The sequence below is a fragment of the Podarcis liolepis genome, assembly GCF_965112155.1.
Source record: "Podarcis liolepis genome assembly, chromosome: 4".
Taxonomy (NCBI): Eukaryota; Metazoa; Chordata; class Lepidosauria; order Squamata; family Lacertidae; genus Podarcis; species Podarcis liolepis.
The window spans coordinates 20,963,218-21,107,396 of NC_139558.1; the positions used below are offsets into that span (position 1 = coordinate 20,963,218).

Sequence of the window (144,179 nt, forward strand, 5' to 3'; positions counted from 1 at the left end):
ATTATTATTATTATTATTATTATTATTATTATTTTCAAATCCCTACTTGGCCTAGGTCCTGAGCAGAAGACCCTACACTAGCATACACTAGCATCTTTAGGCATGACTGGGCAATGTCTAAAGCAGGGGTCAGCAAACTTTTTCAACAGGGGGCTGGTCCACTGTCCCTCAGACCTTGTGGGGGGGCCAGACTATATTTTTTTTGGGGGGGGATGAACGAATTCCTATGCCCCATAAATAACCCAGAGATGCATTTTAAATAAAAGCACACATTCTACTCATGTAAAAACACACTGATAAAATGGATGGCGGCTAACAGATTGAGGTTGAAACCTGACAAGACAGAAGTACTGTTTTTGGGGGACAGAGGGCGGGCGGGTGTGGGGGATTCCCTGGTCCTGAATGGGGTAACTGTGCCCCTGAAGGACCAGGTGCACAGCCTGGGAGTCATTTTGGACTAACAGCTGTCCATGGAGGCACAGGTTAATTCTGTGTCCAGGGTGGCTGTCTACCAGCTCCACCTGGTACGCTGGCTAAGACCCTACCTGCCTGCGGACTGTCTTGCCAGAGTGGTGCATGCTCTCGTTATCTCCCGTTTGGACTGCTGCAATGCGCTCTATGTGGGGCTGCCTTTGAAGGTGACCCGGAAACTGCAATTAATCCAGAATGCAGCAGCTAGACTGGTGACTGAGACTGGCCGCCGGGACCACATAATACCAGTCCTGAGATATCTGCATTGGCTCCCAATATGCTTCCGAGCACAATTCAAAGTGTTGGTGCTGACCTTTAAAGCCCTAAACGGCCTCGGTCCTGTATACCTGAAGGAGCATCTCCACCCCACCGTTCAGCCCGGACACTGAGATCCAGCACTGAGTGCCTTCTGGCGGTTCCCTCATTGCGAGAAGTGAGGTTACAGGGAACCAGACAGAGGGCCTTCTCGGTAGTGGCGCCCACCCTTCAGATGTGAAGGAAATAAGCAGCTATCCTATCTTTAAAAGACAGCTGAAGGCTGTTCAGGGAAGTTTTTAATATTTAATGCTGTACTGTTTTTAACATTTGATTGGGAGCCGCCCAGAGTGGCTGGGGAGACTCAGCCAGATGGGCGGGGTATAAATAATAAATTTTTATTTATTTATTTATTTGTTTATTTATTTATTTATTATTATTATTATTACTATTATTATTATTATTATTCCCAGACCGTCCGCGGGCTGGATTTAGAAGGCGATTGGGCTGGATCCGGCCCCGGGCCTTAGTTTGCCTACCCATGGTCTAAAACCTGGAAGACTCCTTGACAGTCAGTGTACGTAATACTGAGCCATATGGACCAATGTTCTGACTCATAAAAAGTGATCTCCCTGAAGTAATGCAAATACAGTAAATCTGTTGTTTGCCATTGCTAGGTTGAGCCCTGCTGACTCATGAGTCAAGTGATCCTGGGAATCAGTGTTGCTTCCCCAGACACTAGAAAACTTCAGAAATGGCTCCAGCTTTCCGGCCAAACTAACCAAGAACCCCACTAGCTAAATGGCTCAATACAGTTCCTGGCCTGGTATGTATTGTAAATACAGTGGTACCTCAGGTTAAGTACTTAATTCGCTCCGGAGGTCTGTTCTTAACCTGAAATTGTTCTTAACCTGAGGTACCACTTTAGCTAATGGGGCCTCCCGCTGCCACCGCACCACTGCTGCACAATTTCTGTTCTCATCCTGAAGCAAAGTTCTTAACCCGAGGTACTATTTCTGGGTTAACAGAGACTGTAACCTGAAGCGTATGTAACCTGAAGTGTATGTAACCCGAGGTACCACTGTACTTAGTAGCTATAATGCACCTTCGTACTTTCTTAGCACTCCTTACGTCCAAAATACAAATACAACTATCCTTCCCAGCCACAACGTGACTAATTTGACTTTGCTCACCTAGCGTTGCATCTTATTTTCTTATTACTCTGAACTCTGCTAATAGCTGCTGTTGTTTTTAATCAACTCACTGAGCAAATAAAATGGCAATCCACCTAATGCAATAGCGCATTAGCCACACGAAAATTATTTGATCTCCTTCAAGGAACAATTTGCTGAGTTTCCTTCTTTCCCTCTTGTGCTGTGTCTGAGCCTCTTCACTCCCGCTACAGATCAGGATCACTCAGCTAAAGTTAAATGAGAGCAGGAGGCGCAGCCGTAAAGGAGAAACAGAATGGGCTTAAATTTTAAAAGATATAATTTTGGGGGGTCTTTTCCCCTATAATTAATTCTATTTGTTATGGGACTGGGAACTTTTTGTGAAACTCGGCAAAGTGGGCTGTCCTTTGTGTTTGTCCGTAAGAGGGGTTGGAGTGACTAGAGATGATGGGGTGAACCACTAAGACTCAAGTGGACTGTGAAAGGGGCTTTGGATTTTCCCAGGCACAGCTGAATCTATTCTTTTACACAGCAGTGTGACGTTTCCCAGTCTCCAAAAGTTTAACTTCTCAAGGGAAATTGTATCACGTGGTCAACCATTTATAGGTTGAAAATGGAAAGCAGTTGATTTTGACTACATTAGTCAAAGGGATGCTCGGCGAGTTTATAGCACATAGGAAGAGGGCAATCGGTGGGTCGAGGTGGGGGGGAGATCACCCTACAGAAGTCTCCTGAAACTTCTGGGTTGCGTTGCTTTGTGACACAGCTAGTGCAACAACAATTCCCCACCCCTGCCAAAAAAAAGCCTATATACAGTGGGTTTGCTTCGATACTTCAATATACCTCAGGTTACAAACACCTCAGGTTACAAACACTTCGGGTTACAGACTCCACTAACCAGGAAGTAACAACAACAACTTTATTATTTATATTCCGCCCATCTGACTGTGTTGTCCCAGCCACTCTGGGAAGATTCATTCATACACACACACACACACACACAGAGAGAGAGAGAGAGAGAAACATATATATATATACACATTATAAAAAATTCCAGAGACAATAAAAACAATTTAAAAGGTCATAGAATGTTTATCGGATCTCTGGTGGAGCACGTAAGTGACTAACCCAGAAGTAGTACCTCAGGTTAAGAACTTTACCTCAGGATGAGAACAGAAATTGGGCACCGGCGGCAGCGGGAGGCCCCATTAGCTAAAGTAGTACCTCGGGTTAAGAATGGTTTCAGGTTAAGAACGGACCTCCCGAATGAATTAAGTTCGTAACCAGAGGTACCACTGTACTCTCACTCCTTCTGCAACCAAGCCCGTCATAATTAACAGCATTTCAGGAGTCAAAAAGAAGAAGTCAATTGTAAAATGCTCTGTTTGGAGCAAAAAACACACAAAAAAGGTCTTATCTGTTCGACTGTCACTACCTTCTGCTCCCTCACAGCTGGTGGCTGCCAGCTTCCCCCCACCCCCAAGAATACCCCTTGGAATGATGTCATGTCATCACATAGTGTGCCGTCATTCCAAGATGGATTCTGCCCCAGATGTTCCAAGGGGCATTCTGAAGCTGCCAGGAACTGTGATTCTACACAAGGAGCAAGGTGTTAGAAATTTAGATCACATCCAGACTGTCAGTATTTTGTGGGAGGGATCCAAACACATACTGGAAATGTGGGTTTGTGCAAATAAAATGGATTGAAGTGCTCGATCATCAGAGCACAATAAATCCACTTTTTAAATAAATAAATAAAAATAGTATTCTGTGGATCATCATAGCACAATAAATCCACTTTTTAAATAAATAATAATAATAGTATTCTGTGGTTAGGAAGGTAATGGGCAAATGCGCTAAAAAGTGCAGGATGAATGAATGGTTAATGGATGCATATAAGGTCTGTTTAAGCAAGTCAGAATAGGAATGATCATTGCCATTGCAAACAAATCAGAACTCTCAATAACATTTAGCATCCACAATTTAGCAAAACAGGATGAATGCTCTCTAAACAGGTCACATAGAGGAACTCTGTGGCATATTGGCGTGTGCATAATATTAGTTAATCCCAGCAAATGCTGCTTCGGCCAATGGTATAATTTGCAGAAGCAATTGTGTGCAGGCTGGTGGCACCTACTGAATTTTAAGCACTGCTATGTTGAAATCTGTTCTCCAGTTTCTCAGAAGATATCCTCTACTGTGAAAGAAATTTACATTTTTCGGTCTCATTCTCAGATTGCGTTAGACTTTGGGCAGATGAAGAGAAGGGCTTACTTTTTCGTGGTGAGGTGGCCATGGCTGGTGTAGAGCCTGGGATGAACAAGTTCAGTTTAATAAAGTTCACTGAATTAGTTCAAAAATATATGAACTGCACCTTGGAAGTAATTTCCATAATTGCCGTGTGAACCTAATGTGAATAAATTTTGCTTTGGAGTAAAACTTTGAACATTAAAAGAAACAAAACTTTCTAGTTGCATTGGGCCTTTAAGCTTAAAGATCATAATTGTTGGGGGAAATAAATTAAACAATTTACATTCCACTCTGGGTGTGTTTACTTTTCTTAAGTATATTTTGTATTTCAGGACAACAGCTTGTAACAATCTGAATGCTAAAAAAATGGCCAAGGATAATTTAGATGAACTTGAACTCTGAACTTGATGTGAACTGAGCTAGTTCATTTTATAAAGGGACAGATATGAACTGAAATTAATTCCCTTTTGGAGATACTGAGCTTAAAATGGTTCCTTTTACTTTCCAAGCTTTGGACTGGTGGTGTTTCTTTGTTTGTTGTGTGTGGGGTTTTTTTTCTTTTCATTAAAAGTTTCTCCAGCATTTTGTTTCAATTCAACTGTGTAAGGATGGCAATGTGTTCGGTCAACTATAATTCATGTAATTTATTTATTTTTGGAAGTTCATCTCAAACACATTGACATGTATCCAGAGAAGGGTGAGCAGGATTATCCGAATAGAAAATCTCATTTCCACCTCTTCCTTCCTACTCCCGAAGGTTGTGGGGACCTTCTGGAATTGCATATGTTGTGGTGCATGGACTTGTAGTCAAATAGCTGACAAATCCATGGAAACTGAAGACTACTGCTGGTTAAGCAGAAGCCTGTTCACACTTCCCTGGATCCATCGGTTGAAGAGAAGTTGGAAAACTGTACACTTTTAGGTACAATGGACAATGGACATACTTCAGTATTTCCACTGAGATTACTATGTCTAAGAGTTCAACAAGTGGTGTTGGAGCTTGGCAACTGGAACTCTTGATGCCTTTTTAAAAAAGTGATTGGGGAGTGTCTGGCACAGACTGCGACTACAGTATGGTAGGGAGGAGGTTTAACCCTTTCCCCACTATACCTTTTCATGCTGAAAAACTCCCCACCTGCAGCTGCTACTTGACCCATGCTGTCCATGATTTTCCCAACAAGGACAAACAACAACAGACTTTATGGCAACATTCAACAGGAAAATAGCTCTGGATGAACTTGATCCACAACAGGGTCCAATCAGGTAATTTTGCAATACAATAATAAATGAAAATTTTGTGCTGTGTCTTTAGATCGAAGGAGTGTTGGGCAGGCTGGATTGTGTTGACAAATTGACTTTAAAACTATACTCATCATTACTGAATAGCCTTTCAAAAAATAGTGTGAGTTATATCTTTCACGTTTAGTGGTTAATTAATTTGACAAATAGTTTTGATTAATCGACAGGTGCTTTCAGTCTGAGTTTCAGACCTCTGATTTACTACATTGGAGCCATTCATTCTTTCATCCAGATTTCCAAATCTTATGTGCAGACACTCGCTGGCCAATATTTTCTTTGAAAACAAGCATTGTAGCTTTAAGTGCACTGGTATCACCAAATCTCATTATCTTCAGAAGTCTACAAGAAAAAGTATTTTTAGGATCTAATCCAGAAACGTGTTTGTGTGTGTGTGTGTACACACACTAGATCACGCCAAAAAGACTCGTCTAGTCTAGTGTACTGTTCTCACGGTGGCCAAGCTACAGGAAACCCACAAGAAGGAATCAAGCATAACAGCACTGTAATGGATTCTACGATGAGCTCCAAATTAATTTATTTGCAGTGTAAAATTTATTTCCTACTTCTCCAAGAAAACAACCTGGTGTGCTGTTCATTCAAGAGCTTGCTTCGTGAATTTAGCAGCACATCAACAACAAGGGAGAAGTATCCTGTTACAGGAATGACAAAACAGGGAGTGACAAACTACATTCATGTGAGTCTATCAGCTAATCTAATGTATATATTCCATATTCAGCTCATTTCTTCCACAAAAAAGGCAGCCTCTGTATCCTTAAATCTGGATTATCTCATAATTTATTTTGAGCATATAGGTCAAATTGTAACTGATGAGACAATATACACCATGTTTCTCTTATTGCTAAAACTGAAGGTGGCCTAGGCTCTCTCTTTTAATTATACATTGGGGGGTCTACTAGCAACCCAAATGCAGGTGTTAAAATAAGCCATTTCTAAGATTATCCAAGTTGGGGTATTCATAGAAGGATAAACTTGCCAATCATTTACACATGCTAATAGATATGCTTTATGATGTAAACTAATGTCTGGAAAATTGAAACCACCTTATGATATTGGCAGCTGCATTCTTTTAAGTGGGATTGGACTGGAGAAAGGGTGGAGAGTTATCCAAAATAAACTTCCTAAGTGTCTCATTGAGTATGGAGTATGTATATTATCTGTCACCTTTTCATGGGATCACCACCACATGCCATGCCATAATTCATGCATATCACCTTGAGCTTCTGGGAATAAAGGTAGGATGTGCATAAAATAAAATAAAATAAAATAAAAATGGGTGTTCCATCTGGTAGCCTCAGGCTGGCATCTGCCATTTCCCTTACCCAGAATGCACCTTTGAATGATGCTTTATCGTTGTATGGTATCATTCCAAAGAGGGAGTTTGGAAGGACATGGGAGCTGTTGCAGTGCTGTTAGGAAGTTAGGAAGTATGTGGTGTTGTGGTCTAAACCACTGAGTCTCTTGGGCTTGCTGATCAGAAGGTCGGTGTTTTGAATCTACATGATGGGGTGATCTCCCGTCGCTCTGTCCCAGCTCCTGCCAACCTAGCAGTTCGGAAGCACACCAGTGCAAGTAGATAAATCAGTACCGCTGTGGTGGGAAGGTAAACTCTGGTTTCCGTCACAGTGTTCTGTTGCGCCAGAAGTGGTTTAGTCACGCTGGACACATGACCCAAAAAGCTGTCTGTGGACAAACACCAGCTCCCTCAGCCTGAAAAGCAAGATGAGCGCCAAACCCCATAGTCACCTTTGACTGGACTTAACTGCCATGGGGTCCTTTACCTTTACCTTTTACCTTACCTGTTAGAAAGTTATTTGGGAAGGGGAAAGAAGCAAGTACAATTAACAGCACTAAAATGCCACCACCCAACAGTTATCAAAATACTCTTCCAAATTCATCATGGGACAGTGAAATTGGGGTGGGCTGGAGATTTTGAGCCACGCTTGCTAGATTCTCCTTCAAGCATGCTTGTTTCATTCTCTTTTCACTCATGCCCCACACATGATTTCCACTTTAATTATTTGTCTGTTTTACTGGTGTTTTAGGATTCCAAGTGCTATAGCAGAGCTGGAACAAACAGGTTTCTATGGACCATTTCATACGTAGTGCAGGTGCTACAAATAGATGCTTTCCTCAGTAATATTTCTTATTTTAAAAGGTGGTGGTAGTGATAACACACCCCATCCATGACTTGTACTTATGCAGAATTCAACACACATCCTTGCAGTCATTAAGCAGAGGAATGATAGCCTCGGTATGAAATACTCTCAGTGAATCCAAGGTGTTTTGGACAGCTCCAAATGAATCATTTTGTTCCTTCCAAAGCCCATATATTCATACATTTCCCTTTTCCAGATGACAATGTTTACAGTGCAGCTACAGAAAAACGTTCCTGCAGATGAGGTGCCTCAGGGAGTGGGGCTAATGTGACCATTTTGAAAGCGCATTGCGTTTCCTTTCCCAGAAACTACAAAACCCCATAAAGAATGTTCTCTGTGGCTTCCCCTCAATTTACTGAACAGTTCAGAGTCTGAATTAGGGGACTTAACTCCTGCATTTCTGAACTAAAGGAGATTTCAATCTGATTAGCTTGACTTTCTTCCAAATCTCTTTGTTCTTCTCCATCTTTCATTGAAATGGCAAAGAAAGAGACACAAGAGGGTGGGGAGGAAGGGAGAAGGGGGAAAAACAACAGCCAGCCATGAATGGGTAATCTATTGCTTCGAAATTGTCCATTTTCTCAAGTACTTAACCCATGAAGTGACACAGAATAAGACAGAAAGGGAAAGACTTTTTTTTTAAGGAAAAAAAAGGGGGGAAGAAGGGAAACCTACAATGTGCTTAATGAAGGCCAGAGGTTGCGCTAAGCTTGCTGGTGGTCCTTTAGTTATGAATGACAGAAAAGTGGGCTAAATGCTTAGGTTAAGTCTACAAAACAGTCATGTGTTTATTTTTCAAAGCCACATTATGTATAATGCGTCTCTAGCCAAAAGAAGGCCTGGGGAGGGAAGGGGCAGCCTGTTAAACACAGAACTCCTTCTCCCATTGTGGAAGGCCAGAGAAAGGTCAGCCACCTGTATCACACTCTTCCAGCTCCTCTCGCTCAGTCCCTTGCAGGTGCCAACTTTCTTGGTGTGGTTTATACAAGGAAGCAGAAAGATAGTGCAGATATAGAAAAAGACCGTTTCATAAACTTCAACATTTCTCCAATGAAAATAGAGACGTCCTAAGGACAAGCGTTTTGAATTATGGTGCTGGAGGAGACTCTTGAGCGTCCCACGGACTGCAAGAAGATCAAACCTATCCATTCTGAAGGAAATCAGCCCTGAGTGCTCACTGGAAGGACAGATCCTGAAGCTGAGGCTCCAATACTTTGGCCACCTCATGAGAAGAGAAGATTCCCTGGAAAAGACCCGGGAAAGATTGAGGGCACAAGGAGAAGGGGACGACAGAGGACTAGATGGCTGGACAGTGTTCTTGAAGCTACCAGCATGAGTTTGACCAAACTGCAGGAGGCAGTGGAAGACAGGAGTGCCTGGCGTGCTCTGGTCCATGGGGTCACAAAGAGTCGGACACGACTAAATGACTAAACAACAACAAAGGACAAGTAGGACATTCTGGGATTAAATCAGAAACGGGGATGCCTTCTCTAAATCAGGGGCATCCCTGGAAAATAGGGGCACTTGGAGGGTCTGCAGTTTTCTTATGGGATGGAAAAAGTAAAGGGATGCTGTGGGTATATGTGTTTTTTAAGACTGAGGAGTGGACATAAAATTTTAAAGAACTATAAATGTCATGGAGGGAGTAGAAGGTACCTTGACCATCCCTGCCTTATACAATTACAACCAGAAGGAAGTTCAGTTATCTGAACTCTGCAAAAAGCCACTCCAGATGCATGATTTCTGTTCCCATCCTGAAGCAAAGTTCTTAACCCGAGGTAATATTTCTGGCTTAGCGGAGTCTGTAACTTGAAGCGTATGTAACCCGAGGTACCACTGTACTTTTAATATACCCAATGCAGCAGAAACAGCAGATGATTTCAAGAAAAGTTTCCTCGCCTTTATAAGGAGTAATTCACAGGTCCTTTAAACTAGCAAAAATTACTTCATCTCTCACCAGTACTAAATAGAGCAACAGAACATAAAGGAAAAACTAAAACAGGCAATTTCCTCACAGACAGCAAAAATAATATAAACGTGTCTTCTAAGGTGGGGATCGGAAAACTTTTTGGCTCCATGGGCCCAATCCTTTTCAAATTTGATTGGATTGAGAAGGCAATACTCATACTGTTATGCTATTTATTTAGATGCTTTGCCTATGCTGGCCTGTGACTGTAATAAAGTAAATTTATTCATTCATTCATTCATTCATGTGGGAAACACCACCCACTTGTCAAGATACCTTTGGTTCCGACTTCCGGGTTAGCGCCATCGGCAATGGCGGAGTTCCTCTGACCGAGAGGAACCCGCTCCGTTAAAATCGGGTCTTGCCGCCGCGGCGAAGGCGGAGACCCTTTAAAAATCCCAGGCGGAGGAAGCCTGGGAATGTGGGATTCAGCTGACACCAGGAACACCTCCCCTACTCGCAGGGAAACCCTTTTTCGGGGATCCGAAGCGATGTGGGGTGAGTGGCGCGGTGTTTTGAATCAACTGCTACTTTTACGGAGTGAAGCCGCACAGCCGTTGCCGGAGACCGCTGACTTTTTCCTGTGGACAATTGGACTCTAAACAAGTACCCGTGAGTAGAACAGAAAATTGTATTAAGAAACATTTTAATTTGGCACTGAAGCGGGAAGGTTCTAAACAGGAAGTCCGCCTCCCGTTTTTGTAAATAGATTGAAGCAAAAACTTTGCAAGCTAAAGTCTGGAAAGTCGTATATAAAGGTCTAAATTTCCTTCAGTTATTACCACCAAAACCCCTCTTGGAAGCAGGAGGAAAGGGGGGGGGGATTTTTGATTGTTCAAGCCTGCAGGAGAGAGAGTAAAGAAGGATAAATTTCCACAGTCTCAAACCTGGGAACGGGGTGTCAGAGACAGAAATTTATGGGGAAGTTCATTGACTGTGAATGGAATGTCTTTTGACAGATAGTTTAAAAAGAGAAACAAATTGATTCCAATGTTGCCTGTTCTAAGGTTGACTCCTGTTCTAAGGTTGAAGCAAACACTTTCCTTAGTGATATTTGATATTTATTTCCTAATAAACCAAGATTGCAAACAAAGCACAAAAAGATGACCCACAAGCCTCTAGATCATGGATAAGGTCCTAAGGCCTGGGGGCCGGATCGGGCCCAATTGCCTTCTAAATCCAGCCCGCGGACGGTCCGGGAATCAGCATGTTTTTACATGAGTAGAATGTGTCCTTTTATTTAAAATGCATCTCTGGGTTATTTGTGGGGCCTGCCTGGTGTTTTAACATGAGTATAATGTATGCTTTTATTTAAAATGCATCCTTGGGTTATTTGTGGGCATAGGAATCCGTTCTCCCCCCCAAAAAATAGTCTGCCCCCCCCACAAGGTCTGAGTGACAGTGGACCGGCCCCCTGCTGAAAAAGTTTGCTGACCCCTGCTCTCGATGTTGCTGAATCACAGCTGACCTTTGGCTTTGGTGGCCCAGGCAGCTGGGAGTTGGAATGCAATAACAGGATAGCAACTCTGTGATCCAGGTGCCAGATTTTTTTTCATTAATGTTATTTCAAGAATTGGTGGCCCTCTTTGTGGTATATTTGTGTATCATGAGTTCGGAAGGTCATTGCAAAAAGTGACCTGCCCTGCTATTCCTAAATCTATGAGACCACAGTCTTTTCAAAGTTAAATGATTGGTCTAGATCGGTGCCTTTTTTAAGAACAGTACACAGTGCTATTTGCAAATTCTAAAGTTGATCATAAAGTATATAATAAGCTGTTTGTGGAGTTTGCAGCTGCTGTAGTATTCTTTCCAGGTGTTACCCTTGTTTGTGCCTCTCTGCTTCTTCCTCCAAAAGCAGAAAAGCAATTCTACAAGCTAGCTACAGATGAAATCAATATCACTTGGATTTTCTAAAGCCAATTGGGAGCGTAACCAATTAATAATGGTTATCTCATTGCATTCTCAAAAACAGGCCGCTTTTAACTTGTCCTGTTTAGAGATGAGAACACTAACATTACCTGCGTCAATGATACACTATTTTTCCTGAAACTTTGTAGATTACAGATTTGTAGCACTGAGGTCACAGTGCTACTGATGAAGGAGAAATTCAAATCCCTTCCCATTTAAAGATGAAACTATGTAATTTGCAAAGCACAGCCAGCTTTCAAAAATTACACTTCTCCAGATTTTGCCATGCAGTTCTCAGTCGAGTGATGTATACAAAAATGCATGTTGTGGGGTAAAGTGTTTGCATAGATTTGCAGTACAGTAACAAGAACAAGAACGTAGAAGTAACCAGGATATTAGATGAAACTGCATACAAAAATCTGTATATTGGGAAAATAGGTACGAAAATGCTGGTGAATTTTCATGAGGTCTTCTTTTAGCAAAAGGCACAAACAGATGTGTAAATGTGAAGAAGAAAACTTCAGAGTGGGGGGGGGGAATGAGAAATCGAAAATATCAGATTTCCCCATTCTTATGTCACCGCTAGGACTAACTTTTTCATGGAGGGCAATCTCCCATCACAGTCCAAATGACACAAAAGTGCTCTGCTGGCCTCAAATAAAATAAATGGTTGGTACATTTACAACAAAAAGGAAGTGACTTCCTTCGTCAACTTCCCCAAACATATTTATTGCATTATAACCCTTGCTTATACATTATTCTATTTAGTAAAACCTATCAACTGTTGACTCTTTCCGTAGCGCAGATGATTCCCTTGAGCTGCTGTGTAATGGAAGATAATCACCATGCAATCTTGATAATGTCTAATATGGAACAATTCTTCTTTGCAGGCAGATTAACTTTAAGATATCCTTGCATAGTTATCAGCAGACGGCAAATGCTGACAGTGGTTCTTAAGTGAGTACTACTAAGACTAACGAGATCAGGCAACATAATTTGTATCGATTTTACTCTAAAGGCCCCATCCTTAGTACTTCTCTATTAGCTGCGTTTCAAAAGCTGGGTAATTGAAAGTAGATTAGAATATAAATCAAAGATTAAACGCAGGATGCTACTGCAATGAATGCTAAGTGTCTGTCCAGTCAGAAGAAAGCATCAATACTCTGGCTAAGATGGCACGGATATGATTTGTAGGGTCCATATGTACCAGAAATGGCCAAGCAGGAAGCTGATGGACAAAAACCAAAATCCCCATCAGGTCCCTTTGAGCAGCTCTCCCAAACATCAAAGGCCATTCTGCTGCTCAAAGGAGATGATTCTGTTCTAACTATCCAGGACAACTCTGCTCCTGTTTGCTGGCCTGCATAAATTGGCAGAGGATGGGCAGTCCTAGCCATTTCTTATTATAAACCAGGGGTGAAGAATCTGTGGTCCTCTAAATACTCTTGGACTCCAATTAGCCTGCATGCCCAATGATCTGGAATGAAGGGAGTCGTTGTCCTATATCATGTGTAGGGCCACAGGTTCCAACCCATTATAAACTGGAGTGAATATTAAATCTTTACCATAAAAGTAAAGGTAAAGGACCCCTTTGGTTTTCCCAGTAGTGATGTATGGAAGTGAGAGCTGGACCATAAAGAAGACTGATCGCCGAAGAATTGATGCTTTTGAATTATGGTGCTGGAGGAGACTCTTGAGAGTCCCATGGACTGCAAGAAGATCAAACCTCTTCATTCTTAGGGAAATCAGCCCTGAGTGCTCACTGTAAGGACAGATCGTGAAGCTGAGGGTCCAATACTTTGGCCACCTCATGAGAAGAGAAAACTCCCTGGAAAAGACTCTGATGTTGCGAAAGATGGAGGGCACAAGGAGAAGGGGACGACAGAGGACGAGATGGTTGGATAGTGTTCTTGAAGCTACCAGCATGAGTTTGACCAAACTACGGGAGGCAGTGGAAGACAGGAGTGCCTGGTGTGCTCTGTTCCATGGGGTCACGAAGAATCGAACACGACTAAAAGACTAAACAACAACAAAAGGATCCCTGGACGGTTAAGTCCAGTCAAAAGCGACTATGGGGTTGTGGCACTCATCTCGCTTTCAGGCTGAGGGAGCCAGCATTTGTCCACAGACAGCTTTCCGTGTCATGTAGCCAGCATGACTAAACAGAACAACAGAACACTGTGATGGAAAACAGAGCACACGGAAACGCTGTTTACCTTCCTGCCACAGCGGTACCTGTTTATTTGCACTGATGTGCTTTTGAACTGCTAGGTTGGCAGGAGCTGGGACAGAGCAACGGGAGCTCACTCCATCATGCAGATTCAAACCACCAACCTTGGCAAGCCCAAGAGGCTCAGTGGTTTAGACCACAGAGCTACCCACGTCCACCCTACCACCAAGAGCCTTATCCTCCATGAAGTTGGCTAATCCTCTGTTAAAGCTATCCCAGGTGCCCTATCCGTGTCACTGATTTATGCCTCCAGCCTGCTTTCCCAATTCTCTTAATTCTTATTCAGAAATTACAGTATTAATTGTGTGGAGGCGTCAACTGAACAGTCTTAGAATTATCCCTTGAGATTTCCCACTCAACTTGGGAAGGCTGGGAATGGAACCACTGAAAGATGGAATGGGGGTGAAGGTGAATTGAAGAAGAGAAGAAGCAGAATAGAAGAGCAAAGGAGCTTCAGAAACAGTGGTGAGACTCAACCTTAGTCGTTGCATGAGGTGGAAAAGGGAAGCTCTAGGGGAGAAAGGCAAGGGGGGTTAGCAAGCAGAGAGAACAGGGGCCTAGCCATGTTGTTGTTTAGTCGTTTAGTCGTGTCCGACTCTTCGTGACCCCATGGACCAGAGCACACCAGGCACTCCTGTCTTCCACTGCCTCCCGCAGTTTGGTCAGACTCATGCTGGTAGCTTCGAGAACACTGTCCAACCATCTCATCCTCTGTCGTCCCCTTCTCCTTGTGCCCAGGGTCTTTTCCAGGGAGTCTTCTCTTCTCATGAGGTGGCCAAAGTATTGGAGCCTCAGCTTCATGATATTTCCTTCCAGTGAGCACTCAGGGCTAATTTCCTTAAGAATGGATGTGTTTGATCTTCTTGCAGTCCATGGTACTCTCAAGGCCTAGCCATAGCTGTTAACTTTTCCCTTTTCTTGCAAGGAATCATATTCGGAATAAGGGAATTTCCCATTAAAAAATGGGAAACGTTGACAGCTATGGGCCTAGCCTCTAGTAAGGATAACAGTAATATTCTTGAAATTATTATTCTTGAAATGCATCTCTCTAAATTGGGTGATGGCTGCACTGCTTTCCAGCACGGGGCTCAACATAAAACAAGAATTCTCTCTCTTTTTTTAAGTGCCCCCTCCTTCCAAACTATTTTGAAAAGGCTAATTTGAGAACAGGAAAGGATTCGTTTTAGTCCCCAACGAATCCCTTTTGGCATTTGAATCCAGCAGCTCAAGCACTTCCTCTAATTAAGTCCCCAAAAATACTTATTTGGGGCTTAAATAAATCCCTTTAGAGTTGTCACTGAATGCTAAGTTCTTTGGACACGGGAATGGGGGTGGTGAGGCTCAGTGATTTCTCTTAAATGGCTCATTACTCATTAGCCTGCAAAAACAGATTTATTTTGAAAACTTGTAATGCGATATTGGGTGGCTGTGTGGGTGCCTTTGGAGAATATTGCACAGAATCCAGCAGGAAATCCCCTTGTATAATCCAGAATGAAATCCAGTAAGAATCCAACTTCTTTCCTGACATCGTAACAAGTAAGCTATCGTTAAGTGATGTTCTGGCAGGCAGAAGATGGTGGAGTTAATTTATTTTAAGAGAACCCTTTCCTAACCCTACTTCTGAGATTCTGCTGTCCCCAAAGTGTCTAATTACTGGTTGAAAAGTCTATTCACAGCCCAGGTGTTACAAGTACCAGCTTCTACATAAAGAAGTAGTTCTGCAGGGTAAAAGCTTGCCAGTGGAAATTCTCTTGAATGCTACATGACCTTGGTTCACAATCTCCCCAAATTTGACTTTTCCCTCTATGTGGCCCATAAGAAATCCCAGTTGCGTGTCTTTGTTAGCTCTTCTTATTACTTATTTTTTTACTTCATTGGTTGCAGGGAAACTGCCGACCTATAATAAAGATAGTCTCAGCTGGAGAGAGATGAAGCAATGTATCTTGGACGCGGGTCAATCACTTTCAGGTTTTTAATTCACGGAGGCATGTTCAGACAAAGATGATGAAGTTTATTCTAAACAGGAAAAGCATTTGTTAAGCAATATACTTCATACCTGACTCACAGTCACAGTGGTCACTGGTCTTTCAAATATTTCTTTTTCTCTTTTTTCACATCTCTTCACTGATAGGATAACATTGAGAGAGAGGAGACTGCTGCTGATATAAACACACATTCAGAAGCAGAGGAACAATGGGGTTTTCTGGGGCTTAGAAATAATAATAATAATAATAATAATAATAATAATAATAATAATAATAATAATAATTTATTTATACCCCGCCCTCCCCAGCCAAGGCCGGGCTCAGGGCAGCTAACAAGCAATAAAAAAACAAGTTGAATGATTACAACTTAAAACAACATTAAAATACAACATTAAAATATTGAGACATTAAAATGCCTCATTAAAATGCCTCATCACATTTTATTTTATTATTATTATTTTATTATTGTTGTTTACAAAATAATGCTGTTTTGTCATATTAGCTAGGGCTGCCTTAAGTCCGAATCAGTGCCGGATATATGTGTAAGCTAAACAAGCTATAGCTTAGGGCCCCACTCTCACGGGGGCCCCAGAAAAATTAAAAGAAAAAAAAACCTGGATGTACATGTCCAAAATATAAGATAAAAAACAAATGACATAAAATACATATTTTGTTATGCAAAAATGGCTTTAGATACCTATTAGTTCCATAAATTACCATATAGCATATATTCAACACAAAAAACAGCGACAATTTGTTGTTGACAAAGGACAGGTGGAAATATAAAGGGCCCCATTACCTTCAGTAGCTTAGGGCCTCATCAAACCCAAATGCGGCCCTGATCCGCATTTTCCCAGACACATCCAGGAATTGGGCAGCAGAATGTTGTCCAGGTGGATTTTCCCACTGGACTTCCACTTTTGGAAATATGGCAACCCTGTGTTAGCTGACTGAACTGACTGAAGTGAAGACTTGCATTTCATACTTCTTCCTGGCCTGGACAACGACCAGCTTTGTGTTTACATGACCTCCCTGTTGACTTGCTCCTGGCCTGGACAACCACCAGCTTTGACTGTGTTTGCATGACCTCTTGCTCAGGCTTAGGAATGGGGAACAATAGGGGAAATTGCTTCAGGCCTCACAAACAATGGGGACCCCACCAATACTGAAAACAGTGCAATCCAGCCTAGAAAAATGTGACTGACACCAGCGGCTCTGAGGGTCATCCTATAGACCTACACCAATTTTACTTAGAGGTAAGCCCCTTTGAACTCAGTGGGACTGATTTTGGGTTAGAGATATATAAGATTGCACTATCAAAAAAAAGCACCATGGGCTTCCCTATATTGCCCAACTATTTCCAGACCTACCTATGATGTCCTTGAGGTCCCATTCTCAGAAACTCACATCTTCTGCTTCCTTCCTAAGAACCGTTTCACCGTAAGGCTGTTAAGATATGGCTTAATTGAATATATGAGCTACAGGGCTTCATTATCGTCCATGACAGGACTTCTAGAATGGGCAAATATTCTCACCAATGCCTAGAAGTTTGCTAAATATAACTGCAACCATTAAAAAAATAAAAAAGAGACTCAAGAAAGGGAGTCATTAGTGGCTAGATGTTGTAAATTGGTCACTGTTTACCCTAGGGAGTTTAATATGCTTCAGTTATTATGTTATTATAAATTTAATTACTGTTTATTCTGTTTTCTTTTTTTATGTTGTTCTCCTCCTAAGGAACTGTTTATGTAGAAATATGGGGAAAAAATTTCAATAACAATGACTTCTGCCACTGCTAACTTTTTCCTCAAAATGTGCCCCTCTCCTAATAACTTAGTCTTAGTTATATACATGTTTCGTAGTGTCATGATCTGAAAAGCCAGATTTTAATCTGTCATGTTGCATCGTGACTCTTTTGGCCCTGACGCCATCTCTAACTCCAAACTGGTTCCATTGAAAGGAGGAGGAGGAGGAGGAAGAAGAAGAAGAAGACATTGCCTTCTGTTTTGTCCAACATTTGTCACATGCAACACTGTTTCCCTTCTACTGCAGGCCAGCTTCCAAAAAAATATTATTTGTTTCACTGTCTGCTGAAGTGGAAATTAGATAATTAGATATGTAATTAATGACATTGTAGTTACGTTATTCCACACCGTTCATTTCAATGCAAAGGACATATAATTGCTGGGGCGGGGGGGGGGCACCATCAATTACATGTTGTTTCTGGACTGAAAAGAACAACAACAGCAAATACCAATTGTATTCTCTGGATTAATTTCCATTCCGGACATAGGATGAATATGCAAACATTGGCAATTTCCATCAGAATTCTCCAGTATCCTCTGTGTGTGTATGTTTCTGCGTGTGAGGACATTTAAACATCACCTTTCTTATTTCATACAGAACAATTCACACAGGAAAAAGCCCAAATTCATCTAGTCCCAAAGAAGACGAAGGGTGAATACTAAATATTAGTGCTTCTATGTTTACTGCGTCTCTCCAGTTGCTGACTTTACGTTTCTTTTCGTTCCTCTTCTTTTCTTTCTCCTTGCATTCCCAGGCTTCCACTTCCTGTGTGTGGAGCAGCTCTTCCAAATGCATTATCTCCCAAACTCCCTTGATAATAGCGAATCACTTTTGCAGTTCCTGGGGAAAGCTGCTGACATGATATGCTATTATCTCTTTTATTCTTTCCTCCTCCTCCATCCTCCCTGAGGGAGGAAAACATCTGTGCATCCATCACCAAATGAATGAGTAGTTCTGTTTCACTGCCCTTGCAGACCTCTGCTTTCCGCCCTGACGGTTCCTGTACAAGGGGGTGCGTTGGGATTCCCAGCACATGCTGTATAATTGTGAGTGACTACTTTACAGGCCATCACTGACTACTAAAGTCAATCTTATGTATCTGTTTGTCTCTCCACAGCAGAGTCCAAGACTCCACGCAGGTCATCAATACTGTTCCCCACTATTGGTAAACAGGGTATTGATTACCATACATTAAGCTAAGATTAATTTCGCTGGCTTGCAAATTTTTGCCATAAGGTAATTCTTTCCGTTGCTTGAGTTACAACAACTTTCAGCTAGCATATCCATTACCTCCCGCATCTGAGAAACAGTTTGCAATGGATCTAAATGTTAGACGATTAGTCTAGGGCTCTACATATATAATGTGATTGCTACATAATGGTTTTTGAAAAGTGTTACTTGGTTTTAAGTATCAGAGCGAGCTCTTCTCCTACCCCTCAACTTCCAGTTGTTATTTCTTATGTAATCTACCTCTTTTTTATTATTTAAATATTTTCAAAGGATGTTACAGATGTTATTCTGAGTGAATTTTTTATTTTGCATCAAATTCATATGTAAAATATAAATGGCCTTAAATCCATAGAATACAAAGGTGTAGAAATATGTGTCAGTCCAAAAAGCTTAAAAATAGATAAACTCAATGCTTGTAAAACCCTATTTGCATCCCAATAAGCAAATAAAGAGGGAGACACAAAAGCTTTATTTTAAATGCATTTCTGGGTTATCTGTGTGGCATAGGAATTCATTCATTTTTCCCCTTCAAAATATAGCCTGGTCCCCACAAAGTCTGAGGGACAGTGGACCGGCCCCCTGCTGAAAAAGTTTGCTGACCCCTGCTCATAAGCATAGAACATATCTGCTGCTGTAGCTGCAAATCCTGCGAACGGTGGCTCATGGCAGGGGTTGTGGATCCTCAGAGCTCAATGAGATGGGTCTGCACAGAAAGACAGCCAAGAGAGTCTTGGGCCTCTTCAGCAGCCTCAGCTTTTGTAGTTGGAGTCAATCGGGGCCCTGCCCTCCCAGGCTAGGTAGAAAAGGGCCTTCCACAACTCATAGCCAACTTAGATGACCAGAAGCACTTTCCAGGCAAAGCCATCATTGGATACAACCATTGTATCCCATGCAAGGGCGCTGGCTCCTAGTGGCTGAAGCTCTGTGGGATCCCCTGATCTTTATTTTTTTCAAGGGGCGAGGGCCCCCCAATGTCAGTATAGTATAGCTGTGATGGGACCCTGTGCTTCTGAATTTGAAATGCCAGGAACTGAACCTGGTACCTTTTTCATGTAAGATAGATGGTCTACCCCTGACCTATGAGCCTTCCCTGAAAATAAATATGTTTAGGAGTATGGCATAATTTAAAAACACAGACTGACTCTCTTTACACACAAACAGGGTTGCCAGATGTTGCGGTGTATAGGACTCCTGTACATATTCAATCATTGTGTAGAAGATGGAAATCTCAGTTGGATCAGATATGCTCATCCCTCTATAACGAACTGTACCTGCTATACAGTGGTGCCTCGCAAGACGAAAAGAATCCGTTCTGTGATTCTCTTCGTCTAGCGGTTTTTTCGTCTTGCGAAGCAAGCCCATTGACGGATTAGCGGATTAGCGCTATTAGCGCTATAAGCGGCTTTTAGCGGCTTAGCGGCTTAGCGGCTTAGCGGATTAGAAAAAAGGGGGGAAGGGGAAAAAACCAGCAGGAACTCGCAAGACATTGTCGTCTTGCGAAGCAAGCCCATAGGAAATTCGTTTTGCGAAGCACCTCCAAAATGGAAAACTCTTTCGTCTAGCGAGTTTTCCGTCTTGCGAGGCATTCGTCTTGCGGGGCACCACTGTATTGCTCTTCAATATAATTATAGATAGATAGATAGATAGATAGATTGATTGATTGATAGATTATTGATTGATGATAGATATATATAATTATGAAAATGTCACTGCTCTGTCCTGCTTTAGATCTGGTTTCCCTTTATCCAAATATGGATAGATCAGGCATTGATTTTTGGATAAAGATATAGCTCATTGCTGAAGATGTAAACATTTGTTGCAAATAGCATTATTTCATAGAAGGACAGGCAATGCAATGAGTAGCACTTTTGTTCCCAGTTATGGCGATAATAGTCCTTGAATCACGGGAATAAAAGGGCATGTCTCTGAAATTTAATTGCATGTTTTAAAGTGAAATACATTGCTAGAACACTTCCCTGAAAATTATATATATAATCATTCATAGAAGAAGAAGTAGACAAGTGAATGGATTTTAAGTGGTTCCATTTGTATTGATTTTAATGTTAAGTGTTTTAAGAGCAGGAAGATGGGGAAAATATTAAATATCTGACGCTTTTTTCTGAACTGCCAGACATTAATCTGGCCCATTGTGTGACTCATTCTGAAAGTAAGAAGGGAAGGTGAACCAGTAAGAATGGCAGAAACTATCATTTAGGTCAGGGACAGCAAATCGCTGACCCTTTAGATGTTGTCAAACATCAGCCCTGACCGTTGGCCATGTTGGGTAGCGGCAGCTGAGAGTGGGAGTCTGACAACCACTGGAAGACCACTGGTTTCCCATCGCTGGTTTAGACAATTGGTCTTCAACTGGTGGCTCACAATGTACAGCAGGACTGCAAGTTTCCCTAAGGAAGGTTGCTCCACAGCTATCTTGCAGAATGAGAAAAGGAGAACGAAAACACATGGAACAAAATAGATCAGACCCCCCAAGTGTCTCTACTTTCCAGGGACAGTCCAGGATTTAGAGAAGCCGTCCCAGTTTCTGATTTGATCCTGGAATGTGCTGCTTTTCTTAGGACATCCTTATTTCCATCAGAGAAATGCTGGAGGGTATGGTAGACATCCCTGTTTTCAACAGAGGAATGTTGGAGGGTATGGTAGAATGTCCCTATTTTCACCAGAGAACAGTTGGGATGTCCCTATTTTCATTGGAGAAATGTTGGAGGGTATGAATATATTGGTCGTATATGAGTCATGAACCTAGTTATAAACAATTTCCATTAGGTTTAACTGATTTTTTCTGGATGGATGGGTATAGCAGCATAATATATAAAAAAAACAGCAAGAGAACCTCTATTTCAGATTTAGGTTAACAGTAGACCCTGGGTTTGAAAATGTCAAAGGCTTCATAAGTCTCTAAATTTAGAAATCAGATACTATTAGGGACTTACTATAATCTCAGTGGCTGAGGCTCATTAGATTGCACCACCATCTTTTAGCATATTGCAGCAGTGTGTTACTGGACATACAAATCCTTTTGACAGCAAGGAATCTATTTTTTTCCAGTAGATTTTATTAAATCTAGACCAGTATTCCATTACTCAAAGTGGACAGCCAGATGTGTCTTGGAAGCTACCATGGAAGGTCCCTCCCCTATGGCTTATCCCCAGAATTATCTGTGGAACACAGACATTCCACTTAGCAATCATAGCAAATAGAAATTAATAAGATGTCTCCCATAAATCTGTCTAATCTGCTTAATGAGCTGTATTTTCATAACAGCAATCTACATGGATTCCAAGTAACTTTCCTAAGAGGATCAAGCTGCATTTGTTATTGACAAAGGACACATCTGTCAACTCCATGTTGACAGCAATTGCTGTTTAAGGACACAGTTGCCTTTGGGATCCGATTCACAAAACATATAAACCTAGAGTTCGAAGATTCGCACATTTGGTTCTGCAAAGCCCAGGGGATTTAGGACCTGTGCTTCTTTCATCAGCATCCCACCTCAGTCATGCTGAAACAATTTTGCAATCAGTTTTTTTAAATAGGAGAACATCTGCTGTCCCTAGGTGCACAGAAGATCATGGTAACATCTAAAGTAATCCTTTGGCTCTCTGCTTTAGGAAAGCACCATTAATATTACTGCTACTAATATTGAAACACCAGTAAGTATAAAATATATTTGTTATTATATGTGGAAGACCCATAAACAGATGAAAGGTAACAGTGAGATCTAGTGTGGGTTAGCAGTACTTCCACTTACCGCATTTTTCGCTCTATAAGACGCACCAGACCATAAGACGTACCTAGTTTTTGGAGGAGGAAAACAAGAAAAAAAAAATCTGAATCTCAGAAGCCAGAACAGCAAGAGGGATTGCTGCACAGTGAAAGCAGCGACCCCTCTTCCTATTCTGGCTTCTGGGATAGTTGTGCAGCCTGCATTCGCTCCATTAGACGCACACACATTTCCCCTTACTTTTTAGGAGGGGGAAAGTGAGTCTTATAGAGCAAAAAATACGGTATTTGAAAAAGACACGGTTTCTCCACTTTTTGTAGACAGTACATTTTCAATTTTTATTTGGAGAGCTATTATATTCATATAAAATCCTGCAGAACTCTTAAACCCACTGGCAGTCCCAGTGGCAGTACTTCGCTTGGCCTTGGTCTCCATTCTAGGGCTGTTGAGGACTTAAAGAGTACCTTTTGTTCTGAACAGTGTTTGCACATATGTTACAAAGCAGAGTCAAACGCTACTCAGATTACAGCAGAAGTTTGTGGCAAAGTCTGACCTGCTAGCTCCTTCATTCCGATGAGTTTCTATCAATGCAAACCAATGGCTTTACGAAGATGCAGCGTTTTACATCTACCTCAAAAGACAACAACAACAACAACAACAACAACAACAACAACAACAACAACAACAACAACAACAACAACAGTAATTTATACCTACCTCACCAGCCAGAGCCAGGCTCAGGGTAAAACTAGTGTTTTACTAACACTAGTAAAATTACAATAAAAACATAATTGGGGACGGGGACCAATTTAAAAGATGGGTTAAAATACAATTTAAAATGCAGCTCATTTTAATAGTAGCCCATAAGATCAAAACCATAAGGGGAGGGAAACATAAGGGTCAGACTGAGTCCAAACCAAAGGCTAGGCGGAACAGTTCTGTCTTGCAGGTCCTGTGGAAAGATGTCAGGTCCCACAGAGCCCTAGTCTCTTGTGACAGAGTGTTCCACCAAGTCGGGGCCAGTACTGAAAAGGCCCTGGCCCTAGTTGAGACCAACCTAACCACCTTACAACTTGGGACCTCCAAAGTGTTGTCATTTGTGGACCTTAAGGTCCTCCACGGGGCATACCAGGAGAGGCAATCCCATAGAGGCACTCTCTCAAATGCCATTAGACACCCACTGCCCTGCACCTTCAGCCCAAATATTATACCCTTTTCCTGCATCCCCGTGAATTGTAAACCATCACTGACCAACCATGTGGCAGACTTGAGGGAGAAAGCAGGAAGCTTCAGAGCAGAGTGTCCTAGTATCTTACTTCACAGAGAACAGTTTTCTATTTGAAGAATCTTCTCTTAAAAAGGGCTTGTCAGGGAACTGACATCGGAGCTAGAGGTGGAGGGAAGGCTCTCAAATGATGCTGGAGAAGGGCCCAGCAGGGAGAGAGGCAGCTCAGCAGATGGGGAAGCAAATCAGCGCAACACCAGGGATATAGAGGGGCTGATGGGGGAATCGGCGAGAGGGCTCCAGGACTCTTCACCGGACACCAGCGGGGAGAGCACGGGTCCTCCGCTACCCACGCCCACCCTGCGCAGAAGACGTCCACGCAGAGAGAGTAGGAGGAGACTGGGTGTCAAACAACTTTTATGTTGGAAAAGATTTAAGAAACGCCCACTGACGGATTCTGCTAGCGACTGAGGCAGCCATGAATTGAAGGGCTGTCCAGACAGAAAGGTTTAACAAGCAACATAACCAGGAGAGACGGCAACTTACGCATGAGCAACCCCATACCCATTACAGGGCTGTTTTAAAGCTTAAAGAAACCAGGGGACTTGAAACTGCCCAGCAGCAGTTAGCATCTGGCAGCAAAGTGAAGAGGAACACAGGACTCAGCTACACTCAGTCAGTTATATTGTTGTAACTCCATTGCACAGGTGCAACACCAGATGGCACTGTAGAGCACAAAATTTGTCTATGCAATTTTACACAGGTTTTTTTTTCTTTTGTTATAACAATCTAATTTATGACTTATTTATAGTGGATTTTTCCCCTGTGTGTAGATCCAGCCACAGTCACAGTCTTCCACAGCAAGGTTAGCCGAGGAAACCTTGGCTGGTTCTACATTGACCTGTTTAGCGTTATTAGAACAATATTAGAGATATCATTCTAAAACGTAACAGGGCATACTTGTAAATAATTTTATTATTATTATTATTTAGCTTTGTTTCTATTGTCATAACACTGTTTCCCTCCTGCCGGTTGCTGATTTCTCTGCCGTGCCCTCTAGTGTCACATTTTAATAACACATTATGAATGTTAAAAGTAGTCACATGTTCATATAGTTATCAAAACCATTCCTTCACCCTTCCTTAACGTTAAAAACCATGAGTGCAGATCCACCCCTTAAAACTGAGGCATTGTGATCCAGCAAAAAGGAACATATCTGATGCAGATGTAGGCTTTGAATGGGTTCCTACTGACCTTCATGGATGTATTTCAGGAGAGTAAGTGTCTGTGTTACCTTTTTACAAGCCAAGCTGGATCATGGTTTGTAAAAAGGTGCCCCCAAAACAATGAATTAATCAGGAAGGCTTCTGGTGTTATGATGAACTAAATCATCACTATCCAGACTAATACCAGCAACATTAAAGAGCATGCCGTGAGAAGTTAGCTGAGATGATCATTAACTTCCAAGTTATTTTTACATTTCACTTCTTAAGACTATGGTGGTTTGAAAACAATTTGGATTAAAGGATTCTGCTCCAGGCCATTAGAAACTGACTCACTGCAGACAGATGCCCAATGGGACTTTGTGAATCTACCTTGGTAATATCTGCAGGAACAATTTCCAAGTACTGGCTAAAGTGCATTCCTGTGTATTTCCACTTAAACCATCTGCCAATCTTAATGCTTATTCCTGAGGGAGGAAACCTTCCAGAGCTGTTTTTCATTTAATTTACAAGGACATCCTGTTTAGGTACTTATCAAAAGAACAGAAGAAATGATGCCAAATACCACAGCCTCAAAAACTTTTTTTAAAAGAAAACTTAATGGGTTAGGCTGAAGTAGTAACCTACATTTCAAGGGAGTTGCAACATCCCAGCTTTTTCCTCATTAAATCCAAATTTTTTTTTTTTTTTTTTACTTCACTTGGTAATAATTGTGCATTGTTGAGATAATTCTGTCACTAAGGAGTGTTTGTGTCTCTACAAACATGGGAATTAAGCATTTGAAGTATTTAGGTGAAGGCTCACGTAACACTCTCTGGTGCTAGATCTAAACCACATTGGTTGGGAAAAGGCATCCTGTGGCTTTTGGGTCAAAATGGCATATAAGATCACTGCAGACAGACAGACAGACAGACAGACAGATGGACAGACAGACAGATAGATGAGGTGCAATGGAGCAGATTTTGAGTATGGCCCAGGAAGACACTCATCCATGAAGCTCTTTGAGTGGCTTTGACCAAACTTTCCACCAATTTCTGTTTCTCTCTTTCATTTTTCAAATGCTAAATGAAGCCATTGGTTCGAGTCCTGCCCTTCAGAGCAGGAGAAAACAAGATTGAGATATTTGAGGTTGGCTATTATATCTCCCTGTTGTCTTTGTCCATGGAGAAATCTAGAGAGTTCCAGAAAGACATCTACTTCTGCTTCATTGGCTATGCAAAAGCCTTTGACTGTGTCGACCACAGCAAACTATGGCAAGTTCTTAAAGAAATGGGAGTGCCTGGTCACCTCATCTGTCTCCTGAGAAATCTCTATGTGGGACAAGAAGCTACAGTTAGAACTGGATATGGAACAACTGATTGGTTCAAAATTGGGAAAGGAGTACGGCAAGGCTGTATATTATCTCCCTGCTTATTTAACTTATATGCAGAATTCATCATGCGGAAGGCTGAACTGGATGAATCCCTAGCCAAAATTAAGATCGCCAGAAGAAATATCAACAATCTCAGATATGCAGATGACACAACCTTGATGGCAGAAAGTGAGGAGGAATTAAAGAACCTTTTAATGAGGGTGAAAGAGGAGAGCGCAAAATATGGTCTGAAGCTCAACATCAAAAAAACGAAGGTCATGGCCACTGGTCCCATCACCTCCTGGCAAATAGAAGGGGAAGAAATGGAGGCAGTGAGAGATTTTACTTTCTTGGGCTCCATGATCACTGCAGATGGTGACAGCAGACACAAAATTAAATGACGTCTGCTCCTTGGGAGAAAGGTGATGGCAAACCTAGACAGCATCTTAAAAAGCAGAGACATCACCTTACCAACAAAGGTATAGTTAAAGCCATGGTTTTCCCAGTAGTGATGTATGGAAGTGAGAGCTGGACCATAAAGAAGGCTGATCGCCGAAGAATTGATGCTTTTGAATTATGGTCCTGGAGGAGACTCTTGAGAGTCCCATGGACTGCAAGAAGATCAAACCTATCCATTCTTAAGGAAATCAGCCCTGAGTGCTCACTGGAAGGACAGATCATGAAGCTGAGGCTCCAATATTTTGGCCACCTCATGAGAAGACTCCCTGGAAAAGACCCTGATGTCTGGAAAGATTGAGGGCACAAGGAGAAGGGGATGACAGAGGACGAGATGGTTGGACAGTGTTGTTGAAGCTACAAACATGAGTCTGACCAAACTGTGGGAGGCAGTGGAAGACAGGAATACCTGGTGTGCTCTGGTCCATGGGGTCACGAAGAGTCGGACACGACTAAATGACTAAACAACAACAACAACAACATTATATCTCCACTCAGTCTCCTCTTTTTCAGGCTAAATATACCCAGCTCCTTCAACCTTTCCTCATAAGGCTTGGTTTCCAGATCATCATGATTGCCCTCCTCTGCACACGTTCCAGCTCGCCAGCATCCTTCTTTAATTGTGGTGCCAAGGATTGGACACTGTATTCCAGGTGTGGTCTGACCAAGGCAGAAGAGAATGGTACTATTACTTCCCTTGATCTGGACACTACACTTGTGTTGATGTAGCCTAGAATAGCATTTGTCGTTTATAAAGACGTTGAACAACAATGGGCCCAGGACAGAACCCGGAAGCAGTTACTGTCTGTACGGAGCAATAGCATCTCTCCTAAATTTCAGGTCAAAGTCTCTCTTATCCCTACGTGGAGTTGCCAGAGAAGGAGTTTTGCATGCAGAGTCTGTGCTCTTCCCCTGACCTACAGTCCCAACAGTCCTGTTCATATGGGTGGTCAACTTACCCCCTTTTTTCTGTTTCTGCTAGAACTATTATACCCTTAAGAATGACACTGTAATTGTGGATGCATTCCTCTGCATTCTGAAGCTTGCGCCTGTCAATTGGCCCTTTATGGCACTCAGTAGAAGCCGGATGTTTTCTGTGGATGGCAGCTGTTGTTCAATATCCAGCGAACAGCTGATAGACTGGCCGTGTTACATGGTGGCGGGGGGGGAGTGCAAGTCAGAGCCTGGGAAAGGTCCTATTGCTGAATGCTCTTGACTCTGACTAGTAATTAGCTGACTACATGCAAGATTATGAAAAAGACCAGAGCTGGAGAAACCGCTTTTCAGAAGTCATTCGGAATTAGAAACGGCCATTCCATCACACGCACACAAAACACTGCAAAAGAATTTATGAATGGCTTTCCTTTCCTAAAAGGGAGGGGATGGATCATGCCAGACAAAGTCTGAAAATGTCATAACTAACGGCGCTAATCATACTCTTTCAATTTCTGTGGAAGGGAATCGGAGAACTATACTATCAAGTGGTACTTTTCCACGTTGTCCTGCCGAGATTCAGCCATTGCCAAGTCAAAACTTTGTTTTCTTGTGGCGGAGAATTAAGCTACAAGCTAAAACGAGATAATTTGATTGAAAGGGCTGCATCTTTTCTGTTCCTATCCTCCCTTCTTCAGAACAGCACTCTTCATGTTCATGTTTACAGCAAAATCGACAAACTTCACACCTACTTCTCCCCCGCCCCCCACAAATAATGTATTTAATAATCTACTTATTGCCCTTTCGGTGGTGAAAAAATACTTTGGGCTTGGCCAGTTTGAGTCTGGAAGTGTTGTAAACTGAGGGGTCTACTTCCTCAGCAAAATTAAAGGGAATGACCCGTGTCTCAACAGGAGGGGGAACAAAAACAACCAATAATGGTGACATTAGATGCTATAGCAAATGTTTGCCTACTGCAAGTATGTAGTTGTCTTCCCTAGAGCAGCTGGAAACGATGCATGCAGCATAAGAGTATTGGGAATATTTTTCAGACAGAGGGCATTATTCATTTTTTTGGCAACTTTACGAGGGTCAGATGACAGAAGGAAAAGTGGGTGAAGCGAGGAGCCCGTAGTTCACCTTTGTGCTCTCGCGCATTCCTTTCTATCTTCCGTTCAGATGAGCCAGAAACATTATCAGAGGTCAAGAATACATTCCAGCCAGTCAAAATAAAATAAAATAAAACCTCAATGAAAGTATAAAGCAGGACTAGCAGGGGTGTGGCTTGAGGGGAGTGCCATGCGCCAAATAGAGAAACCTGGAGGACTGCCAAGGAATTATAGGAAGGCAAACCTGACAGTACAATGTCAGTTTGTGCTTTGAGTCCCCCTAGATGTTTGCAGGGGAAATACGACAGCGATAGAAGGGGCAACAGATTTTCATCTGCCATAATATTTAGCTCTAGCTGTTTCCAGCACTTCGTAACCGGAGACAAAATAAAATGGCAAGTGATACTGAGTTCTCTTCTGTTTTTCTATTTTGACTGAAATGGCAATTTTTTATTTTATTTTATCCTCATAACTTTTTAAACAAATGTTCTATTTCTTGCCTTGAGGATTATCTGGTGGGAAAAGGTACAGGCTCGCATACGATAAATGAAGGTGTGTGTGTTCCCTTTTGTGCCTTTCCTTGTACTTTTATGTGCACTTAGCAGCTGCAGATAAACATTTTACCTAACATCTGCATGGGGAAGATGGAAACAGGCACAACTGCTCAACACCTACTTTTCCTCTATCTTCACCCAGATGAAAAGCAGTGCCCAAACTGGTGATAACAGAGAAAAAGAAAGAGGGGAAGGAGGAGACCCCACCAAACGCCCCTGTTTTCAAGTCCTGGATTTACAGAAGCCATCTTGGTTTCTGATTTGATTCCGGAATGTCCCGCTTTTCCTTAGGACATCTCTATTTTCATCGGAGAAATGTTGGAGGGTATGGAGTTGTGCAACTCCCAAGCCAAGATACAACTTTTAGAAGACATCTACAGTATACAGGCAGCCCTGTATAGGGAAGGTTTTTTTGTTTAAGTGCTTAATCTTTTACAGTCGTACCTTGGGTTACATACACTTCAGGTTACACACGCTTCAGGTTACACACTCCGCTAACCCAGAAACAGTGCTTCAGGTTAGGAACTTTGCTTCAGGATAAGAACAGAAATCGGGCTCCAGCAGCATGGCAGCAGCAGGAGGCCCCATTAGCTAAAGTGGTGCTTCAGGTTAAGAACAGTTTCAGGATAAGAACGGACCTCCGGAACGAATTAAGTACTTAACCTGAGGTACCACTGTACTATGCTTTTATATATATTGGAAGCCACCCAGAGTGGCTGGGGCAACACAGTCAGATGGGCAGGGCATAAATAATAAAATTATTCTTTTTCTTAGTCTTATAGAATAGGAATGCCCTAGTTTCATTGGATAAATGTTGGAGGGTATGACAGAAGCCTTTAAAATTGTGTTCTATGACAGAGGACGAATGGTGGAGACTACTTCCCTAGCCTGGCCCTTCCAGAGAAGAAGAAGACAGTTTAGAATTACAACAAGGGTCTGAGGGAGGTCACAGCTCAGAGGAAGATGAGGGGGAAAGCTGGGAAATAATGGGAGAGGAGGAGCAGGCAGAGCTGTAGCAGGTGACTGACACGTTATCACTGGGAAGCATTCTGACCCACCATCTCCCAGAACCCAGCTTGCCTTAAAAGTAGGTGAGCAAAGAACTCAAAGACAGAAGGCATGTAGCAGCAACCATAGAGGTGGTGGTGCTGTTGATGAATGAAGCGGGGGTGGTGGTAGAAATTTACTCAGGACGCCATTATTCGAAGAGGCTGCATTTCCAAGCCTCTCTCTGTGAATATTGAATAAAAAGCAGATGGTAAGGACCTTTCCGTGTCTTATCCGTTCCTGCAATCTGCCATGGGGAATGATTCCTCTGCCACCTAACAGGTTGCCAGGTCATGTGACAAAGCTGAAAGGGCTTAGGATCGAACCTAAGCCCCACCCCACCCTGGTCCTCATCTCACAATGCACATTTTTTAAGACTTACACTGGCCTTGGCTTAGCCAGCATCTATGTAGCCAGCTAAGCTGGCATATATGCAGCTGAACAGGAGTTGGGGACCTAACACCTGCTAAACTGGGAATCAACCAACTGAGCCAGAAATCCTCTGCTTCCTAAACTGCTTATCCCAGCAGATCTTGCCGTCGGTTTGCCCCCTTATGGCGGAATTTATATTGCTGCTTAGAGCGAATGTACTTCCTACCCATTCTTAACAACTGTAAAATTATTTATATTGCTTTCTACTATCTACAGGAAATCGCCATCAGTTTTATTACAGTCAACAGACCAGAAATGCAACAGACAATAAAGCCAATCAGAGGCCATTTTGGTAAAGCGTGTTCTCCAATAAATGAGAGCACGTGTTGCGGTGTGGGCCGCCGGGCCAGGCCTCTTGTTGCCAGGCAGGTTAAGAGTTGTTGCCTGGCATTATGATTGGGTAACCGGGTTGCTGGGGCAAATTGTATGTTGCAAATTGGGTGGGTGGGACCATAGTCTTTAAATATTGGTGCACTCTGGTTTCTCTTTCTCTTTGCAGAGTGCATCAGATCACCCGCCCGCCCGCCCTCTTTTCCGGTTGACCTTGCTTTGCCTGTCATGGGGTCGTCTGCTTTGGAGCAGGGGCCTAGTAGGAATTTTGCCATTTGGTGATTGGCTGTGCCATTTGGTTTTTGCCTACTACTCAGCAATTCGTCACAACTTGTAAGGTTGCGGTTAGGCATTGGTTATAATATGCTGGTGGTGGAGGGGTCAGGATAGGCTGTGCCTGCCCCTCCTATTGCGCTGAAGGGAATTCCGTTAAAGGAATCCTGGGGCTTGCCATGATTTCGTCCAATCCCTGTCATGGGAATCCCTGTCATGGGACCAGGGCCGGCAAGCTTTCGGGGAGCTGCTGGGGTGAACGGCGTGGTCCGATGCTTAGCTCAAATGACCCCCAAGTTTGACTTTCCCTTCTACTGGCTACCGATCGGACCTCGGGATGTCAGTTCTGTCCCAGGCGGGGGGACAGATAGTCATAACCAATGTCTAAACAACCACTCACTGATTTTGTATTTTAATAAAGTTGTGGCCAAAATAGTGCCCAAAATCCAAAACTAAAATTACGTGTTATGTGTGAAGTTATTTGAGGGGTGGCCTGGGGACCTTCACACGCAATACCAAAACCTCAATTAAGCACAGTGGAGCGATTAGCTGAGCAAAAGCAACATCTGGAAATATTAGAAAGCCATGAGAAAAATGAACTAGCAGGGTGGCTGAATCCACTATCAAAATCTACAGCATACACATTCATTTTCTTTGGTTGGGCATTTTAAATGTGTAAAATGAAGAAGGAACAAAATTAAGGCAGTTCTAGGAATAGGTAATCTTCCTAAGACTTATATGGTTTGATAAAACGTGTTCTCTCTAGCAGAGAGCGCGTGTTGCGGTGGGGGATACAAGCCACCCCATTGTTGCTGGGCGGATTTGTGGAGGGACCCAGGCAGTGTATTGGTTAATCGGGTCGCTGGGTAGAACTGCTTGTTGCCAATTTTGAAGGAGGGGTCAGAGGTTTTAAATACTGGTTGCCCAACTTTGAGCGTTCTCTTGGCTGCTTGCACCGGATCACCTGCCCACCCTCTCTGTATTGGGGGGGTTGTTCACTTGACCTTGCTATGCCTGTCATGGGGTCGTCTGCCATTGGGGCAGGGCCCTGGTAGGGATTTGTCCATTTGGCTGACTGGCTGGTGCCATTTAGTTTTGCCTACTGCGTAGCAAATCATCACAACTTGTAAGGCTGGCGGTTAGGCATTGGTTCAAATTGGTTGGTGGAGGGGTAAGTGCCTACCCCTCCAATGGTGGTGCAGAAAGGGAATTCCATTAAAGGAATTCAGGGGCTTGCCATCCCTTTCGTCCTAGTCCCTGGCATCGGACTTGGGCCGTGCAAGCCACCAGGAGCATGAGGGTGAGAAGTGAGGGACTGAGGCCTAGCTTCATTTTCTCCCCAAAAGTTGTTTCCCGCACTGGCTTTCGCTGGAATCCAGAAGTCAGTTCTGTCCCCTGGACAAGGACAGATAGTCGGAACCAATGCCTAAGCAAACACTCACTTGAATGTATTTAAATAAAGTTGTGGTCAAAATAGTGCCAAAAACCCAAACCAAAATTGATGTGTGATGTGTGAGTTATTGGGGGGGGGTGGCTTGGGGACATCGACACGCAAGAGCTCTTTAGAAGAAACAATGTTGATATATATATTGTGTTCAAAAATATTATTGGTGTGAAAAGAGCAGCTCTCAACATTCTGCTGAATAAAGGATAATGTAACAGTTGATAGTGATCTTTTTTTAAGCCAGAAAGATGATTTCAGATACGTCTTGAACTGGGGTTGCATTCTTATGGACTGAAATATGCCTCTGTGTGGAGCTGGGGAATTCTAATTTTTTTCAGTCAACTATTTCTCTTGGATTCTTTGGAAACTGTTGGTGTACAATGCTTATGGGACGGTTATATAATGTGGACTGTTGAACTTGGTCATCCAATTATTTCAGAGTATTCACTCCATTAAAATTCAGTTTTGCTTACAAATAATGACAGTTGATAATGGAGTAAATTTGTTTCTGGAGTAGATGGCTTTTCAAACTAGTTGCAGACATCTTATGACAGACTTTTGGGGGTGCGGGGAGCCTGACAGCGTTTTTCACAATAATGAACCTGATTCTTGCTCTCTCGGCTATAGCTATTCATTTAGGATTCCAACTCAACAAATTATTATTACTACAACAACTGTATGACCATGTTCAGAACATATATTCTAGGGTTGCCATTTCCCCCAAGTGAAAATCCAGTTGCTGAGCTTTTGGTGGGAACATCTCACCCCATAATTTAGGTTTTGGGTCTTTGGGGGGAATTTTGAAGCTTTTTAAAATTATTTAATTGCCCTATTTGCTATATACCTAGGTTTTCAGCAAAAATCCGCCTGGACACCAGTTTGCAGCCTGATTCCCTGAAGTGTCCACGAAAACCCAGACATATGGCTTCCCCAAAAAATCTTGGTATCTGTAGTTTAAGGGTGCTAAGTGTTGCTAAAAGGTAAAGGGTAAAGGGACCCATGACCATTAGGTCCAGTGATGACTGACTCTGGGGTTAGGGGGACTTCGGGGTTGGTGCCTCCGGCAATGGCGGATTTCCTCTGATCGGGAGGAATCTGCTCCGTGGAAATTTGGGTCTGGCCGCCACGGCGAAGGCGGAGACCCGTATAAATCACAGGCGGGAGAAGCCTGTGAACGTGGGATTTGGCGGGCACCTTTTGCGCCTCCCCTACTCATGGGGAAACCCGGTTTCAGGGACCCGGAGTGACGTGGGGTGAGCGGCGTGGTGCTTCGAATCGTCTGCTTCTTCCACGGAGCGAAGCCGCATAGCTGTTGCCGGAGAGCATTGACTTTTTCCTGTGGACAATTTGACTCCAAAGTAATTACCCGTGAGTAGAGCTGAGACGGGAGAATCGGATTTTAAACGTTTAATTTGGCATCGAAACGGAGAGGTTCAAAACAGGAAGTCCGCCTTCCATATTTGTAAACAGACTGAGGCAAGGAGGCTGTAGTCTTGGAAAGCCTTTTGTAAAAGCCTAAATTTCCATCGGTAAAGAGCATAAAGCCCCCCTTGGAGGCAGGAGAAGGGGGGGGGGGAGTTGTGGACTGAGTATGCCTGCAGGAGAGAGTGAAGGGAGTTAAAATACCGGCGCTCTGACCCTGGAAACGGGCTGCCAGTAGGACTGACGGTTTGGAATGTTCATTGACAGCACTTAGAACGTTCCTTGCCAGCTAGCAAAGTAAGAGGAATACATTGTTTCTATTGTCTCCAGCTGCTTCTAAAAAGGAGTAAAAAGTAACTGAAATCTGTAATTAACTTTGGATTGTATTAGTTGCGTTTAAAGGGGACATGGTTGACTATTATAAATAGAAACTGTTTCCCCCTAGTGGAAGTGTCTGAAATTGGTTACTTTATAAGAGCTGGGCTAGGGGGACTTCCAGCTGCAAGATAAAAACTGTGAGACTCTGAGATTGACCTTGAATCTCTCAAGTGTTATGGTATATAGAAAGGGGGAAAAACAGATGAAATGTCGACAGAAGAGGCCTTAGTGGTCGCATTAGTGAAAATAAACGATTCGCTGGAACAGCTTCACAAGAAAACAGACAATCTGGGACAAAAGGTGAACACCAACACAGAAACCATTCAGAGATTGATACAGGAATTTACCTTGACACGGCAAACTGTGGATGAAGTCAGGGAGAAAACCCTTGCTGCTGAATGTAAAACAATACAACTGGAGTGTGAAAGAGCCCCATCCATTCAAAGGCAACTCGATGTGACATCTGTTATGATAGAACTTAAAGAAAAACAGATGAATTTGAGGACCAGAGCCCTACCTGAATTGGGAAAGGAAAGCTTGACAGAGTTTCAGGAGGAGACAGGACTAACATCGGTTGAGAAAGAGAGGCTTTTGGGGGTCAGTATGACCGCCAAAAATGTGGATTTATTTAAGGGTAACTGTGAAGGACGTTGGATTGAAGAGAAGGGGGATTAGGAAATATGGACAAATCTGAAGTTGCTATTGTTGGGCCGAGCTGTTGTGGTGGGGGTGAGGGTTGCTGTGTTGCCGGGGATGTTGCTTTTGTTCCAAATAGTGCAAGTTTTGGAAGGGATGGATTGTTTCAGGAGGTGGCAGAGGGATGTTTTTGGATTAGTTTGGCAGGGCAGGAAGCCTCGAGTAAAACTTATTGACGGATGCTAAAGAAGGAGGTGGGCCTGCCCTGCCAGACCCCTAAACTTTGTTGTGAACCATCTGCTTTTTGCTGGCTGAGAGAATGGTTGTTTCTTGGAAGCACTGAAGTGTTGGATAATGGCAGATGAAGTTGATGGACTAGATGGAATTGGCGGAAAAGACTGGCAAGATCCGAGACCAGGGAGAAGAGTCGGTGGAAGAAGACTGGGGAAAGTTTAAAGATTATTTATAGAAATATTGTAAAATTAATGAATGTTAGAAGAATGTTGGAATGAAGTTATCTGGCTTCAGTAGAAATGTTATAAGGAATTAAGTATAAATAGATTAATAAAAATAAGGTTAAAATGTGTTAAGATAATTATAGGATAGAAAACAGGGGAAGATGGAAAGGAATTGGAATTAAGTATAAATAGATTAATAAAGCTTTAAAAGGAAAAAATATGGTTAGAATGTGTTAAGACAATTATAGGATAGAAAACAGAGGAAGATGGAAAGGAATTGCTGAAACAATTAACAGAAGTGGAATACAAAAAGGGAGGTGTGAGGAGGTCGAGGAAATAAGGGAAAGAAAGATAAGATGTTGAAATTGGATTGTGTTTTAAATGGTTTTTGTTTTGTTTTGTTTGTTTCTTTTATTTTGCATTGTATTGTATTGTATGTTTTTTCTTTTTTGGTTTTTTGTAGTGTTGTATTTAATTTGTTGGAAATTTAATAAATATTATTTTTTTTAAAAAAGACTCTGGGGTTGCGGTGCTCATCTCGCTTTATTGGCTGAGGGAGCCAGTGTACAGCTTCCGGGTCACGTGGCCAGCATGACTAAGCCACTTCTGGCGAACCAGAGCAGTGCACGGAAACGCCGTTTACCTTCCCGCTGGAGCGGTACCTATTTATCTACTTGCACTTTGATGTGCTTTCCAACTGCTAGGTTGGCAGGAGCAGGGACCGAGCAATGGGAGCTCACCCCGTCACTGGGATTTGAACCGCCAACCTTCTGATCGGCAAGTCCAAGGCTCTGTGATTTAGCCCACAGCGCCACCCACGTCCCTGCTAAGTGTTGCTAGTAGACCCCTATTCCTGTCCCAGAGCTGCAGCTCCCAGATTGGTTGAACAGTTCATCCTTCTTTACAGGGAACTCTGGGAATGGTAGTTCTGTGACAGCTAAGAAACCTACAGGGGTACTAAATCACTAGCAAAATGGCAATGATTCCATTATAAAAATTGCCAGGTATTCTGCCATTTTGAGCAAGCCTCATCACTTGCCTATGCAGGTCACAGCCTGCCACCTGCTGGAACTGCCCAAGGTGGTTACATACCCCATATATTGGTCATCCGACATCCTGTGTGTGGGATACAGAGCATCTAGTACCAGCCTCAAAGCGTCTCTCATTACTACTCCCAAGGTCTTTATTAATACAAAGTTAAAGAGAGTGATATACATCATATGCACTATTTTGAAATGTGGCTTGAGTTAGCTTCATTCTAGTCCCAAACACTGCAGATTATTTTTCTTTTAAAAGCTCTATTTGTAGGAAAGGCATTTTTTCAATAATCTCATATATCCATTTTAAATGTTTCCAGATTTCCTGTTTCCATTAATTCTTCCCAGAGGAAAGCGAGGGAGGGCGAGATAAATCTGGTCCAAGCGTTTGGAGAGAGCGCTTCACATTGTGCGTGCAAACACACTTTCAGGTTATCTCGACCCCTCGATCAATGCAGAATGACCCAACACTGACAAATGGGACAGGAAGAATATAAACATTATCTTGATGAATGGGAGAACTTGGCTCTTGTGTAAAAGCGAAACTGAATAATGCCACGTGAAGTATTATAAGAAGGAAGGGTAAGAGACAAACAGTTGTCTGTAAGGTGTGGAGGCAGCCTCAGTTCTTTTTATATTTTCTTAGTTGTTACCTTTTAAAAAGTTTTACATTTCAAAAACAAAGGTGCAAGTGTTAAATCATATCTAGGGCAACAAACAAATAAGATCTAATCGTTATCAGTAACAGATTAGAAATATCAAGATCCGAGAAATATACAAAGTGTTGCAAAGTAGAAAAAGATAGAGATATTGGTTATGAGTTTGAAATGTAATAGGGAAGATAAGAAATGCATACTAAGAGATTAGACTGGAAAATTTTCAGACAGGATTGATGGAAGTCAAAAATTTGAATGAGATGTAAAAGTATGTTTAATTATTGTTGAAAATGATATGCTAAAAAAACTAATAAAATTATATATATATATATAAGAAATACCAAGATCCAAGATTTTCAATGATTTCAACAATGATACCCTCCACAAACATAGTAAGCCATTCTCATTTATCAACTTTTGGCTTGGAATCCTATGTCTCAGAATACAAATTCAACAGAAAATCAATGGATGGATCTTTTCTTTCATCCATACATTCGGCCACCCAATTTTCTGGATCAATATATTCAACTCATTATCATAATACTGGATGAGAATATTGTAAGGACCTTATTGGACCCATGATATTAAGACAACAATTTCTATTGCCGAAAACAACAACAACAACAACTTCTTCTTCTTCTTCTTCTTCTTCTTCTTCTTCTTCTTCTTCTTCTTCTTCTTCTTCTTCTTCTTCTTCTTCTTCTTCTTTAGACTGGACACCAGTTTGGTAGAAAAAGAGGTCTACTTTTTCAATGGAGATGGTGCCAACATCAAAATACAGTGTGTGTGTGTGTGTGTGTGTGTGTGTGTGTGTGAGAGAGAGAGAGAGAGAGAGAGAGAGAGAGAGAGAGAGAGAGAGACTACGTTGATGATTTGAAAGGCAAAACAGCAATATTCTTTCTATTGGAGCCACGCAGGGTAAGTTGTATTTACACAGCCTCTATTAGTTTCCTTTTACCACGAACAAGGCGAAAGTCCAAATGTTCCAGCCTCCCGGCTCTTATTGTACATCTGCTGCTGTATTATTCTTTAGCACACTAAGAACTCATTGACCAGAGGGCAAGTTAACATATTGGTTCCCCCGCAAGACATCAGCTGCAGCAGATGTTTTAAAAAATGCCTATTATGTTATTTTGAGATTTCTCCCCCCAAAATATCTTGGAAGCCATCAAATGCAGAGTCTACATATGTAGCCGTAAGGTAAACGCTTTTGGAGAAAGGGAAATGGCACCAAATAAGGAACAGGCTTTCCTGTTTTGATATATTATTTACGATATTTGAGGAGGTATTTTCCAAATGGCAAAATGCCACAGAATAAAGGACTGGCTTAAAGCGTATAGGGTAAGAGTTAGTCAAAATAAAGCATGTTTGAGTCCCACAGATTTCAGTAGCATGGAATGAAGCATGTGCTTTAGTCTACCATGGAAGTGAATGGAAGTTAACAGGGTTCTACCTTGGCTGAATTTCTGAGAGAAAGAGAAGATATACAAGGGAATCCTACAGAAATTTAAAGTGGACCAATTTGGCTAGCATACACCAGTCTCTCATTCTTGAACCTTAAGAAACAGTGAGTAACCAAATGGCAGATTTACTCTTTAGTCCCACTCTCTCACATTTTATTAAATACAGGACAGTCTTCAAGAAGGGAAAGTGTTTGCCCTGACAGGAGTAATATGTGACCCAGAAGAACAGCAAATGAACTGGCAGAACACCAGGAGTCGGAATGAAATCTTTATTGACCGCAGCAGGTAGGGTAGGAGTTGGCATGGCTCCAGCATCAGTACATCATTCCATTCACCTGGTGCTGGTGGAATGGAATCTACTGGGGTGGACAGAGGCAAAAAAGCTTTCCCACGAGCCCTTGCAAAGGGATGAGGTCAAGGCCATTTTGCCTTGAGAGCCCACCCACTCTCGGGTTAGAGACTTTACTGAGAAATTATGGGGCGCTGGCTAATAGGGCCAGAAATAATTTTTTCCTCTCTCAACCTGATTGGCTCTTTCCCCACCTTTCACTCAGTGACATTATGGCCTTACTTTGTTAGGCAGAAGAAGGTAGTTTGTATGAGGGCAGAAATGGCATTGGGCAGATCAACATAGTATAGGGCAGGGGTGTCCAACTAGTCGACCGCAATTGACAGGTCAATCCCCAGGTGATAGCGGTTGATGATGGTTGATTGCGTGCTGACTTTCCTCCGCAGGGGGAAAAGAGTATCCGGCCCGGCCCCCTCACTCTGTCCGTCACTCATGCACAATTGCTGATTCGGAAGACGGAGTTATTGCTGCTGGGTTTACTACCTGGTAAGTGATTTATGGCACATTCCCCCCCCCCAAAAGCATCAGAAGTATGCCCCCCCCAAAAAAGCTCAAGAGGTTTTGCTTGCCCCCCTAAAAAAGCTGCTCAAGAAGTTTGGCTTTGCCCCCCCCCCCCGATATATCACTGCTAGTTTTTTAGGGTTTTTTTCCCCGGGAGTAGATCGCAGTCTCTTGGGAATTGAATGTCCCTGGTATAGAGGAGCCCCCCATAAGGTGCCTAAAGGGAGGATTGACTGAAGCTCAATGCTGGGGTATCTGCCTGGTAGGAATCTGCACCCTGGTCATGCAGTGAGACTTTGCTTGCTAAGTTTGCACCACAGCAAGGTTCAACACTGGCCAACTCCCATGGAACAGGTTTGGGGCAGATCCATTCCATCAACGTGGGGCTTGTGGAATGATGAACTGATCTTGGGACCCCATGCCATGCCAACCCTTGCCCTGCCTGCTGCTGTCAATAAAGATTTGGCCTGGATTTTATCCCATTGGCGTTGTACTGTCTGGTTATTTTGCTGTTCTCATGGGTCACATAATGTGCCTCCCTGGGCAATACATGCATCAGAAAACTGGTTGGACAAACATGCTCATTCTGAGTATAAATTGAGAGATCATGTTACATGGGGCTATAGCTAATAAAGAGGCACTAGTGCAGAATTTTTGGTTTGAGCATCTATTTGGAGGAGGGCGGGGATGTTGCAAGAACAAAGCTTGAAGGCCAAGAAAACAATATAGCCAGAAACCCAAGCATTCTTGGCCAAAGCAAGTGGCCTTTGGCCGTCTTTGTTTATAGCTCATTCTTCATAGACTAAACTCTGGTAAATTGCAAACTTGTAGATGGCCTCTTCCTCTCTCCATATACACAAACTACACGCACACACAGTTTACACTGCATTCTCTGTAAACACAATGAGGGAGGTAAGGAAATGGAAGCCTGTGTTCGCATGTTAGTGGAACTGACCCACAGATATTTAAAAGTATTTTGATAAGTTAAGAGCAAGGTTTTTAAAGACTTCATGAATTAGAACAGAAAATTTTAGTTCACTCCAGTAAATCTGAAAACCTACAAAGATTTCATTTTCAACTAGACACAGAAGCTCATTTAGAAGCCTGTTTCAGTGGAAAACATTTTCTGTTTGCATATGTAATTGATAAGTGCCCCTCCAGTACGAAGCGGAGCGGTTTGAGTTTTAGCTTAGTTTTCAATGTTTACAAGGCATTGACAGCATTTCCGTTGAACTGAAAATCCTTTAAAAAGCCTATTTTCCAGGGTTTTTGACTGCACACTCTTTGCATCCTGGCATAAGCGTAGTACACGTGTCGAATCCCTCCCATTTCCCTGATCCAGTTATGTCCATATGTGCTCAGATCCCTAACTGCACCAGGAACTGCAGACTCAAATGGATACCATGTGTGCATTTGGCAAGGCCCAAAAGAGGAAATCCCCATGGAGGGATTGGTCTGTATAACACATGCTCAGTCTGGTGGCCTATCACGCATATAGGGGAGTTGGGACTGAGCCCTTCACCCCATCCTATTCCTGAACGGATCATCTCTCTTTGGTGGCTGCTGACTTGTTTTACACACACACACACACACACACACACACACACACACACACACACCAATGATAGATCTTGGGGTCTCACATTTAACCAGCGCCCTGCACAACCTAAGGTTGCCATACCTCGAAGAGCAAACAAGAGGACAGCCTGAGCCGCTGCCAGGCCGAGCTGGGGAATGAGGTGTGTGGGTGAAGGCATGCAGGGCTGCTGCTGTCGTGCCCATATGCCTCTTTCCCCAGCTTGGGCTGGCAGAGGCCATGGCATGAACAGCAGCCCGTGCCCACACCCGAGCCACTTGCGTCTCAGCCCAAGCCCAAGGCACTGTCAGGCTTCGGAGGAATTCTATCCCTCCCTTGGTAGCAGCAAGAAGCAGAGAAAAACAAAGAAGAGTTCTTACTAATAAGTTTATTCAATCATCATCATGAGAGACAAAGGAATGGAGTTTATCTGCCGTTAATGGCGTTGTTCCAACTGATCTCCTCCTGCCTCTCTTCCTAGCTACAGCAGTTCCCCTTATAGTGGCCTCCAGAGGGTAATTGTCTCTGAGTCCTTTGCTCTTGCACTCTTGATGAACGCCGGGTTCTGGGAGAAGGGGGTTCAGAAATACTCTCCAGTGATAACGTGTCTCCCCCTTCTCTTCTCCCAACACCTCCCAACTCTTTTTTTCAGCTGTCTCTGAGCTGTGACCTCCCTCAAACCATGCTGTAATTCAGGCTTCCTCAACCTCAGCCCTCCAGATGTTTTTGGCCTACAACTCCCATGATCCCTAGCTAGCAGGACCAGTGGTCAGGAATGATGGGAATTGTAGTCTCAAAACATCTGGAGGGCTGAAGTTGAGAAAGCCTGCTGTAATTCAATACTGCCTTCCTCTTCTATGGAAGCTTCAGGAGAAGGGGGGATGATCTCCACCATTCCTCCTCAATCTCGTCCCCTTCAGTCCAGTCCCTGACAGCCACCCAAGCCATACACCCCAAACCCCAAACATTTCCTTTAATATGTAAAAATCCACTCAAATGGGCATGTTGGCCCCCCAAAAGAGGGCATGTTGTTGACCCTAAGGTAAAGGGACCCCTGACCATTAGGTCCAGTCGTGACCGACTCTGGGGTTGCGGCGCTCATCTTGCTTTATTGGCCGAGGGAGCCGGTGTACAGCTTCCGGGTCATGTGGCCAGCATGACTAAGCCACTTCTGGTGAACCAGAGCAGTGCACGGAAACACCGTTTACCTTCCTGCTGTAGCGGTACCTATTTATCTACTTGCACTTTTGTGCTTTCGAACTGCTAGGTTGGCAGGAGCAGGGACTGAGCAACGGGAGCTCACCCCGTCGCGGGGATTTGAACCGCCAACCTTCTGATCGGCAAGGCCTAGGCTCTGTGGTTTAACCCACAGCACCATCCGCGTCTGCAACACCAAAATTTGGCACCCCTTTGCTACTCCATTCTAAATCATAGTTGTGGCCTTCCCAGCAGCACCCCAGAGACTCCACACCCAGTGCAACTGAACCAGTCCCACTATGCACAATTCGCCTCCGCACAAACACACCACCCAAATGTAGGATTACCCTGAGAAGGACATGTGAGAAGAAGGTGAATTGCTGGGAGGGGCATCGTGCAGGGAGGCTGGCATAATGAAACGCCCTGGCAGAGTCAATCTTGTTAGTGCAACTGCACTATATTGACCTTCCCACCATCTCACCCCTGTCTCCCAGTGAACAACAGCTACTCACCTGCCTGGAAGCTAACAATCTGGCAATCTGGCAAGCTACTTCTGACCTAATCCTCAAGCAGCAGTGTAACCTTGTCCAGAACAGGTCAAATACCACTTCCAAGCAGTTCACCGACAGCACCTGTCTTGATCTCGATTATTTTGTTAGCCTCAACCCCACCCAAGTTAGCCGACTCCAGGCACCCATTTGGGGCCTCCGCCACTACTAATGGTTCAGATGAAAAAGAGAGAGAGAGCTGGGTGTTCTCTGCATATCAGTGTCACCCACCTCCAAACCACAAGTTAAGCCAGTATTAATACATTAACAGTGAATGGAAGGTGATGCTAGGCTTTCCCATCTTCGTCGTTGGCTGTTGCTAGTCCAACAGTTCCAGTGATCTCCGCAGGCCTATACAGTCTTGTTTTTAAACAGCTGAAACCCAACTGATTTGCACGTTGGATGGAATAGGAGATGTAGGCGATGCTGACTCCAGTTCCCACACTCTCCCATAACCAGCTGACCTGTGGAATTTCAAGTATGTTGATTGTTGTATTGCAAAGGAGAAACATGTGTGGACATGTGTGTTATTCCAGCTAGGAATACATGCGCCAATTCCTGTATTTGCATCCCGGTGGTTTTGGGGTGTTGCCTTATGTTTAAAGATGGGAACAGAGGGCGTTTCTTTGGCACCACAAATGCGAATGTGACCTGAGACGGTTTTCTTGACACCCGTCCTGATTTATTTCATCCCTGCTTACAAGATAGATTCGTAATTGACAGAGACAGGCATTTCAGTTGAAGTCAGGACTCAAAAGCATCCGTCTCTGGGCTTGGCAGGCTAGTCTCTGATGAACAAATACGACATAATTTATTGATGGACAACATGATAGCATCAGATCTGTCTATGGGTAGAACTGTGCTCAGATTACTCACTGTTTTGCACAAATGTCTGATTGTATTGAAAACTACCTGGAGTAAATCCATTGGGAGAAAGTTGGAGGACTATGCAGTTCTTCATCTTTCTTTCCATGTGTTTGCAAGTGACACGGATATATATATATATATATTCCCTCAGGCACTTATGTTTACTTCACTATAGAAACACAACTGTTAATATAGTCAAGCACCTGGTCAAAGCTGAACTGCAGAGCCCTCAGCAAAACAATAGAAGGTATTGTTGGTGCACTGTACAGAAATTGCATGCAACAGTTGTAGCCATTTGCATACCTTATAAACTGGCCATAAAGCTGAGCCTGTCACATAGGCAATCTCTTATTTATTCCTATTTTCTTCCAACTGAAAACATGGAGGCAGGACTCAATTGATAGCCATTGGGTTCCAAGTTGTGTAGACTCAGTCTAAACTGATTCTGAAATTCCTCTACTGAGGTGAATTGGTAGATTTCTATTAATGGAGTTTTACAAGTAAATCAAACTTTAATTTCATACCCTCCAACATTTCTCCACTGAAAATAGGGATCTCCCATTCCATAATGGTAATTTACTTTTTATACCCCACACACCTTACTGGGCTGCCCCAGACACTCTGGGCGGCTTCCAACATATATAAAGACATAAGAAAGCATTAAACATTAAAAAGAAACCTTCCCTATACAGGATTGCTTTCAGGTGGCTCGGGAATCGGATAACTCCATACCCTCCAACAGTTCTCCAATGAAAATAGCCACATCCTAAGGAAAAGTGGGACATTCTGGTATCAAATCTGAAACTGGGTTGGGTTCTCTAAATCAAGGACATTCCTGGAAAATAGGGACGTTTAGAGGATATGTAATTTTTTCTTGGGCATAATTATGATTACCAATGGAAGTGTGTTTTCCATGTTAATTTTGTCTCACGTTAATGTGAGGCCTCTTCTAATACCTGGCAAGTTACCTGTTCTGGGTGGGGTTGAATTCCTCGAAAGGAGCAAGTTTGGGGTTACATCTCTTTCACTGGAAGCCCAAGTGTCTCATTATCCAAATATATGATAAGCAGACTAGTTTTCCACACTTGCATTTAAGGACAGAAGCAGCATATTCAGAGCTATGCAATTTCAAAGTGTTTGTGAATTTTGACTTTGACATATGCCCTTTGGATATACGCAGCCAACCACTTTACCAGATGAATGGCAGCACGATGTTGAATTGCTTTGGAGGTGACCTACCTTTTCTTCACATATTTACCACAAATTCATCCAGCTATAGACGTTCTCTGATGGCTTTAGCATGAGGGTTGGCTTGGAGTTCAAGGCAGAAGTTGTGGTTGACCACATCCTAGCAGACAAAATATAATTGCTATATTAGGATCTTATACATATTTCAGTAGATTCCCTATAAATAATCCCCAAAGCTCAACTCCTTTACATGAAATATATTCAGATTTTGCCCTTGGAAAAAAAGAGGAAAAGATGGGGCTGGAATCCCTGATTCAGCATTTACTGACCACATTGCCATATTGTAACTTTTATTTGACTCGAGCACGTCCAGTGATCAAACAAAACACTTTGAGGCTTAAGCAGGGATTGTTATGCAATGCCCTGAGGGTTTACTATTTATTTATTTTTAAAATATCCATGTCACCCTTCCGTAAGATCTGGAGCAACCAGGACACTCTATATTCCAACCTCTCTCTGCCCTGATTTTCCATCTCCCCACCCCACCCCACAATCCAATTCTCAGCCAGCATCTTGTAGAACAACTCAGAATGTTCAGTTCTTATTGGTCTGTTTCGGTGTCCCCCTCCCCCTGCTAAGGGTTCTCTTTGTCTCTTTTGGTAATTCACTTTGTCTCTTTTGGGTTCACTCAGCCCTACAGATGCGGATGGTGGCACTGATCCACACTCACGGAATCAGCACCAGGGAATTAGCATTTACCAGCCTTCCCCAACCTTTTGCCCAGTGGCATAGCGTGGGTTACCAGTGCCCAGGGCTGCACAGAGGGGTGGGAGGGAAGGAATGCATGGTTAATGGTCAAGGATGATAGGAACTGTATTCTAAAAGCATCTGACAGCACAAGGTTTGGGAAGACTAGCGTACATAGGCTATACTGAGCAGATGCTACTTCGTATGTCCTTAATTAATGTAAAATTTACTTTTTAAAAAAACATTCCAAACCCAACAGGGAATTTGTGGCACATCTGGGCGGCAGCAGGAAATCCTGTGGCCATAGAGTCAATTCTTCAGGGATCCCTTGCCTCAGCAGAACAGGCCAAATGACAGATTTTATGTACTTTATCATGCACCAGAAAGACATTTGCTTCTGTTTTGAACATTATTTGGGGGTGGGGGTGGGGAACCATGACCATCACTGTTTCTGGAATATAGTATTCTTGATATGGCATGCACATTTAAAAATGCATGTTTGCTGGCTGACATCTTGGAGTAAACCCCTGAATCTCAGATGATCGGACAAGCTATGTAACAGCATACATACATTCAGGTCTATTAAAGGGCAGGAATATTTTCTTTGGATAAGATGGCTCAGTCCATGAGGTCTATACAGACTAGCTAAGAGTCATATTTGGTGACAACACTGATATTTAAGCATCTTGACCATTTGGGAAGACCCTTCGAGGGTTGAAACATCTTTGGTCTATAGCAATATCGTTGGCCACATTTTGCTGGCCATATAAGATGATGTTCTGATGTAATTTTATATTGCCATGATTATAACACTGAGATTTTAGATTGTATTTGATATATATCTTCTAAATTTGTGTGCGCACATGTTAAATGTGGATTTAAACTTCTTTGTTTTTTATACATTGGGAAAGTAATTTGCAGGTTTAGACACTCAGGCCCAATTTTGTACTTTTGTTCCCTTACAAACGGCAGCCATGAATATGACAATCGCATTTGTGAAAACATGTGTAACAGACAAGTACACTCACCCAGGTGGCTGTTCACTTACTGTTCCCTGATGGGAATAAACTTGGTGTGGCAACTTGAACTGTCTACCATGTAATTTGTGAAACAGCCTTGAGCAAAGTAGAATGCATTTTCTTCCTAGTGCATAAACTTAGGATCACAGCCTTAGTGATCTGAGCAACTTAAGATTATGACATGCTGCCTACTTTGTGGGGCATAAAGAATCGCAGGAGAAATTTCTCCTGAACGATCTACTGATAAGGTGATGAAAGTATGAATATCCCTGCTGGAAAACAAGCATGCAATGACATTCCGAGATTGCATAAACTGTGTTTCAAAAGCGAGGTATTGGCATTTTTACAAAACCGTATGTACTCTGAAAGAAGGGTTAGCTCAAACAATGCCAACTATGTACCACAGTAGAAAACAAATATTTGCCTAAGGTGCTGAGCAAGCAGCAATAAGCAAGCTCAGGTAAGATCCATTCATAGGCATTTTTCTCTCTCTCTTGTAAAGAGCTTTCCCTGAGCTGCAGCATTAACACTGGAGTTCAGTGTCATGGCTATGCTTTTTTCTTTTTAACTAGCAAGATGTCATTGTCGGTACGTGTGTTTTGAGAAAAGCCTTCAATTCATAAAGAGCCCTGAGGGTGCAGTGCATTCTGCACAGAGACAAATTTACACACACATGCACACACCATGCCCTCAAAAGTACAGTATCCCCAAGGACATCACTTTACCTATTTCAGATATGAAAGAATGGGAACCATTTATTTATATGGGAAAAACACCATTGGGTTTATGGCAAGCAAGATCTGCTTCTAGCTTCCTGCAGCGAGCTCAGTCACCAGCAAGAATGAACAAACTTCTCTCTGTCCCTCAAAAGAAAATACGAGAGTTTCTGTTGTATGTGTTCATTCTAGAAGGGGACTTGAAATGTTCAATACATTTTTTATTTTTTTGCTCTGACCTTATTCTTTATGGTTAGCTCCAGCAAATCTTGCAAGGTTGAGCAGCTTGTGTACAGCTCTAGGGAAACAGATATGCATAAATATTTTCAAACCTGATTAGGAATATAGCCTCACCATTTTCCCCGTGGGAACTGACTTGTAATCATTGCAATGCCATGAGTGCAGGAATGCTGCACATCCAAAGCTAAAGGGTAAGGGAAAGAACCGAAATCATTCCAGTGAGGACTGGGTATACTCAGTGGTGACTAAATACTGACTGTTTATAGAAACAAAACCTAGAAATGAGGGAATGGAATGGAGTATCCTGGAGTGGAACCGCTAGGGCTGACTGGCACTCTGAACAGCCATCCACACATTTTGTTGTGTGTTGAGGTCCCCAAGCCACCCCAAATAAAACACAATTCACACAGAATTTTTGTTTAAGGTTTTTGGCATAATTTTGGCCACAACTTTATTAAAATACAAAAAATGTGAGTGGTTGCTGAGGCATTGGTTGCGACTATCTGACCCCACACGGGGACAGACTGACATTCACACACCCACAAAAGTCAGAAAGGGAAAACATTTTGGGGAGAAAGATGGAGCTGGGTACCATGTCCTCACCTCTCCCCAAATGCTCCCAGGGGCTCTTGCGTGGCCCTAGCCCCTTGACAGGATTCGGACAAAAGCATGGCAAGCATGGCAATACTCTTGCAGAAGCAGTATGGGAGGGGCAGGCACAGCCAATCCATGCCCCTCCGCCAACCAATTCATAAAACCAATGCCTAACCGCAACCTTACAAGTTGTGACGATTTGCTACGCAGTAGGCAAAAACCAAATGGCACCAGCCAATCAGCCAAACGAACAAAATTCCTACCAGGCCCCTGCCCCAAAAGCAGACGACCCCATGACAGGCATAGCAAGGTCAAGGGAACAACCCTAAATATAGGGAGGGTGGATGGGTGATCCGATGCGCGCAGCAAAAAGAGGAAGCTCAATGCTGCGTGCAGGGAATATAAAGCTTATGGCTGTCAATCACAAAATGGCAACATCAAATTCTCCCCAACGAGAAGAGGAGCCCAATCGCAAGGGTGGCCAACTTATCTTTCCTGCCCAGCAACAGTGGGATGTCTTCTTAGACCCCACCACAACACGTGCTCTCCATGAAGGAGAACACGCGTTGTAGTTCTCACTTCTTTGCTTACATGTGAGAAAGCAAAAGAGTACAGTGGTGCCCCGCAAGACGAATGCCTCGCAAGACGGAAAACTCGCTAGACAAAAGAGTTTTCCATTTTGGAGGTGCTTCGCAAAACGAATTTCCTATGGGCTTGCTTCGCAAGACGACAATGTCTTGCGAGTTCCTGCTGGCTTCCCCCCCCTTTTCTAAGCCGCTAAGCCGCTTATCAGCTGATCCGATCAGCAGATAAGCCGCTAAAAGCCGCTAAAAGCCGCTAAAAGCCGCTAATAGCGCTAATCCTCTAATCCGTCAATGGGCTTGCTTCGCAAGATGAAAAAACCGCTAGACGAAGAGAATCACAGAACGGATTCTTTTCGTCTTGCGAGGCACCACTGTACTCAGCTGAGGAGTGGGATAAACCTGTTACCTGCCTCCAGTGACCCCATCCAAATAAGAACCAAGCTTGGAGAAGGAGAGGCAGGCTGACAAATCTAAAAAGAGAAAATGCAGAAGGGGAGGGGAATAGAAGGGGGGGGAGAACAGTTTGACAGTGCCAGAAACAAAGTGGTGAACTAAAAACAGGGATTTATATACAGTTTGGGACCAGGCTGATCTTCCAGCCCTGGTGGTCTTGCTTGGATGGAGGGACTGAAAATGACCCAGCAGTCTTTCGTCCCCTGGCTGATGGATGGGGCCATAGTGTACTTCCCTTCTGCTCTGCAACTGGAGCCAAGTGTTCTTTCTGGCAGGCAAGGAGGAAACAAACTCATTGCTTCCTGATGGATGGGGACAGACTTGTCTTCCTCTGGCCATAATGTTCTTCCTGGGAGGCAGGGGCTGTGGCCTCCCTCGGTCCCTTGGGTCTCTGGCCAATGGCAGAGGCCAGAGTGTACTTCCCTCAAGGTCTGATGTCTGAGGGCAACAGGCAGATTATGAACACATGGAGAACATCTCCGGTACTATTAAATATGTCAGCATTCAAATACTTCATAATGCTTAAATGGAGTTTTGTAATAAACCACACACACACTCAAAATTCCAGATGGCTGCATTGGTTCAGCAGAAGAATTATCACCAAGCAAAAGTAGAGTACCTTCATCAGGACCAAGCAAACTGCCACAATAAATCCTTGTGCATTGAGGGCTGACCCATACATTGAGGATTGCTAAGGGCATTGTCAGGGACTGACTAGGTGAGGTGGAGTGGTAGAAACCGCCTGACCGAGAGCCCTCTCAGGGAAAGTGCAAAGAAAGAGAATTTGGATCTGGGATCCTGGTGGTGGGCAACCGGACGCACCCCAGAGGGAAGAGCTGGGATGGACTGGGAGCTTGGAGGATGAGGAAAAGGGGGAAACAGGCATGTGCCCCTGCACAGAGCAAAGAGAGGAGTCAGACTTAGCAGCTTTACAGAGCCCGAAGGAACAGTGTTTCTGCCGGCAGCCTGGCAGCTCCTCCCATTCGCGACATATAACAGAGCAGAGAGCCAAGCAGAGACAGAGAGGGTCCCTTGGAGCTCGCCCTAGAAAGAGGGAAGGGCCTGACACAGAGGGAATGGAGTGAAGTCGGAGGTGCAAGACAGTCTGAGAAGCTGCTTGCTATGGTGGAGTATATAGCTCGACTCTCCATGTGTTTTCTGTTCTGATTCATTAATAAAGGGACTAGGTAAAGGTAAAGGTAAGGTAAAGGACCCTTGGGTGGTTAAGTCCAGTCAAAGGCGACTATGGGGTTGCGGCGCTCATCTCGCTTTCAGGCCGAGGGAGCCGGCGTTTGTCCACAAACAGCTTTCAGGGCATGTGGCCAGCATGACTAAACTGTTTCTGGTGCAACAGAACATCATGATGGAAACCAGAGTGCACAGAAGCACCATTTACCTTCCCACCATAGTGGCACCTATTCATCTACTTGCACTGGCGTGCTTTTGATCTGGTAGGTTGGCAGGTGCTGGGACCGAGCAACGGGAACTCATTCCATTGCAGGGATTCGAACTGCCAACCTTCCAATTGGCAAGCCCAAGAGGCTCAGTGGTTTAGACCACAGTGCCACCTGCGTCCCTTAAAAGGACTAATTGCAAGTTAGCAGGGGTTGCCTTCTCTCTTTGCTCTGCAAAGTGTGCTGCGTGTCAGCTCCCTTGACAGGCATTGGGGATGCTAGGGATGTCAATCCCATGTGCAAAAGGTTGGCACAAAGCAAGCTGGTGTAAAGTTACACCACATTGGAACACATTCAGCAGCAGGGCTTCTGCTGTTGCTCTGCCTAAGCACGGCAGAGGGGAAAGAAACCTTTAAAATAGTGTTTTATGTTGGGTTGCCCGATCACATGACTGAGCAGAACGGGCTTGGGATCCAGCCTAAATCTCCTTTCACTGCTCACACACCGCTCCTCCCTTCCAAATGTCCTTTTTGGGGAACTTACACACAGTGGCGTAGTGTGGGTTATCAGAGCCCGGGACCACATGGAGGGTGATTGGGAGGGTGGGAAATAGGCAGAGTATGCATGTGCATTTAACTTTTTAACGGCTTCCGCATCATCCAGTTGCTTGCAGCCACCTAGATAAGAAAAGAAGAGTTGTTCCATTGTCTGGAGAGGTCACTTCCTGGTTCGCACGGAGAAGCCATTTTCAACAGAGCCCAGCGACAGAAGCATGCGGCTTCATTCAGGTAGCTCCAGGTGTTGAAATTTTGTGCCCCCTAGCAATTTTGGGCCCGGTGCAACCTCTCCTGAAGCTCCCCCCCCCATTACACCACTGCTTACACCAGGGGTCAGCAAACTTTTTCAGCAGGGGGCCAGTCCATTGTCCCTCAGACCTTGTGGGGGCCAGGCTATATTTTGAAGAAGAAAAAAATGAACAAATTCCTATGCCCCACAAATAACCCAGAGATGCATTTTAAATAAAAGGACACATTATACTCATGTAAAAACACGCTGATTCCAGGACTGCCTGCAGCACAGATTTAGAAGATGATTGGGCCTGATCCTGCCCCTGGGCCTTAGTTTGTCTACCCATGGCTTATACCATAAATGGCTCCATCAGTTTCAACTCACCAGCTGAGCTATGGCTGAGCTGGGATGAGCAAGTTATGCTGGCATATCTTCAGCTGAGCTGGGGATGGGGGCTTAACACCAGCTGAGCTGGAAATCAGCCCGCTGAGATCCACAACATCATAAACTGCTCATCCCACCAGGTCTTCCCACAGAGCTGTCCCTTCCGATTTTTGCAGGAAGTGGCTTTGTTTTATTCGGCATTCTAAATGAGGACGTGGATTGGACTTTGATTTAACAGCTTTTCAAAGACTTTTGAACATGAGACTATGTAAGGAAAGAGAAAATCACATCTGAGCATGTAGGGATTACCTTCAACCAAGGACATCAATGCGTTAGTCATGTTCAATTTCTGACTCAAAAGTTGAAATGTCAAAAGAAGGACTGGTTAGTAATTCTGAAAGTATATGGTCACCTTTGTATGGGTATAATAAACTGTCTCAGTCAGTGGCGAAGGAAGGGGGTGTGGGGGTGTGGGTTGCCACAGGTGTCATCACTGAGGAGGGTGAAAAAAATATGAGGTTTCTTTTCTTTTCTTTTTTTGAAAAAAAAATGGGCTCACGAAACTTTTTAGTTCAGTCAAGAAACGTAACAAAATGTGGCTGGTACTGGGTGCCACACTGCAGAGGCCGGAACTTACCACAGGGCCTGCAGTGTGCCCAAGCCACGCGTCTCTCCTGGGAGTGACATGGTGGCTTGGGGGCCTGTAGGCTCTGCCTTGCCTGAAACGGCAGCATGGGACTTGCGCCTGCCCTCCGCCTCTCCCTCAGCTGCCCTACAGCCAATGGGGAGGCGGCAGAGAGGATCCACACAGTGCTCCCTGGCCCCATGGGTGGCTTGCCCTGCCCCCATTGGGCTGCTCGCCCCACCCCCGGCTGCAGGATGCGAGCACCACACCCGGCACCCGAGCGGCTAGCTACACCACTGAGAAGAGCCCTGCTGAATCCTATCTGGAACAGAATCCTGTTCTCACAGTGGCCAGCTAGATGTCTATAGGAAACCCTCAAGCATATACCTTCCAATACGTGTTTACCCACCAGCAGGATCTGGCACCTTTGCTAGTGCTATGCACAAACATTTGAAATGCACAATATGATTGCATCCTGCCCTATCCCCACCCCAGTTGTGCGGCAACTGAAATGTCTGTGGGTGCTTCAAGCTGGGGACTTAATATTGTAAACTGGCCATTCAGAAATTGCAAATGGGACATTGGCAGCAGGGTTGTTGTTTTTGTTTGTTTTTTACTTGTCTGGTTTTCTGTGAAAACTGTGAAACTGAATATAAAAGGAATAAAACACAGCCTAGCATTTTGGTGCTGATGTCATGGGGGTGTATGCGAGAGCAGTGCCAATCCCACTGGTGATGTGGATGTGGTAAAAATAGGGAAACATACCTTTTAACTCTTCAAAACTGCAACAGAAGCACATCTCAACTTGCTCCCTCTTGCAGCCCTCAGATACTGGAAGATGGCTTTCCTCTCTCCTCTTCTCCAGGCTAAACATGCCCAGCTGCCTCAACTGTTCCTCATCAGGCTTGGTTTCCAGACCCTTCATCATCCTGGTCGCCCTCCTCTGCTCACCTTCCAGCTGCTCAATATCCTTCTTCAACTAGCCTGCACTGACTGGCAGCAGCTATCCAGGGTTTCGGATGGGGGGGGGACATTCCCAGGACAGAAGGCCTGCATGCAAAGCAGATGGTTCAATCCTGCACTATGGAGACCCCTAGCCTGCCTTGAAGGATGTGGGGGTGGTCTCCCTTTGGAAATGGGGCTGCAGGAAGAAGGATGTGAAATGCCGATATGAATCTGTGGATAGAAGATACAGCCCAGCTGCAGGCGGAACAGAAGGCGCCTCCAAGTTTTGACAGATAAGCATCACCTCTCAGGAGGGGCCTGGTCCAGGTGAAGGGGTTGCCATGGTGACAAAGACATGCCCTCCTTTGTGACATCTCTTGCTCTTCCCTTAAAAGCCTCTGACTTGCAGGCGGCCATTGTGGGTTAGTGAGGAGAGTCAGGAGAGAGAGGTAGTGGTGGTGGTGGTGGTGGTTGTAGAAGAGGAGAGGTTTGCTTGCTATTTTTCTTTTTATTTTATTTAATACTTTTATTTGATTCATTTAATTTTATTTATTTTTTATTTTATTTCTTATTTTACCTTTTTTATTTTAACACTTTTATTTTTTACTTTTTATTTTTATTTTTATTTTTATTTTATTTTTATTATTTGTTTGTTTTTATTTTTTAGTTTTTATTTCTTTTATTTCTTATTTTTATTTTTTGCATATTTGTGCGCATTTGTGCATATTTGTGCACATTTGCACACATTTGTGCATATTTGTGTGCATTTGCACATATTTGCACGCATTTGTGCATATTTGCGCGCATTTGTGCGTATTTGCGCATATTTGTGTGTATTTGTGCGCTTTTGTGTGTGTTTGCACGCATTTGTGCATATTTGCGCATATTTGTGCGCATTTGCGAGCAGTTGTGCACATTTTTGAATATATTTCTTTTGTTTATAGAAGAATAGTTAGGGGTAAGTGTAAGGTTAGAGTGGGGGTTAGGTTTAGCGTTAGGGCTGGGTTTGGGGGTGGGATCAGAGTTTGGGGTCAGGCTTGGGTGGGAATTTTAGATAGGTAGTTAGCTTAGATAGGAGGGGCGGATTTTTCATCAAGAAGATGTGCAAGCTGTAAGTACCATTCCTTTGCTTTCTCTTGGTCTCCTGGGGGCGGGGTGTGAGTCCTGTGTCCCCTCCACAGCTTTGGCTCTCTGGTGTACCAGGGAGCTTCATGGCTGAGTGGAGATTTGAACCCTGCTCTCCCAGCTCCTCCCAGTCCAGCCCTCCAACCACTACACCTCTGCCTGGCTCCATTTTGCATCTCTCCAGCTGCCCTACAACATTGGCCTTCTCCCCCTTCCTGGGGGTCTCTCTGGCTCCAAGAAAGACTCCACCCTCTTCCTCATGTTCTGCTCCTTTTCTGGGACACCTTGATGCTTGGAGGACCCTCCTAGGGGTCTCCTCCCTCACCAAGGAAGGGCAGGGCTGTCCTAAGAAGATGAGGCAGAGCAGCCCTTTAACAGCTGGCAATGCTTGTCTTTCCTTTGGGTTGGAGTTCTTGAACCCATAGCACTTGGGGCCTCCTTTCTCTCTCTGCCAGCCATTTGTGCTCTGGGCTGCCTGTTTCCAGCTCTGCTGATGCCCTTTCAGGTCACAGAACTGCAGAGAGATGGCAGAAATTGGGCCAGACGCCCCTCCTCACTCACTCACACACACATGAATTGGGGCTGCCAGCTTCTGAGTCGCTCTCTCTGCTCATCTCTTCTAGGTTCAGGCGCTTAAGGCGGCTGATCAGCTGCAAGAAGGTGGCACCCCTAGAAGTCCTGGAGCAGCCTGCGGTGTCGGGTGAGCAAGTGGCCCTCCTTTTGGGGATGGAGGAGGGCAGGAATGGGCTAGGGGGGCATCTAGTAAAAAGATGCACAGAGCCAGACGGCTGGATCCAACCCGCCTATCTGCGACAGAATCTGGAACCCCCTCCCCCCCCAGCAACCACCCCGTTTTGTGGAGTCTGATGGGAGAATCGGGGGGCTGGGCTGTGGGGTAAGGCAGGGGGGCAGTTGTCAGCGGGAGGGGCATGTTCCCTGGGGAGGCATGTTCTGGGGGCAGGAGGTCAGGATTGGCCCCCAAGGCCTGGAGTGTCCCTCTCCTGTAATAGGACTTGAATCCAGACGAAAACTCTTGGAAAAGCCTTGCAAGGGCTCAGGGAGGAACTCACCTGTCCCCATGTCCTTCACTTTGCAGATGTGCTGGGAATCCACATCCCTTCCGTTGCGGTGAGTATTGGATAAAACGAGAGCAGGGAGGGGATCCCTCAGACCTGCCCCCCCTTGCACTCCACTCTGCACTCTCAGATGTGGAGGAGCCCTCCCCCCACAAGGAACCGACAGCCTGACTTTTGCCTTTCAGCTGCTGGACAAAGATCAGCTCCAGCTTCTGGGCATCATCCAGGACTGCCAGGCAGCTCGGCTCAGGGGGCTCCGAACCCTGAAGTACTCCAAGGAGGAGACAGCCAAAGCCATTCTGGTGAGTGATGGGTGATGTGAGGGACCCCATGGGGAGGGAGGGGCAGAGAGGGACTGGCGTTTGGGGTTGGAGCCGTCCTCTGGAGACTCCCGGAAAGAGCTGACTTTCCTCCTCTGCTCTCTTCTAGAACATCCTTGGCCACTTGGAGTACTTCAGGGATCGCCCCCTGAGCCTGGCCCTGGCCTTCGAGGCCCTCCAGCAGTTGAGGTGAGTGGGGTCTTTGAGGTGAGTGGGGTCTTTGGACTGGGCGGTGCTGCAGGGGGCAGAACTCCAGGGGGAGCTTTGGGTGGGCAAGTCAGGCAGGAGGGAGAAGGGGACAAGGGAGACTTGGAGGAGGCAGTGTCTAACCTCTTCCCTTTCTCTCTCCAGTTTTATGAGACCCCACTTCAGCCCCTCTATGGTGAGCGCAATCCTCCATAGAACAGCAGAGGCAGTTCTGGGGAGCGCAGAGGAGGACAAAGAGGTATGTCCTCTGCTTTAACTTCTCTTTGCACAGCTCTTTCTTCTTTTTACACTCTTACAAAATTTAACTCAGCAGCACTCAACCTCTCTTCTCTCTTTTCCCACAGGAACTGAAGAGGCCATTCCAAAGCCTGCTGGGGGGTCTCCTCCTAGAAGCCCCCAATACTGGCACCCTTCTCCAGTTGCTTACTGTAAGTATCCTGACAGCATCAGGAGTGGTTTTAGGGTTGCCCCCCTGTCCCTTACCCAACTGACTGTCCCATTTCTTTCATCCCGCAGGACCTCCGATATTACGCCCTTTTGGGAAGTGAAGACGAAAGGAAATTAGGGGCCAGCAGTATATCCCTGCTGCTGGCCCTTTCACGAAGATTCCCGAACCTAAGAGTAAGTATTTTGCCTTCCTGTTTTCAGTTCTTTGGTTGCTTCCATCCTTCCTGGGTGGGGCTGCTTCACTTACACCCATCCAGGGTGGAGTTCATAGTGTCAACTGCCTCATATTTGTCTTTCCTCTGCAGAACACAGTAATTCGTCCGGAGCTGGCGTGCTTCAGAAATAATCTGAAAGAAGGTAAGCCCCACACCTTGGGGACAGTGAACTCCCTGTCCCTTGTTTGCCCAAGACACACCTCCCAGGTCTTCTTGCTGGGAGTCCTGCAGGACCTGCTCCCTGCCTGGCAGGCCTTTCCCACCTGGCCTGGGAGGGAAGCACCCAGACTGACTCCAGCTACAAGAAGCGGAGAGGACTGAACTGATTTTCTCTCTTTTTCATTCTTTTCCATCCAGATGACATCATCATTGAGGAGCTGTGATTTTCCTCCTTGAATAAATTGCTGATCTATTTGGACATCTCAACTGGCCAAAGACTGGCAGAAGAAGAGGCACTCACTGAGAATCAGGAGGGGGACAGATGATTTAAGTAGCCATGAAATATGGACTGAGATTGGGCAGAACAAGAAGGAAGGAAGGAAGGAAGGAAGGAAGGAAGGAAGGAAGGAAGGAAGGAAAGAAAGAAAGAAAGAAAGAAAGAAAGAAAGAAAGAAAGAAAGAAAGTTTTTAATGGATTTTGAATGAACGTGCAATAAATTGTTACTATTTTGAATTTCATTGTATTATTGTCTTCTTTTCTGTTGTTGAAATAGCATGAGCCTTTTTTGCTGCTGCATCACTCCTCGGGTTGACTCATGTTAAGCTTGTGGTCCACTAAGACCCCTTGATCCTTTTCCCATGTACTACTAGCAAACCAGGTATCCCTCATCTTATATTGGTGCAGCTGGGTCTTCCTGCCAAAGTGCAGAACCTTAGATTAGTCCCTATTGAATTTCTTTTTGGTTTTAGTCATTTATGATTAAGTTATTAGGGGGGAAATGGAATTAGGAGTCATTTTCCTCAAAGGAATTAAGGCAATTTATACAGATCAAACTGCAAACCTGATTGTAAATAATGCCATTACAGGAAAAATGTAAGGTATAGAAGGGGACAAGGCAAGAATGCCCCCTATCACTGCTTCAATCTATATCAGCCCTAGAGGTGTTGGTGCAGAGGATAAGAAATAATTCTGACATAAAGGGGATATCGGTGGGCCAAGGGAATTATAAGAGAAAAGCCTTTGCGGGTGATGTGGTGTTTTCTGTAGAAGAACCATTGAGAAGTGTACCTAAGTTATTACCATTTTCAGAGTTGGTTACATTATTGGCAACTACATGAAATATACAAAGAAGATAACAAGAAGGGATTTAGCTATACGACATGCAGATTCCAAAAGGAAATTGTAGAAGGGAAGTTGAAGCTGCTGAAAGGTGCATATAGTATTCTGTTAGAATGGGAAACAAAATCAGTAATGATTAAATGGGCACAGGATACAGGTCACAATATAATGTTTGAAGACTGGGAAAGATTATGGAAAACTGATTTAAAATTTACAGATTGCTCTCTGTTGAAAGAAAATCACCGTATTTTTCGCTCTATAACACGCACCCGACCATAGCACGCACGTAGTTTTTAGAGGAGGAAAATCCGTAGGCATGCCACCCGTAGGCATTCCCTCCATAACACGCACAGACATTTCCCCTTACTTTCTAGGAGGAAAAAAGTGAGTGTTATGGTGCAAAAAATACGGTATATGAAAATGATGTATAGATGGTATGCAACACCAGTACAGATAGGAAGAATGTATAAAACCAGTTCAAACATGTATTGGAAATGTAAGGAAAAAGAAGGGACTTTTTACCATATGTGGTGGGATTGCAGTAAAATTAGAAAACTTTGGGAAATGATATATAATGAGTTGAAGAAAATGTTCCAATTAACATTTGTCAAAAAACCTGAAGCATTTTTGTTAGGGATTTTAGGGAAAGACCTGCCAAGGAAATTTAAGAATATCTTTATGTACGTGAGAACGGCGGCAAGAGTCTTAATAGCACAAGGATGGAAGAATGAAGAAACCCCGACTGAAGAACTGTAGCAAGAGAAACTGATGGACTATACGGAATTGGTGAAATTAACATACAGACGACGTGATAAGGACAATTGTGACTTTAAAGAAGAATGGGAACCTTTTACAAAGTATTTAAATAAACAACAAAATGAACTGGACTCCTTGGCAGGTTTTGAATAAACATTCACAAATTTATTATTAATAACATATAGACAGATAGGTTAAGGATTTTTACAATTTTATAATATGCAGAAAATTCTAAGTATGGAAAAACCAGAGAGAGGAGCTGAGGGAAGTCTGGGGGGTGGCGGGAAGGGGGGTTTCCTATTTTTGGGGAAGGGGAAAATAGAGGGGGGAAATGAGGATGATATGTTTTATTGATAAAATGTTATGTTACAATTCCTAATAAAAAATCTTTTTTAAAAAAGTGTAGATCTTAAAACAACCAAAACTAAGGTTTTGGTGAAAAATATGGATGCACAGGCAAAAAAAGATTGGCAGATGGCCAGTGGGCTGACAACTGAGAAAAAGGTGAAGTATCTGGAAATATGGTTAACAGTGAAAAACTCCAATATATTTCAAGACAATTATGTAAAGACATGAAAAGATGTAAGAAAAAACCTTGAGTTATGGGGAAGAATGAAACTCTCTCTAATGGGAAGAATTTTAGTTATAAAAATGAATATATTTTGCCCCAAATTCTATTTTTTTTCCAAACCACTCCAATAGTAGGCAGAACAAGAGGCTTCAAAGAATGGCAAAAATATGTTTCTAGGTTTAAACAACAACAACAACAACTTTTTATTTATACCCCGCCCTCCCCGGCCAAAACCAGGCTCAGAGCAGCTTTGTCTGGCAAGGGAAGAAACTGAGAATTAAATATAAAATTTTAATAGATATAAAATAAAGAGGTGGATTTTCGTTGCCAGACATATGGTTGTATGATGTGGCGGCTTGTCTCCCCTTCTCTCCCAAACTGTCCTGCAGTGAATCAGGCCGGAGTCCAGCTTGCCACCCAGTTTACCAGGTGCTGCCGCCCGCCTTTTCCCAAGGCAAGGAGAGACTCCCCAGGGAAGGCGTCTGTATTTGTCCAGGTTGGGGGGGAGATGAACCAGAGACTGGAGGGAACTGAAACCCCAAATTCTCTTTCTCAGAGGCCTGAGGCAAGGGGGTGCTGCTGTGAAAAGAGGCAAGGAGAAAGGCTGGCTTTGCACTCAGAGCCTAACTGAAGAGCTGAGGGGCAGTGGCATAGCAAGGTCAGGTGGTACTCGGCGTGGAAAATTTATTGTCACCCATCCCACATATTAAAATTATTAAAAGATGGAAAAATAAGATACTTACAGCTGCAAGTGTTATTTTCTAGTTTATTTGCTTAACACTGTGAGCATAAGCACTTAAAACCCTTTTTTCACGGTGGGAATTTCTTATGAATGAAATTGTTTACTTCGTTTCGCTATTTTGCAGCCTACTGTTGATGTGGAGTGGTGCTGTGTGAGTACAACTGCAAGAAACAAGCTCCTGTGCTGATAAGTGATACCCCACTTACCTAGCATACAAGAAGAGCCAGTGGCGGAGGAAGGGGAGTGCAGGTGGTGCGGGACACCCCAGGTGTCATCACGGAGGGGAGTGACAAAAATATGAGTTTTGGTTTGTTTGTTTGTGTTTGTTTAAAAAAATGGGTTCACTAAACTTTTTAGTTCAGTTAACAAATGTAACAAAATGTGGCTGGCACTGGGCTCCACACTGCAGGGGCTGGCACTTACCATGGGGCCTGAAGGTGTCCGAGCCATGCGTCTCTCCTGGGAGTGACATGGTGGCTTGGGGGCCTGTAGGCTCCGTGCTGCCTGAAATGGCAGCATGGGACTTGCATCTGCCCTCCGCCTCTCCTTCAGCTGCCCTACAGCTGAGAGGGAGGTGGCAGAGAGGCGCCACGCAGTTCACCCTGCCCCCATGGGCAAGCTACACTGCTGGTCTCAGTCACTGGAAACAGGCCTTTTTAGTTTACTATGTTTGCATGAGATGTAAAATATTGCACACGCACACACACACACACAAATATTTCTAATAAAGCTTTTGCCCCACTGTTCGTTTTACGAAGTGAGAGCTACTGCAAATCTAGCTAACATTGCATGCAATCCTTTTGTGTGAGCTTGATCATCAAAGAAAAAGTTCGTGCTTTATATGGATTTCAGGCTACAATGTCTTCCCATCGCCAGGACAGGGCTCTGCAAACAGCTGGGGGGTTATTGACACTGTAAAATCCTGCTCATTCTAAATCAAGCGGGTTGAAAACCTCCAGAGAAAGGTCTCTTTGCAAGAATTTGCTAGCACATCCCACACATGCCGCTAAAGAATTTACAACACAATAGCTACAGTTGAGTTCTTAAAAGCTATTAAAACCTCAAAAAGTTCTAAACCAGCTTGCTGGTGAAAACGCTATTTTGTCAGTGCCTGGCAAGGGAGAAGCATACAGCGAGTAATTTTTGGAATATGCTCTGACAAAAGAAAAAAGAAAAATCTGATCTCCCAGATGAAGTGAACCTGTCCTTTGTGATCATCTTAGCTATAGATTCAGAGGCAGTTTGCTACTGAATACTAGCTGTTTTGGGATTGGGGTGAGATGAGTCATGAAACAGGGCTATTGCTGGTGGGCTTTGTTTGGTCTGTTTCAGAGCAGCTTTTCTTACTTTTTTAGGGTTCCTAGAGAAATCTCCTCTTGGCATTTTGGGAAATTAATTTTTTCTAACATTCTATATTATAGTGCCATCACTGGCAGCAAAATGAAGTTATTCAAAATCAAAACAAAGGTAAACAAATATTAGGTGACTTTATAGAGTGAAGTGTGGCCGCGGGTGGCGCTGTGGGTTAAACCACAGAGCCTAGAACTTGCTGATCAGAAGGTCAGCGGTTCGAATCCCCGTGCTGGGGTGAGCTCCCATTGCTTGGTCCCTGCTCCTGCCAACATAGCAGTTCGAAAGCACATCAAAGTGCAAGTAGATAAATAGGTACCGCTCCAGTGGGAAGGTAAACGGCATTTCCGTGCGCTGCTCTGGTTCGCCAGAAGCGGCTTAGTCAGCTCCCTCGGCCAATAAAGCTCCACAACCCCAGAGTCGGTCACGACTGGACCTAATGGTCAGGGGTCCCTTTACCTTTACCTTACAGACTGAGTAATCCCCTTTCCCTTTTCGCTTGACTAGTGTTTATTGGTTTGTGTGTTGTGGATGATATATTTGTGGGAGGTTTTCTGTTGCCTGCTTGTTTTGCTCTTATGTTCACTGCAACCAAATGTATATGTGTAGATGCTCCAAGTGTTGATTGCCTGCTTGCTTCTCATTGATACAGTAAGTCTTAAAAACAGCTAGAGCTATGGGAATTATGCAGCAAAGAGTTTGGGGAATGGCTTCTGCTTTGCATATAGACAGTCTCCAGTTCAAACCTAGGCATCTCCAGATTCCCCATCCCTGTTTGGAGGTGAATGAGAGGGCCGGTGGAGTTCAGAAAAGTTGCTGGTTTCCTAAGCCAGCCACAGAGGAAAGAAAGTCAATTTCTCTGCAACCAGCACAGAAACACTGGATTCTCTGCCCCCTCTTTTAAAAAACACAACCTGCCAAGGAGTCAAAAGCTTGCATTTCCTGTGAGCTGCGGAGGATGGGATTGCGTTCACCTGCACTCAACACGGAAGCCTTGTTGCAAGCTAGTAAAGATTTCTGCAGGCTAGTAAGTTCTGTTGGCATATATACAAGTCTGGCCAACTGCCTTCCCCTGCAGTAAACTATAGAGAGGAAACAAGATAATTTGCTTCCATATGCACTTGGCCTCTATACCAGCTTCCAATTAGGTAGATCACTGTTGCTTGCCAGGAGGGCAGAACAAAGGGCGGGGCAGTTGAGAGACCAACACAGTGCAAAGACACCAGCGAAAATGGCAGGTTGCCTTCATCAGTGCATTGGCACCACCAACGGTGTGTGGTCAGTGGACATGGGGAACTAGGCTAGCCCCCTAAATGTTCCTGGTAAATTAGAGCATTAAAGTATTAAAGCTGGGCACCTCCTTCCCAAAGCCCGGGAAGCTTCTGCCCGGCTTAGGGAGGGAGACACGATGCTCTGACGGGTCCAAGAGCTCTCTTGCCAACTTCCTAAAGCCCACCTGGTTTTGGGAAGGAGGCAGAAGGGCTGCAGCATCCTGTCAGAGCCCTGGCACCTCCTTCCCAAAATCCGGGAAGTTTCTGTCCAACCTAGGGAAGGAGGCACCATGCTCACGAGCATGACATCATGAAGTTGCACGTGCATTGTGCCCCACCCAATCTCCCTCACAAGCTGGAACCTCTGGCCCAAACTCTTCCCCTAAAACAAATTTCCTTTTTTTATAATATTTTTTATTAATTTTAACATATAACTTACAAAATGTACCACAAAACTTATCACTTATACAATCTTTTTGGACTTCCATCAGCACCTCTGATGATCCACCGTTTTAACCACTTCTTAACTTTATATTGGCTTTACATCTCTTAACATTTATGGGCTAATAGCCGTAAATAAATAAATAAAAACATCTCTTAACAAATCATCCTCCCCCTTATCCATTTTTACAATACTTCTAATAATACTCCTCACAAAACTTCTTGCAACCCTACAAACATCGTCTGTTCTTCACAATTACTTTTCAAATAGTCCATAAATTTACTCTAGTCTTCCGTAAATTTCTGGTCTCGCCGGTTTCGAATCCCTCCTGTTAGTTTATCTAATTCTGCATAGTCCATTAACTTCATCCTCCATTCTTCAATCGACGATAACTCTTCTTGCTTCCATTTTTGGGACAATAATATTCTTGCTGCTGTTATTGCGTATAAAAAGAACTTACATTCCTTTCTATTTATATCACTCCCCACAATGCCCAATAGAAATGCTTCTGGTTTCTTTAGAAATGTATATTTCAACATTTTTTTCAACTCATTATATATCATCTCCCAGAAGCATTTCACCTTTTTACATTCCCACCACATCCCCTAAAACAAATTTCACCGCACACCATTGAACACCACACTGACTTCTCTGCACAACAACGCCACCCGACCCAGTGAGTTGCTTCTGCTTCTCAACAGGGTGGAGCAATTGTTATAAAATAATTCAGAGGGAATCCAGTTGCAATGCTTATATAATGCAGCTTAGGGTGTGGGGAAAACCCCAGAAAGTCTTGCAGCTACAATTTTTACTCTCTCCCAGGCTTCACCGCCTGCGATTTTTGAGGGTCCCCGCTTCGCCGTAGCGGCAGGACCCGAACCCGCGAAGCAGACTCCCTCCGGAGTTCGGAGGGGAGTCCGCCATTAACGCTGGCGCTGACCGGAAGTCCCAAACACACTGGTGTTTGAAAGGAGGCCATACAATGGCTCTAATTGTACAAATCATGTCCTACTAGAATTAGGTCAACTTGTAATGAGGATAAGCACTGAACAGTTGCAAGCTCCACAAAGAAACAGAAGGATATTGACAGAAACCAGAGCTCACAGGGGCACACACTATCAGGAGAGGGGTTTTTTTTGGGGGGGGGGTACCTAAACTCACTTACAGTAACTATACATATTCTTTAAATGTTGACCAGCAGCAAAAAAAGGACATTCGCCCCATGCAAAAAAATCTGCACAGTATTGCATGAAACAAATTGAGCTTCCAACCATGAAAAGAAAGAAGGAAAGACATTGGAAGAGGCTTTGAGATGGAGAGAAACAGATATATATATACCTGGGCCTTTAGGACAATATTTCAATGGTGAGGAAAATGTTTGGCGTTTATTGGAGTGGGGGGATATTGTATCCTGGAATAGCATGGCTGGTTTTACACCATTTAAAAAAAAATGGAGCTGTTTAAAGGCTTCTCTGATATCTTTCCTAACATTTCTACACAGATAAGGAGTCTGTCTCCCATTAAACACAGTGATCATGTGTCAGTGGCCCCATCCTCAACCACATGTAAAGGAAGACTGGCTCACTCAAGTCAGGGGGCTCCCATAAACAGCCCTTCGGGACTATCTAAACTCTTTCCCCCTGGGCCTTGTCATCTTGAAGGCCAGCTCTGAAACTTCTCAGCCCAAGACAAGTCATTCTAGGTGACTGTGAAGCTCTGGGCTGGCCCAGCCCCAATCGACTAGCCTAAATCATGCCTGTATGTGTGCAGGCATAATCAATTGTCGCATAATTTGCCCAATGATTCAGCAAAAAGTTGTCAAAAGGTCAACATTTGAAGTGAAAATTTGGTGTGCACAGCCCTAGTTACAAGGTTTTTCGCCAAGAGGGTGCTCTGTCAATCATATGCTGAATTGAAAGGATGGATTTCCTCACACAAATATCAAATTCAAGGTCACGATGCTTGGAGGGTTCTTCTATGGGTTTTGGTTGACTCAGTGGTAGTCATGCTACCACAAGTGTGTGAGGGAAAGATAGGGCCATCTGATTGCACTTTAGAGACATGTCTCGTGAGTTTATTCTGGTGGTTAGGCCTTTATTTTGATCTTTGCCGTCTAGTCTGTTCAGCACATGAAATGTTCTTAAGAACGCTTATTCTGACTTCATCATAAATCTTTTGGTCCTTTCTTTTAAGTGGTGAGCAAGGGTTACACAGACGATGAAAGATGCATGAACTTTGAAAGACTTGCTTTTGATGGAAGTTTATACATATTTGGAGTAGTCGCTTGATGTTATGATTGGGCCCATATGAACCCACACTGTCATAAAAGGGGGGGGGGCTAAATAAGAAATAAAAACACTTTTAGCACTATTCAGTTCTCGCTTGGTGACACAAATAGACACTAATGGGGATGTCAGTGGGCTGTTCGGGTATCAACTACTGAAGTTTTAATATTTTATCAGGAATTTATAAAGGGCGGAACATTCCTCAAGTGATGGGTCTAAAATGGCTTCCTAAGCAACACTGAATGTATTAGGCAGAAGCAAACCACTAATTGTAAACTCAAGGAGTTACAACAAAACAAAAACCCCAGATGAGCCCATACATATTGTCTACGTGTTTGCAGACAGGTATTTACAGTTAGGAACTGACTGGAATTTTTGAAAGGTTAGCACTGTTTTTTATCTTTTTCTGACTTTGTCCTTTCAAATTGTGAAGGAGCTTTTTCCAAGTGATTTTTCAGAAATAAATAGCAATCAATAATGCTGCAGTCAAGACCTGCCATCATTGCCTGTTCTCTCTACAGAGTGGGATCATCTGAGAGAAATTACTTCCGATACTCTCAACATTTGCTGCCAAGAAAAGTAGTAGAAAGATGAGATGATAACTTTCACAATATAGTTTATCATTATGTATTTATGTGTAAATATTTTCCTTAACTTTGTTTTTGATGTTTATGTTAGTTGACGAAAACTGAAAAGAGCCCATATGCAGAAGGACTTAAGGAGGGAAATACATGGTAAGTGAATCAAAAGCAGTATTTTATTTTATTTTTGTCTCTCAGTTTTGGAGACATAAAACCTTAACATATTGCTTCTGATGTCAAATATAGATGGCTGTTTTTAAAGGGATCATAAGCATATTTAGGGGAAGTTTTTTGCCAACCAAGAGAAGAGAAATGACATTGACACATGCTGCAGTGAGAAGGAAGTGAATTTCAGATGCTGGACCTCTCAGCATCTTAAAAGGAGTCTGGTTTAAATGTGATATGTGAAGCTGTTCTCCAAATACTGATCTTCTGGCAAAACGAGGGAACTTAAAATTGATTTAACATAACCAGAACTGCTGCTCTTGAATCCAGCAAGGTGAAATACTGTTGCTTGAAAAGCCTTCCCTAGTAGGAGGACATCAGGAGCCTGCTCACACATATAGGATGCTGAGAAACTGTGTACGTGCAGCTACTCACACAGAGTCAGTTAAGGTTTGGCAGACAGCCAGAAGGCAATCTGAAGGAGTAAGTCTGCCTGGTGATAACAGAGACATGGAGACCGCTCCCTGATTGGTCAAGCTCTCTCAAGGGAGTGATAATTAATGGCCTACTAACTGGTAGTTCAGAGTTTGGGTTCAGTTGTTCTGTGTCAGTGAGTGTAGGAATTGTGAGTCGTGTTAGAGAGAGCTAGCTAAAGATCTGTGTTCTCTTCCTGTAAATAGCCCACTGTATATAATAAACACCTAACTACAAGTTCCTGGTTCCTGGTTCGTCTATCCTGTCTGCAGCCAAGTCGCCAATTGCTTCTGTGGATTCTGTGTGTACTATGCTAGGTCTGACTAAGGTCCTGCAACTAGTCAGAAAGTTGTGAAACACCAGATAGGTTTTGCCAATATAGAAGTCTTGGGGTTGGAGGGTGTGTTCAATCAATCAATCAGATACCTTTATTTGCATCACGGTATAAAACATTTCAAGTAACTGGAATAATTAAAAATACAAGGGTGAAGCTATCAAGGCCATAAGGTCACACTATGGTTGTGTGCATTTGGATATTCTGCTATGCCGTGTCTATTTCCCGAAAAAATAGTTCATTGGGAACCCTTTCAGGTAAAACTGTGGCTAAAAGGGAAGCTTCTAAAGCAGTAATGTCTTTGTCCCGATCTGCCAAACCTTATTTGGCTTCTTCTCGGAGTTGTGGACCAGATGTCCAACATTTTGCTCAGCATCAGCTGGTGAGGTCTGCTGTGTAAAGAACAATCTCAGAGAATGTGGTCCATTGAATCAGGTACTTCTTGATTGCAGGCACACAAATGGGCTTGAAATGGAATGTGTGAGAATCTGCTTTTGGTCACTGAGGAGGGGGAAGTATTTAGTCTCGCAAGCATAAAAGCTCTTCAATGGGAAGGGAGTAGTAGATCATTTAGATATTTGGCACAGGTTCTGTGGGATGTTTTGATACCTAAGGCCTCTGGAGAACAAGATCTCGGAGTATGAGGTAACAAGTGCTGTCTTTCGTGGTCGTAGAGCCACTGCTTGATTTTCATCACATACTTTGAGGCTCTCGAGGGCAATGACCAAACTACAGATTTTGTCTTGAATTGCTCTATACCAGGAATGTCCAACAGGTCAATCACGACCTACTGGGAGATCCCCGGGTCGATCGCTGTGTCCCTTTCCTTAGCGTTGTTAAAATAGAATCCTGCCCCGCCCTCCATTGTTGCACGATCTGCAGAACGGAAGACGGAGTTTACTCACTGAGGCTGTTTGTTTCCCCAGCGATCTGTTGGTGAGTTGCTGTTCCCCATTCTCCCTTAAGCTTAGGTTTGAATTCTCAAAAATTGGGGCTTTCTACCTCCCTCAAAAGGGATGCAGGTGGCGCTGTGGGTTAAACCACAGAGCCTAGGACTTGCCTATCAGAATGTCGGTGGTTTGAATCCTCGTGACGGGGTGAGCTCCCATTGCTCGGTCCCTGCTCCTGCCAACCTAGCAGTTCGAAAGCATGTCAAAGTGCAAGTAGATAAATAGGTACTGCTCTGGTGGGAAGGTAAACAGCGTTTCCGTGCGCTGCTCTGGTTCGCCAGAAGAAGCTTAGTCATGCTGGCCACATGACCCAGAAGCTGTACGCCGGCTCCCTTGGCCAGTAAAGCGAGCTGAGCGCTGCAACCCCAGAGTCATCCGCGACTGGACCTAATGGTCGGGGGTCCCTTTACCTTACCTCCATCAAAAAAGCTCAACCCCTAAGAAAAGGCCTCTTCTCCTTCCTTTAAAGGCTCAACAACTTTGACCTGAACCCCCCAAAAGGGAGTAAATCACTGCTAGTTTTTAATTCTGTGAGTAGATCGCAGTCTCTTGGGAGCTGGCCACCCCTGCTCTATACCATCTGGATAAAATACGGTCTTCAAGCATAGAGGTTAAGAAGGAGTTATATGTTGTTCTAAAATGGACTTTAGCCAGGCCTTGATTGTGGAGAGCCATGCTTTGGTTTTCTGTCGGATGTTGACCGGATTCAGCACATAAGGTTAAATAACTTATGCATTTAGGGGCACCAAGAATCTTACGAAGAAAGGTCACTTGAATTTGTTCAACTTCTCTATTAAATGCTTATATCCAAATTGGAATACCGTGTGTTTTAGTGCACAGGTTTTAAAACACAAATATCACTAGCGTGCTGATGGAACTCGCACATGGCACATGGTGTCACCTCCCTCAATTGTGGGGGCCAGGCAATGCGCTTGTTGGTGGGAAATAATTGTTCTCTCCTTCCCTTACATATGAAAAGAAAGGAGTCCAGGTTTCAACAAAGGTGTCTCTCTTGGTAACCCTTTTTGCTTCTCTTCTAAGTTGAACTGGTCACTCCGAGATAGCCACATTGCAATTTTATTGTTTTTCCTGGCTCATGCCTGTTTTATTTATTTTTTACAAAATCTTTATTATTCAGTTTTACTCTATACATTTAAATTCAAACATTAATCATCATCAGCAACATTCAGGATTCCTGAAACCTTGAACTTTCCTCCATCCCTCCATGATTTCCATTATCAAACTTTTTCCACTGCATCATATATTTTCTCTGCTTTCTTGAAATAATCCCTTTCCTCCTTAGTTTTTAATACATTACAAGAGTTACTCAAATTCCACCAAAGCTTTTAGTTGTTTACAGTGTTCTCTTAAGTAAATTGTAAAATTTCCCCATTCCTTATTAAAGTTTCTATCTTCTTGGTTTCTGATTTTCCCGGTCATTTTCGCCATTTTGGCATAGTCCATCATCTTCACCAGCCATTCATCTCTGGTCGGGCCTTTATCTTCTTTCCATCTCTGGGCCATTAGTATCCGTGCTGCTGTCATCGCATACATAAGCAATCATTTCTGCATCTAAAATTCCTAGTAAAAATAACTTCTGTTTTTCCCCACAAAAGTTATGTTAAACATTTTTTTATGTATATCATTTCCCAGAATGCACATTCAAAATACTTTTGAACCATATCTTGAGAGGTAGCTCATCCCGAGATTTCCAAAATCAACAGAATATTTATCGAGAAAAGTTACATGATTCGACATGACAGTGTTTACGAAGGAAGTCTAGCAGAATTTGGCAACAGTAAGGCTTCCGGTTTCAGCTGCAAACTTCCTATTTTAGAGAAACATTCTCCATTCTGTTGCTAAAACCTGATGCTGTTTAAAAGGTCTGGGGGTGGTGGTAAGAAAATAGATGTCATGATGTTTTCGTGGTTTTGTTTTCTAAAAAAAATGCAACCTCCCACGTTCCTTCACTTTGGTTTAAATCCTTCTTTTTGTGTGTCAAGCCTTTATTTAGTTTCACAGTTCTTGCCTTTCATGTTGTCGCAAACCTTTACTGAAGAAGGTGAGGCCCCTTCTTTTTCTTCCCCTCTGAACAACTCTTTCCTGCTGTTTTACATCACAGCTGCTACTTGCTGGTGGTCTCTGCTGCTCTTCCCTATATCTCTGCACCCATAGCTGCGGACAAAGTCAGAAGAAGAAGAGAGGAGAAAAATTAATGGCATTCCTTTTAGTAGCAGTTGCAACACTGCGAGAAGTTAGTTTGTAATTAGAGCGCTGGAAAGAGAGGATCGACACTGGCTGTTCAGCAATATCTGGAAGAAACACAGACAGAACACAGGAAGAATTGGGGGAAAGGGGCATTCCTGACATTTCACCTACTTCTCAAAATGGTTAGTTGTTCTGTATGGCTTCCTCATGGAAGAGAAATCACAGGAAAGCAATGGTGTGGGGGGATAGCGGTGCTGTTTGTAATATTGGGTTTATTTAGGCACCACTAATAATAAATAATAATAATATTTTTATATATATACCCCACCCATCTGGCCAGCTTGCTCCAGCCACTCTGCGTGGCTTCCAACACTCACAAAAATAACAATTAAACATCAGACATTAACAGTAACAATCAGCCCTGATTTACAAAGCTATAGGTAGGCAACAGTTCGAGGCAAAGAGTTTATTCATTCATCCATGCAGCAAAGCCCTTGCCCCACATCAGAACCCTAGTTGTACCCTGAAATATGCTTCCAGCTCCAAATCTGTCTCTGGGGAGTGAATATTCTATCACAGGCACCATCTGGGGCACCGGGGAGACCAAGGGCCCCCAAAAAAAATTCAAGCAGGGAGCCGCCCCCAAATGCAGAGGCTGTGTACGCACACTGCATGATGTATTTACCTTAATCGCACAACGCATGCAGCTTGCCTGTCTCACTCACACATGCATGTGATATGTTAGTATGTCATGTGACATGTGTGCACAGTGTCAGCACGTCATGTGATGTGTGTGCATGACATCAGTTGTGGGGACAAGGCAGCACACTTGATCCCTATCCATTCCAAAAACTACATTTGCTTTTACAGACACAGATTAACTCCCTCCTCTTACATGGGGACTGGGATGAGGATGCGTCTTCTCCCAGTAGCCTCTCCTTGCATTCCAATTATTTCCAAGTTCTTCCAGGCCTTTGACCTGAAATTTCCCTAATGAGGCATGGCTGGTACAGTCTGGCCACAGACCTTTAAAGAACATTCACCAAGCCTTCTGGTCCATTCCTTTTTTGTCCAATTCCCAAATTCAGTCATTGAATTCATTCATTGGTTTCTCTAAATCAGGGATGTCCCTGGAAAATAGGGACATTTGGAGGGTCTGTAATTCTTTGGACCTGCGTTGGTGTCCAGGTCCATTGTGAACTGGAAACTGTCATTATCTCAAAAACTACATGAACTGCAGAGTGGAACTGGCAGGTTATATCCCATCCCTATTTTCAACCAAGGCAACAAAATGCAACCCATAACATAACGAAAGAGGAACCATGATTTCTGGTCAGGCTCCCTTAGAGCTGGTTCGGATAACACAGCATTGGTTGACTTGTTGAAAAACACACGAGAGAGTTGCTTGCAAGAGTGTCAAAACATGGAAGTCGCAAACTCAAATAAGGTCATAGCTCCTCTTCTGTTAAAAGACGAGCGAAAGAAATGCTTGTTTTATTTGTTTATTTATTATAAGCCATTTTATGCAACCTTTCTCTGATATTCCCAGGGAGATTTGTTATTTGACATTGTCCCCACCAAAATAATAATAAAATAAACAAATCCTTTGAGAGGCACATTAGGTAGCTGTTTCTACGCCAGTCACTTGAGCCAGCACACATGCATGGAGATGATTCCCAGGTAGGTCTGAGTGTGGCTAACTACCACAAAGCAAGAATCAAAATCTGGTTCTCTCAGGCCCCAAGACCATTGCTATTGCCTTAAAGCAGGCATAGGCAACCTCGGCCCTCCAGATATTTTGGGACTACAACCCCCATGATCCCTAGCTAACAGGGCCAGTGGTCAGGGATGATGGGAATTGTAGTCCCAAAACATCTGGAGGGCCGAGTCTGCCTGTGCCTGTCCTAAACCAAGCTGGCTTTCTGTCCTTCCAAATGTGTCCTTTAAATCAGCTCTAGTTTGCATCATCTGCAGTCAATCATCCGGCATGTAATTCATCCCTTTGGTATTCTAAAAGGTCTACTTTTAGAAAGGATGGTTTCGATCCAAAACTCTTACAATCAGTCATTTCTTATAACGTACCTGGTTTTAAACTGGTGTGTGCATAGGGATTGGGGAGTGGTCTGTTAATCTTGGGTGGTCTCTCTCTCTCTCTCTCTCTCTCTCTCTCTCTCTCTCTCTCTCTCTTTAAAGCCAAGGTTTGATTAAGTGTCTTTTCTCAACAGGTGACTCTTTTTAAATTGTTTTCTTACGGCAACCCATTTATTCCATGGCCTTTGTTCAGCAAGACTTGCTTTTCAGAGTTAATGATCATGTGTGACAACATGCTGAGTACAGATGGCAAACAACAAGTTTTAAGAATGTGGGTATTATGTAACCTGTGCGGGAAGGTATATGTTTAATTTTCTTAATTAATGCACACGGAATGTATCTGCCCTGCTTTATTTACTTGAATATTCCCACTGAGGATATGATTCCTGACTACTTCAGTGTTTGTTACCTTGTATTAAAGGGTAACATGACAGAGAAAATTGATAATAAATGGCACATTGGATACAGGGTATCTATTAAAACTCAATTATCTTTAAGTTCCTGGGGCTGATTCAATTATTATAAGTGCTGCACTGACACTATCAGAAATCCTAATATAACCAGGCATTATTGGATCAGAAGTGAATTCTTGTTTACCTCAGTATTCGTACTCCCAGGGATCATTTATTTATTAACAAAATGTATATCCCACTTGCTCAACAGAAGGTAAGTTTATAAAGAAGACTCTAAAATATTATTTTTTTAAAAAACACACAACACCCTTCTTCCAATACTTTTCAGATTATGTAGAAGAGCAATATTTTCTTAGCATAGAAAATATGAAACTGTAAGAAAGGGGAAAAATTATTGATTAATTAGTTCCATTTATGGATTGCTTCTCTTGCAATATCTCAAAGCGATTCACAACGAAAACAATAAAATGATTAAATCAATTCTATATGTAAAAAGAATTGAAACCAATTGCATATATAAAAGCAGTTCCATATATGGGGGGGGGGTCTGAAATCCAATACAACTATAGACTATTAAAAAAAAAAAAACCTAAAAGGCTTGTTCAAAAATGAAGGTCTTCAACAGGAAGCTGAAAGTGTAGGGTTGACAGCCCCTAGTTTGCACAGAACGTTAAAAAATTCAGGTGTTTTGGGATTTAATCAGCAATACAATGAATTAAATGAGAGGTGGCTCCTCATTTCTGGAACCAAAAACTTTGCTAGAAATAGACCTGAACGTAATAGTTGACCTGTTAACAGCTGCAAAAATCTGCAGAGCTAAAAACTGGAAGAAAAGCAACCCCCAAACAACAGCAGACTGGTTTGATAAAAATTTGATCAATTATAATAATGTTTAAAATACATACTTCAGAAAGGCTTCAGCTGAAGCTGGTTCCCTCTTGGAAACACACAGAGCATAAAAATGATAGTCGTGCTCCTTTTGCTCATAATCACCATCAAGTACCGTATTTTTCGCTCTACAAGATGCACCAGACCACAAGACGCACCTAGTTTTTGGAGGAGGAAAACAAGAAAAAAAATATTCTGAATCTCAGAAGCCAGAACAGCAAGAGAGATCGCTGCACATTCAAAAAACTTCCTCATATAGGGCTGCCTTCAGGTGTCTTCTGAGGGTTGTATAGTTACTCATCTCTTTGGCTAGGGGTCGCATAACTCCAGACCCTTCAACAGTTCTCTAATGAAAATACAGACGTCCTAAGGAAAAGTGGGACATTCCAGGATCAATTCAGAAACCGTGACGGCTTCTGCAAATCAGGGACTGTCCCTGGAAAATAGGGATACTTGGAAGTTCTGATATGGTGGGGGTTTTTCAGATTCCCTTCCAGGCAACCCTGCGGGAGCCATTTGGTGGGCAGGGCAGAGGCAAAAGTGGGCGGATCAATAAATCTGAAAGTTACCTTTATACAGTAGGCTAGTGTCTACAAACGCTCCTCTCTATCTTCCAAGGATCATTATCAGAGTTTGAGGGCAAATTCCGGCCAAGCAAAAATGCAAGGAAGGTGTGAAGCCACCCCAGTGAGAGGTGTGGCCTGGGGACAATCTCAAGGACCAGATAAAGGAGCTTGGGTGGATGTATTTTGCCCTCAGGACAGAGGTTCCCCTCCCCTGATATAGATGTACAGTGGTACCTCGGGTTACAGACGCTTCAGGTTACAGACTCTTCTAACCCAGAAATAGTACCTCGGGTTAAGAACTTTGCTTCAGGGTGAGAACAGAAATTGCACGGCGGCAGTGGGAGGCCCCATTAGCTAAAGTGGTACCTCAAATTAAGAACAGTTTCAGGTTAAGAACGGATCTCCAGAATGAAGTTATTAACCCAAGCTACCACTGTATATTGCCTCCAAACATTGCTCTGAATTGTGTTCTTACTGATTTGCCGCTTTGGAAACTGACAACCAACCTTTGGCAGGCTGAATGTGGACGTAGTTATTTAAAAAAAATTTAATATTGTTCACATTTTCTGGACCATGTGAGATATTTTTTCAGCAGAAAGGTCTATTCCTTTGGGAGGGAGCTCCTTGTTTTGCTAATGTTTACAGAAGAAACAATATTAATTTATAGATCAGACCTAGTATTTCTGAGCTCCTGAGTTCCTATAACTTTATAAACGATCCCCCTGGCATGGCAAGTTTCACATGAGAAATCAACTCCCATGAGCCCCTTCTTGAGGTTATTCACAAACAACTCCATGCTCTTAGTAGTCAGCCAAATAAGCATGAGAAAATAATAAATATGGAAATAAATTTAATCTCTCTCTCTATATATGTGTGTGTGTGTATATATAGATACCTTATGGAGCAGGGAGCAACTATCCATTAAGGAGTGCTAGATACCATACATTAATAGCAATCAGACCTTCAACTACTTGTTTTATATTTCTGCAGCTGTATGTCTTTTGAGTATAATTTGAACTTCCTGAGATGGTAGGACTTCCTTTTTCTGCTGATGGGGCAAATCAAATGCAAAGGATTTGTGTTCTTGTGTGTTTTGTTTGATTCTTTAAGTCCCTGAAATGTCAACACCACTTAGGACAAATGTCAAGCATTCAGAATTCATGTAGTCCTACAGCTGCATAAAACTATGAGCTGTTGAAGGACCGTAAAATGTGTCACTGGGTGTTGGCTAACAATTTGCAGGTGCATATCGTCCCAGGAAACCTTTCCAGTCATGTGAAATTTATAGGCTATGTCTGAAGCCCACAGTGGATTCATCCAAGCAATTAGTGTTCTATGTTTTTATGGGTCTTGTTAAAATTGAGTAGAAAGAAGAAATGGCAATCTACTATATATTTTGGAAAGTGATTTGTCTGTCTGATCTCTATGGGTTCGGACGCCATTCAGCATATCATCACCCAGTTGGCATCAGGGTTCCTGCAGTAGAGGAGGTCTTTGTCTGCATTTGAATGTTGGACACCATTTTGAATCAAAACGACAGACCAAAACATGACTTCACCCAATTTGGTGTGATGGTTCAAAACTGGACTGATTTGGATGCCTCTAAAGCTATTGTCACCCAATCTGCTATTACATCACCCAAACCATAATAAAAGAATGTAAATATCAATGATGATGAGGATGATGAGGATGAATTTACACCCTGCCTATCTGCCTAGGTTGTCCCAGCCACTCTGAGCAGCTTCCAACATATATAAAAACATAAGGTAATGGAAAAGGACCCCTGGACGGTTAAGTCAAAGGCGACAATGGGATTGTAGCACTCATCTCGCTTTCAGGCCGAGGGCGTCAGTGGTTTAGACCACAACACCACCCGCTCCCTATAAAAAACGTATGTATAATAAAGGTATATAAAAACATAGTAAAAGGTTAAATCTTAAAAAGCTTCCCTATACAGGGCTACCTTCAGATGTTTCCTAAATGTTATATAATTCTATATAATCTCCTTAACAACTGATAGGAGGGCATTCCACAGGGTGGGCACTACTGTTGAGAAGGCCCTCTGCCTGGTTTCCTGTAGCTTCACTTCTCAGTGAGGGAACCACCAGAAGGCCCTTGGTGCTGGATCTCAATGTCAGGGCTGAGTGATGGGGTGAAGACACTCCTTCTTGTTTACAGGATCAGTGAATAATAATAATAATAATAATAATAATAATAATAATAATAATAACCTTTAGCAAAGCTCACCATATAAAACCTCATCTGCCCAGCAGGAAAGTGGACAAACCTTGCGGACTAAGGAATTCCATGAGTGTAGCCATAGATAAAGATGTGTCTCTCATCCCAACTAATTGTGTCTCCATTGCAAGCAAAATACAGCAAATTGCATTCTCTCTATGTATATCACCTGTATGAAGCCTCTATGTTTTCCTCTCCAAGGTTAACCCCAGCCCCATGGCTGTTTAGGACCATGACTCACACTCCACCTATGTTGCAGCCCCAAACCAAACTGAGGAAACACTGTTAGTTGCTCCTTGTGCGTCAGAAGCATACCAGCTCCCATGCTGTGGAATACGCTTCAGGCAGAGTTTCAGCAGACATTCTCATTTATGATTTTCAGGATTCGCTTGAAGACCTTTTTCTGTTGACAGGCTGATACAGCTGTTTAAACTTCCTTGATTAGCCAATCATTTTAATGATTATTTTGTCTTGTTTCTATGATGTTTTAGGTTTTATTGTACATGTATTTAGACCCGTTCCCATCTGCTTATCTTTCTTCTTTCTTTGGTCTTCTCCTTTGCTTTTCGGCTAGCCGTGCTGTGGAAGGCATGCATGGTCAACTTTTTTGTGTTGCCGGCTGAACGGACATGGCCTGTAGTCAATGTCCGGCCAGCCGGCAAGGCACTGCCCATCTGGCAGGGCCACTGATTGGCCCATTTAACGCTAGCATTTTTGCAAGGGATCCCCGCCCCTTGATTCTGCCGGCCGGGGAATTCCCCTAAAAACTCTACGTGGGCCATAGTGGTTGAGGGTGGTGGACGGAGGCAACTTCCACAATCAGCACCCACCTGAAAAGGGGTGAGAGGCCATTGCTGTACACAATCATGATATTTTATATCAGTCGGCAGTATATTAATATTTTGCTTAATAAAGCATGTGGTTTTGTTCTAAACTGAGAGCCAGTGTGGTGTAGTGGTTAAGAGCGGTGGACTCGTAATCTGGTGAACCGGGTTCACTTCCCCGCTCCTCCACATGCAACTGCTGGGTGACCTTGGGCTAGTCACAGCTCTCTAAAGTCTGTCAGCCTCACTCACCTCACAGAGTGTTTGTTGTGGGGGAGGAAGGGAAAGGAGAATGTTAGCTGCTTGGAGACTCCTTTGGGTAATGATAAAGCAGGATATCAAATCCAAACTCTTCTTCTTCTTATTCAGCAACAAAGACAGAAACCCTTATTGCTATGATAGCATCAACTAGCCTAGAAGGAAGGCTAACTGTGTACGTGTGTACGTCTGTGCTGTAAAATTAGTTTGCAAGAAAGAATTCCTCTCCAGCTCCTGGATCACGAATAAGATTGCCAACTTGCAAAACTGATCCCATATCTCTCTTTGGAGCAGAGCAAATCTAGCATGTGTCAGTGGTAAAGCTAGGGAGCTAAGTCCAAGAATTGGACAGATCTGGGGCAGACCCTAGCAGCAGATTTTGGTGATCCAAGGGGCAAAACCAGAGTCTTTTATTCTGCTTGGTTGGCAAGGCATAGTTTGAGAACAGACAGAAGTTTGATATCTCTATTTTAGACAGTACTTTTGTGGTCACAAGACAAAGTAAAGGCCTACTTTACTTCCAATAGACACAGCTTTACTTCCAGTAACACATAATGCCATGATTTCAGCAGCCATGTGGACATTTTGGTTGCCCAATTCAAGTGCATGTTGTGATGAATCTGGGATTTATCCCTGTTTGACAGTCATTCTGTTTAATTCATTTGGACCATCTTTCAATTGCAGCCACTTTAAATCAGCAATCTACCCTCAAATATATCTGTTTGTTGGAGTGTACATTAAGGTTACCAGATTTTTTTCAATGAATCCGGGGACACTTTTCATCTTCAATGGATTTTGTATGGGGACTGATTCGTAAATCCGGGGACTGTCTCCAGGAAACGGGGACGTCTGGTAACCTTAGTTTACATGCACATTTGTGCTCTCAAACACCAGAAAATGGTATTTGGTGCTTAGTTTGCAACAGCTAGGCAAGCCATAATGAACTTTAGGATGAAATGTATTTCATGTTTTGTTTAACTAATATACTGAGTCTGCTCCCATTTGTTTTATGTTATGTATTAATTGTGTCCCACCCCAGCTAAATCCTTTTTTAAGAAAAGAAAAATCCCTCTTTACTAAGGTTGTCCTGGGACATGAAGAACAGCAGTAAGCAATCAGCCCCATAGTCACACAACAGATTGGGTATGTGGGGCATATGGTGAACACTTGTGTACAGCTTTTAAAAGCTCATTCCACAGGAAGTATTAAAAGTCAGCATTGTTAGCCTGGCCACACTTCTAGACAAGTGAAACTACTTGGCTATCCACATTTGTGACACAATGCAAGGATTAAATATGTGGCTATCAAAAAAACCCCCCAAAAACACCCCAAAATGCATTCTATCTTCCTATATGAAATTAAGCACTATACTCTAATTCAATGGGCTGGCTCTGGAATTCACATAATAATTCTTCCCCTCCATGTATTTCTTCCTTAGATATGGGATCATATAGATCATGGTGGGGGGGGGGTGAATGCATGAATTGGTGCACATACGTCAATCATGGATAATTCAGGGGGCCCTGTGTGAGCTGTTCATCCTATTCATGCCTACTCACATTTCACTACACCATAGTACTTTGCCTAGCCATGTACCTTAGAGCTCTGCTTCAGGTTCTGGACATGTGTGTATGTAATTTATCTACATTTAGAAGGATTTGGGAATAAAGCCTGGGGTAAGGTAAAGGTAAAGGGACCCCTGACCATTAGGTTCACTCGTGGCTGACTCTGGAGTTGTGATGCTCATCTCGTGGCATACAGCTTCCGGGTCATGTGGCCAGCATGTCTAAGTCGCTTCTGGCGAACCAGAGCAGCGCACGGAAATGCCGTATACCTTCCCGCCAGAGCAGTACCTATTTATCTACTTGCACTTTGACGTGCTTTCAAACTGCTAGGTTGGCAGGAGCAGGGACCGAGCAATGGGCGCTCACCCCATCGCAGGGATTCGAACCATGACCTTCTGATCAGCAAGTCCTAGGCTGTGTGGTTTAACCCACAGCGCCACCCGCATCCCTAAGCCTGGGGTAGCCAAGACAAAATTGGGTGGCACGCACACACATCAAGTGAGAGGCATTATTACAGTTCAAGGAGACCTAATAGCCAGGCAAAAGCACCCCAAGGGTGTATCGATGTGTGACTGTTTAGGGGGAAATCTAGCTAGGAGAAGCCCAGAGAAGCATTCAGCCCAGACACTGAGGTCCAGCTCCAATGACCTTCTGGTGGTTCATTCACTGCGAGAAGTAAGCTTACAGGGTTGCATCTGCCCTGTGGAATACCCTCCCATTAGATGTCAAGGAGATAAGTAACTATACTACCTTTAGAAGACATCTGAAGGCAGCCCTGTACAGGGAAGTTTTTAATGTTTGATAATGTTTCTGTATATGCTGGAAGCCACCCAAATTGGCTGGGGCAACCCAGTCAGATGGGGGGGGGTATTACAAATATTATTATTATTATTATTATTATTATTATTATTATTATTATCATCATCATCATCATCATCATCATCATCATCATCATCATTATCATTATTATTGCCTTTTAGGCCTTGTTTGCCTTGTTGAGAGGTGCAGACTTGCCTATTATAGTTGAGATGAAATTTGAAACAGAACTTCCTTCCATCCTGGCTCACTTCATACTCTTAGCCTCTATGCTCTAAAAAAAAAAAAGCTATATCCCATTATCTAAACCATATGTTCTGCAGCAACGCTTAAATTTCTAAAATAAGTATTTCTGACCAAGTAGAAATGCCAAAAAAAGAGAGATTCTGTTCTGATCATTACTGCATATTTGCGACAGTGTGGCAGATGTGCAATCCATACATATAAATGCGATGCCAGGAGCTCAGTCTTTGCCAGGGCCACAGTTGAATTATATTTTGATCCAAGCTGGAGCACACATGTTTAATTTTCCTCCATATTGCTGTCATTTGCATGGGAACAGAGGATGGCCAAGTCATGCAAAATTTATTAAAGAGTAAAAAAAACAAAAACAACCCAAAACCTAAAGATGGACTCTTTCAATTTATCTGACTTGTTTTAATTACTCAAAGGTCCATGATGGATTATCGCTCTAGCCTGGGGTACAAAGAGCATCGCAAAAAGTAAGCTGCGTTATGAGTGATCACAACATGGCTTATTCTTGATGTCCTCTATAAATCATACATCATTATCGTCAAAAGAACATGCCTTCAGACTGTTCTCCTCTCTGCATGTACTCTTCTTTATGAACTGCTCTTTTGGAATTTGTTAACAATAGAGGGGGGACAAATCTCCCAAGGTTGGGCATATGGATGTGATCAATATTTGGTACTGTTGGCTCTTTTAAAAACTACTGGAATAGCTGCCCATTTCAATGTATTAAAATGAGTTGCATGGAAGGTACCTGCCGCAAACGGACTCGTGCTTCTGTGCTATCTCATTGGGATAGCAAAGGTCTATTATTTCCTACAAAAGACAGTGAAAGAATGAGGTGATGCAATTTTAAAAACAGTGCTGGAAATAAAGGGGGAAACATCTTGTACATCGAGAAAGACTGGACCTATTTTGACCTCTAAATCTGATTTTCAGCTGCTGATGTCTATCTGTGCTTGATGAACCCACTCCAGCGGGAGGTCAAGGGAAGGATGGAATGAACAACAGATAAGAGACAGCAAGGAAAAGAATATTGGTGAGTTTGTCTAACAAAGTTATCGACCTTTTCCTGCTTTGCCATCTGTCTGGGAGGAAAAAACAGGAGAAACCACCATTGCATCTTCACCTTCACCCTTTCTGCCAATGAGTAAACACATGACCCATTACAATTCATACCTGAGTCACTCGTCTCTTACTTCCCCCTGCTAGGTGCTCTTGGAGGAAACTGATTTTCTAGATCTATTTCAATTTCCTTGCCCTATATGGTGACCTGTGTTGAGAGAGACAGGGGAAATGTGCCCCTGCTAATTCTCCTTGACCAAACTAAGCTCCCAAGGATGATTTTGCTCTAGGAGGCTTACTTTGGTCAGAATTGAGTATACACTTCCAGAGTTAATACTAAATACATTACTTTCGGTAAATGAACCAACATAGCTGCTAGAGGGCCATGAAAATTTGTGTGCTAGGTATTTTAGACTCATCTACCCATGTACTATCTGAAACCAAAGGGGCACAGTGGTTAAAGGTAGAAGGTAAAGGAACCCCTGACCGTTAGGTTCAGTCGTGGCCGACTCTGGGGTTGCGGCGCTCATCTCGCTTTATTGGCCAAGGGAGCCGGCGTACAGCTTCCGGTTCATGTGGCCAGCATGACTAAGCTGCTTCTGGTGAACCAGAGCAGTGCACGGAAACGCCGTTTACCTTCCCACCAGAGTGGTACCTATTTATCTACTTGCACTTAGACGTGCTTTCGAACTGCTAGGTTGGCAGGAGCAGGGACCAAGCAATGGGAGCTCACCCTGTCTCGGGGATTCGAACTGCTGACCTTCTGATCGGCAAGTCCTAGGCTCTGTGGTTTAACCCACAGTGCCACCCGCGTCCGGGCACATTGGTAACCAGATATAAATTCCATCCCCCAGCTCTCCTACCCCACTAATGGGAGTTTGAGTTCAACAATAAGTGTCAAGCCACAGACTTCCAATCCCAGCATTAGTGTTCATTACAGTGTGGTCTTCTTATTCTGAGTGGGAACACTCCTTCATTATTTTTGTTTTTCACAAGCTGTATGCAGGATGCTGGTTTTTGTATTTTGATTAAAAAAGAAAATACAGTAGGTAAAATATAAAATTATAATTCCCTGGATTAAAAATATAATTCCCTGTGAGCCCCAGCAGAGATTTAAAATTACAAAACATGCAGCAAAGTAGAGCATGGAAATATAGCCTGTTAGACCGTTGTAATATCCCTAAGTTCCTTCAAAAGTTCCCCACTTCCCTTAGCATAGAAAGAGACCACATGTTTGGTAAATTAAAAATGGTTGATTTACAAACTCTTCAAAGGTCAGATTCATGTGCCGTTCCATACAGCAGTAAGAAAAGACAGACAGTTTAACTTAGATTCCAAAAATTGTAAGAGTTTCTAAATTATTTTAATAGAAAGGCAAAAATGGCATGCTTAAGCCATGTGGTCTAAATTTGGAGCATCCAGCTTAGACTTCCTTACTGCTAGGGTTCATATGGTGGAAGTGAGAGAACAAAGAGTTTGGTAAGCCTTCTTCCCAAAGTGAGAGGGTGTGACCTAGCTAAACCTGGCAAGACTCTGTGGACTTAACCCCTTCATGCATTAAAGTTAAGTATGTTGTTTATATGAGGCTGACTTATCCCACAGGGGACACTGGCATATTAGGACTACTATGGAATTATATGGAACCACAAAGAGTGTTAGAACTATGTTCCTTTGATGACCAGCAACAGTGCTTAGTTACCCTGCACCTTCTGTAACATGAGAGGTTCCTCAGCTCAGATAAATAGTCGCACAACCTGACATTATTTTCATGCAACTCTACTATTAATACTATTTGTGTGGTAAACAGAAACAAGAGCTGTCAACCTTCTCAAGTTAATTTACTTACTATACTGGAGAAAATACATAGACCATGTGTGAATAATATTCCACCAGCAGTTATGGATTAAAAGAGGGTGGGGGAGATGGAAAATTAGAGAACATCATCTCATGTAGAATAAGGTCCCTTGTTGTTGCTAATAAAATAGTTCACTTCTGGGGTGTTTAAATTCATGTTTTTAATAGTATTTCTCAAAGTGTTCAAGGTACAAACTCCCATACACATGCGGGCACACACACGCCCGCAAACATGTCTTCAATTTTAGGCATTCAGTGGTACCAATATGGAGAAAAGCTTCCTTCCATCTGCTTCCTCGGCGGTTACTTATTCATTCAGAGTAAATGGAACAGCTCTGGCAGCAGATTTACAAACAATAGAACACTATTGCATAATCTGGCAATCACTGCACTGCACTCAACATTTCCCCTATATCTGCTTCTCATATCGAGTGCAACTTATGCATTCTGGGGATAGTGCCTAAAGTCAAAATCACATATAGTCAAAACCAGTGCTTTTTTCTGGGGAGAGACAGGCGTGGCCATACCCCTAAACATTTTGTAAATCTAAGGGGAGAAGAAACTAATTTTTTAAAAATAGTTTCTTCTCTAGCATGGTGAAATCGGCCTCATTTCCTGTCATGGTGTTTCCTGAGTCTCAGATGGAAGCGGGCGTTTAATGTGTGAAGTAGGAGTTAGAATCTAACACTGTGATTGGTCAGTTTTGTTGTTACCACCTCCAATGGTGGCTTCATTTCCTTTCCCAGTGTTTCCTGAGTCTCAGACGGAAGCGAGCGTTTAATGTGTGAAGCAGTATGGAATGTGGATGCAGGGTGTTTTACTGATGAAAGTTTGGCCTCAATATGAGTAATGCATGTTCTTTGTACTTTTGGCCACTTACTGCATTTATATTCCCCGATTTGAACTATAAAATGGTGATTTTCTTGAGTCAAAATGAGAGTACCCCTAAACATTTTTTAAGGGGGGGGGAAGCGCTGGTCAAATCACATTGGGTGCAATGGTGGTTGCTACAGCCTCTCCCCCCCCACACACCTTCCCCCTTTCTTTTTCTTTTTAACTTTGTCAAGCGTATAAAACTAAATGCACACAAGTTTAATGTGTGTAAGTTGTGAATGTACTGTATACAAACGCTTAACTGCTTGCTTCTTAATACTAATAGCTAGAAATTGGAAATAATCCAAATGTACATCAATGGCATAATCTGGGCATAACACTTTCTGCAAAGCACACACACACACACACATACACACAAAAAACCTGTGTGGCAAAAGAAAGGAGAGGCATTTGTGGCAGTCTGGTTGCTATTCATCCAGCAAATGAACAATGACTCTAGGACAAACTGTATCTGACGCATTCTGTAATATATGGTTGTTAATATTTTCCTTCATATTGATATTATTGTTTACATCTGAGCTATGCCTTTGGGTTTGGGGAAGAGGAGAGGGAGGATGTTCCAGTTGTTTTTTTTAGAAGTCAATAAAAATTAAGGGGAAAAGGTTTATGTTTGGGTGACATGCATATTCTTTAAATAAAGTACCGTATTTTTTGCTCTATAAGACTTACTTTTTCCCTCCTAAAAAGTAAGGGGAAATGTGTGTGCATCTTATGGAGCGAATGCAGCCTGCGCAGCTATCCCAGAAGCCAGAACAGCAAGAGTGATTGCTGCTTTCACTGTGTAGCGATCCCTTTTGCTGTTTTGGCTTCTGAGATTCAGAATATATATTTTTTTCTTGTTTTCCTCCTCCAAAAACTTGTGGTCTTGTGGTCTGGTGCGTCTTATACAGCGAAAAATACGGTAGACCTCTTTTTTAAATAATAATAAAAAACTGAAACAAAAAAAACCAACCAGTGGGTGGTGAACAGTGGTTACTGTATAACTGTTGACACTGAAAGAGCGGCCAAAGTAGGAATTATCAAATCTGGTGGCTATCATTGTTCAATACGTTTAGTGCTACAAGCACCTGGTTCTTCCTTCATTATACAACTTACAGAAGACCAAAGAGTATGCCAGTCTATAACATCAAAATAATTATTTCATGTAGCAAAAATCTGATCCAGTGAAGAAAAAAGTGACATTTAGTGACTTGACATTAGGTAATGGAAAGAAAAGCTGAAAACTGCCTTTCAGTTTGCATGCACAACCCAAAATTTCTATGTTAATTACACAACAAACCTGGGGCTTGTGAAATAAAGAACACAGGGTTTATATGTTTTTTAGCAGTACCCTCCATGGAAAAATCCCTCTTCGTTCTCCACTGTAAGAAGAAAAAACAGTATTTTCAATAAATGTCAGTTTTTATATAGTATACAGGCTTTTATAGTATACAAGCTTTACAAGAAAAATCTAATTTGCAAAGATAAACCACCATACATATTTATACATTTATTTGTACTTTATTACTGTTTGGAAACATTAGTATAATACATTGGTACCTCGGGTTACAGACGCTTCAGGTTACATACGCTTCAGGTTACAGATTCCGCTAACCCAGAAATAGTAGCTCGGGTTAAGAACTTTGCTTCAGGATGAGAACAGAAATCGTGCTGCGGTGGCAGCGGGAGACCCCATTACCTAAAGTGGAATCTCAGGTTAAGAACAGTTTCAGGTTAAGAACAGACCCCCAGAACGAATTAAGTTATTAACCCAAGGTACCACTGTACAGGGAGATATGAAATCAAGCCAAGTAAGATTGTTTTCTATGAGCACGGTCTTCACAGTGAGTCCGTAAGTGACTGTGGAGGTCAATTCTGGATCCACACATCTTTCCACAGTAGGGACAGAGGTTTCTGGTTGGGAGTTGATCACAGTGAGGGTTTGCCAAACATGCCTTCCTCTTAGCACATTTCTCCCTTTTGTCCTGAGTTTGAGCGTCTTCAAAGTCCACAGCACCTTTGGTAAAGGCTGTTCTCCTACTGGAGTGCTCGCAAGCCAGTGTTTCCCAGTTGTCAGTGTTTAGACTACAGTGCTGCCTCGTAAGACGAAAATAATTCGTTCCGCGAGTCTTTTCGTCTTGCGATGTTTTTCGTCTTGCTAAGCACGGTCCGTCGCAACTGCGCCTCTTCAAGCGGCTTTAAGAAAAAAGCGCAAGACGTTTTCGTCTTGCGAAGCAAGCCCATAGGGAAATTCGTCTAGCGAAGCAATGCAAAACTGAAAAACCCTTTCGTCTAGCGAGTTTTTCGTCTTGTGAGGCATTCGTCTTGCGGGGCACCACTGTACATTTTTTGAGATATGCCTTGAGAGAGTTTTTAAACCTTTTTTGTTGACCACCAGCATTCCACTTTCCATTTAAAAGTTTGTAATAGAGTAGTTGCTTTGGAAGACATTAATCAGGCATCTGAACAACATGACCAGTCCAACGAAGCTGATGTTGAAGAATCATTGCTTTGACACTCGTGATCTTTGCTTCTTCCAGGACACTGGCATTGGTTTGCCCAAAGCTTGTCCAATACCAATGCTACTAGGTGGTGGTCAAAAAGCATAGAATCATAGAGTTGTAGAGTTGTGGCACACACTGAATGACTAACTAAAAAAATCATAGTAACGTTTCTGAATATAACAATTTTTTAGCAAGTGTCCCGGAAGCCAATTCATGCAGCTCTGTGAACTTGCGTTGAACTACTGTCTCTCCCCTTCGAAGAGAAGCAACTTCAGCGCTAGTCAAAACTTCCCTGCCATCGAATAATGAATGCAAGCTGTTCCTTGCTCTGGTAAACAGGACATTTTTGGTAAAGAAAACAGCTGGGGCATGAAAACAAAGTGTTTGCATTTCAATATACTGTATTTTTTGCTCTATAAGACTCACTTTTCCCCTCCTAAAAAGTAAGGGGAAATGTGTGTGCGTCTTATGGAGCGAATGCAGGCTGCGCAGCTATCCCAGAAGCCAGAACAGCAAGAGGGATTGCTGCTTTCACTGCGCAGATATCCCTCTTGCTGCACAGCTATCCCAGAAGCCAGAACAGCAAGAGAGATCGCTGCTTTCACTGCGCAGATATCCCTCTTGCTGTTCTGGCTTCTGAGATTCAGAATATTTTTTTTCTTGTTTTCCTCCTCCAAAAACTACGTGTGTCTTGTAGTCTGGTGTGTCTTATAGAGCGAAAAATACAGTTTCTCTCTCAAAAAGGGATTTTTTAATTTAAAAAATATATACTCTTCCCTCCCCAGCAGTGGAGGTTGGTGCATGATAGCAAATGAGGCATTGCCCCCACCAAACTCAGCTACCACTCACCTTCTTAGTTAAAGGCATTCCACAGAGAAGCATCCCTTGTCAACTTCCTCATCCTAAGCCTCAGTGTTGTTCTAGCACAGGGGTAGACAACCTAAGGCCCATGGTCCAGATGCGGCCCAATTGCCTTCTCGATCTGGCCCATGGATGGTCCAGGAATCAGTGTGATTTTACATGAGTAGAATGTGTGGGTTATTTGTGGAGCATAGGAATTTGTTCATTCCCCTCCCCCCCCAAAAAAAATATAGTCTGGCCCACCACATGGTCTGAGGGACGGTGGACCGGCCCTTGGCTGAAAAAGGTTGCTGACCCCTGCTCTAGCAGAACTCAGCAGGAAGAAGGATGAGGACAAAGAATTAGTGGGCTTTGCCTGCCGTTGGTTCCGGCGCCACCTGCTGTTTGTCTCCCTGCCTTCAGCCCTACCAATTTCAATGGGCACCAGCCACCACTGTTCCCCAGCTGTAATCTCTCTGAATCACTAGCACCCTGCACTGCGCTACGCTTAACAAAAGGAAAAAAGAACACTCATTATTAACACTTGATTCTGAGAATCTGGTCCTTAATTGAATTGATCCAGAGTGATTGTTTGGTCTCTTGTTTTAAATAACATTCAGATGCACAGGCATTCTTTCCACATGCCACGGGATATTTTGTTAACCGCAGAAGGCGGGGATTTAATCTGGTAAAGCACCAAAAGCAACACGACCTGTGACCTGGGCGGGGTCACCGATATGGCACTCACATTGAATGACTTTTGCCAAGTCCCCCCGGCCTGTTTTACACATTTGTCTGCATCCTTATGGAGCGTACAAGCAGGGAATGATCTTTGACACCCAGACACCTGTGTCCGATACTTTTATGTGCAGTCATTTCTGCCTGTGGAACATATGTTGCAGTTATGAGTGACAGCTGCTACCTGAACAGAGCGTGTTTGTTTACTGGAAGTGGCAGGAGGTAAATCAAGGGTGAGGAACATGTTGATGTGGACTCCAACTCCTATCAGACCCAATCAGAGCATGGGCACCAGTCAGGAATGATGGGAGTTGCCATCTAGCAACATGTTTCAGAAACTCTGGTTCATTGGATTCCATGGTTTTACTCTGAAATATCCCAACTAAGTGTACATTAAAGGTTTTTGCCCATTTTGGCCGCACCCTGGTGCATGGTCTTCAGGCAAATGAGACCATCACTTGTATACCACTTTGGGTTCCAAGATGGACGAAAGAGAGGATGTAAACGTAAGGAAAATTAAATAAATAAATCACATTCTATACTCAGTGAGGGCTTACTTCTGAATAAATATGTGGAGTGATTTCACTGCATGGCTAATGGAATTCTTGACCGCAGGTGTTAATTCTGAAGCCTTCTAAAATACTTCACCAGCCAGATAAATGTAACCTTTTTTTTTTTCTTTTGGAGAAGTTTTGTAAATACAGTACTACCTCCGGTTACGTAACCCTCTGGTTGCGTAAACTTCAGGACGCGAAAGCGGAAAACCCGGAATTATTTGACTGGGTTTCGCCACACACACATGCGCAGAAGTGGTCCTCAGGTTGTGGAAACCTCAGGATCCAACTGGACTTCCGGAACGGATCCCATCTGCAACCGGAAGTACCACTGTACATCCTGGTTTGGGAGGAAGTACATCAGTGTTTTCCAAACTTGGGTCTCTAGCTGTTTTCGGACTACAATTCCCATTATCCCTGACCACTTGCTAGCTAGGGATGGTGAGAATCGTAGTCCAAAAACAGCTGGAGATGCAAGTTTGGGAAACACTGAATTATACCATCACACCATTTTGTGACATGCATTTTGGAATTATCTGATTGCTGTGGGGTTTTTAAGAAACAATCCAGTTTAAATAGATAGATAATTAAGATGCTAAAGGACGCGGGTGGCGCTGTGGGTTAAACCACAGTGCCTAGGGCTTGCTGATCAGAAGGTCAGCGGTTCGAATCCCTGCGACGGGGTGAGCTCCCGTTGCTCGGTCCCAGCTCCTGCCAACCTAGCAGTTTGAAAGCACGTCAAAAGTGCAAGTAGATAAATAGGTACCACTCCTATTTAAACAGCGTTTCCATGCACTGCTCTGGTTCGCCAGAAACAGCTTAGTCATGCTGGCCACATGACCGGGAAGCTGTACGCCATCTCCCTCAGCCAATAAAGCGAGATGAGCGCCGCAACCCCAGTCGGTCACGATTGGACCTAATGGTCAGGGGTCCCTTTACCTTTACCTTTTAAGATGCTAAAAGGTGACTTTGGGGAAGTGCTTCTATCTCTTCAGAGACAAATAACATGAGACCTTAGTCACCATGTTCCTGATAAGCCACTTTACCATTTTCATGAGTTACATAGACATGAGAGTTATCAGAAGAACCATATGAGAGATCCAGAACCAACCTTCTTCCAACCTGTCCTGCCACCAACACTTAGTAGACTCTTCCTTGGACCTCTCTGGTACTCCTATGTCCATTCATATTTCCTTAACAGGATGTTGCCTGTCCAGGGAACCTTCCCTAGAAACTCCTATTGTTCAAGAACCATTCTGTTAACACCAAGTTGCCTGCTCAACTCCCATAAAATAGAGGCAAGCCAAATGACTTCCAGGGCTGCTGGGCTGCAATAAAACACCATATCATGCACAGCCCTGCCTCATCAAAGGCTACACTGTTTTTAACATCCCATTACTTTATTGTACTAAATAGGGAAGAGTTGACAATTCCTAGTCCGTTCATAAATATATCTATCGAGACTAGTCTGTTTCATCTGTTTCTTTCCTCTTTCGCTTTTGAGGACCCGTTTCACTTATAAAAACACCTGACTGCTCTTACAGTTATGCTCTCTGTACCATTAATTTCAGCTGTTCTTTGATCCGAATTGCAGCTGGAGCTTAGCATGCCAAGACTGTAACATCTTGCAGCTTGCATTGAAATGGAGATTAGACCACAACCCAATAGTTCTGGGTGGTTTCACGTGATGGGGGAGGGAGGGAGGGTGGGTTGGCAACGTTGCAAAAGGCAACACTTCATTTGGCAAAAGCCAACAAGAATGACAGGGTTCAGATATCAGAAAAATAGAACAGGAAGAGACCTAAGAAACTTCAGCTCAGGAATAAAGCACACAGGCTGTCTAATATTAATTTTATAATGAATGATTTTAGAGTGTTGTTTGTGCTGTACTTTTGTACTGTTTTATTGTTGTTAGCCGCCCTGAGCCTGGCTTTGGCTGGGGAGGGCATGATATAAATAAAATTTATTATTATTATTATTATTATTATTATTATTATTATTATTATTAGGAAAAGCTTATCTGTGAGGGATGCCAGCTTATCAGAAACATTGACTGCCATTGAGACTTGTATAAAACAATTGTTGTGCACTGGTATTTCATGTACCTTTGTACTATATCACTGTATATTTGAAACTACATTATTTCTGTACTTAAATGTTATATCCAAACTTACTATTACTTTAAAACTATTGTACTTACATGTTGGGCTTAAATTTACTACTAGCTTCAAACTGTTATTCTTAGCAGAATATACACGTTTTTCATTTCAACTCTTGAGTAGGAATTATTCCTTATATTGAAACTTTTGGCCAGAGTTCTTGATATATCCTTTTCAGTGCAGTTTCAACAAGAACTCCAATTTCTTTAAAGCTTATCAGAAACAAACAGCCCATGCTACTCTTGCTCCTTTAACAGAAGCATAATGTCCAGTGATAATCAGTTGAGGCTTTTCAAAGCATGGTCATCAGCTGATGTTGGTAAATTAAGCAGTTATCAAAGGAACAGCTATAGGACAGGGTTCAGAACATGACAGCCATATTGCCTGTAGCAGAAATTTGGAGCCTGTCTCGCATCAGCACCAGCAAGCATGGTCAACAATGAAGGATGATGGGAGCTGAAACCAACAACATCTTGAAGACCATTTCTCCAATTCATCGAATTATTTTGCACTTGCATATCAGAAATTTTGTTAATTTAATTCATTTATTTGGAATTAACTTTACACAGATTTCCCGTGGATGCTTTGTCTCAGAAGGCCTCTCTAAATTCATCTCACGTGTTGCTTCGGATGTTCTTAAAGGTGAAAATACCTCTTGCAGAGCCTGGACCTAGGCTTTCTATGAAGTGCAATGAGACAGAAAGGGCCTCTTTGGACCGATTTCTACAACAGTCTGCAGAACCTTCTCCTGCAATAATTTATGTAGTTGTTACATACGCTAGAGAATTCTATTGCTCTAAGGTATTTTAATCATACTGGAACTTTTTGTTTCATTTCAAATTGAAAATAGCTTTCAAAAGCCCCTGTGCACGATTATTGCACAGCATTCCTAGACTCCTTCTAGGGGGTGATGGAAACTTTCCAGCAAAAATGAAAGAGCAAAGGAACCTACGTTCGTAGTCGAGTTTGTCTTGCTATTACATTTACCTGAGGGACAATATATGACAGCTGGATGGAACAGCCAGTCCTGAAATCTGATCAAAAAGAGCTGTGCTCAGCATTCCTGCAGAAAATAGTTAAATTTCCTGGAAACTCATTTTCATTATCTTAGTTTTACTGTTGCAATTCCTCTTGGATGTTTCAGCTGGAGGATATTGGGATTAGACCGGAGCTATTGACCACTGTACCAGTAACCAGACTTGGAGTGCTTCTCCTTTAAGCAAAGGGTCACTGAAGTTGAACGGTGCAGTACTTTGACAGTGCAGTACTTTGGTCCGACCAGCTACTTGATCAATTTAAAAAAGATGGATATGTTCACATGCTATGTGAAGGAGCATCTCCACTCCCATTGTTCAGCCCAGACACTGAGGTCCACCTCCGAGGGCCTTCTGGTGGTTCCCTCACTGCAAGAAGTGAGGTTGCAGGGAACCAGGCAGAGGGCCTTCTCGGTAATGGCACCCTCCCTCTGGAACGCCCTCCCATTAGATGTCAAGGAGATAAAGAACTGCACTACTTTTAGAAGACATCTGAAGGAAGCCCTGTTTGGGGAAGTTTTTAATGTTTGACATCTTATGTTTTTTAGATATGCTGGAAGCTGCCCAGAAGGGCTGGGAAAATCCAGTCAGCTGTGCAGGGTTCAAATGATAAAATTATTGTTGTTCTTATTATGCACCTTTTAAAGAGAGACTGCGGATTTGCATACTGGTGTAATCTGAGTTTATGGTGGCAGGTCACATGATCACTTCATCTAGTGCAAGGAGGCAGGAAACTCCAACCAAGGTTATGAGGACTGGCTCATTCGTTTTGAGAACAGTTGCTTTGGAGAAAGCGAGCACTGATATTTCCTGCACTGTTTTTATGACAAAAAAGAATGCCACCATTTCCACCACTTATGTCTCTTTGCACCAGTGAAACTAGCAGCCTTATGAGAATCCAATACTTGTAAAATGTTCCATTGGTATTGCAAATCACCCTCATTTTGTCAGTGGCTCTGGACATGCTGAGTGAATTGGTGAGCTTTGTGTTATGAATTAGATCAGAATGGAGAGCTGTAATGTTCTTTCCTGGCCGTGCTCCATGTTTCCATTAATCATTTTTGCAACTCTACACTGCAGCTAAGGAGATTAGAAGTTTCATAAACCCAAACACAGGCCAGTGCCCTTCGGTCTTCCAGGGCTGTAACTGCCAGCTCCTCTGCCTTCTGCCTTCTTTGACCCTCGGGACCTTTTCCTCTCCAGTTTGGAGCAGCTCTGCCATAACAGGGCGATGACTACTGTGAACACAACCGCTTGGTGGAATTGGCTCCCATTTACTTTCTGATCCAGCTCTGGGGTTATTCATTCTGTTTATTTCCATAGTTACTCTCCACATTCCGACTGATAGCCAAAAAGATAATTCCACCTGTTCGTAGGAAATCCACATAGCGCCATTTCCAAGAGATGACAGCATTTCACGCCATTAAATTTCCTCTAGTTTTGGCTTGTGCAATATGTGACCCACCTTGCGCCTGCAAGATGGTCGACAGCTGCTCCCTGCTCCATTTTTATCTCTGTTTCTTTGCCATCCGGACAGCTTCCATGGAACTGATGAGCTGCAACAAAGTTAAGCTACTTTTAACACACACGAGAGAGAGAAAGAGAGAGAGAGAGAGAGTCACACAAAATTGCCAATGTGAACATTTTGCATACTTCAAATCATAGAATTGTAGAGTTGGAAGGGACCCTGTGGACCATATATTCCAACCCCCTGCGATGCAGGAATATGCAGCTGTCCCATACAGGGATCAAACAATTATGGATAGTAGTTCATTACTTTTTATATGCCTGTTGTCTTTGTCCATGGAGTTTTCTTGGCAGGGATACTGGAGTGGCTTGCCGGTTCCTGCTCCAGGTGGATCACATTTGGTCAAAACTCTCCACTATGACCTGTCCATCTTGGGTGGCCCTGCATGGCATAGCTCATAGCTTCTTTGAGTTATTCAAGCCCCTTTGCCATGGCAAGTCAGTGATCCATGAAGGGGAAGACAGGGGGGCCTGGCGTGCTCTGGTCCATGGGGTCACGAAGAGTCGGACACGACTAAACGACTAAACAACAACAACAAGTTCATTACTGTTCAGTTATTATTATTACTACTACTGTTAGGACTGTTCCATCATTGGTGGTGGTGGTGATGGTGTTCCATCATTGGTGGTGGTGGTGATGGTGTTCCATCATTGGTGGTGGTGGTGATGGTGTTCCATCATCCATAATGATGATACCAGTGCTATTCCTGCCCCCCCCCAAAAAAGAGGTGCTGGAACTCGCCATAAATGCCTCCCTTGTTCTCTTATACAATGGTACCTTGGTTCTCAAATGCCTTGGTACTCAAACACTGCAAACCTGGAAGAAAGTGTTCCCGTTTGCGAAATGTTTTCGGAAGCCAAACATGCACTGTTTTGAGTGTTATACTTCTGTTTTGAGTGCCACACTTCCGTTTTGAGTGTTACATTGAGGTCTGCCTGCTTTTGCGCTCTACGTGGGGCTACCTTTGAAGGTGACTCGGAAACTACAGCTAATCCAGAATGCGGCTGCTAGACTGGTGACTAGGGGCAGCCGCCGAGACCACATAACACCGGTCTTGAAAGACCTACATTGGCTTCCGAGCACAATTCAAAGTGCTGGTGTTGACCTTTTAAGCCCTAAACGGCCTCGGCCCAGTATACCTGAAGGAGCGTCTCCACCCCCATCGTTCTGCCCGGACGTTGAGGTCCAGCGCCGAGGGCCTTCTGGCGGTTCCCTCATTGCGAGAAGCAAAGCTACAGGGAACCAGGCAGAGGGCCTTTTCGGTAGTGGCGCCCACCCTGTGGAATGCCCTTCCAGCAGATGTCAAAACGATAAACAACTACCTGACATTCAGAAGACATCTTAAGGCAGCCCTGTTCAGGGAAGTTTTTAATGTATGATATTTTAGTGTTTTTTTGGTTTCTATGGAAGCCGCCCAGAGTGGCTGGGGAAACCCAGCCAGATGGGCGGGGTACAAATAATAAATTATTATTATTATTATTATTATTATTATTATTATTATTATTATTATGCGTTTTTCTTTTTGCTGCTTTTTGCTTTTTGCTTTTGTGACTGTGTGGAACCCAGTTCAGCTACTGATTGATTGATTGTGTGACTACAGTACATTGCTTATTGCATTCATTTTATGCATCAATGGTCTCGTTAGATAGTAAAATTCATGTTAAATTTCTGGTTTAGGGGCTGTTTTTAAAAATCTGGAACGGATTTTTAAAAGTATGGGAAAGTGCGCCTTGGTTTTGGAATGCTTTGGCTTTGGAATGGACTTCCAGAACAGATTAGGTTTGAGAACCAAGGTACCACTGTAATGGCAATGGCACCCACCTGAGAAATGCCTGGGGGGGGGAAGCTTTGTCTACTACTAGAATTGTTATTAATACTCATAATAACCACTAGGAGAAGTAGCAACAACAACAATACCATCCACATTATTACTGGGACATCATCATCATCATCATCGTCATTATTATTATTATTATAATTACTATTACCACCAAACTACCAATAATATGCCCCCAATTCCCCAGCCTTTTAGAAACGTGCTACATTCCCAGAGACAAAGTTAACCAGCCACATAACTGCCTTTCCTCGTGGCCCACAAAGTGTGGCCCTGCTCTCTAGCCATCCCCCAGCAGCGAGTGGATTGGAGTCTGCTGTTACCTCTTCCTTCCCCTCAGCACTGCTCTCTTGCCATGCAATTTACAAGGTTCACAACAGCTTAGAGGGACAAACAGCATTTCTCTCCACACTTGAGTTGCAACTCAAGGTCATTTATGCTTATCCACCTTTTTGCATGTTAAAGTAATTCACTGGCAAAACGCCAACATTCCTCAAGGAAGCCTCGGGCGGATTCTAATCCAGGCTATGTTCTGTTCCAGATTCCACATCTCTTCTGTTGTCTTTAATCATGCTTCAGTTTGCTGCTTTCTCTTGCTGAGTCTCTGGTGATCAATTATGCATCTTCCTCTTGTTATTAGTTCTCGGAACATCTCTGTTTACCTCTTAGCGAGGAACATTTCCCAGCATACGGTTATATATATGTTACACAATTTGGGCAAGATCCAGCTATAGTTTAGACAGCTTTAAATAGGGCTGAAACGGCCTCTCCGCCTTCCCCTTCACAGCCCCTTCTCATATTGTGAAAGTGGAGAGACTGTGTTTTCTGCAATTTGGTGTGGGGTGGCGAAAACCGATTTAATTTTCAAGGGGAGCTCTTACGTTATGATTTATTGGCAACTTAGGTGAATTTTTCCAGCTGTGGCTCTAGTACACCCTTTGGCAAATTTGGCCCTCAAGGCCTTTGTGAGAGGACATTATATCACAACTGTTATGTACTAAAGTTCTCACCCTGGGCCAGCAGGGGGATACTGTAGATAGTTATGCAAATAAGGGATCAAAAGTGACGTTCAGTGATTGGATAGTTTTAGAAAATTGTTACAGTTACGTTGTACTGGAGCTCTTTATAGGCAGGCTGTCTGAACCCTTCAGTTCAGTTCTGTTCTGGCCTGAGAATAAACAAGAGCTGTTAGAAGAATTGCTGTGTCGTCTGATATGTTCACCCACAACTTAACAACAACGATGTCCTCAGGACACTACTGGGAGGAAAAAGCTGCCCCCTGTGTGGTGGCCACTCACCCCCTAACAACCTGATAACTTTGGGACAAAAATCCAAATCACTACCATTAAGATATAATCCAATTCCTACTGAACTGAACCACCTAACCATTTGGTGATGGAAGCACATTATCTTTGTAGCAGGAGATAAATGAGAAAATATCACTGCTTACAATTTGGGTACAGTAGTTAGTGCATAGTGGATTACAGGACCTGGCTGTATGGCTCGACAAGATTGCTTCCTACTTGTTTTGCTTCATATCACTGGCTAGTTAGGTCCATGGAAAATATTGTTTTGTTGTTGGCTTCCATCTGTCTCGAGAGACACTGACATGCACTTCCAAAAGCACTGAAACCAAAGCACTGTCCTAGCAGCACCAAAGTAACCTCCCTGAGGTGCAGGAATGGGTAGTGAGTATGAAGGCAACAAGATCCCACTTCTCAGCCTCGTTGATGTGGTCCAAAAGAAAGCAGAGCAATACATTTAGCACCAGCTTGGCTGCAGGAATGGCCAGGTGGAGGCATCTAAGGTGCCATCCAACCATCTTAGGGACTCCACTCCAGATTTGTGTAAGGTTTACTCCTTAGCCTTTTCTTCTACTAAAGATATCCCGCAATGCAGTGGAGGTTTAGCATCAGAGTTTTCCTTCTCCTAGATGGGCTATCTTCCCATATGGGCAAGCCCCATCTGTCCCTTACTTCCCTCTACAGCACATACAGAAACCACCTTCTTTTTTTTCTTTTTTTAAAAATATTTTTATTGCATTTTTTCCAGATAGAAATAAACAGCTCAGAACAACAAAGAAAACAAGAAACAGAAACCACCTTCTTGACCGTTGGGCCCACTATTGGTCTCGTTGGCTCAATCTCTCCCTAGTTCATGGAGGGTTGGCTACCCTCACCTGGTTTAGCCGATTGAAGCCATTTCCTGGGCTGTGGCTGCTGTTGCGTATTGACAGCCACAGGTGAGACCTGAGTGCAGGCTGTGGACCTAAGGTGGACAAACTACCTCAGAAGGAGCAAAATGTGTCCCCTCACCAGAGGTGCTACCGCTCCCTTAACACCCTGTCCACCCCAAGGAAAATATAGGTAAAGGTAAAGGGACCCCTGACCATTAGGTCCAGTCATAACCGACTCTGGGGTTGCGGCGCTCATCTCGCTTTTTGGCCGAGGGAGCCGGCGTACAGCTTCCGGGTCATGTGGCCAGCATGACTAATCTGCTTCTGGCGAACCAGAGCAGCACATGGAAACACCGTTTACCTTCCCGCTGAAGCGGTACCTATTTATCTACTTGCACTTTGACGTGCTTTTGAACTGCTAGGTTGGCAGGAGCAGGGACCGAGCAACGGGAGCTCACCCCGTCACGGGGATTCAAACCGCCGACCTTCTGATCGGCAAGTCCTAGGCTCTGTGGCTTAACCCACAGCGCCACCCGTGTCCCTTTCAAGGAAAATATACAATACGATAAAAGGCTGCAAGCACTTAGGACAGACCTATGCGCTCTCCAGCTGTGGCAGATGGGTGTGGAATAATCTCATGAGACTCCTCCCAAGGAGCCAACATCTCTCACAGTTTTAATTACATTTCTCCTCAGATTCCTCTGCAACAGCTAGCTACATTATAAGGCTTTGGACTTTCACCATCTTTGCCTCAAAGGAAGTGCATATATGAAGTGGGTCCATGCTGATTAGATTGACGGGACGTTGTAGGCAGGGCCAGCCTGCTTATGAGGTGGGATGAGGCAGCCATCTTTGGTGGCAGAACCCCAAGAGGCAATGCCCCCTGTTGGCATCCCTTCCACCCCACTGCCTCATCCTGCAGTGGCAGCTCCTGGTGAGATCTCTCTAGAATCTTTTGCGGCCTCATGAACGTGGTGAGATCTCAGGAGAGCTCCATGAGCACTCTTGAGACCTTGCCAGAACCTGCCATTGTTGTCGCCACTTTGAGGTCCCTGCCACATGACCCAGGAAAGGGAGGCTTTGGCAGGGGCAGGGTAGTAGTGCAGGGCAGCACATTCGTTGTTTCTCCTCAGGCAGCAAAACAGGATGTGCTGCCCTTGGCTATAGGAAGCAAACAGGAAACAGAGTCTGCAGCACCTGTCTGCATCTTCCACTAAGTGGCAAAAACCCAAAAGTGTCCAACAGGGACTGTATATATCAGTTTCAGTCCTCAAGTCCCACACTCTGGCATTGGATCACTAGAGTATTCAGAAGGCTTACTTCAGAGCAGTGTCGTCTGGCATTTTTTGGACCTCGCAGGGGTGCTAAGAAGGCCTGGGCAATGAGATCGCAGAGGCAGGACCAGTTGGTCTCCTCCCCACCCTCCTCCCTTGCAAATATACTACAGACACTTAAGTGCGACAGTCGTACAAATACTTAGAGTAAACCATCTGAAGATTTCAGCTATTGACTTGCCTAGCGAAAGCACAAACCATGAATGAAGCTGTTTTTAGCTTTGCTGTCTGAAATTTGGATCATTGGTTGATTTCATTGTTGTGACCATCCACTCCCCCACCCTTGGTGCCTTCCTGTGTGTAACAGAGGAAAACCAGTCTCAGTTACTGTGGAGATCTAAATGTATGCAGGAAAGGGATTAGGCACTGATTGATACAGACAGTCAATTAGTACTTCAAAGGGACGCTGACTCCTTGTTTTATACACACAGAGCATGGGATAAAAAGATTGTAGTTTGATGTCTTGTAATCTCTGTTGCTTCAGTGTTGACCAGGACAGCATGATATTGGGAGGTTTTCTCGGAAGTTAAAAGAGCCCCGCATTGGCTCCCAGTGGAATGGCAGCATTAGGAGAGACAATGACATTGTGTGATCTGTGCACACTAGCTTTTCAAAAGTATTTCAGGCTGAACTGACTCTCTGGGACTCTGACTGTTCAAGTCAAAAAGTGTTCTTAATCTCCATGATGTGCTGATCAAACCTTAAACTGTCAGGCCATATTATTTCCACAGAGCCAGTTCTATTGGTGATTAATTAAAATTTCTTCTTGATTGCATACAGTCCTTTTAAATGCATAATCCATTTATTGTGTAGTGAGTTGAGAATAAGGGACCAATTCCGACAATGTCGGGGTAACACCAACTAGCGTGCCCTCCTCTGCTGAACACCCATACCGGCATATGTTGTGTTTTGTATGCTGGAAGAAACGTTGGAAGGCAATGGTGAAGTTCTGGGAAGAATACAAAGGGTTAGGGCAATGATGTTATCACTGGGGGAAATCATTACAAAAATCAAACTGGATTGATAATATATGCACCTGTAAAATTCTGTTTTATTCTGACAGCAGCCACGAAATTAAAAGACACCTGCTCCTTGGGAGAAAGGGGATGGCAAACCTAGACAGCATCTTAAAAAGCAGAGACATCACCTTACCAACAAAGGTCCGAATAGTTAAAGCCATGGTTTTCCCGGTAGTGATGTATGGAAGTGAGAGCTGGACCATAAAGAAGGCTGATCGCCAAAGAATTGATGCTTTTGAATTCTGGTGCTGGAGGAGACTCTTGAGAGTCTCATGGACTGCAGGAAGATCAAAAGCATCCATTCTTAAGGAAATCAGCCCTGAGTGCTCACTGGAAGGACAGATCGTGAAGCTGAGGCTCCAATACTTTGGCCACCTCATGAGAAGAGAAGACTCCCTGGAAAAGACCCTGATGTTGGGAAAGATTGAGGGCACAAGGAGAAGGGGACGACAGAGGACGAGATGATTGGACAGTGTTCTCAAAGCTACAAACATGAGTCTGACCAAACTGCGGGAGGCAGTGGAAGACAGGAGTGCCTGGCGTGCTCTGGTCCATGGGGTCACGAAGAGTTGGACACGACTAAACAACTAAACAAGAACAACAAAATTCTGTATCATAAGGTAGGGAAGGACCATGTTTTTGTATATGCTGGAAGCTGCCCAGAGTAGCTTAAGCAACCTAGTCAGATGAGCGGGCTACAAATAAATTATTATTATTATTCAGAAGGTCCCAGGTTCCATCACTTGCATCTCTAGGTACACTTATATACCAGAACAGAGAAGAAGAGGTGTGAGGACAGCACTATGCAAGCCAGTGGATGCTCAGGTGTGTAGCAGAGCCCTGCCCTGTTTTCCACTACTTGGAAAATGCATGCATTAGGGTAACATACATATTAAAAATGCATATATTCATGATTTCTTCTATTTGACTTGTCCCACAGTGTGAGCAGGATAAACAGACCAAGAAGCTTTGGCTTTCCATTACAACCAAACCACAGGTTGTGGTTTGTTGGCTTCTAACAAGACATGAAGGACACGGGTGGCGTTGTGTGTTAAACCACAGAGACTAGGGCTTGCCGATCAGAAGGTCAGCGGTTCGAATCCCCGCGATGGGGTGAGCTCCTGTTGCTCAGTCCCAGCTCCTGCCAACCTAGTAGTTTGAAAGCACCTCAAAGTGCAAGTAGATAAATAGGTACCACTCTGGCAGGAAGGTAAACGGCATTTCCGTGTGCTGCTCTGGTTCACCAGAAGCAGCTTAGTCATGTTGGCCACATGACTCGGAAGCTGTACGCCGGCTCCCTCGGCCATTAAAGCGAGATGAGCGCCGCAACCCCAGAGTTGTCCACAACTGGACCTAACAGTCAGGGGTCCCTTTACCTTTAACAAGACATGAGCATCAAGCCAATGACAAACCATAGATTCAGGATGAATCGTGATCATGTTGTTAGGGTTCAACAAACCTTGGTCTCCAGTTTGGGCATCACTATCAACCAAAGCTACTGGTTTGTTTATCCCATTTCTCTGATGAAAGTAGGGATGTTCTATTCTATAATAATAATATTTTTATTGTTTATACCCTGCCCATCTGACTGGGTTGCCCTGTCCACTCTGGGCAGCTTCCAACACATATAAAAACATAATAAAACATTAAACTTTTATATATATATATATAAATCCCTATACAGTGCTGCCTTCAGATGTCTTCTAAAAGTTGTATAGTTACCTCCTTGGCTCAGGGTCACATAACGCCATACCTTCCAACACTTCTCTGATGAAAATAAGGACATCCTAAGGAAAAGCAGGACATTCCGGGATCAAATCAGAAACTGGGACGGCTTCTGTAAATCTGGGACTGTCCCTGGAAAACAGGGACACTTGGAGGGTCTGTCAGATCTTCCCTAATGTATGCATGGCCCAAGCTATCTGCAAGTCACAAAGCCCAGTAACAGTATCTTAAGTAAGATGGTGATTTCTGAGACCTTCAGTATTTCTTGTTTTCCTGTCAATTATTTTAAATTGAATCTCAATGCACTATCCATTTCTTTCAAATTCTTTAAAATGATATAACAGAAATGTCTTGTTTTCCCCAGCTTAATGCTGAAAATCCAAGGGAAATCTCCACAGCAAACAACAGGTTTATTGATTTCAGGAGTCCACAGCACTGTTTTCTTGCCAGAAGGGGAAAAAGTTGGAAATGAGCCATCTTTATTTTAAAGGCCTACTCTCTCCGCCACCCCCATTACCCACTCCAATCAACCTGTTGCCTCAGCAACCAATGTCCCTGCTATCTGGCAAAAGACAGCTTTCTTTGGTTGAATTGCGACATGAAGCTGAAAGAGGTAAAGAAGGGCAAACCATGAAAACTCACCATTTCATTATTTGAAAATGTGAACGGCTCTGAAATGGAGCTGCACCATGAGCTAGCCACAGCACCCCTCAACTCGCATTCAAATCCTTCAGTACCACAATGCTCCATTTCCGTTCATTAAATAATTACACCAAACTGTCTAAAAGATAACATTCAGCTGAATTCATGCATTCCAAACTGTTCTTTGGTCTAAACGAAGCTGCCATTGTTCTGCAATGAATCAATGAAGGGTTTTGGTTTGTTTTTTTCTTAGCAAAAGGCGTTTTTGTTGTTTTTTCAAAGTGTTTAATATTCTGCAGAAATTATGGCACTTTATGTAAATAGTGTAAAACACTGAGGTTCAAAACCTCAGCTGTTCTTTTAATCTGATGAACTTGACCTTATGATCAAGTGCAGTTGATGCGTCTCCAAGATGGTGCTCAAAAAAGTTGATTAAGAAAGGATTGCTAGTGCTTATCTGAGATGGAGCCCAACATTATTAATGGAAAAAGTAGAAATATTAATTTGGTGGCTCCTGATCTTGGCAATCTGTCCATCTGTATAGATTATCTTCGCAGGCTAACTCTTGGAAGAGTCAGAAGGTGGTCAAATGGTGCTGTTACTGTTCCACAATGGTCCCAGGTGTTTACTTAGATTTCCATTCTAAATCCTAAAGATATAAATGGATGTTCGATTTCCCCCCGAGATATATTTAGTGTAGTATATGAGATCATCATCTTGCCCAGGGATGAGGAACGTTATTCGTGCTGAGGGCCAGATGTCCTTGCGGGAAAGGGCCACATTCCACATTGCCCAACCCCTCCCCCTAAAGTGAATGAATCAGAAGTAAAAATAAGGGAAGGAAGAACGTTAGACAGTTTATTGAATGTAAAGGGTTTTTAAAGAAGGATGAAAGCCCTTCTAAAACTATGTAAGAATGGCTGTGGGGGGAGAGGAATTATGGTGATGAACATTCCTCTCAGTGATAGCTACCCTTCCCAAAATTCCTTTTCTCAAAGACAAATCATTTTGGTTGGGAAAGTGACACCTGACATAGAAGGAAGGCACATTCCCCATTTCTAAGAAAGAGTATTTCTCTGGAAGAAAAAATGTCAAATACCCAAACTATTTCAACAAGCTTGGAATGCAGTCAGTTTCCACTTCCATCAAGGGGAGTCCACCCATCATGATTCCAAAAAGACAAGGCTTATCATCAGTGGTGTACTGGAAGAGGAGCACAGGTGAGCTATAGGGCCTCTAGAATCCCAGGTTATATGATGGGCCTCCTTGCGGTGCAAAATGAATAGGCTTTCAAGTCTGGTTACGTGGCAGATTACCAATTGAACCTACCTGGACCCTGAGATCATCTTCTGAGGCCCTTCTTCGTGTGCCGCCTCCTTGACAGGTCTAGAGAGTGGCAACACGATAACGGGCCTTCTCCGCAGTGACTCCCCATCTGTGGAATGCTCTCCCCAAGGAAGTTCGCCTGGCACCATCATTATACACCTTTAGGCACCAGGCAACGTTCCTTTTTAACCAGGCCTTTGCCTGACTCGATTTACATCCTGTACCCTTTTTAAAATGCTGGATCTCTTTTGGGGAGGTATTGGGTTGTTGTTGTTTTGATTTTATGTATTTGATATTTTATGTGAACAGCCCTGAGACCTTCGGGGGTAGGGTGGTATAGAAATTAAATTAAGAAATAAGAAATAAGAAAAATAGAGGGAGCCAGAGGCTGTATACTCACTTCAATGGGGTTCCAGCAGTTTAACACCAGCAAGACTGTTAAGAAGACTGCTTGCAAGTTATGCTAGCCAGTTTGTTTGCATTTGTAAATGAAGGCTAAAGGTTGCATTTCAATTGGCTGAGGATCTTTTGTGAGAGCTCAATATTGTTGCCGGCCACCCCAATCGCGGACCAGCGGTGTGAGATTCCAGGAGTTTCAGGCGCTTATCCAGGGTTAATGTTTCCTTCTGGAGTGAGGCAAAGCACAGACTGTGGTTTATTTATGACAATTGGGTTTATTTATACATATTTTCAACCTGAGCCCACAGAGGATAGACTCACAGCATTAGCAACCCAAAAGGGTATTGTTTCTCCCATAGCTGCAGCATTGGATTCAAACTGAAATCAAACATTGCTCCCTCTCTAACTGTCCAGCATACAGCTTTTCTTCTAACCGAATTATTATTATTATTATTATTATTATTATTATTATTATTATTACCCCATCTGATGGCAACTTTCAACTCTAAACTCTGGCTTCATCCTTCTAACTAATTACAACTTCATTTTCCATCTCACACAGAGCTCCTTTTCCTTTGTTGTCCTAATGGCTCATCGCCCAGTCAATCACCTCAACACAGGAAAACAGCCTAGCTTATATTTGTAGGATCTCACATGCAGCCTACTTTCTTCCTCCCCCCTCAACTCATAACAATTGCTTTTATACATTGAACCCATGCTGTCTCACTTGTGTGAGACAGCAGTGGTGCTTTGTCACATCTCTAGGATTGTCCTCAGGAGATTCCTGGAGACTGAAGTTCATTCCAAGACAACCTCCAACACTGGAGTGAAGGAAGTCAGGACAAGACCTCAATGGAGACTGTACCCCTTCACACCCCAGCTCCTTCCTTGGCTCCCCCTTGCACCTTCACCTGCCCACCACCACAGCTGCCACCTCCACCACAGTTTCTGTGGCCTCCGCCACTGCTGTACTTCCAGAAGCTGGTGCCACTTCCAAGAAGTACATCACCTGGAAAGCCACGGTGGAAGGAGGAAGACGTGGCGGCTTGCGAGGGGAAGCTAAATTTTACTTACATTTTTTGTCCTGACACAGCGTGGGGTGAATGCACATCTTTTGGTCCTGCACTCTGATACGGCCAAAGCACAGGAGCCCACATGGACATCCGGGATTGGGATCAGAAGTCAGAGCAGCTTCTGTAAATCTGTGGTGCCCCACTTAAAACAGTATAGTTGCATGGTATGTGTAATGGTTCTAGGGGTTGCTTGTGTGTAAATCAACACCACCCTTGGCTGGTTGCCTGAATGAACCCTTTCTGTCTGGACAGCCACGCGCCCGTGACTGTCTCAATCGCTGGCAGAATCCGTTAGTGGGCGTTTCTTGAACTTCTTCCAGCAAAGAAGCTCTTTGACGCTTAGTCTCCGCCTAGCTTCCCTGCGCGGAAGCCTTCTGCGCAGGGAGGGTGTGGGCATCGGAGGACCCGTGCTCTCCCCACTGGTTCCCGGCGAAGAGTCTTGGAGCCACCTCGCCGATTCCCCCATCTGCCCCCTTCTCCACTGATGTTACGCTGATTTCCTTCCCCAGAAGATGTGCTGCTTCTCTCCCTCCCGGGACGCTCTCCGGAATCCCTCTGGAGCCCTCCCTCTCCCTCTGGCTCCGATGGCAGTTCCCTGACAGTATGTTATTGGGTATTGGGGAGGTATGGTCGGGTGAGAATTGCAAGGACAAGATACTGAGGCCAGGGGGCTCATGAGTTCCTTCTCGCGTTGAAATTCTCAACCCCTGTGTATAAGGTCTTCTGTGTGTCAGAAATAGCAAACATGGGTATCTGTTATCATAGGAGAAAATAGAAACAAATGTGGTCTGTTTCACAAGGCTAGAATGAAGACATGACTTCAGCTTAAAGAAGATCTGAAGTTTGATTCTCAAGTCATTTGAAGTCTCCTTGCTTTGTGATGTCACTTTCTCACGACTGTCTGAATGGCTCGCTCCTGAGGACTATTATGAATGTCTGTTTGGGTGTTGCTCAGTGGTAAAGCATCTGCCTTGCCCACAGAAGTTCTGAGGTTCATCTCCTGGCATCACCATGCAGGGAGACTTCTCCCTGAAACCCTGGAGGACCTCTGCTGATCAATGTTGTTGTTGTTGTTTAGTCGTTTAGTGGTGTCCGACTCTTCGTGACCCCATGGACCAGAGCACGCCAGGCATTCTTGTCTTCCACTGCCTCCCACAGTTTGGCCAAACTCATGCTGGTAGCTTCGAGAACACTATCCAACCTTCTCGTCCTCTGTCGTCCCCTTCTCCTTGTGCCCTCCATCTTTCCCAACATCAGGGTCTTTTCCAGGGAGTCTTCTCTTCTCATGAGGTGGCCAAAGCTGATCAATGTACGTAATACTATACTAGACGGATGAGCAGCTATTTCAGATGCTCCTCTGTTTGGCAACATTCTATCCATGCTCCAAATCCAAATGCGTAATGGCTCTGAGAATTTAAGAGGTCATTTCAAAGCAAAGGAAGAGAGCATGTGGCAACAATGCAGGCATGTTCCTCAGTTCAGAGATCTGGCTGGAAACGTTCATTTCTGCATCCCCCTCCTCAAGATAGGAAAGAGCACATTCTCCAGATGATTCCCTCACCCCATTGTAGCTGGATCTCTGAAGTTATGACCGCAGCATGAGCATCCCGTTTTGGTTCAATTGCTCTCAACAGAGAGTGCATAAAGCAAAGCATAGCCTCAAGAAACTGGGCAAGAGCATAACGGAACTTGGTTTAGAGATGCCGTTTCAGAGTCTCAAAGACCGTACGGAACAAGCCTTGGATTAAAAACACCGGGCATGGAGACAAGCATATTTTGGCTAGAACCAAATGAGTTTTGCTGAAGTTCAGAGGAAGTAGAAAGGCAAAAGTAAATGAAATCTTGCTTATTCTAATTGGAGCTGAAAGTCTATCCCTTTGGATTTATTTAAACATATTACTGAAATCATGGCTGGCTCCAGGATGTTGAATGTGTCAAGGGTAGGACCCGGTTTCTCTCACACCCAGTCACACACTCTCTCTCTCTCGCCATCCTCTCTCTTACACACACACAAACAAAATGAGACCGCATACTTCTTCCAAACACACTTCCTTGTGCTTTGCAACTTGTGGGCCAGCAGGTTACTCTCTGGGCAGTATCCAATTAGCATGGATTTATTTTTGCACAATGAAGCTCGCCCAAACCACACACCATAGCCAAGTCTATTCTGGAGGGTTTGGGGTGGGGACCTGGAACAGAAAGGGTGGGGGCATGGGAGAGGGGAAGAAGATCCACTGCTCCAGTGTAAATCCTGTTACTAACAGAATGAGTTCCCTAGCACTACATTTAATAAAAATGTCTCTGTGCCCCCTCTTACTGCTTCTGTCTTTCTGACTGCCTCCCTCCACTGTTAGAGCCTCTTGGTAATTTCTTGATAAGTTCTCAGGCTGTCACCCAGTTAAAGAAAAAATTTAAAGCCCTTTTGGTTTCTATGTGTGGAATGAGTCTACATGCATACACTTCTGGTCTGTTTCTGGTCTTTTCAGGGCTTTTTGTCAACCGGAACATACCAGAACTCAGGGCACCTCTCAGGTGGGCGCCATTGCCATTATAAGAGGACAAGGTAGGCATTCAACAATGGTGAGTTCCCGCATTTCTTTTTCTAGAAAAATAGGTCTATTTCATTTCCACATATGTTCATTCTTTAATATGTTTTGTCTGGTTTCTGCATTCATCTGTGTGGTTGTGTTTTTAACAAAATATTTAAATGTGTATTCTTGAACATATTTTCTCAAGAAGTATATATTTCTAAGCATATTCTTTCTCAAACATCTAAACACACTTTATGTCGGATCGAGGGATAACTTTGTTCCAATCTGCAAGGTGCAGAATGGGCCAGGAGGACTGTACAATAGTTAAGCAGTTTATCAGATTTCGATGAGCTTTGTTTGCTGTTGGATTTGGACAAATACATTCAGCAGCGTAGCATACCTTCCAACATTTCTCCAATGAAAATAGGGACGTCCAGTGCTATTTTTCTAGAAAAAGAGATTCTGAAACTCACTATGAACGCCTCCCTCATTCTCTTAGAATACCAATGGTGCCCACCTGAGAGAACTGAGTTCCAACGAGTTCTGGCTAGGGGAAAAAAGCCCTAGGGATGTCCTATTCCATACCTTCCTACATTTCTCCAATGAAAATAAGGACATTCTAAGGAAAAGCGGGACATTCCGGGATCAAATCAGAAACTGGGGTGGCTTCTGTAAATCTGGGACTGTAAAGCTGCTAGGAGGCAGGGAAGCAAGGAATGTGCAATCAATCAGGAATCTGCCTTTTCCCAGTTCAGACACTTTGTCTGTCCAGGTCAGCCTTTCCCTAACCTTGTTCCCTCCAGATGTTTTTGACTGCATCTCTCATCAGCCACAACCAGTGTGGCCGATGATCAGGGTTGATGGGAGTTGTACTCTAAAACCTCCGAAGGACACCAGATTGGTGGAAGGCTGGTGTAGCCCAATGTTGCAATGGTTCTCCATGAACTCAAGCAGAGGGTCTTTTCATTGCCTTCCTCAGCCTGGAGATGCCAGGGACTAAATCTGCAGCCTCTGGCACATGAAACAAAAGTGTTCTTCTGCTGCTGAGCTATGGTCCCTTCCCTTCACACTTCAGAACTACCTTATTCCAGTGACCATCTGGTGTAAAGTTACGCAGACTAAGGTGACCCAGGAAAAATGATTTGCCAAGCAGGAGGCAAGGGCTGAAGACCAATGCCCAAGAAAGACCATGAAATACCATGATAAGCAAATAGTGAGCAACAGCCTTCTGAGAGGACTGTTAAGTCTACCAAGAGACCTGAAAGAGTGGGGATTTTACTTTAGGAGTTACATTATCCGGGGGTGTCAACCTGAATAAAATATTGGGCACTTAGGTAAGCCCTGCCCCACATAATCAATCACAAGACACAGCACACACCATCTGAATGAGAAAGTCCATCAACTTTGGGGGAATCATCCCCCTCAAACATTTTATCGGGGGGCAAAGGGACCTCAGCCCCTAGGAGTTGGCTCCTATGAGATTATTTCACAGCTGGTTTTATGATTTAGAAACAACAGCAATTGCCATATTTGCAGTTTCTCATTGATCCTAACTTCATAAAGTTTAGCATAGCGAAAGTGTGTTGTCCTGTTCATGACCACAGACTGTGCTAGCCTGAGACTCCCCTCCCTAAAAAACATACTCAACACAGCCGTTGTTTTCTGAATTGATTTTGCTGTCTCAGCCTCACTAAAGCATCGATGCTTTTTTGGCTTCCAACTGAATGAACAATTTCCTAGTTAGACACACTGGATTTGGAGTTGGGTCAATAAAAGCTTTACTGTGCCCTTTTCTCTTCCCTCACAGAGCATACAAAAGAGCACTAAATTCCATTCATCCTTTCACTGGCCACTGTGGAATATTGAGCAACGCAGTTTTTGGCTTGGATGAAGAAACATGGCAAAGAACTGGAGGCGGCACAAATAGGAATTTTCTATTTCCCATGCTCGCTTGGGATGCATTTGAATTTCCTGCACTTTTTAACAGTTTGTCTCTGCCACCAAATTGCTCTGGAAAGCATAACACATTAGGTATCAAAAGAAGGTTTAGCTTAATCCCGGTGCATCTTATGTGGTTAACTGTAAGTTATTTGCAAAGAATCCACTGTGAGCGCTACTTGGCAGTTGATTTAAATGCCAAGGACTGTAGAACCAGTTTGTGAAAGCTCTCGCTCTCACTCGCACACATTGGGAAGAGAGGAGGGGGAATTGCGAGCTCTTAAGCACTGCAGGTTGGTGCTGTTTTTTTAAAAAAAAGAAAGGAAGATTGTTTTCTTTAATCCTCCTGAGTAGCAAAGCCAGTTTCTCCTAAAAGTTCTGCAAATTTGTGCAGCTGCTTATAGCAGTTTTCTACCAGTGTGCCGTGGCACACAGGGTGTCTTGAATGGTGGTCAGGAGTTGCCGTTGGCAACACTGGTCTCTGTCCCTCTTTTTTCCCCACCCTCCTCTGATGCCTTGGTTCTCTTGCGTATGGTTACCAGATTTTTATTTTAGGGAAGTTTTTAATATTTAATGCTGTATTGTTTCTAACACTTGATTGGAAGCCGCCCTGAGTGGCTGGGGAAACTCAGCCAGATGGGCGGGGAATGAATAAATAAATAAATAAATAAATAAATAAATAAATAAATAAATTATTATTAAAGCTGAGTAGCAACAGAGAGTCAGTAGTGGGGATGGTGAGGCAAAAGACCCTGGGCCCAAGCACACATGCATATTGTATAAAGGTGCAAAGCCCTTTTTTCGCACCCTGTGAAACATAAATGTGCAGAGTTTTTAAAAAACCTGGTAACGGCGTGCCACCTGCCCATGACTCCTGAGCCTCCCCCAATCTCCTGCCTCCTTTCCTTTGTTTTGACTGATCGGGGGAGGCTCAGGAGTTGCGGACGGGCTGTCGTTGTCCAGTTTTAAAAATAACTCTGTGCATTTATGTTTCACAGGGTGCGAAAAAAGGGCTTTGCACCTTGCCTGGCAGAGAAACTGCGCGCCTTGTGCCCCTCCTGGGCAACAGCCGTCCTCCCACAACTCCTGAGCCTCCCCCGATTTGTCAAAACAAAGGGGGAAGGGGGCAGGAGATCTGTACCGCCGGACATCCCTGTTAGGATATTTCCGTTCCACCTTAAAAGGGAGCAGGATGTTTGTGTCACAGCCTGCGTATGTCCTGTTCACAGGATGTTTATATTTGCTATTGCTTTCGTTTCTGTCTCTCTGTCGAAGACACTGATGCAGAACAGTCATGTCTTTCTTTGTTCTGATCAACGCTGAATAAAAGCTTGTAAATAATGCTCTCCTGGGTGCGACTTTTGCTGTGCATTATCTGCTGATAAGAGTGTGCATGAGCCCTGGAATGTGGCAAGGTATTTCCAGGAAACTCGTGTCACTAATAGCTCATACTGTGTGACTACGGGAGATCGATGGATCGTCCGGCAGCCGGCTTGGGGCCATGATGGACTTTATCTCCTTGGCAGTATCCGGTTCCCCTTCAGCAGTGAACAGTTCCTGAAGCCAGCCAGAGCCAACTGCGCTACCAAGCTGGCTCTGGGCTGCTGAGGCTGCTGCTGTCATGTTTCCCGGGGACAGATTTGCAAATCTGGGGACAGTCTGGGGACAGAATTTGTCCGGGGACAGATTAGCAAATCCGGGGACTGTCCCTGGGAACCAGGGATGTCTGGTAATCCTACTCTTGCGTCTCTGCCTCCCAAAGGTTTGCACAGCTGTTTGTTGCAGCAGCTCTGGCTACAAGCTCCGCAGGCGAATGGTGTCTCGGGCTGGTCAGATGTTGCTGGTTTCCAGGAGCTGAAGCGGCCTTGGAGTAAGTAAGCAAGCAAGCAGGTGAGGGAGCCCAGCCAGCTGGTCTACCAGCCCTTGTTGTTGGGAATGGACAGACAAGTCCCAGGCCCCTGTGGGGCAAGGCAGGGCAGATGAAAGACCAGGGGTGGCTGCAGCACCTGCCCAGAGGCGAGAAGAGGAGGCTGAGGGAACACTCCGCAAGGAGGGTGTTCAAAAAAGGGTAAGAGTCTGGCAGCTCTGTAGGCAAGGGGTGACATAACTGGGCTCCTGAGCCCCAGAGGGGAGCCGCAGAAAGAATAGAGTTGGTCAAGGGAGCCATGAACTCAGAAAGGTTGGAAACCTCTGGCTTACAGTGATCACATTCATTGTTAGTCCTATTTGTTAAATATAGAAATAAAAACAATGACAACACGTTCCAGAACAAAAGGTCACAAGTAGTCATGGTGACTGACAATGTTACACTTACTAGGAACTAGGGGTGGGGCTTTTTTTAAAAAAAAGAAAAGAAAGAAAAATAATAATCTCCATGTTGAACTTATCCCCATGGATGTTTTCTAGTTTTTGTTTTCCTCCTTGATCTTAATTAGAATTGACTTGTTTTTTTACTGGTTCTGCTAAAAATATGAATAATTGTTGCATATTATATGCATTATAATCCTGAAATACACAGAAGGGTTCCTAAAGGAACCAGCACAAGAACAGATGCATGCAACATTTCATATAACTATAAAAAGCTCTCAGTTACTAATGCATGAAATTATGCTTACAGAAATATAATACCGAATGGGATTGACTCTGTTATATTTATTATATGCATGATATACCTTTTTTTTTTTTGCATGCAATTTTGCATTTAACTTGTATAGAATTATTTTGTGTGTTGTTCTTGTTTAAGTTTCACAACGCATAAGAGGCTTGGATATAACTTGGGTGGCCAATGCAAGAAGAGGTAAAGGTAAAGGGACCCCTGACCATTAAGTCCAGTCGTGGCCGACTCTGGGGTTGCGGCGCTCATCTCGCTTTATTGGCCAAGGGAGCTGGCGTTTGTCCGCAGACAGCTTCCGTGTCATGTGGGCAGCATGACTAAGCCACTTCTGGCGAACCAGAGCAGCACACAGAAACGCCGCTTACCTTCCCGCCAGAGCGGCACCTACCGTATTTTTTGCTCTATAAGACACACCAGACCACAAGACGCACCTAGTTTTTGGAGGAGGAAAACAAGGGGGGGGGGGGAATTCTGAATCTCAGAAGCCAGAACAGCAAGAGGGATCGCTGCGCAGTGAAAGCAGCAATCCGTCTTGCTGTTCTGGCTTCTGGGATAGCTGTGTAGCCTCCATTCGCTCCATAAGACGCACACACATTTCCCCTTACTTTTTAGGAGGGAAAAAGTGAGTCTTATAGAGCAAAAAAACCGGTATTTATCTACTTGCACTTTGACATGCTTTCGAACTGCTAGGTTGGCAGGAGCAGGGACTGAGCAACGGGAGCTCACTCCGTCGCGGGGATTCAAACCGCCGACCTTCTGATCGGCAAGTCCTAGGCTCAGTGGTTTAACTCACAGCACCACCCGTGTCCCTAGCACCACCATCCCCACTCAGCCACAAAGCTCACTGGATGACCTTGGCCCAGTCACCAAGGATGAAACAGGGAGGAGAACCATGTGCACCACCTTGAGATCCTTGAGGCAGTGTGTAAATTTAACAAACAAGCAGACAAAACTCAACATAGGAAGCTGTGTAGAAATCCATTCAGGATAGATTTCCCCTCCATCCCTGCTAGGAGCAGGATTGTATTCATAAGTAGCTTGCTGGATAAGGCAGGGCTACTTTCTGGCAGGTGTGTTGCTGTCACTTACCAGGAGGTTCATGGTGGCAGGAAGGACACTGCCAGAGCTCATTTGTCACTCCTGCCGGTGCATTTGCACCATGCTGACATCCTCACCAATTGCTCTCCTGGAAAGCAACAGAGACCCACCAGTCCATAAACTAGCATGGCAGCTCCATCCTACCTGGTCCCCATTCTGCTGCACATCATTAAATCTCAGGTGGGGGACTTACACAGGGGAAACGGCAGCTTGCCTAAATCTGTTTGTTGAGTTTGTGACAAAGATGGCATTTCAGCCAGGAGTATCCCAGATTTGATGTCTACTCTTAGCAACTTCATCGCATAAGGTTTCAGATCTCTTTTTCTTTTTTAAAAAAAGTTTTATTTATAGATTTTTCAAAATACCATCTAATTTTAAAAAGAAAAAGAAAGAAAAAAGAAAGAGGAGAAAGGAAAAAAGAAAAACGAAAATTCAATCTATTTCAATCCATTCATCAAATACTTTCTTTTAGTCAACTTCCCTTCCACCCTTCCATGGTTTCCTCAAATTGCTTATTTCTGCTGCATATTCTGCTTATTCTAATTATTCATACCTCCAATTTTTTTTCACATTGCATTTTTATTTTTATTTTACTGCTGAGCTTACTCCAAACCGGCTAGTGTTTTAACATTCTTACAATGATTTCTTAGATAATCTACAAATGGTTTCCAATCCTCTTTGAAAGCTGTCTCTTCTTGTTCTCTAATTTTACTTGCTTAACAAGTTTAACATGAGGTTTGAGTTCATCTGCTGATTTTATTTATATTTTTGATACAAACAATTATGTTCACGTGTTTGATTTTATTGGCATTTTTTAAAAAAATCTTTTAGATTGTTCTTTGGAAACCACTTTTTTTTGTTTTTTCGTTGAGTAAGTTGTATATACATTTTGTTAAATGAACGAATAAGTAAATTGAATCATCTTATACTCAAAATTTAATCTCTGGTGCAGAATGAAGTCCCATGGAAGTGGTCCAACGTCTACTAAACTCCCTACAGGAAAGACCCACCTAAACCCAACACTTTTTTTTCCAGAGGAGAATGAAAATTTTCCTATTTTGGTAAGCTTTTGCACAAATGGTAGCATTAACCTTCTCATTGCCATGTTGAGAGTTTACAATGTGGATATATGGTGAGTTTTAAGGGTGCTACATTTTATTGTAAGCTGAACAATATAACACAACACGATGGCCAATAACAATGACACTAAACACTATTTATAGACTAATACAAATGATCAGAAATTACAACCAAAGTCTCTAAATCTTCACCAGTTGCTGTAGAATAATTCAAAAGTTCGATATATACATAATCTGTCACCAAATATCGCCTGGATAGAGTGTCCGGATAACTAGTTGTTTCATTCAATGCTTCATCAGCCAATCTTGATCAATTCTTCACCCGCCAGACTTGTAAGAATTAATATGAGAAGGATGCAGTTCAATTTCTTAACAAGCCAATCTCACATGTAAGCAAATATAAACGTTGTAGAAAATATACTCTGGATCAATGCTCATATGATTCTGTAGTCACTGATGAACTCTGTTCCAGCAATATTTGGTGACAGATTATGTATATATCAAACTTTTGAATTATTCTGCTGAGACCGGTGAAGATGATTTAGAGACTTTGGTTGTAATTTCTGATCATTTGTATTACTGGTCCCATCACCTCCTGGCAAATAGAAGGGGGAGAAATGGAGGCAGTGAGAGATTTTACTTTCCTAGGCTCCATGATCACTGCAGATGGTGACAGCAGACATGAAATTAAAAGACGCCTGCTTCTTGGGAGAAAAGCAATGACAAACCTAGACAGCATCTTAAAAAGCAGAGACATCACCTTGCCAACAAAGGTCCGTATAGTTAAAGCTATGGTTTTCCCAGTAGTGATGTATGGAAGTGGGAGCTGGACCATAAAGAAGGCTGATCACCAAAGAATTGATACTTTTGAATTATGGTGCTGGAGGAGACTCTTGAGAGTCCCATGGACTGCAAGAAGATCAAACCTATCTATTCTGAAGGATATCAGCCCTGAGTGCTCACTGGAAGGACAGATCCTGAAGCTGAGGCTCCAATACTTTGGACACCTCATGAGAAGAGAAAACTCCCTGGAAAAGACCCTGACGCAAGGAGAAGGGGACGAGAGAGGACGAGATGGTTGGATAGTGTTCTCGAAGCTACCAGCATGAGTTACCAAACTGTGGGAGGCAGTGGAAGACAGGAGTGCCTGGCGTGCTCTGGTCCATGGGGTCACGAAGAGTCGGACACCACTAAACGACTAAACAACAACAACAACTTAAATAGTTTTTAGTGTCATTGTTATTGGCCATTGTGTTGTGTTATATTGTTCAGCTTGTCTATATTGCAACACAGGGGTTTGTTTACAGATTACATTTTATTGTAAGTCATTTTGGGTTCTCTCTCTTTTAAAAAGAAAAATAGATTACATTCATTTTTTAGAAATAAATGAAACAGGGCTTTTGAATTAGAGACTCAAGATAGATTTGCATGACTTATATTTCCTCCGTAGCAGTCTTTTTCTTTTTTAAAAAATTCAAGAAGTGCTACAACAAAAAATGGAATGATGACTATTATTACTATAGGCATAGACCCAGATCAGGGGAAGCAAGGATGGCGGAATCAACAGAATTTAACTGAGGCAAATCCCATTCCATTTGTAATCTGTATTTTATTGTTTTGATATGAGGGGGAAGAAAGGAATGAACTCCAAAAAAGGAAGTTGACCACTTGGGGAGGAGGGGGTGGGGGAGGCAGAACCAGAGAAAAATATAAAATAAAATAAAAAACAGCTGTTTGGCTTAGGGGAAGAAAAAGTCTTCCCCAGTGACAAATTTAAAATCAGAAGGAAATTGCATCCAAAGAGATGGCCAAGTTGATTGTCTCAGAACTTACATAAAATAGTTTGGCATCAAAGGGGAAGGAAGAGGAATGTCTCCAAAATCCAGGAAGCCACAAGGAACCTTCCAGAAACAGAACAAGAATGAGAGGGATGTATAATGCAGTCCTTTAAGGAGGGGGAAACACCCAGATTTCAATACATTTATTTTTTTAAGCTGCATTATTTGTGCATCTGATCTGCTGTATATCAGCAACATACATTTACTGATCTGCAGGAAAACATTAAAGCCGTACGTCCTGTAGCACCAACTGGGCCATTCCCAACAGCGTTTCAAGATGGATTGGGAGGAAGAGCAAAAATGGAGCCATGTGTGAATCTGCTTCTGCCATAAGAGGAGAACACATTCTTGGCTCGCTCAGACACCTTCCTGCAGTGTACACAGACTTCAGTTTTTGCAGCACTGATGGAATAAACAGGGGATGTACAAGACCAAAGACCAGTATCTCAAACTCGGGAATTGAATGGAATCCCGTCGTCGGACCCAGTTTTATAATAAAACCCAGGCACCCTCTTCTCTACAGTTGGGAATGACTGACCTGCTCATTCCTGTGCTACATCAGCCATCACCATTGCTGCAGTTGACAAGAGGGTGTGCTATAGTATTCAATCCATCAGTCGTCACATGACCTGAGGAGCCAATAATATCCCATCCGACCTTACAGACCTGCTAATCCTTCCTGGCTCTACAGTCTGAGTTAACTGGTTGCTAAGCTGCAAGCTGAGCTGCATATAGACTGCTTGACTCCTAGTTGAACCTCTGTAGGATGACCAGCTTGCCTGCCTGCCGCTTTCCAGGCTGCTATTCTTGACATATTTTGCAACCCAACACCCAAAACACCATTAAGTATCCAATAAACCGTACAGCGCTCATTTTTCTCACGTCTGGACATTGGGGACTATTGTAATGAGAGAGGTGGTGTTGGATGGAATTGGTCCGCTCAGTTTTTACTGCAGAATGGGGATTATTGGAGCATGCCGGTTTCACTCAAGCCTAGTTTGGGCTCATCACTTAAGCACTGCCTATAAAGAAAACCGAAGGGACGCGGGTGGCGCTGTGAGTTGAACCACAGAGCCTAGGACTTGCCGATCAGAAGGTCGACGGTTCGAATCTCCGCAATGGGGTGAGCTCCCGTTGCTCAGTCCCTGCTCCTGCCAACCTAGCAGTTCGAAAGCACATCAAAGTATAAGTAGATAAATAGGTACCACTCAGGCAGGAAGGTAAATGGCATTTCAGGGGGTTGAGGGAGCTCACAGCTCGGAGGAAGATGAGGGGAGAAGCTGGGAAATCATGGAAGAGTCAGAACAACGTCCAGCGGACAGACTGTCATTAGAAAGCATTCCAGACCCTCCAACTCCCAGAACCCAGCGAACCTTAAAAGTAGGAGAGCAAAGAGCTCAAAGAGGGCAGGTGGCAGCACCCGTAGGTGATGAGATTGACGAATGAGGAAGTGGGAGAGACGGGTGGTGGAGATTCATTTGGGACAACGCCATTATCCAAGAGGCTGGGTTCTATAGCCTCTCTCTATAAAGATTGAAATAAAAAAGGACAGTATAGTGGTACCTTGGGTTACAGATGCTTCAGGTTACAGACGCTTCAGGTTACAGACTCCACTAACCCAGAAATAGTACCTCGGGTTAAGAACTTTGCTAAAAACACAAATCATGTGGTGGTGGCATGGCAGCAGTGGGAGGCCAGATTAGCTAAAGTGGTGCTTCAGGTTAAGAACAGTTTCAGGTTAAGAACAGACCTCCAGAACGAATTAAGTTCTTAACCTGTGGTACCACTGTAATAAATTTTTCTTTGTACTTTGCTTGGCAACCTGGCGGGAGCTACCGACAGAACCCTGACAATATCAGACTCTCCAAGTGTCTCTATTTTCCAGGGTCAATCTCGGATTTACAGAAGCCATCCCAGTTTCTGATTTGATCCTGGAATATCCCACTTTTCCTTAGGGCATCCCCAGGGCTTTTTTCCCCTGGGGGTACGCAGGAGTAAGCATACCCCTAAACATTTTGTGAATCTAAGTTTGGCCTCATTGAGGGGCAGTATTTAAGTATGAGTAGGAAAATAAGAGTACCCCTTAACATTTTTTAGGGGGGGAGCACTGGGCATCTGTTTTCATCAGAGAAATGTTGGAGGGTATGAAGTTATCCAGACCCCCAAGCCATCTGAAGGCTGAAGTATAGGGAAGTTTTTTTTAATGTTTCATGTTTTATTATATTTTTATTTATATTGGAACCCGGCCAGAATGGCTGGGGCAACCCAGTCAGATGGGTGGGGTATGAATAGTAAAATTGTTGTTGTTGAATAGGGTATCCCTATTTTCATCGGAGAAATGTTGGAGGGTATGGGATATTGCAGTGGATTTCCTGATTATAATGCTAGCACTTATACGCCATTTTCCAAAATTGCTTTCACACCGCAATACCTGTTGCATTATGGAACTGGGACTTTTTGACCAATATACCAGCTTATCATGCGAAATTTCATTCACAACAATGAGCGTGGTGTGACACAGTGATGAACATCATTGGACAGCACACTTGTTCCCCACCCTTTCCACGCATAAGTGTTTCTGTCCCCCTGAAATTCACCATGGCAAACGGCAAGGAAGAACTGGTATGCAATTAACCTAGCAAGAGGTTAGTATTTTCAGCAGTGGAAGTTAGAACTAAAATTAATGGGAGGGGTAGAATAATACTGGGGAAACTAAGAAGACATGTGAGGAAGTGACATATAAAAGAAACCAAGGTAAGAGAGGAAGAGAAGCCTGTCAATGATTGTATTTTTGAATGTAATAGAATATGTAATATGTAGCTCATTTTTTTCCGATTTTCTTATTACTTTCAGTTTTTTCTTCTGTTGAAATGTACTAGAAATGCAAATAGAAGAAGAAGAAGAAGAAGAAGAAGAAGAAGAAGAAGAAGAAGAAGAAGAAGAAGAAGAAGAACAACAACAACAACAACAACAACAACAACAACAACAACAACAACTGGTATGCTGGTATGTCACTCTGAATTTTGTCACTTTATCCCCTTGTCTTAATGTGGTTGCAGACAGATATATTTTTTTCTGGAAGTGATTAGCATGGAAATGAGTACTACACTTTCACTAGATTCGTCTAGATTTCTGGAAATGGCATTTATGTCATGTGAAAGTTCAAATATAATGCGGAAAATAGCAGCTAGTGATTTGTCGGCGATACGGAATATGCTGCCATGCGAATGCAGACTTAATATTGCTCTTATGGAACTCAGCAAGGAGGCAGACAGGGACAAATACCTGCCACTCCAGACTCAAATATTGAAAAATCTCACCGTTTTGCAGAAACCAAGTTTTACAAAATGTAGGCTATCTCAGCTGATAAGGGTTAAAAACAAAAAAAATATATAAACTCCGCAGAATTGGAATATTCTTTTCCATTTGTCCAAACTCCAGAAATATTTCCTTGTCAACAAGATGCTCTTGCTTTACATAGGCACTGGGCTTCATCAGAAAAATGTCAGGTTTTGGTTTTGTTTGTATCTTTTTTTGCATGTGTGTGTCTTTCTTTATTTCCCCCTATAGGCAGAATACCTTGCCAATATTATATGTTCCCCTCCACTTTCCGGCTTTAAACTGAGAACCAGATGTGCTGAAGGAATAGGAAAACAGTCAGCATGGACAATAGATTTTATTTCTTAAAAAAACAAAAAAACCAACCCTCCTCCTCCAATTTATCTTCAGGTTCACCCTTCCCCACAGCTACTTCCAAATTAAAATCCATATAACAGTTGAGCCCTTCACATTTCATTACGCAGGGGAAAGGCTTTATTAAAAGCAGGTACGAGCAGATAGAGAGGAAAATCCTAGGGTTTTGGGTGCAGTCATTACTTATATTAAGGATCATTGCCAAGCAAGCCAATTCCACATCTCCTTCTTGGTTCACCTTCCTGGCATTCAAAAGTACTAAAGGCTCTATGTAAATGGGCGAAAGGCTCGTATTCCTAAAGTGAAGATGGACCCAATTTCCTTTGGCCAAGAGAAATTTAATCCAACCCAGTTTTATTAATAATTGAATCCTTCTGGGTGCCCCCCCCCCCCAAATAACAAAGATAACCATGGATAGAGTAAGTTCGCGTTGACAAGTACAACAGTGCTTTTTAAAAGAGAGTCTGTGGCCATGTTTACAGCACCTCCAGGTGTTACTATTTTCCAGGGACAGTCCTAGATTTACAGACGCCATCCCAGTTTCTGATTTGATCCTGGAATGTCCTTCATTTCCTCAGGATGTCCCTGTTTTCCTCAGAGAAATATTGGAGGGTATGGAGTTAGCCGACCCCTGAGCCGTCTTAAGGCAGCCCTGTATAGGGAAGTTTTCTTGGTTTGGTATTTTATTATGTTTTTATATATGTTGGAAGCCCTACCTGGGGCAATCCAGTCAGATGGGTTGGGTATAAATATTAAAATTATTATGATGGAATAGGACGTCCCTGTTTTCATTGGAGAAATGTTGGAGGATAGGTGCTTCATTTAATATGTCTCTCTTCTGATGTGGAAACCCCTCTCCCAGTCCGCAATGTTCAGAGACTCTGTAATGAACTCTGCACTCACAGGCACTCATCCTTGTTCTTATTTTACATCTTCCTCGTTTAGGCCTGGAATTGATTAAATCATGCACTCCTACAGGGCCTTTTAAGTTGAGGCACCAAGGTTGTAGAATCCCGTACCCCAGGAGACCCACTTGCCTTCCTTTTAATGGCATTTAATGGCATTCTCATATGTTCCCACCAACCTATGTTGTTCTGTGGCACCTTTGATTTAGTTTTTCCTTCTATTATGCACTTGAAAGAAAGAAAGAAAGAAAGAAAGAAAGAAAGAAAGAAAGAAAGAAAGAAAATCCATTGTCTGGATTTAAACTCGTTCCCCCCATTTACTTTTATGGATTCTACATTGCTTTTTTAAGGGAAATGTGAGCTGCTTTGGGGAACGAAATGAGGGATATACAGTGGTACCTCAGGTTACATACACTTCAGGTTACAGACGCTTCAGGTTACAGACTCCGCTAACCCAGAAATAGTACCTCGGGTTAAGAACTTTGCTTCAGGATGAGAACAGAAATCATGCTCTGGTGGCGCGGCAGCAGCAGGAGGCCCCATTAGCTAAAGTGGTGCTTCAGGTTAAGAACAGTTTCAGGTTAAGAACGGACCTCCAAAACAAATTAAGTACATAACCAGAGGTACCACTGTAAATATTTTCATAAATCTACCCAACTCCAGCTACTCTCCCTTTTACATACCACCACACATAGTAAGCGACTGTGCTCAGGGTGCTGCCAGGTACAGCTGAGTGATTTGAGAAAACAGGTTCCCTTCCAACATTACGTTTGCATCGTGAGAGCTCTGGCTTGCATCACAACTGAGCATGAGAGGAGAGCACTAGAACTGGTTGTTCCTCCACTTTCCATGGAAGTCTGAGGAAGAAAGGGATATTATGCTATATACAGTGGTACCTCGGGTTACAGACGCTTCGGGTTACAGACTCCTCTAACCCAGAAATAGTACCTCAGGTTAAGAACTTTGCTTCAGGATGAGAACAGAAATCGTGCAGCGGCACAATATATAACGAAATGAAAAAAAATGTTTAGATATTCATTTAGGAAAACACCAGAAGGTTTTCTATTGGGAATAGTACCAGGAAGTCTAAAGGAAGAAGACAAGACATTATATTCGTACGCAACAGTAGCCGCAAGGCTATTGATTGTGAAAAATTGGAAAAGTGGTATTATACCGACAAAAGTAGAATGGCTTGCAAAATTATTGGAGTACTACAATATATCCAAAACAATGGGAGAAATTGGAAGGATCTCAAAAGAGAAGATAGACAGGGCTTGGGAGGTGTTTAAAGGATACTTACAAAACCATATTGAAAAATCAGAACTCCTATTAGAATAAACAAGTTCCTTTTTAAATACTGAAATACTAAATAAGATGGATTACAATGTGTAATAGAAAAAGAAGCATGAAATTAGGTTAAAGATGTGTGAAAGAAAGTAACAGAAGTGGAAAGAAATTGCAATTGAGTAGATTGGAAGTCTAACACAAAGGTGGGGTGAGGGGTGGTGGATGGTGATGGGAAAAGGAATTATCTGTGGGACTGAATGTAGGTATGTTTGTATATATTTAAGGATTGTATGAAATGTATGTTTGCATGCTTGTATTTAATTTATTTATTTTTTTAAAAAAGAAATCGTGCAGTGGCAGTGGGAGGCCCCATTAGCTAAAGTGGTAGCTCAGGTTAAGAACAGTTTCAGGTCAAGAACGGACCTCCGGAACGAATTAAGTTCTTAACCCTAGGAACCACTGTAATGCTTGCTATATATTAAGGTCCTCCACTAGGGAATATAGGGAACTGCCTTACACTGAGTAAGACCATTGTTTCATCTGGGATCAAAACATTGTTGGAAATGTAAAGTAAAGGAAGGCACATTTTATCACATGTGGTGGGAATGTAAAATTGTTAAAAAATTTTGGGAAATGATATATAATGAATTGGAAAAAAATGTTTAAAATAACATTTGTAACAAGCATGCAAAACAAAACAAAAAGAAAACCAGAAGCCTTTTTGCTAGGCATTTCAGGTCAAGAACTGCCGAAAGAAAAATGGAAAATATTTATGTATGCTACAACAGCGGCAATAATTTTATTAGCTCTAGGTTGGAAGAAAGAAGAAATACCAACAAAAGAACAATGGCAAGAAAAAATGATGAACTGTGCAGAATTAGCAAAGTTAACAGATAAATTGCACGAAAAGGACAACAGAGACTTTAAAAATGAATGGGAATCTTTCACAATTTATTTACAAAAACAACATAAAGAATTGGACTCCTTGGCAGGTTTTGAATAAACACCACAATTTTATTTAATTAAAACATGGCGTAAGATAATGTAATGACATTTTATGTATATTAACATGCAGAAGATAACAACTTTTGTAACGAACCAGAAAGGGAAGATGAGGGAAGTCAGTGGGCGTTGGTTTTAACAGCCATTCCAATGGAAGAGGTGCATTGTGATTGTGGTCTACCACTTTTACATGCCCAACTTCAATATTTTGGACATCTTTGGGTGTGGAAACTTGCCTGTTCCCTCCTGCTCTACCCGCATATATGTACACTGAGAGATACAAGGAGGACCTTGGTTGACCACAAACTTGACATGAGCCAACAGTGTGAGGCGGCAGCTAAAAAAGCCAGTGCAATTCTGGGCTGCATCAATAGGAGTATAGCATCTAGATCAAAGGAAGTAATAGTGCCACTGTATTCTGCTCTGGTCAGACCTCACCTGGAGTACTGTGTCCAGTTCTGGGCACCACAGTTCAAGAAGGACACTGACAAACTGGAACGTGTCCAGAGGAGGGCAACCAAAATGGTCAAAGGCCTGGAAACGATGCCTTATGAGGAACGGCTAAGGGAGCTGGGCATGTTTAGCCTGGAGAAGAGGAGGTTAAGGGGTGATATGATAGCCATGTTCAAATATATAAAAGGATGTCACATAGAGGAGGGAGAAAGGTTGTTTTCTGCTGCTCCAGAGAAGCGGACACGGAGCAATGGATCCAAACTACAAGAAAGAAGATTCCACCTAAAGATTAGGAAGAACTTCCTGACAGTAAGAGCTGTTTGACAGTGGAATTTGCTGCCAAGGAGTGTGGTGGAGTCTCCTACTTTGGAGGTCTTTAAGCAGAGGCTTGACAACCATATGTCAGGAGTGCTCTGATGGTGTTTCCTGCTTGGGAGGGGGTTGGACTCGATGGCCCTTGTGGTCTCTTCCAACTCTATGATTCTATGATTCTATGATTCTATGAAAACATTGCACTCTAGAATGCTCCTTTTCAGATTTTCAACTACTCCCTCCAAATCAGCTTTCCATCATTCTAATGATGAGTATGTTGGGGTTAGCCTTTGGACTGCTTCCTCCCTTAGAAAAAGTTCCTTTTTTACTTCTCCAAACATTGAAGTTCACCCCACTCTTGCTGATACTTCATTCTGGCATGTCACTGATGCTAGGGTGTTTGGAGGAGGGACAGGGCAGGGTTGGTTACATACAGACTAAGGATGAGGAAGAAATTTGGTTCAGTTTGCATTCCAGTGCGAACCTACCTATATCACCCTGTCCAAAGCAATATCCAAACCAAAACACAGCTGTCCTTGAAAATTTGCACTTCCCCAATTTTCACAATAAATAGTAGAGACATCACCTTGCCAACAAAGGTCCGTATAGTAAAAGCTATGGTTTTCCCGGTAGTGATGTATGGATGTGAAAGCAGGACTATAAAGAAGGCTGATCACCGAAGAATTGATGCTTTTGAATTATGGTGCTGGAGGAGACTCTTGAGAGTCCCATGGACTGCAAGAAGATCAAACCTCTCCATTCTGAAGGAAATCAGCCCGGAGTGCTCACTGGAAGGACAGATCCTGAAGCTGAGGCGCCAATACTTTGGCCACCTCATGAGAAGAGAAGACTCCCTGGAAAAGACCCTGATGTTGGGAAAGATGGAGGGCACAAGGAGAAGGGGACGACAGAGGACGAGATGGTTGGACAGTGTTGCTGAAGCTACTAACGTGAGTTTGACGAAACTGTGGGAGGCAGTGGAAGACAGGAGTGCCTGGCGTGCTCTGGTCCATGGGGTCACGAAGAGTCGGACACGACTAAACGACTAAACAACAACAAAATTTCACAATGCAATTCTCCAATGAAATAAGGAATACAAAATAAAGAAGTATCTATTGGGGGAAATTCACACAAACATGCCAACAAATGTTCGTGAGAACTTTAAAAAATAAATAAATCACAAACTGATGTTGAAATGTGGAGAACTGTGCTTATTTTTGAAGTGGGGTGGGGAAATGAAAGAAGCCAAAGCTGTCAGGTTCATCTATCACTAATAAGGAATAGAACACAGAAAATCGAGTTCCTAGTCTGTATATATGAGAAAAACACCCCATAACTCAGCAATAATTTATTTTCACAAGAATCCTGTAAAATCTCCCTCCCCAAAGACACACATACCTTTCTACTATTTCAGGAAAATACGCAAACACTAAGCTTACATTGTTTTATTGATGTTTGTTGTTGTCGATATGTAATGATCACAGTGATTAGGGTAAGTAACACCAAGGATCCTGGTTATTGATTTAAAAGATTGGAACAAACTGAATAACATTAAGTTTTTTCCAGTGAATGCTGACATCTACCGCAGGCCCTTTTCACATATTTTGTCCAGTCCTTGACTAGCAGAGTGAATGTCTGCATTGTGGAGAAGCAATTTCATTCACTGATTATTACCTCCGGTCTGAGTGCAGCAAAACAATCTCCAACAACATCTGTTAATGTCAGCAGGAAAGCTTTTCCTATCCTAACTGTATCAAGGTAGGATGTGAAATGTGTTGAATCATTACATAAATTATAGCTGCCTTGCCGAATGCATCCAGTATTCCGGACATCACTTAATGGTCATTTATGAGACAGGCGCCCCACTATAACTGAGCATTAATTCATCAAACAAACTCAGATTTATTTGTTAAGAAAGAAAGACTCAGCCACTCAGCAACCTAGAAGCTAGCCAACTGCTTTAAAGCTGGTAGACTGCATATCATCTAAATGATTAGAAAGCAATTTGGGGATGTTTGTTCATTTTCTTTCACATACTGGCAAGAGAATAACCTACAATAAATTTGGTCTTTTAAATGTAGCATTTATTTTATTACTAATTTCACCACTTCCATTTCTCCAAAGGCTCATGATTTAGCACATAAACTGATGTTACATGCATTCCATTTCTACCAATGGTAGAAGGTTCCAGAGCCTTTTTTACAGGGTCAACTTCCTTGTAATAGTTGGAGCTAGCTGAACTCCACAGCACCATCAACCCAGAATCCTAATAATCTGGAATAATGGTTTGTAAAAACTTGAATCCACAGTGAAAAATGTTTGAGATCAATTCATTTGTGTCTGTTTGCTTAGGATTCTTATATCTCAGGCATCTATATGGGATTTATGGGGCCTATTGGACTTTACTGTTGTAGTCAAAGCGACAGGAGGGATAAAACATAATTAACATTCAAATTAAACAGAAAATGTCACTTAGATCACATGCACCCCTATTGTGCATGTACACATTCATAGGTTTTACTGTGGTTATATATATATATATTTCCTTATTTAGCACACATTCAACATTCTTAGGCACCGCCAAAGAGGACACGGTCTTGCATGATATTTGCAAATGTTATTGTACAAATAATTATTATCATTTATCTGGAAAAACAATACATCTCACAAGCATGGAGAAAACTTTGTCACCATTCATGAACAAGAAGGAAGCATCAGCAAAAGCTCAGGGAAGCAGTAGCATTTAGGTAAAGTTAAAGGGACCCCTGACCATTAGGTCCAGTCGTGGCCGACTCTGGGGTTGCGGTGCTCATCTCGCTTTATTGGCTGAGGGAGCCGGCGTACAGCTTCCGGGTCATGTGGCCAGCATGACTAAGCCGCTTCTGGTGAACCAGAGCAGCACACGGAAACGCCGTTTACCTTCCCGCCGGAGCAGTACCTATTTATCTACTTGCACTTTGACGTGCTTTCGAACTGCTAGGTAGGCAGGAGCTGGGACCAAGCAACGGGAGCTCACCCCGTTGCGGGGATTCGAACCACTGACCTTCTGATCAGCAAGTCCTAGGCTCTGTGGTTTAACCCACAGCGCCACCCGCAGTGTCCAAATATAGGTATCATACAATGGAAGAGGACGCACAAACTACTCTATGAAAATTGTTCTCTTTTTTCTGATAGCTGAAAATGAGGATATCAATCACAAAGTCTCCATTACTATATGTAACATTTTAGAGCCCAACTCCAAGCTGTCTTTTTTAAGCTAAAGGCCTGAGCCTCTTTGTTCAAATTAGATTAGGATATACAACTTGTACCCCAACATGCATCAGCAAACCACCTAAAACCTGAGTAAAGAAACTTCTCCACAACTACCTTCATCTTGGATCAATCACCCAATGAACTGTGTAAAGCATTCTAGGCTTCATCATAGGCTCGGACAACATGGCCAGATGTAAGTACCTAGAATATGCCCTTTGACCTTTCGGTTATGCTCCATTTTGCTCTTGGGCAGCTCCTGTTGAGAAGATCCTGCAGAGCAGATTTTCTGTGCATCACCTGCTGTGGGCTCTTGCAGCCCCAGGAATTCACGCAGGGCCCATCTGGTGGGTAAATATTAAGGTAACCTAGAGGTTGGCCACGTCGGTTTAAAATATGCAGGTGGCAGAATCATTATGCCAAGACGTGCTATCACAAACACAGTGCTGAAGCCCTCTTATTGTTTAGTTACCTTGTGTTCTGTGCTGCGTTAACATAAAGCAAACAGACCCAGTGGTCCAAGACTCAATTTTAATCATATCAAATGGCTCACTCTTCCCAGCTGGAGGAAACTCAGTATAAGGCTTCGCTTATATTAAAATTTTGTTCATTTTGTTCAAAATATATTCATGGTTGGGCACATTTCTCCCCCCCCCCTTAATGCGTGCCTTTTTGTAAACATTCCTTATTTGAAGAACTGCATCGCAAAATTCAAACCAGTGTGAATTTTGGAGCATGGCTGTCTTTGGGTTCTCAAATTGTTTCCGAATGTGAGCAATTGATTGATTTGCCTTTAAATGTGAGCTGAATCAAATTTCTCTCTTATACCTAGTCGTCATCACAGCCTTATCCTCCATGAATGTGTCTCATCTTGCTTTATAGCTATCCAAGTTGGTGGACATTGTGGCCTCTTGTGGGAGCAAATTACTGTGTGCTGTGTGAAAAAGTGCATTCTTTCATTTGTTCTGAATCTTTTGAGCTTCAGCTTCATTGCTATATACCTGAAGGAGCGTCTCCACCCCGATTGTTCAGCCCGGACACTGAGGTCCAGCTCCAAGGGCCTTCTGGCAGTTCCCTCACTGTGAGAAGTGAGGTTACAGGGAACCAGGCAGAGGGCCTTCTTGGTGGTGGTGCCCTCCCTGTGGAATGCCCTCCAGATGTCAAGGAGATAAACTATCTGACTTTTAGAAGGCATCTGAAGGCAGCCCTGTATCAGAAGCTTTTTAATGCTTGATGTTTTTAATATGCTTTTAGAGATCCTGTAAGGCACCCAGAGTGGCTGGGAAACCCAGCCAGATGGGCAGGGTATAAATATTAAAGTTGTTGTTGTTACAGTTATTAACACTTAAGAAAGCTGACATAGTCACTCGTGGTGGTGGTGGTGAGAGGTTGGGGAGGGAGAATTGTACCTCTTTTGGTGAGTGACTCTCACACTGCAATCCCTCTTAGAAATGAAACATTTGAACTTATTCAGTTTCAGATGTACAGTTCAAAGGGAACTGTATCGGGAAACATTTCCGCAGCAATAACTGGGTGTGAGATCATAGAAATGGGAATTAAGAAACATTTCCAACTCGGAATGGCCTTTTCAACTTGGAATCGGCACATCTGTCTTGTGCAAAACCAGACTGGGCTGCGAGAGTTCTGGTAGCACAAGGATGGAAGACTGAAGAAACCCCAGCTAAAGAATCATGGCAAGAAAAACTGATGGACTATGCAGAACTGGCAAAACTGACATATAAGCTACGGGACAAGGATAACTGTGACTTTAAGGATGAATGGGAACCCTTTACAAAGTATCTGAAGACGCAACAAAGCGAACTGGACTCCTTGGCAGGTTTTGAATAAACATTCACAAACTTTTTATTGATAATAATCAGCTAAATAGTTTGAGCATCTATACAACTTTGTAACATGCAGAAAACAGCATTCTTAGAGAAACCAAAGACTGGAACTGAGGAAAGTCGGGGGGTGGGTGGGTTTTGTGTGGGAGGGGAGCGGGAGGAAAAATGGGGGGGGGAACAAGGGTGATATGTTTTTGGATAATATGTCTTGTTATAATTTTGAATTTTAAAAAAATAAAAACCAGACTGCAGGTTTTGTGCATTTATAGGAGGGGTAGGGAACCTGTGACTTTCCAGTCATTGTTAGACACCAGCTTGCTTCAGCCCCAGCCAACAGCTTGGCCCATGGTCAAGGATGGTGGGAGTTGTAGTTCAACAACATCTGGAGTGCAAAAGATTCCCCACCCCTTGCATAGAGTAATGGGAAACATTACAGGTGACCGTAGTCTATAGCACTGAACTCTAACGTATTTCTTGGCACACTTTTGCAGAGCTGAACCTGGCATGGTTTAGTGTGGATACTTTGGGCTTGGTTGAAAGTGCATCAGGAAAACTCAACTATAACAGATGCTGGTGTGCACAAGGCCCTGTACCAAGACACATTGGAGCAACTTTCAAGTTACGAATAAAAGATGTCATCTGTTTATAATATGCAATATAATCTAGGGAGAGTTGAAAAAGCAAATGTTTTCTGGCGAGCAATGCCTTTTGGGCCATCTCATTAGCTCCACATAAAATGAAATCAATATTTTTTCATCACACTTTAAGACTTTCTTTTCCCCCTACAAAAAATAATTTAATAGCCCTGAATTGTTTTACAACTTCCACCTCTCCCCCCCCCCCCGCCAGAACCTCCCCTGCTTTCATACGACTTTTGTCTTCACTCCGGAAACAGACATTTAATGAGCTTGTTTGCCACTCGCACCTTCTGCACATGCTGAAAAGATAGTTCAACTGCCCTGGTTTGCATGCCAACAGCTGTTGATGAAAAACAGGTCCACATATTTGAGAAGAATGATGAATGGAAGCTCATGCTTGCCTTTTGCTAATGGCCCATCAGGAAAATACTTCATCTTCTGTTAAAAAAAAAAAAAATAGAAAAAAAATCTTGCCACAACAGGATAGTTTGCTTAACTCACTGGGGATGTAAATAGCTGAAACTAATCCTCCAGTCTTAAGAAAATTAACTGTAAAAAAACCACAACCCTTTGCATTTATTTGTTTGGTCTCCTTTACAATTCACATAATCAGAAGCTTCCTCTTGTGATATTTGAAATCTATAATCATTGCTGACAATGAGGTGTTCAAATTAAATTATGCAATGACCCCTGAACAAAACACAGCTGCGACGGAGCGAAATGAGCACAAAGGAAGAAGGAGAGCAATTTGTATGAAGCGAGGTTGGGTTTCAGAGAACTTCCTGGTACTGTCAGTCTCCAACTTTCCCCACAAAGGAATTAAACAGTTGTGCTTTGGGCCAAGGGCCAAACGAGACAATAAACATGTAGCTGCCATCAAATCCAGCAGTCACATGTCTGGTTCCTCCCTCCCATCTATAAAGTCTAATAGAAGTTATCCATGCCCTCAGGGAAGGGCCATAATTCAGTGACAAAGCGTTTGCTTTGTGGGCAAAAGGTTTGGAGTTCAATCTATCTCATCTCCAGGTAGGACTGGGATATTTCACTGCCTGAATCCCTGGACAACTGCCACCAGCCTCTGTGTAGATTAAGCAGGACAGACCAATGGAAAAGGAAAAGGCTGGGCATAACAAGACTTCTATGTTGGGGGGAGGTCCAGGAAACAAGCACTCCTGGATTCTGCTAGCGATTGAGGCAGACATGAACTTTGGGGTTCTGCACTATAAATAATAATAATAATAATAATTTATTATTTATACCCCACCCATCTGGCTGGGCCTCCCCAGCCACTCTGGGCGGCTTCCATAAAAACCAAAAATACAGTAAAATATCACACGTTAAAAACTTCCCGGAACAGGGCTGCCTTAAGATGTCTTCTGAATGTCAGGTAGTTGTTTATCGCTTTGACATCTGCTGGAAGGGCGTTCCACAGGGAGGGCACCACTACTGAGAAGGCCCTCTGCCTGGTTCCCTGTAGCTTTGCTTCTCGCAATGAGGGAACCGCCAGAAGGCCCTCGGCGCTGGACCTCAGCGTCCGGGCAGAATGATGGGGGTGGAGACGCTCCTTCAGGTATAAATAGTTTTGCACCTAAATAAAACCTGTAAAAGACAGGTAGGAGTCCTGCCTGGTTACTCGTGAGCAACCACCTTTGCCATCTGACAATCATCATTATTGAATTTATATACCGCCCTATACCCAGGGGTCTCAGTGTGGTTCACAGCATAAAATCAAGATATAAAACCACAAAATACCTAATAAAAATGAAAACAACAACCCAATAGCCCCCCCCAAAAAAAACAACATTTTCAAAGGCCATAGGATGTAAATTGGATCAACCAAAGGCCTGGTTAAAAAGGAACGTTTTTGCTGGCACCTAAAGGTTTATAATGAAGGCACCAGGCGAACTTCCCTGGGGAGAGAATTCCACAGCCACTGCGGAGAAGGCCCGTTCTCGTGTTGCCATCCTCTGGACTTCTTGAGGAGGTGGAACATGAAGGAGGGTCTCAGAAGATGATCTCAGGGTCCAGGTAGGTTCATATGGAAAGAGGCAGTTCTTGAGGTATTGCAATCCTGAGCCATTTAAGGCTTTACAGTGGTACCTCAGGTTACATACGCTTCAGGTTACATACGCTTCAGGTTACATATGCTTCAGGTTAAGAACTTTGCTTCAGGATGAGAACAGAAATTGTGCTCTGGCGGTGCAGTGGCAACAGGAGGCCCCATTAGCTAAAGTGGTGCTTCAGGTTAAGAACAGTTTCAGGTTAAGAATGGACCTCGGGAACGAATTAAGTACTTAACCCGAGGTACCACTGTATAGGTCAAAACCAGCACTTTGAATTGGGCCTGGAAACTCATTGGTAGCCAGTGCAGTTGGACCAAGATTTAAAGGCAGTTCATATGCTCCCTTTCCTCTTCACACCAAAACACTACAGCTGCTCCTAGATGGGGACAAGGAGTGTGTTGGAAAGGTAAATGTAGGTTTTGTGTGCTCTGGCACAGGATGGTTTTGCTGAAGCAGGTCTGATCCGTACCAGGATGGGAGACCCTCAGGTAATCATACCCTCAGGTCAGAGGACAGTCTGACTTCCTTAGGGCCCGGAACCTCTAAACTATTGTTATTCATGGACCTTAAGGTCCTCTGCGATGCATACCAGGAGAGGCAGCCCCGTAAATACGAGGGATCTAAGCCACTAAGGGCTTCAAATACAGAAAAGAGGAAAAGAAACTGGGAAGTGGTATCTGCTCTGCTGTAAAGGGAAGTGAGGGGCAGATGGGGCTCATCAATCTGGGAAGGTAGCCTATCTAGGAGAAGAAAGACTCTGATCCTAAACTTCTGCTATCTTGTGGGATTTCTTCACGAGGAGAAAGGGCTAAGGGGTCAACTCTATACAAATATGGAGTGAAGTACCTATGACAACTGGATGGTTCCTTGTACACCTCCTTCTGGCAACTCCTGCAGCCAAGCTGGTCCCAAACGTGTTGCTCTGCTTTCTTTTGGGCCACATCAGCAAGGCCAAGAGGTGGATATTGGCATCTGAGCAGCCCAGGACCTTTATACACACTGCCCCGACATGCCCCAAGGAAGTCACTTAGGTGCTGCTAACGCAGGAGTTTGACTTCACCCCCAGAGGCACACTCCATTATCTCTCTAGACAGACAGGTGCCAACAACAACAACAAGCAAACAAGTAGCAAAAATGAGATCTCTGTAGCCAATAGATATCTGGACTGGAAAGGATGATGACATAAAAGGATGCATAGGCATTGCTACTGAAAATTTTATAATAATAATAATACTAATAATAAATTTCATTTATACCCCGCCCTCCCCAGCCAAGGCCAGGCTCAGGGCAGCTAAGAAGCAATAATAAAAACAAGTTGAATGAATACAACTTAAAAACAAGATTAAAATACAACAATTAAAATATTGAAACATTAAAATATTAAAATGCAGCCTCATCACAGGAGGAGAAAGGAAAAAGAAAAAAGAAAGAGGGGGAGGGAATCAAATTGGCTACAAGCCAAAGGCCAGGTGGAACAACTCTGTCTTATAGGCCCTGCGGAAAGAAATCAGATCCTGCAGGGCCCTGGTCTCATGAGGCAGAGCGTTCCACCAGACCGGAGCCAGTGTCGAGAAGGCCCTGGCTCTGGTTGAAGCTAATCTAACTTCCTTAGGGCCCGGGACCACTAGGGTGTTGCTATTTATGAACCTTGAGGCTCTCTGTGGGGCATACCGGGAGAGGTGGTCCTATAGGTACGAGGGTCCTAGGCCGTCCATTATGCCCCATTATGTATCCAGACAGCCATTTGACCAGGGGTAGGCAGTCTAAGGCCCGTGGGCTGGATGCGGCCCAATCGCCTTCTCAATCTGGCCCGCAGACGGTCCGGGAATCAGCATGTTTTTACATGAGTAGAATGTGTGCTTTTATTTAAAATGCATCTCTGGGTTATTTATGGGGCATAATAATAATAATAATAATAATAATAATAATAATAATAATAATAATAATAATAATTTATTATTTGTACCCCGCCCATCTGGCTGGGTTTCCCCAGCCACTCTGGGCGGCTTCCACAGAAACCAAAAAACACTAAAATATCATACATTAAAAGCTTCCCTGAATAGGGCCGCCTTAAGATGTCTTCTGAATGTCAGGTAGTTGTCCATCACCTTGACATCCGATGGGAGGGCATTCCACAGGGCGGGCGCCACCACCGAAAAGGCCCTCTGCCTGGTTCATAGGAATTCGTTCATTTTTTTCTCCCAAAATATAGTCCAGCCCCCCACATGGTCTGAGGGACGGTGGACCGGCCCACAGCTGAAAAAGTTTGCTGGCCCCTGCATTTGACCATAGATCCTATTACATATTTTACCATGTATACTGGAGAAATCTTCTCCCTTGACAGGATGCTAGAGACAATGAAGCTTCAAGGACATTGTTAGGAGGTGGCCCAGAGGATCCAAAACTCAGGTGTGTAGTGGATGGTCCCAGATTTCCTGCCCCTCCACCCCTTCTAAAACTTTCTTTAAAACAAAAACTTTGTCTACAGAGCATAGCTGTCAACTTACAGATTTGAAAATAAGGGACCAGCAGCCTTGAAAATAAGGGACCAGCAGCCAAAATAAGGGACCTGCAGCCTCACCTGTTCCAGGCACTCCAGTCTTCCTGTCCTCCTGCAGTCTGGTCAAACTCATGCTGGTAGCTTCGAGAACACTGTTCAACCAACTTTGTAACCAGAGGTTCAACTGAATAGGATCTGAATCACATGCACCACAAGGCCTATGCAGCCTCAACTTAAGATGGCTCCCCGGCCTGGCTTTGCACTGCAAAGCTTGCAGCAGCACGTGCAACAAAATGGCGTCCAGCATTCAAAACCCCCCTCAGCTTGCATTAACTAGCCACACACAAGGCATGCAAGCTCCACCCCCCAGTCGTTCTTAGACTTCTTATTGGGTGAGCAACACAGCCAAGCAACACAGTTGGAGCCTCCCTCCTCCCTGGCCGGCAGGGAGGGAGAGAGAGGAGCTGCTTCCTTTGAAATTTAAGGGACATCATTTAAGGGACATTTAAGGGACATCCATCAATAAGGGACAGCAGCGGGACATGGCGCTGGAATAAGGGACTGTCCCTTCAAATAAGGGACACTTGACAGCTATGCTACAGAGTTGCTAGGAGTACTGCAAAGCTCAGTACTGGTGAGCCCATCCATTATCTCAATTTCCCAGAATTATCATATGCAAATTTGTACCGTGGACCTATGCCCCAAGTCATCTAAGTACCTTGCAACATCCGTGCATAGCTGTCAACGTTTCCCTTTTTTAAAGGGAAATCCCCTTATTCCGAATAGGATTCCTTGCAAGAAAAGGGAAAAGTTGACAGCTATGCATCTGTGCTAAGATTATTTGGGGATGCAGCCTGACCATCTCTATATGGGCTCAATTTCTCAATGATTTCTAGAAGCGATGCTTACAAGAGAAGGGGCGGGGGGTGAAACTTACGCGATACAGTGGTGCCCCGCAAGACGAACGCCTCGCGAGACGAAAAACTCGCAAGACGAAAGGTTTTTTTGTTTTCGAGTTGCTTTGCAAGACGAATTTCCCTATGGGCTTGCTTCACAAAACGAAGCTTGCCCCCGCACCCCGGACCTCTTTTGAAGCAAGGGGTGGCGGGGAGAAGATCGCTTCTCCCCGTTGCCAGCCCCGCAATCTCCGGGGACAGAGGGGAAGGCGCACGATCTTCTCCCCTCTGCCCCTTGCTTCAAAAGAGGGGACAGAGGGGAAGGTGCGCACGCGCCTTCCCCTCTGTCCCCGGACCCCTTTTGAACCAAGGGGCGGCAACGGGGAGAAGCGATTCTCCCCGCTGCCCCTTCCCTTGCTTTAAAACAGGTCCCCTCTGTCCCTGGACGGTCTCCATAGGAACGCATTGATTGATTTTCAATGCATTCCTATGGGAAACCGTGCTTCGCAAGACGAAAAACTCGCAAGAAGAAAAAACTTGCGGAACGAATTAATTTCGTCTTGCGAGGCACCAATGTACGTTTTTTAGGTGAGCATTAATGCTTCAAAGGCCTGTCTGGTATCGTCTCAAAAAGATTGTGTTTAACATTTTTTTTTTTAATCAAATGTAGTTACAAGAAGATGCAGTTGCTATGAACTTGTGTGCACATTCTGCATCTGTTTTGGCATCATGACATTCTGTGTCTGTTGCGAATATGAGTTTTATGCATTTTGTAATAGTCCTGTGTGAAAGAAAAAGTTCAGAAAATGGGAGGGCAAACCAGCAAATGTGAAGCATTTATTTTGGAAACCAACCCATGCCCAACAAAAGGCATTAAGATCAACAAACGGAACCTGATTACCGTAGTTTTGCCAATGGGTTGATGATTATCAGGTTGTAACACAGAGGCGGGCTTTTTCACAAGTAGCACCAGTCTTCCTGAATGCTCTCCCTGCGGAAATAGGTGAGGCTCCATTGGTATTGGTCTTCTGCTGGCTCTTCATGACACACTTGTTTAGACAAGTGTTCCCCTGCTCATCCGACTCGCGCCTCCTGATCTAATTGTTTTAATTGCTGTTTTCACTGTTTTAATGGGCTTGTTTTATTGTATGTTTCAATTATGGATGTTTTTAACGTTCTCTCTTTTAAAATGATGTGCCATTATATTTTTTACGATTGTCTTCACACTTGTCAAAAGCTTAGAAGTCATTTGGGCAGGTAAGCAGTATATAAATAAAAAAATATCAATCAAATAAGCAAATGTCTCCTTTATGTGCTCTACCAAATATGTGTTTCCCTTCTCTGTGCACCATTAATGCAACCTCTCCTGGTATGCCCCGCAAAGGACCTTAAGGTCCATGAATAACCATAGTTTAGAGGTCCCGGGCCCTAAGGAAGTCAGACTATCCTCCACCAGGGTCAGGGCCTTTTCAGTGATGGCTCCGACCTGGTGGAATGCTCTGTCCCATGAGACTAGGGCCCTTCAGGATTTAACCTCCTTCCGTCAGGCCTGTAAGACAGAGCTATTCCCAGCCTTTAATTTGAATTCAGCCTGATCTTTTATTTCCCTTCTCTTCCCTCTCCCTCCCCCTTTATGAAGATCACCCACTCTGAGACCCCACACCTAATTCTCCCCTGGCCTCCTCGCTGGCCCAAGTAGGACCAATTCAGCCAGCTGGCCCTGGATATTATCTAATGCTTATTTCCCCTAAATTGATTTTTGAATTTTATTGTTATTCATGTTTTTATACTGTATTTTATGCTGCTTTTATAATTAAGTGGCTTAAATTTGTTGTTAGCTGCCCTGAGCCCAGTTTTTGAACTGGGAAGGGCAGGGTATAAATAAAAATTTATTATTATTTATTAACCTATCCTTTCCTGCTGAATCAACTTTGGACTGACAGACATTTCTCAACTACAACTCCAATCAGTGCTATTTTTCTAGAAAAACAGAGGTGCTGGAATTCACCTGTTCTGTTAGAATGGCAATGGTGCCCACCTGAGAGGTGCCAGAATCCACCTGAGAGGTGATGGAACTGAGTTCCACCAAGATCTGGCTTTTAAAAAAGCCCTGACTACAATCATCCCTGGCCATTGGCCATGCTTGCCATCTTATAGCAACTTGCCTGGGAGTAAGCCCCCTTGAAACCAATAGAACTTGCTTCTCAGTAGATATGAACTGTATCACATGGGCAGTGTGGCAGTCCGAGGCTGGTGGTGAAATCCTGTTCCACTCAAAAACAAGCCTTACTGAAGTCAACATTACTTACTCCTGTGTAAGTAAATACAGAAATGCAGTCAGAATATAATCAGGAAAGGGCCATGGTTAGACCTCAAGCATAAAAAAAACCACTAGTATTTTGATCTTGTCTGAGGGACATCAAACAGGTCCTTCTTTCTACGGTTCAGTACAGTCATATCAAATTTGTGTATCACATGGAAAATTAGTTTTGACCCTGTCAGCTTTAGCTCCAACCCTTTCAGATATGGATCATTAAATTCAATCCTTGATACTGCCGGCAAGAGGCTCTAGAAAAGCAGTTGTCCATCTTTGCTCCTAGCATTATACAGCAGCCCTTTGCATTTCCAGAGAGAAATTTCTTGCATGTTTGGGGAACACATGATTATTAGCTCATTATTAGTTCATGCTCTAAGTTCTCAGAAAATGTGCAACTGCCACCTTCAGATTTGTGATCAACATTTTCCCTGAGCAATTGCCCTGAAACAATTAAATAGCTGTTACATATTTATCAATAAACAAGGACCTTTAAAGACCAGCAAAAGCACCTGTAGCCTTGAGTAACCAAGTGACTTTAAAAATTATTATTAACAGTTTATTTCAGTTCCCCCCTCCAAATCTTACAAAGACTCAACTGTGCAATTCCACCCAATTTTCCTTCTTTCCCATTCCACCCTCCCTCTTCCTCCCACAACCCCCTTCATATTCCTGCGCACAGTAAATAAGGCATGCTTGCGTAAACTAGGGGATGAAAAATAAACGATAAATGCAGGAGGGAAGAGAGGAGAAAGGGAGTAAGAGAAGAAAAAAGATGGGATAAAAGAAGAAAAAGAAGAACTTACTTAGGCCTAGCCAGTTGTTTAATCTTTTCAAGATGAGCCAGCCATTATTCTGATGACTTTGTACTGTTTTTGAAATATACTCGGAGTCGAGTGTGGATTTCATGCTCTTTATTCAGCTCATAGTAGTGAGGAATGGAAGTTCCCCCAAAATATCTGCTTTATATACATTATTTACACAATGGGTCACACGTGATTGGCTAATTCTGGGATTCTCCTGTAGGCGGATTCGCTTCCACCTGGAGCTGGATTGGGTGGCTCCTGCGGACCAATCATACTGCTGCATTGTTCTAGAACCAATCAGACTGCTGCATTCTGAAGCCTATTGTTCTAGGACCAATCAGACTGCTGCTTTTTGGATCCTATTCAACTCAGTACATAACAGTTTTTAATGGTATTTTATGCTTTATTGCATTTGTGTAGTTTCTTGAGCATCACATTGATATTTTATATGCGCGGGCAGTCTTTAAATATTTTTAGAAATGCAATTAAATAAATACCTATGGACTGATTTAGAATGAAGCAGTGAATGAAACATGTTTTTCCTTGCCCATGTGACATAGCCAAAAGGGTTCTCTGGCTACTTTCCTCTTTAGTGATTAACTCATGTACATTCCACAGAACTATGATAGAAAACTATGTTTAAGCAACTTTAAGGACTGTTGTTCTCCTTTACTGTCATACAGCTATGTATGTTGGGGGACGGAGGTGGCATTGAGTTGAAATGCTCTGAAAATAATGGGTTTGTCTCCTCAGAAGATGTCTTGCAGTAGAAATTAAAGGTAAAGGTAAAGGTACCCCTGCCCGAACGGGCCAGTCTTGACAGACTCTGGGGTTTGTGCGCCCATCTCACATCTATAGGCCGGGGGCCAGCGCTGTCCGGAGACACTTCCGGGTCACGTGGCCAGCGTGACAAAGCTGCATCTGGCGAGCCAGCGCAGCACACGGAACGCCGTTTACCTTCCCGCTGGTAAGCGGTACCTATTTATCTACTTGCACCCGGGGGTGCTTTCGAACTGCTAGGTTGGCAGGCGCTGGGACCGAGCAGCGGGAGCGCACCCCGCCGCGGGGATTCGAACCGCCGACCTTTCGATCGGCAAGCCCTAGGCGCTGAGGCTTTTACCCACAGCGCCACCCGCGTCCCGCAGTAGAAATTAATTGACACCAATTAAATATCTCCTCTCAACCCGTAACATTAATCTTCGACATTGTGACGGTTTTAATAAGCTCGTAAAGAGAGTTCGTTTATGACCATTTCCATTGCATTTATTGCCTTACTGGAGCCTCCTGCCCTGTGTATACATAGATCTTGTGTGAGAAAGTGGTGTAAAACGGTGTTTTCAGCTTACATGCCTTACATCAGTTTTCCACCCACATGTTACATGGCAAAAATTCAATCTGCCCATGCTACAGCACATTTTCCATTCATTTCAATGGAATTTGTATAACAACCTGGCTCAATTCCCTTTGAGTTGCAACAACAACCAAATACATGATCTACACTCCCTGAAAACATTCAGATCTAGGGGTGCATATACACAATTATTCCCATCCTGTCCACTGATCTATCAGTGAAGGGAATCTTCCATCTTGCATGCCATGGAAGAAAGTAAACTTCTGCCTTCAGATTGGAGCAATACTAGGGTTGCCATATTTAAAACAGTGGAAATCCGGACAGAAAAGTTGTTGAGTTTTTCTTGGCAAAGTTTTTTGGGGGTAGCAAAGTTGTTGAGCTTTTTCAGGGGACCTTTCATAGTTCTGCCCAAAGTTGCGCTTTGGGGGCAAAATCTAAAAAAAAACTATTTTGGTGGAAAATCTGATATTTTCTCGATTTTCACCCAGACACTTAAGGAAACAAGGGAAGTGGATGTTGGGATACTGCCAGGGAGATAAAGTCCATCATGGCCCCCAAGCCAAAGAAAAAGCCATGCCCATTTTCTGCTTGCACCCAAGGCTGTGACTATGGGTGAAGCAAGACCTTTGGGGGTTGCTGATGCTGTGAACCCCTCCATTGTAGGCTCAGACTGTATACAGTGGTACCTTGGTTCTCAAATGCCTTGGTACTCAAACAACTTGGAACCCAAACACCGCAAACCCGGAAGTAACTGTTCCAGTTTGTGAACTTTTTTCGGAAGCCGAACGTGCTCCGTTTTGAGTGTTTCGCTTCCATTTTGAGTGCCACACTTCCAATTTGAGTGTCTGTTACAGTGTCTCTCATACAGTGGTACCTTGGTTCTCAAACACCTTGGTACTCAAACACTGCAAACCTGGAAGAAAGTGTTCTGGTTTGCGAACTTTTTTCAGAAGCCAAACGTGCACCATTTTGAGTCTTACGCTTCTGTTTTGAGTGTTACGCTGCGGTCTGCCTGATTTTGCTATTTATTTTGCATTTTTGTTTTTGCGGCTCTTTTTTGTTCTATTTTTGTGACTGTGTGGAACCCAGTTCAGCTACTGATTGATTGATTGATTGATTGATTGATTGTGTGACTGCAGTACATTGTTTATTGCTTTCATTTTATGGATTAATGGTCTCGTTAGATCGTAAAATTCATGTTAAATTGCTGTTTTGGGGGTTGTTTCTAAAAGTCTGGAATGGATTAATCCATTTTGCATTACTTTCTATGGGAAACCTTGCCTTGGTTTTGGAACGCTTTGGTTTTGGAACGGACTTCCAGAATAGATTAAGTTTGAGAACCAAGGTACCACTCTATATCTTCCTCCTTCTCTCTGCAGCCAGCAAGGCACCCTTTTCCATGGGGAAGGATTCAGACTCAGAGGCAGAGAGACTCTGCCTCCGTGTCCAAGCCCCCCACCCCAGAAAAAGGTGCCTTGCTCATTGGCTGCAGAGGGTGGAGATGAACTGCTTCTCTCTCAGAGACAGTGCTGCTGCCACCTGCCAGCTTTGCTCACTGATTTTGTAGGTGCCCAGTCCCCACAATTATATTATGGTGGGTGACCAAGAACCCACAGCCCCCTAGAGTTGGCTCATATGATGAAATGTTAGTGTGACCTGGGGGGGGGGTGCGGGGAAGAGAGAGGAGGAATTGACTTGCTCAGCTCCCTCGGTCCCCTTCCCTGCAGAATTTGTAGAATGATCAACTACCCATATTAAGTCAAGGGTAGTGTCACAGGAAAATAATTATCTTTAAAGAGAGCAACACCTCTTAACAAGTTTCAGCCTTGATTTCTGCTCCTCCCACTACAAGGGAGCCTTGAACTTTGTCATGTTTGACACCCATTTTTGCTCAGCGTATGGATTTGTGTGGTGTGTTGTTTATTTGCTTGCTTGCATCGCTGTTTTTTATTTTTTATATTTTAAATGTAAATGTGAAATCAGCATGTGACCTTTGAAGGGACAAATGCTCGTTTCTCTTATACAGAAGAGCTGCTATAGAGGCATGACTTTTCTTGTTGAAATACCTTTCTCCCTACACATGCACAAACATGAAATCAAAATTATTCAGGCACAAAGATTGTTGCCTGGCTGCCGCTGAAGACAGAGGGACACTGACAAACACGCAAGAGAGAGAGAAAGAGACAGAGGGAGGGAAAACATCATAGAGAAAGATGTACAGTATGGATACTCCATTGGGAACTGAATTGAGCCTACCTCAACATATTTTGAATTACCCATTCAGTTAATAATCAGTTGTTCCAGAGTGGGTCACTGTCTAATGTCAGCCAGTAAATGGGTTTTTTAAAATAATAATAAAAAACCTCAGGCACTTTGTAGGCATTAGGTTTCGTTTGCATTCTACACAAGGTTGCCTTTGTTAGGAGGACTGAAAGTTACATGTATCCCTTCACATTTTGCTAATGGTCTCGTCTACATTACCGTTCCATTATCAGGCTATCCTGACACTTTAATAAAACCCCCACCGGGGTTGCAAAAGTTGCTAACATAGCTACTTTCGGGAGGGGCAGTGGAGGGGGGAAACAGACATCAAAGACTGCTTCAAGGAGAAGACAGAAAGAGAGATTTGTGATGTACACACACTATTACAAAACAAACAAGGTCACAACCCGGCGTGCAGAGAGAGCTGGTTGCAGAAGAGAAATCCACTGTGTCTCTGTCCTCAGGTATCAGGCAGAGTGCATAGGAGAGCCCTGTTGGATCAAACCAGAGGCCTGTGTCAAGGGTGGGAAATCTATGGCCTATATTTGGCCCCCAAACAGTGCCAGATTTACGTATAAGATAAACAAGCTATAGCTTAGGGCCCCACTCTCTTGGGGGGGGGGGCCCAAAAAAATTAAAGAAAAAACCTGGATGTGCATTTCCAAAATATAAGATAAAAAACAAATAAAAACCTACGTACAGCAACAGTGGCAAATGGCTTTAGACACCTATTAGGTCCAGTGAGATCTGGACCATAAAGAAGGCTGATCGCCGAAGAATTGATGCTTTTGAATTATGGTGCTGGAGGAGACTCTTCAGAGTCCCATGGACTGCAAGAAGATCAAACCTATCCATTCTTAAGGAAATCAGCCCTGAGTGCTCACCGGAAGGGCAGATCCTGAAGCTGAGGCTCCAATACTTTGGCCACCTCATGAGAAGAGAAGACTCCCTGGAAAAGATCCAGATGTTGGGAAAGATGGAGGGCACAAGGAGAAGGGGACGACAGAGGACGAGATGGTTGGACAGCGTTCTCGAAGCTACCAGCATGAGTTTGACCAAACTGCGGGAGGCAGTGGAAGACAGGAGTGCCTGGCGTGCTCTGGTCCAGGGGGTCACGAAGAGTCGGACACGACTAAACAACAATCTCAAAGCAGGACTTCCGGGTTGGCGCGATCTGGAAATGGCGGATTCCCTCCGAGCTCCGGAGGGAATCGGCTCAGCGGTGGATGGGTCTTAGCCGTGCCGGCGACACGGGGACCCTTAAAAACCGCAGGCGCGGAAGCCTGCGGACCGAGGACTCGGCGGGTGCCTTAAGCGCCCCCCCTGATTCGCAATGAGCCTTTTTAAAGGCTACGGAGGGGATACGGGGGACGGCGCGGCACTGAGAGTCGATCGCTACCGCCACTGAGCGAAGCCGCGAGCCATAACTGGAGAGCGCTGACTTCCTTCCTTGAAATTGGGACTGAAAAAAAGGAACCCGTGAGTAATTTGGAACTGAACTTTAAAATCTTTACCTTCTGAATTTGAGACGACCGGGGGGTGTGCTAAAAGGAAGTCCCCACCCCCCCTCCTTGCAGACAATCCAGAGCAACGAAATAAGAGCTAAGCTGGAGTGCCCACCCTGCAAAGGGTGAGTTTCAAAAAGACAATAACTTCCAAGATTTAGAAAAGCAAATTTGACTAGGAGATTGGAGTGTTGAAGGAGCCTTTGTTTTCTGGTAAATAACCCTCCCCCCCGGGCCCGGGAGCGATCTGCTTTGGAGCCTGTGTAGAGGAGCAGAGTTTGACAGCTGTCAAAGCTGTCAAATGGACTGTTAACAGTGAAAAAATTGTTACTTAAGACCTCTCCGGATTAAAAGAAGTTACAATTGAACTAAAATTGTGGGAAACAAAGAAACAATAACAGGACAGAGGACTGTTGGAGGAAAGATCATCCAGCAACCAGATTCCCTCTAGGGGGAATTCTGTGGAATTACAATGGCTGTGGGTGGAAAGATACTGAGAGAAATCGAAAGGATGTTTTCACTGGTGGGAACCTTACAGGAGCAGACTACTGCTATGAGTAAACAATTGATGACCTTGGATTTGGAAACAAGTAGTCCTGCTGAATGTAATGATGACCTGAGTGAGAAAGTACCCACAGCTGAATTTGAAATAATAAACAAAGAAGAGGAGAAGACAAAACAAGAAAGAGAACAAGTTATGCGGGAAAATACTAACCAGAAGTCGGCATCTGGAGAACACAAGCAAGGAGACTATTGGATTAAATCCAGTGTAAGTCTACGAAAGATACAGAAGACGAAAGTGGAGGCCCTGGGAGTTTATGGAATTCAGGAACTAGAAATAAAGAAGTACAATTGGGGCCTACACATAGACTTTAACTTTGACCATCATCAAGACTCAGACCTACTGGAGATTCCTCAGCAGTTGCCTTTAAATATGGGAAGAGACTATGGACTGATTGGACTGATTGTTAAAGAAATCTTTCG

At 43.4% G+C, this 144,179-nt stretch overlaps 1 protein-coding gene and 3 long non-coding RNA genes across 6 annotated transcripts; 2 read left to right on the forward strand and 2 right to left on the reverse strand.

Annotated features, from left to right (window-relative positions):
• Nucleotides 1–27,240: 27,240 nt before the first annotated feature.
• On the reverse strand, nt 27,241–54,226 carry LOC310706116. Its single transcript, XR_014525695.1, has 3 exons — nt 53,455–54,226; nt 45,196–45,304; nt 27,241–27,406 (listed from the first exon to the last, which is right to left on the reverse strand). It is a non-coding gene; the product is annotated as an uncharacterized lncRNA (long non-coding RNA).
• Nucleotides 54,227–54,349: 123 nt separating this feature from the next.
• Nucleotides 54,350–57,520, forward strand: LOC310705937 (uncharacterized protein). Its single transcript, XM_083500929.1, has 10 exons — nt 54,350–54,745; nt 55,383–55,459; nt 55,856–55,887; nt 56,021–56,137; nt 56,265–56,344; nt 56,507–56,600; nt 56,707–56,790; nt 56,879–56,983; nt 57,115–57,166; nt 57,382–57,520. The coding sequence occupies exons 1-10, from the start codon at nt 54,735–54,737 to the stop codon at nt 57,405–57,407; spliced, it is 678 nt and encodes a 225-aa protein (XP_083357055.1). The 5' UTR covers nt 54,350–54,734; the 3' UTR covers nt 57,408–57,520.
• Nucleotides 57,521–70,165: 12,645 nt separating this feature from the next.
• Nucleotides 70,166–72,610, reverse strand: LOC310704848. 2 transcript variants are annotated; one of them, XR_014525063.1, is made up of 2 exons: nt 72,515–72,610; nt 70,166–70,399 (listed from the first exon to the last, which is right to left on the reverse strand). It is a non-coding gene; the product is annotated as an uncharacterized lncRNA (long non-coding RNA). The 2 variants fall into 2 exon arrangements; XR_014525064.1 differs by lacking the exon at nt 72,515–72,610 and adding an exon at nt 71,459–71,519.
• A 52-nt stretch (nt 72,611–72,662) lies between these two features.
• LOC310706079 lies at nt 72,663–114,231 on the forward strand. Of its 2 annotated transcripts, XR_014525647.1 has the most exons (4): nt 72,663–72,794; nt 81,280–81,379; nt 107,504–107,580; nt 109,356–109,877. It is a non-coding gene; the product is annotated as an uncharacterized lncRNA (long non-coding RNA). The 2 variants fall into 2 exon arrangements; XR_014525646.1 differs by lacking the exons at nt 107,504–107,580; nt 109,356–109,877 and adding an exon at nt 114,151–114,231.
• The last annotated feature ends 29,948 nt before the right edge of the window (nt 114,232–144,179 follow it).

Coding starts and splice junctions, on each gene's coding strand:
- LOC310705937 (XM_083500929.1), top strand. Junction 55,888..56,020: donor TCCACATCCCTTCCGTTGCG/GTGAGTATTGGA, acceptor TTTGCCTTTCAG/CTGCTGGACAAAGATCAGCT. Junction 56,984..57,114: donor GAAGATTCCCGAACCTAAGA/GTAAGTATTTTG, acceptor TTTCCTCTGCAG/AACACAGTAATTCGTCCGGA.